The 144,179-nt window shown below is 41.2% G+C and overlaps 1 protein-coding gene and 1 pseudogene across 4 annotated transcripts; one reads left to right on the top strand and one right to left on the bottom strand.

The window, feature by feature from the left end:
- Positions 1–22,140: 22,140 nt before the first annotated feature.
- On the bottom strand, positions 22,141–23,138 carry LOC142427348 (acireductone dioxygenase pseudogene; annotated as a pseudogene).
- Positions 23,139–26,991: 3,853 nt separating this feature from the next.
- On the top strand, positions 26,992–100,347 carry PRELID3A (PRELI domain containing 3A). Of its 4 annotated transcripts, none has more exons than XR_012780040.1 (7): positions 26,992–27,250; positions 52,398–52,566; positions 53,397–53,486; positions 84,328–84,398; positions 84,486–84,588; positions 86,916–87,028; positions 94,025–100,347. XR_012780040.1 is itself a non-coding variant. In XM_075532662.1 (6 exons), the coding sequence occupies exons 1-6, from the start codon at positions 27,219–27,221 to the stop codon at positions 94,073–94,075; spliced, it is 516 nt and encodes a 171-aa protein (XP_075388777.1). In that variant the 5' UTR covers positions 26,992–27,218; the 3' UTR covers positions 94,076–100,347. The 4 variants fall into 4 exon arrangements, 2 of the variants coding, with proteins under 2 accessions (XP_075388777.1, XP_075388776.1); XR_012780041.1 differs by lacking the exon at positions 94,025–100,347 and adding an exon at positions 87,856–92,939; XM_075532662.1 differs by lacking the exon at positions 86,916–87,028.
- Positions 100,348–144,179: the final 43,832 nt, after the last annotated feature.

The raw sequence follows: 144,179 nt of genomic DNA on the forward strand, positions 1-144,179 counted from the left end.
ACCCCAGGGACAAGCAAACAAGTGATCTAAAATCGATGGTAAGGAGGGCCTTGGATGCCTGTAGGGCTTGATTAAGGGCATGTAACTGAGAAAAATTACTAAAACCCAAAGAAAGGCCATACATGATAGTGGGAAAAGAAGAAAGTAAAAGGAAATAGAGCAACAGTTCTCAACCTGTGGGTCGTGACCCCTTTGGGGTCAAACAACCCTTTTACAGGGGTTGCCTAAGGCCAACGGAAAACACATATTTCTGATGATCGTAGGAACTGAGACACCGCTCCTCTATCTGTTTCTAGGGGGGTTCACCCACATGCAGAAATGCCTACATACGAAGATATGCCCACATATGAATACCCGGTGTGAAGACTGTTACTCATGCTACACCATTCATCTAGACAAAATTTCATTTATTTGTAATTAGAAACAAATATTTCACTATGCTTTAATTATGTTCTATTGTAACATTGAAAATACATTGAGTATAAGGTATTTACATTATGATTCGTAACAGTAGCAAAATTACAGTTATGAAGTAGCAACGAAAATAATTTTATGGTTCTGGGTGACCACAACATGAGGAACTGTATGACAGGTTCATGGCATTAGGAAGGTTGAGAAACGCTGAAATAGAGGAAAGAAATAGGAGGCAAAGGGTATTTATAGATGTCTAAATACAGACATGTATATATGTAAGTCTATATATAATAGGAAAATAGACCTATGTGCATATAATTATATGTTAAGTGTTACAGTAGCAGATAGACATTGGGCTTCTACTCAAGTACTCCCTCATCGCAAGAACACTTTGTTCTAACAATCCAGCATTCGGTGATGCTCACCTTCCCGACACTCGCTGAAGACAAAAGGTATATATTAAATGTGGTGAAGAAAGCTGATCATACCCAGCTATCAAAAGATCTAGTGTCTGGGGTCTTAAAAGTTTGAAGACAAACAAGCAGCCATCTAGCTGAGAAGCAACAAAGTGCACATGGAAAAAGCACACCAGCCTGTGTGATCATGTGGTATTGATGGGATCAGGTATCAGGCGTCAAAGACCAAGAACAAAAAATCATACCAATGTCAATGAGGGGGAGTGCAGAGTGGAGACTCAAAGCCCATCTGTAAACAATTGGATATCCCCTTACAGAAGGGTCACAAGGAAGAGAGGAGTGGCTCAGTGTGCAGTACAGCATTGTTAAAACATACAACTTTCCTCTAATTCTTTAATGCTTCTGCCCCCCCCTCCCCCACTATCATGATCCCAACTCTACCTTATAAGTTCAGCTAGACCAGAGCATGTACACGGGTACAGAATAAGAGCGAGAAACAAAGAGGTAAACCTCTCAGGACAAATAATGAGAGTAGCGATACCAGGAGGGTAAGGGGAAGATGGGGGACGAAAGGGGAACCAATCTACATGTAACAATGGGGGACAGACAACAGAAAAGTGGGTGAAGAGAGGTATCAGTCAGTGTAAGACATGAAAAAATAATAACAATTTATAAATTATCAAGGATTCATAAGGGAGGGAGAGTGGGGGAAAATGAGCTGTTACTAAGGGTTCAAGTAGAAAGAAAATGTTTTGAAAATTGTGATAGCAACAAATGTACAAATGTGCTTGAAGCTATGTATGTATTGTGATAAGAGCTGTATGAACCCCCAATAAAATGATTTTTAAAAAAGAAAAAAATGTTCTACAATTGACTGTGGTAAAGATTGAAAATCTATTCTTGGTATGAGTGAATGATCAAATTGTATGATATGTGGATTATGTGTCAATAAAACTGTAAAAAAAAAAGAAAGCAAAGAAGAAGAAAGATGTGAAAGGGGAAAAAAATTCCTTAGGCTATGTGAAACTCAGACTCTGGCTCTCCCTTCTCTTTCCGTATAATAAAATACAGCAACTAGTGATTTGCATATCTTAAAAAAAAGATACGGGGTCTAATAAAAACCTTGGTTGTTATGTTGTCCGAGAACAGGTGAAATTATTAGTATGTGTCAGAATAAAACATCATATTGGTAGTTTCAAATGATCCCATATGAGTAGGGAAAACAACACATAGTGGGACATTGAGGACTGGAGATGACTTTGAGCTTAAAGAGCAGCTGCCATTTGAGGCAGGTAGGAGAAGCTGAAAGGCTGTGCTCAGAGGGTAGGTAGGTGCTTCAGTGAAGGAGATCTTGTGTAAAATGCTAGTTCAAATGGTATTAAACAGCAAGGACATTTATTCTGACATACTTGAAAATCTTTAACTAAGGAGAGTTTCAGTTTGGCTAGCAAGTGAATGGTTTAATCATATCTAAAGAGCCTCTTTCTATTTTACTCTTTGTGTGGATTTAATCCCCCTGCTGGTAGCAAATTAGCTGTGCCAGTTCTAGGAGTAGCCAGTGAAAGTTATGATTTTAAAAATAAGTTGCCCTTAATATCAAGGACATGTTACAGAATTAATTCTCCAGATTGCCTTCAGGTTTCATCAACCGAACTGTCTCACAGTTTGGTAGATGGATAATTTATATGTCCTCTTGAATTTTTTTGAATGAGTTGATGTGGAATACAACCTGTCAATTAGGTCACAGCCTCATTGCAGGTGTGGCATTCTTATAAGTAGGGGAAACTAGGCACTTCCTCCTCTCTGTGTAATTTTGCTTTATTCTTTGCTGGGACTGTCTACAGGATGGCCCCATGTGGGCTGCTGACCCTGAGAGCTGTTGGCACCTTGTCATGTCTCTACTGACCTTGAACCCATGTAACTCCGCACCCAGCAGCCTGTGATCTTCTTGCTTCCTCCGTTCACCTTTCTGTGTCACCAGCCTGCAGTTAAGTGAGTCTGAAGAGGGATTTGTGGGTTAGCATAAGACTTACAGATTTGAATTGCACTGGACTGGATACCTTCTTGCTATAAATTAATTTCTTATTTCTTAATAAAGTTCTTTAAATAATTAGTGCCATTCTATTTGTTTTTCTAGATGACCCATCTTAACCCACATAGGCTGGTTCCAAAGCAATCTTAGATCTAGATTTATTTCGCCCTACCTCATAGCAAAGCATGGAGTCAGCTCTCCCAAGACACTTAGCTGAATGTGAAAAAGTGGGCACTGATACAAAATTATGGTTCATTAGGAAGGTAAAGGGGGTAGATAGTGCCAAAAGTGAGTATTCGAGTTTTAGACTTGTGAGTCAAAAAGTTGAAAACACACACAAGATTTAGGGTACTCCCTGAATTTTGGCTGAGAGTGGGAGAAGAAAGGAACTTGGAGCTTTAGGCCACTTTAAGTCGTGAATGTACAGAAATTATATACCTCCCATTTCTGGATGGAGCATACACATGGAAGCTGGAAATCCTTAGAATTAAGGCAAGGGATGATGAAGACTGGAAAAGAGAAGATAACACAGCTTCGTGTTTGGAACTCTCACAGACCTTGCCCTATCCTTTCTTCCTTTGGCCGTGTCTAATTTGCATCCTTGATGTCAAGGTTACATTATAGTCCATTTCAATACACAATCTTAGGGTTTGGCTCTAGGCATCTATATATTTTTAAACTCCTTAGATTATTTTGCTATGTACCCAACATTGAATTCCACTACTTAGTCCCTCCACAATTGTCCATTACCTTCATCGAATGCAATTGGAGCATCCATTAAAATGTTTTGGGGTTTTGTTGTCGTTGTTAAACCTCTAATAATTTATAGGCACTAGGGATACTAATATAAAAGCCACATGATCCCTACCCGCAAGACATGCCTCCTGGGGAAATGTAACTATACATACTGTCATGAAATAGTTTGATATATGCTATGGTAGAGGCAGGGATATGAGGAACTCTGGTCTTTAAATCAACCAAGTAAGTGGTTAATGAAGAGGCAGACTGCTGATCTTTTCTCGGTGAGCCATGTGAATCGGCTGGCTAACATTCCTCATTTCTTCAGCCTGACGGTGGTGATCGTGGTTTATGTTTCTAGGGGCTGCTTGTTGGTTCCAGGGCAGGGAGTTGGGAGCTCGCTCTTTAGTGATTCAGGGTTGCACCGTTCACAGCTGAATTAGTTTGGTGATGCCCTGAGGGTCAAAGGCAGATCTTTGTGATGTTTTAGGCCCTTTTACAAAAGCAACTTTTGCCAGCAGGATCATTTAAAGCAGTGGTTCGCAACCTGGTTCGCAACCAGTTTCTCAAGTTGTGGCAACACTGTAGGTGGATCTGCATGTGGTTGGGCCCACCTGGAGGTGGATAGAGGAGCGGTGACTTGTTTCCTAAGACCATTGGAAATATGGTCTTAGGCGACTCCTGTGAAAGGGTCGTTTGACCCCCAGGTTGAAAACTGCTGATTTAAAGGGTCAGTACAGTGGCTCTGTGTGTGTGTGTGTACGCGCGCGCGAGCGTGTGCACACGTGCCAGAGAGCTTGAAACGTCCATGGAAAAATCAAATTAAATGATAATGGAATTTTCCCTCAAATCTTCAGAAGTCCCATTGCAGGTGTGTGTGTGTGTGTGTGTGTGTGTGTGTGAGAGAGAGAGAGAGAGAGAGAGAGAGAGCCAGCCCTTAAACACTATTTTAATGCCACAATCATTGCTCATGAAAGCAGTAGTCAATAGTTCAAAAACTGAGTTGCCCTAGGTAAATTTCCTTTACCATTGACTAAAATAATGTTACTATCAATAGAACTACCTTCAGTCCCATGAGGATGATTTATGATTAGTAAATTAAAATGATTTCTCTAAAAATGAATCAGGGAATTGTAGAAACTATAGTTATGTGAATGGAGTTTGAGCTCTCACTTTATCATAGCCTGAATATAAGAATAATTACTTCTTATGACACAGCCCTGCATGGTACTCACCCTCATAAGGAGATCACTGAGTCCCATAGCAAAATGCAATGAAGAAATCAGATGGTACCAGGCTATCAGGAAAAATAGCGTTTGGGCTCTTATAGCATTTGGGATCTTAAAGCCTTTTCTCAAAGCAAGCAACCATCTAAGTGAGGAGTTAGATATATCCACACAGAAGAAGCACACCAACCTGTGTGATCTAAGGATTGTAAATAATAAGATCCAAACCCGGAGGAAGGAATCATACCCATGTTTAAATCATAAACACCCATTTTGCAGAAAGCTATGGTGATAGTGGTAAGTCAGAAACCATTTGCAAAACCCCTATGTGGATTGAATTCCCAATACACAAATATTAGGAATGTTAACAGCTGTAATAACAGACAAAGAGTATGATAAAGTAGATTTTAGAAGATATACTTAGGCTGGAATGTAACACCTTGTCATTTGATTTCCCTCTGGGACTAATGTGAATTGATTCTACATTTTTAATATTCTCTGTTTTCTCTTAGATTGAGGTCTCTATTTTATATTGTCATTTTTTCTGGGTCATTGTTTGTTGTTTGTCCTTGTATGTTTATAAAACATGACATTTTTTTATAGGGCAACCAGGATGGGTGGATTTATGAAAACAGTAGCTGGATAAATGATCACCTCCAGGCACAAAAGGGGAGAGTGGGGGAAAAAGGGAGTTAATATCAATGGGTAAAAGGAGGAAGACAAGGTACCCAAGTTGATTATGGCAATTATTGCAGAGCCCTTCATGAGATAATTAAACCATTTAATTGTATGATACAATAATTATAGCTCAATATTAAAAAACAGAAGATGGAAAGAATACAGAGTCACTGTACTAAAAAGAACTAACCAACAGTTAACCATCTCAAGAAGATGCATAAAGGAAGAAGTCCAAGTTGCAATCAGGAATTAGCCAACAACTAGGTTCTAGGAACTGATGGAATACCATCAGTTCTAGGAACGCTATAAGATCCCAAACTGATGGAAAATCAATTGGCATATTTCAACAAGTTGATGAAACATTGGAATCACTTACTTATTATACCAAGAAATTTGGAAAACAGCTACCTGGCTAACAAATTGGAGGAGATTATACTTACACATTCCAAAGAGAGGTGACCTCTCAGAATATACAAATCATAAAACAATATCATATCAAATTCAGGTAAATTTTTGCTTCAGATAATCTATTAACAACCTGTGATATGTAGATGTCCCAAGCTTTCTTTTTTTACATTTTATTAGGGGCTCATACAACTCTTATCACAATCCATACATATACATACATTAATTGTATAAAGCACATCCATACATTCCCTGCCCCAATCATTCTCAAAGCATTTGCTCTCCACTTAAGCCCTTTGCATCAGGTCCTCTTATTTTTTCCCCCCTTCTTCTCCGCTCCCCCCTCCCTCATGTGCCCTTGGTAATTTATACATCGTTATTTTGTCATATCTTGCCCTATCCGGAGTCTCCCTTCCCCTCCTTTTCTGCCATCCATCTCCCAGGGAGGAGGTCACATGTGGATCCTTGTAATCAGTTCCCCATTTCCAACCCACTCACCTTCCACTCTCCCAGCATCGCCCCTCACACCCTTGGTCCTGAAGGTATCATCCACCCTGGATTCCCTGTGCCTCCAGCCCCCATATGCACCATTGTACAACCTCTGCCCTATCCAGTCCTGCAAGGTAGAATTCGGATCATGGTAGTTGGGGGGAGGAAGCATCCAGGATCTGGGGGAAACCTGTGTTCTTCATTGGTACTACCTCGCACCCTGACTGACCCATCTCCTCTCCTAAACCCCTCTATGAGGGGATCTCCAGTGGCCGACACTTGAGCCTTGGGTCTCCACTCTGCTCTTCCCCCTTCATTCAATATGGTATATATATATGCATATACATAGACATACACACATATATACATATACATATGTCTTTTTTTTTTTTGCATGATGCCTTATACCTGGTCCCTTTGGCACCTTGTGATCGCACTGGCTGGTGTGCTTCTTCCATGTGGGCTTTTTTGCTTCTGAGCTAGATGGCCGCTTGTTCACCTTCAAGCCTTTAAGACCCCAGACACTATCTCTTTTGATAGCTGGGCACCATCAGCTTTCTTCGCCACATTTGCTTATGCACCGTCCCAAGCTTTCTTGCTGAAAGTATGGAGGACTTTAATCCCTTGATGATGTAGACCAAGGATTGCAGCTTACAACATGGATTACAACTTAAAATCCTCACAATTGGAACAACAGGTAGTAGTTTGATAGAGAAAGATTGAAGTTGTTAAGGATTTTCATCTTGCTTAGGTCCACAATTAATGATCATGAAAGCAGCAGTCAAGAGATCACACAACAACATTGCATTGCGCAAATCTGCACAAGACCTCCTTAAAATGTTGAAAAGCGAGGATGTTACTTTGAGGACTAGGATACATCTGACCCAAGCCATGATATTTTCAATTATCTCATATGTATGTGAAAGCTGGACATTAAATAAGGGAGACCTAAGAAGTAATGGTGCGTTTGATTATGGTACTAGGGAAGAATATTGTATTGTGGACTTCCAAAAGAACAAATAAATATTTCTTAGAGGAAATGCAGCCTGAATGCTCCTTAGAAGCAAGTATGGCATGACCTCATCTCACACATTTTGGACAAGTTAGGAAAAACCAGTCCCTGGAAAAGGACACCTTGCTTGGTAAAGTAGAGGAGCAGTGAAAAAGAGGTCTTAACTTGTTTGGGCATTGGACTTGGCAGTGTGTCTCAATGAATCAGAACTGACTTGATCGAACTTAGTAACAACAGTCAACTGATGATACTCCCCGTGAGGTCAGAGATGCATGCTCGGAGAAGCTAAGTATTCTGACAGGAGTGGAGACTATAGATATTTTGACCTCTTTTATGCAGCATACTTGTACTTTCCAGTCTTGCTTGAGTCCAATCTACTATGTGCCACCTCTATTTAATATTGAAATGCTTTTGTGCATGCCCACCTTTCCACCTGTAAGGGCATAGCTTTGTTCCCAAGTCTTCAGGGTCTGTACTGTGATTCACCATTGGGAGCCTGCCAAAAACTCCCAATTGCATCTCTAGCTGTCTCTGGAACTTCACGCACCATTGGCTCAACTGGATCATGTAGCTCAAGTGACAGAGAGGCTTGCATGGCAGCCTGATCTGTTGCATAGCCTTCTCTTGTGGTAGGCCCCACACAAAACTATTAGCGTTTTTAGCTACTTTATAAATAGGCAGTAACACATTTAAATGAGAGATATTTGCCTTCCAAAATCCAAACAGGCCTACTAGGTGTTGTGCCTCTTTTTTAGTTGTGGGAAGACCTAGATGCAATAATGTATCCATCACATTAGTAGGAATAGCTCAACATGATTCACATCCCTAGACTTCTAAAATTTTCACTGACGTGGAAGGCACTTGAAATTTTGTCTGGTTAATTTCTCACCCTTCTTCATGCAGATGTTTTATCAATAAGTCTAGTCATTACTATGTCCAATAAGCATAATGCTATCAATGTAACGGATCAGTATGGCATTTTATGGAAAAGAAAGGCAATCAAGTTCCCAAGTATATCAGTTCCCCTGTCAAAACCCGAACAAAACTCATGGTCATAGAATCGATACTGACTCCTAGAAACCGTGCAAGACAGAGTAGAACTGCCCCTGTGCTTCTGACTGTTACTGCTTACAGGACCAGAAAGCCTTGCCTTTCTCCTGAGAAGCAGCTAGTGGTTTTGAACCAAAGACTTTAAGGATTACAGCCAAATGAGTAACTACTACCTACTATGCCACCAGGGCACCCTTGCCACCTGAAGGTAAATTGTTTCTGGTGATTTTCAGAATTGAGAAAAATACACTGACTAGAGAAGTAGCTGCATACTCAGTACCAGGAGAGGTATTAATACTCAAACAATGAAAATACATCTGGAACAGCAGCTCAATTACAGTCATCACCTGCTTACGTTTATGACAGCCACTGTCAACTTCCAAGACCCATGTGTTGTTTGTATAGGACAAATATGTGAGTGAAATGGGGTTATGTGAATTCTTTAAGTCCTTGATGCTGACACCAATTTCTGTAATCCCTCCAGGAATGCAATATTGCTTTTGCTTTACTGTTTTCAAAGGTAGAGATAGTTCTAATGGCTTCCACTTAGCTTTCCCCACCATAATAGCACATGACGTTTTTTTTTTTTGCCAATTTATGAGTATTGCTACTCCAATTATGCATTTTGGATGGGAGAAATTGCTATAGGATGGATTTGGGGACATCATGGACCACTGTGAAACAAACCTGAGCTAAGACTCCCATAACCTGACCTCCATATGTTCTACTTGACTGGTGGGTCTTCAAAATGTTTGGGGTCTCCTGTGACTAGTGTCAATTCAGAGCCAATGTCCAATAATCCTTTTAAAACAGTGATGCTCAACCTTCCTAATGACACAACCCTTGAATACAGTTCCTCACTTTGTGGAGACCCCCCCCCATTAAATTATTTTTGTTGCTACTTCATAACTGTAATTTTGCTACTCTTATGAATCAGTTGACCTCTATGAAAGAGTCGTTCGACCACCAAAGGGGTCATGACCCACAGGTTGAGAACTGCTGCTTTAAAGTCTAATTATTTAATTTCCCCCAATGATCAGTCACACTTGTAAAAAGCTGAAGTTGCAGTTGGGTAATATGAGAAGAAAGAATAAGCGTATACATTTTTTCATTGTGCTAAGAAGTCCTTCCTCAAAGGGATCTCGCCTTCCCGGGCTCAAGTCTGGGAATTGATTGTGAAATATCTCTCTTTCTGTTGAGTTAGACTGACATTCACATGATCTAGAATTTTTCTTCTTGTACAGAACAAATAAATGTTTAGTAGGTGTCTAAACCCCTAAGGCCACCCTGCCTAAATCACTAAGCAGATAAGTCCATATGAGTTAGGCTATTCTGATTACTATTTGACTCTGCTGTACATTGTGTTAACCATACCCACCTTTTCTCTGTTAATTGTTTCCATTTGGTCTCTACCATTATAGGCCCAATCAATCCCATTGTAATTAGGTGTCTTAATTCATTTAGGACCATTCCCACTACCAAACCTGACTTAACATAAAATAGAAACCACAGAAGTGTTAAGGGATGCTGGAACTCCCTTCATACATTTGTTCTTCACTGTTGTTGTAAAACATATGTCATCTGGGCACTCCATGTAACTACTCTGATAAATCCACTCTAACATGACAATTTACCAAAGCCTTTGGGGGGTGGGCAGAGTCCTTCTACAGTATACCAAGATTGGGCTAGTACTTAATGATTTATTTTAGGCCATCATGCAATTAATACTTAAGTAAACCACTCTAATAACCTATTAGATCATCTCCTAACCTCTTGAGCTGAAACACTGAATCTGAGCTTAATGGACCCATATCAACCAACTCAGACTTATCCACCCTTATGAATGTCATGCTAAGTGTTTCCATATAGATTATTCAGGGTTCTGTTTGTATATATTAGAAACTCTAGCCATTCTTTTAGTAGTATAGTGCACCTCTTCTAGGGTCATCATTTGTACTTCACATTTTGGAACTCGCTGGGTCTTAAGTATAGTTATAGTTACAGAGGAGTAATAGGCAGTAAGAATTTTTCCTAGGAATGCTCAGAACTATCTTATAAGGCATTTGTCCCAGAAAATGTTCCAGATAAAGTACCATATCTGCATGTATAGTAGAATTACATAATCTCCTCAAGTATGAGTGGATTTCTAAGGAAAGTAGTTGAGTAAGCCAAATACATCTACAGGGAAATCAGGGCACAGAACCTACAAGTAGTTTTTGGCAAGTGTTACTTTCCAGAACCCATTTGTTGATCTGTAGCATTAGGCAAGTACTCATCCAATAACCATACAGGATATTTGAGATTTCCTCCTGGGTCTACTATCTGAACACCTCTTTCCACATCCCAGAGCCAATGAGAAGAGAGGTGGGAGTCACTTCCTGACTCCCCACACACCTCAGATGAGCCAAACAGTGAACCAGACACCTGGCACAGCCAATGACTGGGTGTACCTCGCTTTGCATCTACAGTGTAGTCAGCGTACCTCAAAAAAAGGCACAGCCAGGCAGGAATGTTGCACAGCATGGGAAATAGAGTGAAGTTAACAAAGGAAGACAGAAACATCTTGGACTTTCCACAGTGCCAAAACAATTGTGTACTCCACATGGAAGAAGCTGGGACCACCCACGTGGCTCTAGCACCTGAGTAGCAGAAGTTTTGACCTTTTGGATTGCTTTAAAGTAAAAATAAACAAACAAAAACTGGCAGTGGTTGTTTTTATTTTCTGGTTTTCCCTTCTTATTTTCTTTGTATTGATCAACCACCAGTCATAACAGGAGAGAAACCATCCCTAATAACCACACTCCAAAATATTCACAAAAGTCAACCACAGGTGCAGGCATAGAAAAAAACAACAACAACCAAACAAACAGTAACCAGGTGTTCTTTGTTTGGTTTTGAAGAAACTCAGTAAAGACTTTGACAAACTGAATAACATCATCAACTTGACCTGTTAGACACATTCAGAACACTGCCTAACAACAGCACAATATACGCTCTTTCCCAGTGCACATGGACGATTATACAGAATAGGCTGTACATTATGCCACTAAACAAGCTTTAATTAATTTTAAAACATCAAAGTATCACAAATCATTTTCTCAAATCACAATGCTATAAAATTATAAATTAAAAATAGGAAGTTCAAAGAGGGAGTATTGAATACATGGAATGGAACATCAACCTGCTTAAAAACGAATGGGTAATTGAAGAACTAAAGGATGAAAAATTTTAAATTCCATGAAATAAATGAGAGTGAAAGTACAATATACCAAAACTGTTATGACATAGCAAAAGCAGGACCCAGAGGGCAATTTATAGCACTTATACAAAAAGTAGAGAGAACTAAAATCAACACCTTTACCTAATATCTTCAACAATTAGAGAAAAAAAGCAACAACATAAAATTTAGCCTCCAAGAGAAAATAAATAAGATAAAATCAGAAATGCATTAGTTAGAAAACAAAAAAATAAATAAACAAGAAAAGGAGTTGTTTTTTGAAAGGTTTAACAAAATTGAAAAACCACTGGTAAATTTGATAAAGGAAAAGAGAAGATGAAAATATCAAGAATAAAAAAAATTAAGTGGCTGACATAACAACAGAACAAACTGAAGTATAAAAGATAATAACATGAGGAAGCATCACAAATTTGCAAACCAAGAATGAATGGAAAAATTTCTAGAAACACATTATGTGCCTAAACTTATGCAGATTTATGTTGAAAAAATCTCAATAGACTCATAACAAAAGAAGAAACCGATCAAATCACTTAAAATTCCCCACAAAATATACAGTATGTACTCGTGTATAAGCCGAGTTTTTCAGCACAAAAATGTGCTGAAAAACTTGGGTTCGGCTTATACAAGGGTCAGTGGTACCCCAGCGAGGTGTAACACCTTGCGGGTGATTGCCGTTCCTCCGCTGTTCATTCAAAGCACCGCACCGCTGACACTGCAGGGCTTTGGATGTTTGTTTACTTACATCTAACCAATCAGAGCCATCCTATGACGTGGACGGCTCCAATTCGCAGAAGCGCCCGTAGTGATTCACTTATGCTGGCAACTGAACTGGTAAGGATGTGTCTGTGTCTGTGCTCTGTCTCTCCCCTCTGCTCTCTGTGTTAATTCACATCCTGCATTTCCTACCCTAGGCTTATACTCAAGTCAATCAGTTTTTCTGGTTTCCCAGGTAATAATTAGGTACCTCGGCTTATATTTGGGTCGACTTATATTTGAGTATATATGGTAGTCCAGGACCAGATAGTTACACATGGAAATTTTATCAAACTTTCAGAGAAGAGTTGACACCAATTCTACTCAAATTATTCCAGAATAGAAGAGGTCAGCAAACTCAAACTCATTTCATGAAGCGAGCATAATATTAATATCAAAACCAAGCAAAACATTCTCAGAATAGAAGTTACAGACCAATTTTCCTTATGAACATAGATGCAAAAAATGTTCTCAACAAAATCCTAGCCAATAGAATCTAATATATATCTCAGTGGTGGGATTCAGCCAGTTCACAATAGCTAATACCCAACTTCTTCTTAAGTTCAGCAAATTGTTTGTTAAAATGACTCTTGTAATTAGGGTTCTCGCTAAGGTGGGCAGCTGCCTGGGTGCCCAATGTGGAAATTACAAATTTAAATTCCTACTTCTTTTTAATGTTTGTCTGTGTAACAGTGTGCATTGTAAGCTTCCATAGCAACGTTCATTCTGAGCACAGGTATAAAAAATAGGTGGAACCATGATTATAATATCTATTTACTCGTTATATAAAACTCGTAACACTTCTGATGAAATGGTGCACTTTGATTCCCTTGCATTTTTTTACTTCAGTAAACAATCATAATGTGTAGAGAAACAGTGTCAATGACATGCTGTCATTCATTATTCCAGCTTTGTATTACACCCCTAATTCTCATGAGGTATTGAGTGAATTATATCATTTCTGAAAGTGTCCAAAGAGCCAAAAATATTGTCAGAACAATTGCTGTAAATTCAACAGAAGTGGAAAGATGAACACAATATGCTCAGAGAAGAGAAATAGCCTGTTTCTAATCTATCAAACACAACGACTATTGCCTAATTGGCCTCTCTCTAAAGGAATGGGATCCTACTCCTACAGGGAAAATGGGTAAGGATAAATTACACAGTCAATGAGGTTCAGATGAAAGCAAAGAATATTGAAAGAGAGGACACCAATTAAGAAGCAATATGGAATATGTTAAATAATAGTTTCATTGGTTTTGTCAGGTATTATTTAATATTTTGCATTAATATTTTAAAACATTTTATTTTAACATAATCTAGTTTGTGTATATCTTTTATTGTTCCTACTTACATATTAACTCTATGAAATAATAAATGACCTTTCTGCATATTGTTTTTTTAAAGCTTAAAACTATCATTAGGGCTTCACACTGTTAAATTACTTTAATCCTCCACCCCACTGACTATATATATATATATATATATATATATATACACATACTACATGCACAAACATATATACATATATATAGATTTATATATAAATACATCAAAATCACAGTGGAATCTATACCAAGTATGCAAGCAAATTATCAAGGGTTCATGGAGGAGGGAGGAGTGGGGAGGAAGGGGAAAAATGAGGAGCTGATGCCAGGGGCTTGGGTGGAGAGAAGATGTTTTAAGAATGATGAGGGCAATGAATGTACAAATGTGCTTTATACAATTGATGAATGTATAGATTGTGATAAGAGTTGTATGAGCCCCTAATAAAATGATAAAAAAAGAAAAGAAAAGCCACACAATCCACCACATAAATAAAACCAAGAAAAAACACTACATTATCATATCATCATTTCACTAAATGCAGAAAAGGTATTTGACAAAATCCGACACCCATTATACTCATTAACATAGGCATCAAATGGAAACTCCTCAACATAATTAAGGCTATATATGCACAAAGACCAGCACCTTGCTTAATGAGGAGAAGCTGAAAGTAATCCCCTTGTGAATGGGGACTAGAAAGCATGCCTTTTTATCTCTTCCAATATTGTGCTGAAAGTCTTAACCAGGACTATTAAACAACAAAAAGAAATACAGAGCATCCAAAGTATCAAAGAAAAAGAAAAACTTTCTATTTGCAGATGATATGATACTATATGTAGAACTCCAAAGACATGATACGAAAATTGTTGGAAAGAATTAAGCACTTTAGACACATTTCAGGTTACAAGAACAACAATCAAAAAATCAATTGGATTCCGGTATACTAAGCAAGAGAATGCTGGTGAGGAAATCAAGAAAACAATACAGTTTACAATAGCCACACAAAAGATGAATAATTCGAAGAAAACTAATAAGAGAAATGAAAGGCTTTTATAAAGAAAACTACAAAAACAGTACTACAAGAAATGAAAAGGAACTCACATAAACAGAAGAATGTTAGTGAAAATGTCAATACTACCCAAAGCATTCTATGAATTTAATGCAATTGCCCATTCATATTCCAGCATTATTCTCTTAAAAATGGAAAAGCTTATGTGGAAAAGAAAGGCAAACAAAATAGAATAAAATAGGAGGCTTCTCACTTCCTGACCTCAAAACCTATTACATAACCACTATAGTCAAAACAGCTTGGTATTGGTACAATGAGAGCTGTGAGATCAATGAAAAGAACAGAGAACTCAGAAATAAATTCATTCCCCATACAGTCAGTTGATTTTCAACTAGAGTTTGCAATACAGTAAATGGGAAAGAGATAATCTCTTAAACAAATGGTCCTGGCAAAACTGGATTTTCATTTGCAGAAGAATGAAACAGGAGCCACACCTCATTCTATATACAAAAACAAATCAAGAGGGATTGAAGACCTAAATGGAAACCCTAGAACTATAAAGATTATTAATGAGAAAATAAGGAAAACTTAAATGCCCTGACACATGGCAAAAACACTATGAAATATAATTTAAAATGCAACCAGCAATAGACAAAGTAAATGAATGGGACCTCCTAAAAATAGTCACTTAAATGCATGCAGAGAATCTATGAAAAAAGTAAAAAGGAATCCACAGCTTGTGGGAAAAATTAGCACTGGTACATTGAACAAGGGACTAATATCTAAGAAGTATAGAAAATTACACACCTCAACAAGAAAAATGATTGATTGAATTTAAAAATGGGCAGATGACATGGACAGTTCACCAAAGAAGACACCCAGTCAAACATATAAAGAAATGTTCACAATCACTAGCCATCTGAATTGTGTAAATCAAAACAATGCTGAGATACCACCCCATACTAGCATTGATAGCAAAGTTCAAAACAACATAAAATAACAAATACTGGATAGGTTCCAGAGAAATTGGAGTCCTCATACATGGCTGGTGGGGTTGAAATATTGGGTAACCACTGTGGAAAGGAGTATGGCCCTTTCTCAAACAAATGGGTATAGAAATGCCATAGAACCCAGCTGTGCTAGTCCGGGTGGACTAGAGAAACAAATCCAGAGACACTCATATAAGTATAAGAAAGAATTTTATATCAAAAGTAATTGTATATTAGGAAAACATCTCAGCCCAGTCCAGATTAAGTCCATAAGTCTCATATTAGCCCATAAGTCCAATACTAGTCCATAAATCTCTCTTCAGACTCACACAGTCACATGCAATGATGCAAAATGCAGGAAGATCACAGGCCAGTCAGTGCAAAGTCTTATGGATCCAATGGCGGATCCAATGGGGTGGAAATATCTCAGTGCTGGTGCAGGTCTCTACATGGCTCCTCCAGTTCTCTGAGTGTCTCAACAGCAGGAAAGTGAAACAGGAAGAGAAGAGGGTCTTACAGGGCTCTCAAGTCTCTGTGTGGCTTGTCCACAGAAAGGTTAAGACAGGGGCTAGCCCCAGTGCCAAATACTAAGTGGACACCCCAGAAGAATTTTATTTCAAAGGACGGCATTGAATCTGCAGCTCCGGGAGAGGGACATATATGATCAGAGCACACGGGAGTGGATGAAGGGGAAGTAGGATAGCGTGGAGCACATCCTGGCCCACCGGACCCTGAGGACGATGACCCCAATTAGAGCAGCCAGTCCACCGAGAAGACCACATAGCCAGCCCCACTATGAGACATGATGTCACTCACCGACCCATGGCCCTATGGGGGACAGCACCGGAGACACAGTGTGGGAATTGCACCCGACCTGATCCCACCACACTGAGGCAAAGCACTGGGGGAGTGCAGCCGAACAGCAAAGGGATAGAGTGGAAAGGTCCCCAGGGAATGGTGAAGGTGGACTTTGGGGCCAGGGTGTGGTGCCCCAACAGACTGGACTGGAAAACCCTCCTAAAGGAAAACACTCCTGAAGGCCAACAAATGATCCTTGGGAAAAAAAAAAAAAGAAAAGAAAAAAAAAAGAAAGAAAGATAAAGACACACAGAGAGAGGAAGTTCCTAGAATCCCCATGAATAGACCATGCCCACAAAGAGGCATCATCAGGCTGACTAGATTGACAGGCTAGACTCCACCCCTTCATTTATTTATCAAGTTGACATAAAATTATGTAACTACCACATCAACAATCCCTTTGGTTGATATATACCTTAATGAAATAAGAGCCATAGCGCCAATAGCTACATCTACACCATGCTCATTGCAGCATTATTCACAATAGCAAGAAGATGAAAACAACCTAAATTCCCATCAGTGGAAGAATAAAGTAATTCTGGTGCATACACAGAATGAAATACCATGAATCATTAAAGGAAAATGAAACTATTAGTACCTCTTAGTATGAATGGATTTGGAGAACATTATGCTGAGTGAAGGTAAGCAATCATAAAAGGACAAATACTATGTCAGACAAATATAATAAAAGAAAAAATCAAGACAAAGGTTTTAATAGCAAAAGAAGTAGACTTTGATGATTACCAGGAATAGCAGGGGATGAATACATGGAAAAACAATAGGCCAGACGGTAAATAAGTGCTAACTGGGATGAAGGGGAGGATAGTAGACTACAAGAGGGTAGGTCATGCATGCTATTAGGATGCTTGATAGGTAAGTTGTTGGAATACAAAAATGATCATCTGAAATATTAATTCCAAGTTAATTCATAGTAAAAGTTTTAAAACAAATAGGTAATAAGAAAGACAAAGGCTCACACATTTGTAGAAGTGGGTAAGTTCAGTCTGGTTCAAGACCATGGGTCAGATATCAAGTTGGGGGCTTCTCCTGACTTACAAAGCTGTGGGGGTCTTACAAACCCGGAAGCAGGAAGATGAAGCAGGAAGACTACAGGCTGGTGGATACAGAGATGGATGGATCTAAGATCAATATATCTGGTTTGTGACTATAATGTCCAATGAATCCAAGGTTATCAGTTCAGATGGCAGATGACTCATGGCTCTCCTGAGATCAGCAGACAATCTGGCAGGCTGTTGCCTCGAGTCCCAATGGTCCATCAATCACATACAGGCTCCAGACTCATCAGAAAAGCAAGCATACTCCCTGCAGCATCTATTTATATAGTAAGCAGGCCACACTCCTAAGGAAACTTCATTAGGAGTTGCATTCCACTTTAGTCTTCTTTAACTGATAGGTTGCTGGTGGTGATTGATTAACTACAATGTAGGGAGAGGAACTAATGAAAGTCAAATGAAGGTTGAACATGATCGTGGCACAAGAGGAAAGTAAAAGGAAATAGAAGAAAGAAGTAGGAGGCAAATGACATTTATAGAGGTCTAAATACAGACACATATATATGTAAATATATTTCTATATAATGATAGGGAAATAGATCTATGTACATATATCTATATGTTAAGGATTAAGGTAGTAGATAGACATAGGGCCTCTACTTAAGTACTCCCTCAATGCCAGAACACTTTGTTCTAATTTCCTGGCATTCCGTGATGCTCACTTTCCTGACACGATTACTGAAGGCAAAATGGGTGCATAAGCAAATGTGCCCAGCTATTAGAAGATACAGCATCTGGGGTCTTAAGGGTTTGAAGAAAAGCAAGCAGCCATCTAGCTGAGAAACAACAAAGCCCACATGGAAGAAGCACACCAGCCTGTGTGATCACGAGGTGTTGATGGGGTCTGGTATCAGGCATCAAAAGACCTAGAACAGACAATCATATTGATGTAAATGAGGGGGAAGGCAGAGTGGAGACCCAAAGTCCATCTGTAGACAATTGGGCATCCCTCACAGAAGGGTCACAAGGAAGGGACAAGCCAGTCAGGGTGCAGAATAATACTGATGAAACTGATGAAACACACAATTTTCCTCTAGTTCTTTAATACTTCTATCCTGCCACTATCATGACCCCAATTCTACCATAGAAATCCTGCTAGACCAGAGCATGTACACTGGTATAGATACGAGGTCTCGGCACATGGAATCCAGAATATATAAGCCCCTCAGACCCAATAATGAGGGTAGTGATACCATGAGGGTAGGGGGAAGGTGGCGGAAGAAAGGGGGTATTGATCACAATGATCAATGTATTTATACCACCTTGGGGGAAAAACAATAGAAAAGTAGGTGAAGAGAGACAGTGATTGGTGTACAATAAGAAAATAATGATAATTTATAAATTATCAAGGGTTCATGAGGAGGGAGGAGGAAGGGGGAAGAAATGAAGAGCTGATACCAAGGGCTCAAGTTGAAAGAAAGTGTTTTGAAAATGATGACAGCAACATATGTAGAAATGTGCTTGACACAATAGATGGATATATGGATTATTATAAGAGTGATAAGAGCCCTTAATAAAATGATTTAATAATAATTCACATCAGATCCCATCATGATGTTGATTACATTATGTTGCGTAGCATCATGGAGGATTACTAGATAATTGTCAAACCACTCAGAATTCTGACCTCGCCAAGTTGACAAAAAACCTAATCCACCTCTCAACCAAAAAAAAAAAAAAAATTCTGGTAAGATGGCTTATGAGGAATTCTACCCAAAGTGTAAAGAATTGGCTCTATTCCTTCTCGCAACTCTACCAACAGTAGACTAGAGGGAATACTTTCTAACTCATTCTATGAATAGTCATAGAACAAATAAAAATAATCAAATGATCATGTGAGTACATGATGGGATAAGTAATGTTATGAGTCGTCTTGGCTGGTCCATGGTTCCGATCTGTTTAGCAGACAGTTTGTAATTACCTTCAATTTTGTGTTCTGATGTGAGCAGCTGATCCTCTGAAAGGGGAGTGTCCTTGAGGCTGTAGTTTGCCTTCAGTATCTAAACGAATGTTCTGACAAAGTAAACCCTCTTTCATCACCTGTCCTCTTATTTTTGCCTGTAGACACCGCTGATGTTCCACCTGACTTGCAGATTTTTGAATGATTCACAAACTCCACAACTCTTACATCCAATAGAGGCCTCCAGATTGTTAGCAGATCTGCAGATTTGGGATTCTAGAAGGTCTACAACCACATGAAGCACATTATCTCCTGACATTGCGAGTGAGGGCTTGCCAACCTCCGTGTGAGGTATTTCCTCACAATTGCACGAACCTTTTCCTTCAAGTAAATATCTCTGTGTATTTTCAGATACACGTCACTGGTTTTGCTTCTCTGGAGAATAGTGATAAAATACACGATTATCTCAATTAGTGACAAAAAGCAATTTAACAAAAAACATTCAGCAATTTGGGAGTATTAGGAGAATTCCTGAATATGATAAAGAACATTTATGAGAAACTCACATTATCAGAGGAGAAGACTGATGACTTCCACTTTTAAAATCAAGAATAAGACAAGAAAGCCTAATCTCATGACTGTTAGTCAATATTTGGGTAAGGAAGGAAATGTCCTTATTTGGACACCTTTTATATATTTTTATATTGTGAAACTATCCCTTTCCATAGACGATATGATCTTATATAAAGAAGACTCTCAAAGTAACTACTAGGGTTAATGAGTCCACAAAGTGGAAAGACACAAGGTCCCACAAAAAGCCATTGTGTTTCTATGTTGTTATTGTTGTTAGATACCATCCAGTTGGTTCCAAGCCAGAGTGACCCTATGCAAAACAGAACAAAACACTACCTAGTTCCGCACCATCTTTACAATTGTTCCTGTGTTGAGTGCATTGTGCAGTCACTGTTTCCATCTATCTTGTTGAGGGCCTTGCTGGCTTTCACTCCCTGTCTCCTTTACCATGCAGGGTGTTTCTCTCAGACCACACGTGCAAAGTGCTCTTGGGTGCCCTCTGGAGGTACTTCTTCTAAGACAGATTAGTTGGTCCATCTGGCAGTCATGGTACTTGCAACATTCCTCTCCAACACCACAATTCAAACACATCCCAATTCTTCTTTAGTCTTCCCTTTTCTTTTTTTTTTTTTTTTCCGATTATGTGAAGCCTTTATTATAGCAGGGAAGCCCGAACTGCAGAGGGGCCATCAGAAGGTGTAGTCTGTCATGCTGCAGGGCCAGTGTTTCTCTGGTCGAGCCTTTTACAGCATTCAGGAAGCAAGCAGGGTACAGAAAGCAGAAAAAACGCGTTAAAAATGCATATAGCATTAAGTAAGCAATAGTGACAGAGCAAAAATAAAATGGATTTAAGCACAGTTCTTAGGCAGCCCGTTTTATGACTCTCCCCTGGATCTTGTCTTCAGTTAAGCCTCCCTGGGAAAGAAAGGATAAACACACCTGCTCTGGAGAGAACAACTTACTGGTCCTCTCAGGTAAGGAAAAGTGTAAACTAGTTTACCCTAAGGACGTTTACTGGTTGGGCATTCCATTCAAGTGATGATAAAGCACAGATGGCATTAGACAGAACAAAGGCCAAGTTCAATGGTGAGGCTTGTCCAAAAGATGGGGTGGGGTGGGGGGAGGGTTGCTTGGGAGCAGAGGAATTTTTGTGAAGGTTTTACCTTAGCCTTCAGGTCAATGAAAAAGTGGGGTGACATGAGCTGTCTCCTTCACAACCATGATCCTAAAAGTAAGGCAGCTACTTTATTCTGAACTAGGAAGTGGCACAGCAATTGCAAGTGTGCCCCATAATGAGAGGTGCTTCCCTGTCCACTCTCCATCTCAGGCATAACTTGGGGAGAAAAAGCATATTTCTTTAGTTACGCCACCTAGTGAATGTTTTTATTAAGAGAGAAGAGGCATTGTTTGATATCTGGATTAAAGTCTAAAAAGACTATTCAGAGAATGCAGATACGTAGTTAAGAGCATACTGTGACTAGCTGCCCTTCTGAAAGAGAGGGTTCATTTGACATTTTGTGTACCAAATTAGGGAGACGTGTACCCCAAATTGCTAAGTAGCAATTCTGGATTTTCTGGATCTAAGGATTCATTCAGGTTAAAGTTGAATGAATGTACTCACACAGGGCTATAGAACCACGATTCTTGTTTTAATGAGAGAAAACAAGTGGGGTTTGACTAGATTTTCATAGTCCTGTCCATGTCAAAATCAGCTGTACTAGTCATTTAAAAATATTCTTCAACATGGGTGGAGAGAGACAGGAGATATGTGTAAGATATGAAAAAGAATAATTTAATGGCTGGCCCCACTATGAGACACGGTGCCCCCCAGTGGCCAAGGGCGCTACAGGGGACAGCACCGGAGACACAGCGCGGGAACCGCACCCGACCCGATCTCACCCCACTGAGGCAAAGCACTGGGGGAGTGCAGCGGAACAGCAAGGGAATGGAGTGGCAAGGTCCCCATGGAATGCTGAAGGTGGACTTTGGGGCCAGGGCATGGCGCATCAACAGACTGGACTGGAAAACGCTCCCAAAGGCCAACAAACGATCCCCGAACCAAAAAAAAAAAAAAAAGAATAATTTATAATTTATCAGGGGCTCAGAGGGTGGGGCACGGAGGGAAAAATGAGGAGCTGATACTCAAGCACAAAGAAAATGCTTGGAAATGATTGTAATATACGAACAATGTGTTTGATTCAATCGATGTGTGGATTGTTATAAGAGCTGTAAGAGCCCCCAATAAAATGATCAATAATAAAAAAATTGTGATCAAATAATCTTGCAAAAGAAAGATAACCTCGCCCTAAATCTAAAATAAAGGCAAAGGGAAAATCGGTGTTTTTCTGCTGGATTATCAGCGAGCACCCTTGGGCTATCTGTGCCAAGAACTTCATGTATTGTTCTCGAGCATCAAAATGGTCAGCAGGCCGGTTGTAGGCGGTCCACACTGGCTCTCCAACAAATAGCCGCATGATTTTACATAGTTCTTTTCGTCGAGTGTGAAACGGTGATATATTCCCGCAGGGAGAGTTATCATGTCACCTTTCTCCATGGAAATCCGGATCCACTTGTCCTCCTTATCTCTTACATCAAAATAACCACTCCCATCCAAGACATATCGAATCTCATCATCGAAATGTAAATGTTCCTCATAAAATATTTTAATCTTTTCTTCATAGTCGGGTAGTTGCTCTCTGCACACCGTGATTATGTCCATCCAGGAGTAGTTCCTCTCTTGGCAGATCTTTTCTAATGCTGGGTCATTCTCATAATTGTCCGCATCCAATTTCCAGTAAAACACGCCGAGCCCACGCAGTTGCTCCAGGCCGACCGGGCGGCCGGGCTCCAGCCGGTGGGGCTTCCTCGGGTCGTCCGGGGACTCGTCCATGTACCACGCTTCCACCATCTCCCCGGCAGGCTGCAGCACAAGCCCCACAATGGACTGACCGCCCGCAGCTGCTTGTTCTGCCAGTCTTCCCTTTTCAACGCCAAACTTTCACATGCTTATGCAGCAATGGAAAACACCATGGCTTGAATCAGGTGCACCTCAGTCCTCAAAGTCACGTCCTTGCTTTTCAATATCTAAGGAAGTTTTGGGCAGCAGAGTTACCCAGTGCGACCCCCCTTTTGATCTCTTGGCTGCTGCTTCCTTGAGCACTGGTTGTGGATCCAAGCAAGACAAAATCCTGACAACTACAATCTTGGGTTTCTTTATGCCAACAATAAACTATCTAAAAGGAAAATTAAGAAAATAATTTCATTTACAATGGTACCTAAAATAATAACATTCCTAGGAGTAAAATTAACCAAGGAGGTGAAAGACTTGCACACTGAAAACTAAGGAACTTCGGGCAAGATGGTGAACTCTACATAGCTTTTATCCAACAAAAATAACAGAGACCTACCCCAAAAGCTACAGATGATAATCCTAGAACCATGAGATTCAGAGGAAAAAGAGAAGTGGATAAAATATAAACTAGCAGACGCAGTTGAACAGAAGTGGCCAGAGAGGAGATAGATGTCAGCTAGCCTAATGTCCCCCTCCTGGTCTTGAACTTTTGTAAGCAGCATTCCATCTAGACAGTAATTTGGGACAATGTTCCTTAGTGATGAGAAGATGGCATTCTTCCTTTCCCCCCACACTCTCCTGGTCACCAGAAGCATGGCTAGCCCCCATCTTCACCCACCCTGTGCTGGTGATAGCCTTGTCTCTGTGCAGTCCCCGATCAGCCAAAGGTCAGTGCCTTGCACTTGTGTATTAGGGCATTAGGTGCCCCACCCCACTGCCTGGAAGCACATGAACTTCCTTCCCCTCCTCAAACCAGGAGAGCATGAAGTGCTTGGGTCTCTGGTTGTGCTCACACAGGCAGGAACTTTCTGTAACTAGCTGCATTTTTCCAAGGACAAATTTCATAGGGTTAAGAAAGAAGAAGGAATAAACAGTAAACACAGAGAGAAAGTGGGATCAGTGATGGTACATGAAGGAGAACTCAATGGATGAGTTGATTCATAATGTGTGAGTGGTTGAATGTAAAATGGATCTGTTCTGCAAACCTTCATCAAATTCACAATACAAAGTTTTTAAAAAGCAAACATTTATGAAAGACATTTTAAAAAATCTAAAGAAATGGAAGAACATTATGTGTTCATAGATTGGAAGACAATGCCCAAAGTGATTTATGGATTCAATGAAATCCGTACCAAAATTATAACAGTCTATATTAAAATTTATGTGGTATCGTAATGTCCCTGGGAAGCCAAATCAATCTTGAAAAAGACAAGTAGCATAAGGTTAATACTTTCAGACTTCAAAATTTACCATAAAGCTACAATAGTCAAAGAAATTTGGTATCAGTATAATGATACACATACAGACTAATGGAATGTAACTGAGAGTCCGGAAGTAAACTTACACATCCGTGGAAAATTGATTTTTCAATAAGAATATTGAGTGGCAGCAACTACAAGTGCATGAAAAGTTAAATATGATTAGTCAATAAGAAGATAAAAACCAAAACCACAATAACCTACGACTTCACATCATCTAGAATGGCAGTAAATAAGAGCGTTCAGTGACTATGTGGAGTAATTGGAAACTTCTTCATTGCTGGTGGGAGTGTAAAATGTTGTAACGAAAGTAGAAAACACACGATGATTCCTCAAAAAGTTAAAAATAGAATTTCCATATGACCAGCGTTCTGCTCCTAAGCATGTACCTAAAATAATTGAGAACAGAGACTCCAGCAGATGCTTGTGTACCAGCGCCTCCTACAGTTATTATTTGAAATAACCAAAAAATGGCAGTGACTCAAGTTTCTATCAAAGAATTAATGGATAAATAAAATGATATATAATACAAGTAAGTACTGGTTAGCCTTACAGAAAAAAATGAAATTGTGATATAAACTATGATATGGATGAAGCCTGAAAACATGCTGAGGGAAATAAATCAGATACTCAAACTGAACTCACTGCAAAAGTGATTCCGGACTCATAGCAACCATATAGAACAGAATAGAAATGCCCGTGTGGATTCCCAAGACTGTACATCTTTACAAGAGGACAAAGCCTCATCTTTCTCTCAAACCAGATGCAAAAAGACAAATATGATGTTGTGACGTTCGGTGCCACCAGTTGGTTCCAATACATAGCGACCCTCCATGCAACAGAATGAAACACTGCCTGCTCCTGGGCCATCTCACAAGTTTCCTTATGTTTGAACTCTTTGTTACAGCCATAGTGTCAATCCTTCTGGTCGAGGACCTTCCTCCTTTGGCTGCTCCTCTCTTTTATTTAGCATGATGTACTTCTCCAGAAACTGGCCTTTCCTGATAATATGTCCAAAATATGTGAGAAAAGATCTCACTGTCCTAGCTTCTAAGGAGCATTCTGGTTGCATTTCTTCCAAGACAGATGTTTGTTCTTTGAGCAGTCCATGGTGCTCTCAATATTCTCCTCCAACACCATAATTCACATGCATTACTTTTCCTTCAGTTTTCCTTATTCAATGTCCAATGTGCACATGCATAGGGGTTATTGAAAACACTACAGCTTGTCGCTGTTGGTAGGTGCCATTGAGTTGGCTCCAATAAAGAGTGACCCGATGCACAACAGAATAACCACCAATTATCCCTCTACCTGAGTCCATTGATGCAGCCAATGTGTCTATCCACCTCCTGGAAGGCCTTCCTCTTTTTTCCTGTCCTTCTACTTTATCAAAAAACTATGTCTTCCAGGGACTAGTCTCTCCTGGCAGTATGTCCAAAATATGTAAGACGAAGTCTTGCCATCCTTGCCTCTAAGGAGCACTCTGGCCTTATTTCTTCCAACACAGACCAGTTTGTCCTTTTAGCAGTCTGTGGTATTTTCAATATTCTTCTCCAGCACCACAATTCAGATCCATCGATTCTACTTCAGTCTTCCTTATTCAGTGTCCAACTTTCCCATGCATATGATGCAATGGAGAATACCATGGCTTGGGTCAGGCTCACTTTAGTCCTCAAAGAAACATTCTTGTTCTTCTATACTCTGAAGAGGTCCTGCAGCAGATTTGTCTAATCAATGTGTCTTTTGATCTCAACCCCACAGGGCAGAGTAGCCTCAGTATTTCCCAGGGTTGTAAATCTTTATAGTGGCTACCTTCCACATCGTTCTTGCATGGGGAGGCTGGTGAGTCAGCTACACTGACCTTTGTGTTAGCAACTTTGCACTTTACAACTATGCCACCTGAAAACTGGTTAACCTTTATCTTGAGCCCATGTGTGAAACAGGGCCTATCATTTTGGCTTCATAAAGAATCAGATTCCCTTTTGTATTTGTAATGTTTTAATCAGATTTTCTGCCATGCCCCTTACCTTCTGGCTTAATGCTTATTCTATAAGCATTGCTTTAACCCTTTTTCTATCTTGGGAATAAATCTTGGTCGGCAAGACATTTTGTTTTAATTATAGTTTCTCATCAGCATCGACTTGGCTGGAATGGGCATTTGGAAAAGGCCATCTGGACCATTTGAACCATAAGGGCTAGCTTCTTTGCCCGACTCCAGGTCAGATGCAAGACGCCGCAGCCAGGACCTCCAACGCAGCACACCTAACTACCCTAAGCGTGCCTAAAGCTTTTTGCCCGGCAGTGACGTAAGGTGCGAGTGGCGTTCTCCCGCGCCTTGGCCTGCCTGTAGGTCCCCAAAGCGCAGCCCTGTCCTGTAAAGCGCCTGGGGGCTGTCAGCGCGATCTCAGCTTGCAGCCTCGCGGTAGCCTCGGCGCGGCTCCGCCCAGGATGCGTGTGCGCGTCCTCAAGCTTCCTCCCCATCTCCGGCCTGCCGGCGCGGTGGCTCTTGCAGTCACCGCACCGCACCGTCCTGCTGTGGCCCTCCCAGCCTCACCCGCGAGGTCGCATCTCCTAGATCCGTATCCTGTGCGCATCGTTGCTGAGTCTGCGCGTCCCAGGCCCGCAGCCCCGGCTAGCACCGTCCTTGGTTGGCGGCGCCCGCGCTGCCCATGTCCTGTCTGGCGGACACGCCGGCTGGAGGGCGGAGATGAAGATCTGGAGCTCCGAGCATGTGTTCGGGTGAGCGGCGGGGCGTTCCCTGCTCCGGGGGCTGACCTCGAAGGGTCTCGGACCCTTCATGGGTGGGGCGGGGGAAAGGCCAGGGACCCTGAGAGATGCCTCGCACGCTGTACTAGCTAGCGGGACAGTCTTGAAGTTTGGGTGTCAGTGGAGCACAGTGCCTTGGTCTCCTGAAAATACGGACGGAGCAGCTCTTCCTAGGGTGATTAGTAGGAAGCAAACCACAAGTTCACTGCCCCTTTTTGATCACGCAGATGCCAGAGTGGGCTCCACGGATGCACGTATCCCAGGACTCCCTGGCAGACCCTGTTAGGAGTGACAGGTCCGCTTGCAGTACCTGGACCTGTGCTATGGGGTGTACCTGGCCTCTGAGGGCAGTGAACAACCCCTCTTCATAGCTGTGGGTAGTAGACAGATGCGGGTGGCTTGGGGCCTGGGGAGGTGGAAATGGCTTCCCACCTAAGGCTATCCCACACTCAGGAGAAGGTCCGTACTTGCTAGCAGAGTATTTCAGTTTATGGGAAAGGTGCAAGGTGAGGAGACCAGAAAGCTACTTGGATGGCTGTAGGGATGGGAGGCAGTTCCGGGTAGGGCAAATCCAAGTGCTAGGTTATTAATCAAGAATTTGCGATTCCCCAGGACTAATGAACCTATGAAGAGAGCAAGTAGAATAAAGGTTGGGGCGGGGGTTACAGGGGCGGTGGTGGGGTTAAAGGGAGACCATGTCAAGGAGTCCAGGAAGAAAAGGTATGTTTGGAAACTGACTGTGGAAGTAATCATCCAATTCTGCTACACGTGATTGAACTATGGAATGATATGATATATCCCAATCAAATAAATAAATATATTAATATAAATATATATATATTTAAGTTTGCGATTCCAAACCACCTAGAGATGTCTCTGAAAATAGGCCTGGTGCTCTGTTTCTGAAAGGTGGCAGCCTCAATCTGTTGAGCACAGCTACATTCTTCAAAGATGAGGTAACCATGTATCAGAATAGACTGAACATTGAATGGAATAACAACAGCAAGGATTGGGAAGGGCAGCTGGCCTAGCCAAAGCCAGCAGGGAAACCGTGAACTTTCAAAGTGCCTTTGTCATGTACAGGGACAGCATTTTCTTAAGGTTATTGATCTGTTATAGTCAGAAATAATTCTTTAATATGTATTTTAAAGGAACATGGCTTTAACATTTCTGACTCCATTAGTTGCTATGGATTCTGACCCATGCTATTCCATGTGACCCCCTTTAAAGAGAATCATGTCTTTTTTTTTTTTACTACAATGGAGCAGAATTATTGTCCTTTGGCCTTTTAATGAAAATATATTATACAAATTATAAAGTGTGTTTTAAAGCTTGAATTTTTAAATTAAGTCCTTAAACTTGGTGTACTCAAATTTTCATCTTAATTTTTGTGCTGTCTGCAGCGTTTTGCAACTAAGGTTCCATAAGAGAAGTAAGGCCCAGTGAAATGATTTCAAAGACTATTTTTTCAATTCTCTAAAGGCTGGCAGAAGTTGCCACAATTTGAGGTGCAAAGACGTTCGGTCATTGCAAGCAGTGCGATGATAACTGGGGCATTGGGGTTCTAGTGGAACGGTGGGGGACTGATTTGGGAAATACTGGTCACTATTGATACGACACCTGGTCGTGTAGTGGGTTACATGTTGAACTGCTAGCTGCAAGGCCAGCAGTTTGAAACCACTAGCCACTTCTGTGGGAGAAAGACTAAGCTTCGTACTCCTGTAAACATTTAGAGTCTTGGAGCTGGCCTAAAGGGTCGCTGCGAATTCGAATTGATTAGCTTACAGCCAGTACTGATACTTTTGAAAAATTTTTATAGTTTTCAACTACCATTGAATTTGAACTTAAAAGTAATGAACTGTAATGCACTTTGACAGATCTGGACTTTAACTAACCGAGGGTAAAATGGCTGAAAAGGTTATGAAAGCATATTCTGTGCAGTGGGGGAATGCCTATAAACCTAAAGTCCCAGTGCCAGTAGAGTTGATTCTAACTCAGACTGTGGCCCTAGGGTAGGATGGAAGTGCCCCCCGGGGTTTCCTAGACTGTCAGCTTTATAGAAGATGACTGCTACAGCTTCTGTAGATTGCTACAGCTTCTGTCGACTGGCTGATGGGTTCGAGCTGCCAGCCTTGTCAGTTAGCAGCAGAACATTTTCATCATGATGCTACCAAGGCCTCCTTATAGTGTCTGCAGGATGGGACAGAATGGGAAGGACACCTTTCCGGCTGGGTGCTTATAAAATTTTCCCCATGATTTGTTCTCTGAAATTTCTGATCTCCTTTTCCTATCCCCTACCCTCCTGAGGTTTCTAGAGCTTTCTCTTTATTTTTCTATAATTGCTTTCTATTTATCTATTTGCTATACTGTTAGGTGAATATTTGGAAATAAATTTATTCTAGAAAATCAATAACAGATATTAAAAAAATATTTATCTGATTATGTTATGCTTTTTTATTCTTAAGTCCAGCCCACATCCAGACCAAACGCTTCTAGCCCTGGAGATCAGTCACAACAGAGAGCAGTGTAAACACTCCTATGAAAGGAGAAACCCATTTAGAATTAATATCAGTGTTTTCTAGATGGGTTTTAAAATAGTTTTAATTGTTATTTTAAACAAAGACTAAAATTTATGAATTTATAGAAATAGGAGTATTGAAAAATTAGCAAGTATTGGAAAGTTGTGAATGCCATCTCAACAATATGGACAGGTTTCAGGTAAACTTTTAACAAAATCCTAAGTAACAGAGCCTGTCACAATAGGGCTGTATGAGTTGGAATTAGCTCTATGCCAGTGGGTTTTGTTTACTTGTCCTCTAGTCAAGAATAACTTTGTGTCATGGGAATTTAAAACATATCATAGATTTTTTTTACTTGTAATAATAAGTAAAGACAAAAACAAAAGAAAAAAATAATAAGTAAAGAGACAGGGAGATAGCTCTCAAAATACTGTTTTCCCAAGCCAAGGGCCCAGTGAGCTGAAATGCCAGTGAAAAATGGGAAAGTATGCACATCTATCACATTTCAGGGGACTTCAAGGCATTATTCATAAAGGGCTGGGAAAACTGTTGCTGCAGAAGTTGCCTTCAAACTTCTCACTTTGAAAAGGTATACATTTGACTGATTACTTTTGGTTTCTTGATATAAAATCATTATTCTGGGGCCAAGTAGAGGACAAACAGGTTTTTACTATGTGTGCACTCACAACCGATTAAGACCAGTTCTTAGCCGGACTTCTGTTAAATAACCAAAATGGAAAATGGATAAGGTTAGAGAACCAAGGCAGGTATTGTGCCCCGATGGCTGCTATTGGTAGCTGGATGGTTACGTACAACATTAGCCCATTCTGTGCCAGGAGATCTGATCAGTTTGCTGTTCTCAGTAATTGAGTGGTCAGTACTTTTTTTCAAGGTCTGTCTTAATTCAAGGTTGTCCACTCCTTTGATTTCAACATCTACCTGGAAAGGTCTCTGGTAGGCAGTAACAGCTTTGGAGAGCTGATGCTGGAATGCAGGCATGTTTTGTAGCCAGGGGCAAGGAATAGATTCTCCCTTCCCATGCCTAGTACCTTTTAATAAGAGAACTAGAACATTACAGTCGTCTTTTCTAATACCCTTACCAAAACCATATTCCTATTTTTGCCTATTCCCATAGATAGGAAGATGATTAACTCTGTAGGTATCCTTTTGAAAATCCATACTCCAAAGGCCATTTTGACTACATTTGTGTATGTGTGTATATATCCATTAAAAAGTCTATTAGGGGGTATAAAATATGGCATCATCTTGTACAGTTCTTTAGGCAATTTTCTGTTCTAGCCAATATGTTTTGAGTTATGTTATATTGATATGTATACAGATAGAGAGATAGAAATTCATTTTAATAGCTGAGCAATACTATAGTGTGAATATGTCACAAATCATCCTTTTGCTTTCTGACGGGACATTTCCTCCTATTACAAATCAATCTAAAGTTACTACTCTGTTTATATTTCTGGTACAAGCATTCACTTAGGCCATGCCGTAGCTGTCTAGTGCTACGATAATTGAAATACCATAGATAGATAGCTTTAAGAAATAGAAATTTATTTTTTTCACAGTTTAGGAAGCTAGCAGTCCAAATTTGCGGAGCTGGCTCTAGGAGAAGGCTCTGGAGGAAGGTCCCTGTCTTTCCTGAGCTTCTGCTTCTAGACAGTCTTCACATAGCTTAGCATCTCCTTCTATCCAACTCTGCCTGCTAGCTTGAGTTTAAGATCTTTTGTATCTCAAAGAGATTCACCTGACACTGATCGTCTCGCTAACATAACAATGATAGATGGATTATACCACAAGCATACAGGTTAGGGGAATAGCGTTCAACCTGTGACCAGTCATCTATTTCTCAGTGTTTTCAGAAGTTCCTTACCCTCCTAATATATTTTGAGACTATAAAAGGGTGGGAATAGCCGTAGACACTTTCCAATTTCAGGATGTTTAGGGTGAATCAAGATTACTGATCCCTGTGGGATCCAAGTCAGGCATATTTCCACTCTCCAGATGTTTTTCTTCTTTTCTGACAACAGCTGACCTTCCCATGACACTTTTTCTTCTCTTCTGGACTTGATAATGTATTGCAATGACCACATAGACCTCAAAGACCATCATAGAATGGTGAAGAAGGGCATTCCCAAACTTAGGGCTCCTGACTGGGCTGTCGGCCCAAATTCCTCCTTTTTACAACTCTGGAATTTGCTTTTGCTTGTTTTCTTTCTTTTTCATTCTTTTAAAATCATTTTATTGGGGGTTCATACAACTCTTATCACCATCCATACATCCATCCATTGTGTCAAGCACATTTGGACATTTTGTTGCCCTCATCATTCTCAAAATATTTGCTTTCTGCTTGAGCCCTTGATATCAGGTCCTCATTTCCCCCCTTTCTCCCCCTTCCCCCCTCCCTCATGAACCCTTGATAATTCATAAATTATTTTTTTTCATGTCTTAAATTGTCTGATGTCTCCCTTCACCGACTTTTCTGTTGTACATCCCTCAGGAAGGAGGTTATATGTAGATCCTTGTAATCAGTTCCCCCTTTCTACCCCACCTTCCCTCCACCCTCCCAGTATCAACACACTCACCACTGGTCCTGAAGGGATCATCTGTCCTGGATTCCTTGTGTTTCCAGTTCCTGTCTGTACCAGTGTACATGCGCTCTTCTAGCTGGATTTGTAAGGCAGAATTGGGATCATGATAGTTGGGGTGAGGAAGCATTAAAGAACTAGAGGAAAGTTGTATGTTTCATCATTGCTGCCCTGCACCCTGACTGGCTCGTCTCCTCCCCGAGACCCTTCTGTAAAGGGATGGCCAATTGCCAGCAGTTGGGCTTCGGGTCTCCGCTCTGCACTCCTCCTCATTCACAATGATATGGTTTTTGTTCTTTGATGCCTGATACCTGATCCCTTCTGCACCTTGTCGTCACACAGGCTGGTGAGCTTCTTCCATGTGGGCTTTGTTGTTTCTCAGCTAGATGGCTGCTTGTTTATCTTCAAACTTTTAAGACTCCAGACACTATATCTTTTGATAAGTGGACACCAGCAGCTTTCATCTCCAAATTTGCTTATGTACACATTTGTCTTCAGTGATCATATCAGGAAGGTGGGCACACACTGATAGGATTTTTTGTTCTTTGATGCCTGATACCTGGTCCCTTCTACACCGTGTGGTCACAGGCTGGTGTGCTTCTTCCATGTGGGCTTTGTTTGTTGCTTCTGAGCTAGATGGCTTCTTGTTTACCTGCAAACCTTTAAGACCCCAGATCTTTTGATAGCCAGGTACCACCAGCCTCTCTTCACCACATTTGCTTATGCACACATGTTGTTTTCAGTGATCGTGTCAAAGGTGTGCATCATGAAATGCCAATTTAATAGAAGACAGTTTTCTTGCATTGAGTAAGTACTTGAGTGGAGGTCCAATGTGCATCTGTTGCCTTAATACTGAACCTATAAATATATCCATGTAGATTTCCCCACCATCCTATATAAGTATATTTATATATGTTCATGTCTGTATTTAGACCTCTATAAATGCCCTTTGCCTCCTAGTTCTCTCCTCTATTTCCTTTTACTTTCCTCTTGTCCCACTATCATGCTCAGCCTTCATTTGGGTTTCAGTAATTTCTTTTGGTTACATTGTCCTTGCTGAATCCCTACCAGGCCTCACACACCCTCCTTGCCAGTAATTTTGGATGACTTGTTGCTCCCTCTTCCCTGGGTTGGTCAACACCACCTTCTTTCCCCTGCCTCCCCCTCTTTCATGTCCCCCGGGAACCATCAGTCCCATTGTTTTCTCCTCCAGACTGTTCATCAAACCTATCTTATCTAGATAGATCTGCAGAGATAATAATATGCACCAAAAAACAAGGCATAGCACAAAAAAGCGACAAAAGAGAACAGAGTGATGACAACAACAAAGAACACCAACGACCAAGACAATAATAAATTAATTAAACACAGAGAAAAACCTGTAAGTAGATCAAGGTTTGATTTTTGATCTCTAGGCATGTCCTCTAGTCAAGTCCTGTGAGGTGCCACATTTTGGCCTCAAAGTCTATCTTTGCACTCCTCCCTCAGGAGCTCCCTGCTCTATTCCCCCTGTTGCTCTGCCACAAGCCTTTAGTGTTTTGCCTCGGTGTGGTGGGGTCAGCCTGTGCCAATCCCAATATTGAGTCTTCAGTGTTGTCCCCCGTAGGGCCATGGGTCAGTGAGGGATGTCGTGTCTCATAGTAGGATCAGCCATATGGTCCACTCTGTGCTTTGACTGTTCGGAGCAGACACATCGTCCTTCAGGCCTCGTGGGCCAGGATGTGCTCCACTCTCTTCCTCAGCTTTCATTTGCTCTTGCGTGCTCTCATCAGACATGTCCCTCTCCTGAGCTGCAACTTCAGTGCTGTCCTCTAAAGTGAATTCTTCTCTGGGGAGGAGCAGTTGTCCACATAGCTGGGATTGGGACTGAGCCCTCAGGCCCCTCCACTGGCTCCCCTCTCCATGCCGCCATGCTGCATTTGCATCCCAGACCACCGAATTTAAGTCTGGTCCCTCTTTCTCTGTGGAGAGACAAACAATACCTTCCCCTTGGGCGGGTCAGTTTCCTATTCCCCTACCACACATCTCTATCTTTTATTCCCCTTTCCTACTCCTGTTCCTTATTAGTTGGCTACCATATGTACCCCTGGATTTGGTCTGGCCACTGCCATACTACCTGGACCTTACTCCTGGAGTGGTTGTATAAAGTAGCCTTTTTCCTGTGTCCCTTTTGCATTTTTCTTTTCTTTTTCTTTAGAAACTTACCTCAGTGACCTCATGTTGTACTTGTCCTTTTGTGCTTGGCTTACTTCACTTAGCATAATTTCCTCAAGTTCTTCCCATGGGGCATTGTGCTTTCTGAGTTCCTCATCACAGATTTTTAATCCATTCATCTGTTGATGGAAATTTGAGTTGCTTACATATCCTGGCAATTGTGTACTGTACCACGATGAACACTGGAGCACAGATGTCTGGCCGTGGTTTGTTTATTGCCTCTTCTGTGTAGATGCCCAGTAGTGGGATTGCTGGGTTGTATAGTAGCTCAATTTCCATCTGTTTTATAAATCGCCAAATCGATTTCCATAATGGCTGTACATACCTACAGGTCCACCAGCAGTGGATGAGAGTTCCTATCTCACCACAGCCCCTCCAACACTTGTTTCTTTCTGATTTTTTGAACTGGGCTATTTTTTAGGGTGTGAGGTGGTATCTCATTGTTGTTTTAATTTGTATTCTCTTATAGCTAATGATCGGGCACATTTTCTCATATATTTATTGGCCGTTCAGTTTCTGTAAAACTTCTGTTCAGGTCCTTTGCCCACCTCCTCAGTGGACAGTTAGTTTTTCTTTCATTGTAAACTTGCAAAGTATTGTAGAGTTTAGTAATAAGGCCTTTGTCTGATGTGTCATTGCTAAAGATGTTTTCCCAGTCATTGGGTTCTTATTACTCTCTTGGTCAATTCTTTTGATGTACACAGTAACTTATCTTCAATGTATCCCACTTGTCTATTTGTGACTCCTCTGTATTTGTATCCTTCCTTGTTTCCGATAACCTATATATTCCCCGTGCCAAGGTTCTCAGGTTTGTCCAATTCCCTCATTAATGGCCCTAATTGTTTGGGGTTTTATCTTAAGGTCTGTGATCCACCTTGAGTTTATTTTTGTGCATGGATAGAAGTAAGGGTCTTGCTTCATTTTTCTGTAGGTAGATATCCATTTTTTCCAGCACCATTTGTTAAAGAGGGCATCTGCTTCTCATTTTTTGGGCCCTTATCAAAGATCAGTTGCCTGTATGTCGATGTTTTTATTTCTGGGACTTCAGCTCTTTTCCCTTGGTCCGAATATCTGTAGTTATACCAGTACCACACTGTTTTGACTACTATGGCTGTATAATACGTGCTAAAGTCAGGTAGAGCAAGCCCTCCCACTTTGTCCTTCTTGAGGAGTTCTCTGCTAATTCTGGGCTTCTTCCCCCTCCTTATGAAGCTGGTTATCAGTTTTTCCCGTTCTTTGAAAAAGGATGTTAGTATTCATATCGGAACAGCATTGAACTTACATAGTGCCTTAGGCAGAACTGACATCTTTACTATATTGAGTCTGCCAATCCATGAGCATGGGATGTTCCTCCATTTGCTAAGGTCACTCTTGGTTTCTTTTAGTAGTTTTATAGTTTTCCTCATACAAATAATTCATTTTTTTAGTGAGGTATTTTCCTAGATATTTCAATTTGTGCTGGTCTCTTCTGGGATCTTGTGATATGATGTATACAGCCGCCCAATAGACTTCTGTTTGTTGATCTTGTATCCTGACACTTTGCCATACTCCTCTATTGCTTCCAACACTCCACTTGTGGAGTTTAGGGGATTTTTGATGTATATAGAATCATATCATTTGCAAATAATGATAATTCTACCTCTTCCTTCCTCAGATAAATACCTTTGAAGTCTTTTCCTTGTCTTATGTTGCTAACTAGGACCTCCAATATGATGTTAAGGAGGAGTAGGGATAAGTGGCATCCTTGTCTGGTCCCCCTTTTCAGTGGAATTATTTTAGTCTTTTCTCCATTGATTACCATGTTGGCTATTTCTTTTTTTAGGGGGAGTCTGTAGCCATCTTCCAGAGTTGAAGAGCCCTGGGTTTCTCCTGGGGGACTCGTGTGATTGCTTCTATGAACTACCTGCTGGTAGTTGTACAGAGGATTCAGTCTACCGCTATATCTTCCTATGGTTTCACTCTTAACGCTAGCCAACTAATATTCCGTTATTTGGAATGTGAGTTGGGTAGTCCTCTCATGTGACACTGGTGGTGCTCTTTTGGGCCCACAAGGGTGTTGCTTCACTGGCTGATCTCTAAGTAAGCCTCACAGTGCCTGGAGCACCTCGGTGGCATGTGGTGTTTGCCTCTGCAACTGGAGTGCTGAGGAGGACGTGTGGGTGTACCCTCCTTGGTGTGGAGCACCATATGTGGCAGGGGGAATTATTGTAGTCAGAGAGATTGCCTTGGAAGTTGGGTGGATATTCCTGCAGCAGCGTGGAGGCCCCCCAGTGGTGGGTAGGAGTTTCCCCCAGTCCTTTGTAGGGCCTTGGGGTTTAGGCTGGAGGTCCCCTCACTGTTTGAAGGGGAGAACCTCTGCTGCTTGATGTATGGAAGCGGACCGGTGTGATTTCTTCAGCTGCGTGTAAAGCCAACAAATGTGGGTGGGGTGCTCTCCCAGTTGGGCCGTCAGAGATACCCTCGGAGAAGGGGAGTTCCCTAGAGGCTGCTAGTGGCTTGTGAAAGGAAAGAGAGGAAGAGGAGAAGAAAAAGAGAGAAAGAAGAAAACAAAGACTGGAGCAGCAGTGCCAAGGAAACTAATACCAATTCACACACACACACACACACAACTAAAATGCTCAGACTAAACAAAAGTGAAACCAGTAAAAAACAAAAAAGGAGAACTGAATCTGCTGATACTGTGGCAGGAGAGAGAGAAGAGATAGAAGAATAGGAGAAAGGAAGAAAAAGTAAAAGAAGAACAAAAAGAAAAAAGAAAGAAAAAGAAAGCAAAGGAGAGAAAATTTAAAGAATACAGAGCTAGCTGAACCCCATATTGTGCCGTGTGTAGCACTATCTTGTGCCGTGTGCAGCACTGTCTTAGGGAGAAGGACCTAGCTCTCGCCACTGGGTGGGCAGAGTTGCCCTAGGCAGAGGGTAGGGGCCTGGAAACCAGCAGTGGAATGTGGAAGGAAAGAGATGGAGAAGAAAGAATCATAAAAGCAGAGAGAGAGGAGAAGAGACCAAAGAAAGAGATGAAAGAAAGAAAAAGAGAAGAGTGAGAAAGAAGGGGAAAAACTCAACTGTGCTCACTACGATTGACTGTGATGGTAAAGAGGGAAGAAAGGAAGAAGGAGGAAATCAAAAATAAAGAGCTGATCCCCGATTGCCTGAATGTGGGACCAGAGTGGCTTAAACACTGCCCCACTACGACAGGTTGCTGTGCCCTTTTAATGCAGGGACCCAATTGTTCTGGGTGGAATTGCCCTAGTTGGTGAGATCACCTTAGAGGTCTGACACAGGTTTCCTGAGCAGCGCGGCATGCTGTAGGTGACTGTCACAGCTGCCTTTTTGTGGTGTGCAGCACTCCCACAGAGGGCAGGTGGAGTTCCCCCTGCTATTTGGGTTGATTTGCTCTAGGCAGAAGGTAGTGGCCTGGAAGCCAGTAATGTCATATGATAGAAAAGAGAGGGAGAGAAGAGGAAAATGAGGGAAAAAGAAGAAAGAAAGAGAGAAAAAAATCCAACACAAACCTGAGCTCGTTGAGACTGTAGTGGGAAAGATAGAAGGGTGACTGAATAAAGAGAGAAGAAATAGAGTGGTAAGTAAGGCGATAACGGACTTGATCACCTGTCCGTGGGGCTAGAGGAGTTCCAACTCTTCCTCAAGGTAATGGGATGGTGTGCCCACTTGATGTAGGGTTCTACAGATGCTGGCTGGGATTACTCGAAGGCAAGGTCGCATCAGTGGCCAGGCATCAGTTTCCACCATGGTACTGGGCACTGGAGTTCCCTGGTATACCTGCTTTGTGCTGTCTGTAGAACTGCAGCAGGAACAGGGTGGCAGGGTGTTCCCACAGCCCCCTGTAGGGCACCAGGACAGGTAAGACCTTCCTAGCTGTGTGTAGAATCACTGAGAGGTAAACTGGGCGTGTATTCTCACACCCCCACTCCATCACCTAGAATAGAATAAAATTTAATTGTCTCCCTGGCTCTGGGCTCTAGCTCTGTGCTGTTAGAAGCTTAGATTTGCTTCAGCAGGTCTTTGTTATGCAAAAAGCCTCGGCCCTGTAGCTAAAGTCTGGCATTCCTTAGCGTGGGATTCTTCTTATGTTGATTTATGTTTAGGTGCCGCCCCCCCCCCCACCCCCATGTACTCTTTGGAGCTGAGTAACAAGGCTGGGGTTTGAGTTTTTACCAATAATATACAGTCTCACTCTTGTATATTATGCTTGTGAGGTGCTCTGATTTGGGACTGTCATGCTGACCCCCAGAGGGGGAGATCCAGCTTATCTGGGGGGTTGTTTCCTTCTCTGACAATTGGAACTGAATTCACCCCCTGGACTCTGACTATCCACCTATTTTCTCCCATGCCAAAATCTGCCTCGGGTAAAATTCTACTTTTTCTTTCTACTCCAAATTATGGCTACCCGCCACCCCCACTCCCCAAGCTCCTCAAGGCAGCTAACAGCACAGAGAGCTCTGGCATGGGGTTCTCCTCATGTCTGGGATTATATCCCCTATAGGGCGTCAGCCTGGAGAAATTACTATTCCCTGTGAAAGGGCAGGAGGAGCTTTTCAACTGGAGTCCAAGATCCCAGCTCCCCAAACCTAGAGTGATTTAGAGCGTTCTTGGTTTGCTTTGTGAGTGGAAATCACTAAAAAGGGGGTTCAGGAGAGATCCTAGTACCTTAATTCTAATTTCAGGACTTCACCTCCCAGTTTCCTTCACCTTACCTCTCAATTTTCTGGTCTGGCACCAGGAGCTCTGGATGGGTGAGTCTTAACTGGTTGCCCTTTTCCCGGCCTCTCTCTATATAGATATTTTTTCAGGCTCCTGGTATGTACAGTTGTTAAGCATGTGACTTTAGCGACCAGTCAATTCTCAGGAAGCACCCGTCTACTCTCTTTAGGGATAGAGAAAGGTGGTTTTTATTTTTGTTTTAATAACCTGTGCTTTGGTCCTTACAAAACCCTGTGTTAACCTTGTTAATATCCCTCACTCTTCAGCACAAGCTGTGTAAATGTTTTGCGTTTGCATTTCACTGTACCCTTCTGCTTTACAAACCTTTGTACTGAACAGATCTGAGAGACATATTACCAGACTTGCCTAGCATTGTGTTTTTAAGTTTGGGGAAACATTCCTTATGTCATTAATACAATTCAATTGTTCTTACTTTAAATAGAAGTGTCTTTTTCTCTACAGTAATTTTGGTGTCAAAAGATGCATCTGGGGGAACCCAAAAGGATGGGTCTGAATGCAAGTCCCTCTGTTACCTCCCAGAATACTGGGGATTGGGACTTTGAGTTGAGCTGAGTTGTTCGGATCCTCCTTTTTCCAAGGATCTTTTTGGGAGTTGTTTTTGTGAATGTATCTCTTGGTTGTTGTTTGAAACTGTGTCTTGTTGCATCTATGGTTCAATGGAGTTTTATTACTAAATTATTTTCATTATTTTTAACTTATTTTCATTTTTATCTGGCTTGGATTTGTTTTCCCCTTTCTCCAGATTTTGGGTTCTATTAGAGGCAAATCTATTTTGGGACACTCCTAGTTAGTCACAGAGGATAATTCTATTTTCAGAGTTCATGGTTACTATAAGATGGCAAAACTTTTGGGACTAGAAAGCAAAATACCTTCCAAATCCCACAGCACTCCCTCTTAGAAACGATTGGAACCCTGAGAAAACTGAAGGCATTTTGACTCTGTGAACTTTCACCTCCCTCTACTGGGGTGAGGAAATAGAGGAGATTGTACTAAGTTTTCCACTTCTAAGCTTGTGCTGAAATTTTCCGCTTGCTTGGGCTTAAATCTTGTCGTTTTGTAGACTACAGAATCTTGACCTTAGCATTTGGGCCTGAGATAAAGGCTGAAAGTAGTGCTTCTTATCTGATTTATGTATATAATTTGTTTTAACAAAGAAATGGGTAGCAGCAAATCTGAAAATTCGAGAGTGCCCAACTAGGGACTCCATACAAATTATAAGCAAGCATAATGGCTCTGCTAATTTCGAGTTAGTGGCATGATCTGACTAAAGACAATAAAAAGTCAGTAACTATTTCAAAATATTTTTCAGTGGAAGCAAATTATATATATATATATATATATATATATATATATATATATATATATATATATATATAGAGAGAGAGAGAGAGAGAGAGAGAGAGACTAAGTCTTTAACTGGTAGAATAAACCAAGTTAAAAAAGGAATAACACCTAAATATTTAAAATCTTTGGTAAATATACCTAGATTTCCTCCTTGGCAGGATGCTGATTTGAAGTTCCTGTTTTAAAAAGTGCAAGATAGTCATAGGGGACATAAAAGTTGGTTGGCATACCATAGTCCAAAACAACAGTGTTCTACATCCCACATTGTTGTAAAGGATAAAAGTCCTAAATGCTTGTGAATAGTCATCCAAGGTGCAACTGTATTGTATAGTCTATAGCCACTTCATTTGAATAATATATTGACCAATATCTGCAAGAGGAGAACCAGTCACACGACAAGCTGCAGCCCAGGACCAGACAAAAAATATCAAACCAAATTGTTTGTAGTTCTCCCAGAAAATTAACAAGCAATATAAGCTAGAATTTAGGACTTAGGGGAAAATCTCTCAAGCTGTTTTTCTAAAGAAACAAGGCAGAAGACCACATTTAAAAACTCAAGCTCCCCCCAATAGTTTTCCTTTATTCACACAATAGTTTTTGTTTATTGGTGCATATCAGCATTGACCATATTACAAATTAAAGTTGAGAGATGTATAAATAATTTCAAATTCATTTAAAATAACAAACCTGCACGAAAACTAGACAGAGGAAAACAAAGCAACAGTATACAACCAGACAACAAAACAACAAAAACAAACCACTGACAAAGAACAGAATAAAACAGTTCACAAGAGAAAAGCTTGTAGTTAGTTCAGGGATCGTTTGCTGGCCCTTAGGAGCGTTTTCCAGTTCAGTCTGTTGGGGCACCACGCCCTGGCCCCGAAGTCCACTTTCAGCATTCCCTGGGGACCTTGCCACTCCATTCCCTTGCTGTTCCGCTGCACTCCCCCAGTGATTTGCCTCGGTGTGGTGGGATCAGGTCAGGTGCAATTCCCACACTGTGTCTCCGGTGCTGTCCCCTGTATCGCCCTTAGTCACTGAGGGGCATCATGTCTCATAGTAGGGCCAGCCATGTTGTTCTCTCTGTGGACTGGCTGCTCTACTCAGGAACATCATCATCACGGCCTGGTGGGCCAGGCTGTGCTCCACTCTCTCCTCCTGCCCCTTCATCTGCTCCCGTGTGCTCTGATCAAATATGTCCATCTCCCAGAGCTGCAGAGTCAATGTCGTCCTTTGGAAAAAATTCTTTTCGGGGGAGGGGCAGGAATCCACTTAATTTATGGTGCTGGGGCCAGCCTCCCAGACCTCTCCACCGGTTCCCTCCTCTACACCGGGATAGTTTTCGTGCATGTTAGTGACTCCACAGGTCTGTCTGAATAGGACAGGCTGGATGAACTATCTGGAGGAAAAACAACGGGACCGACAGTTTTGGGGGGACTTGGGGTGGGGGGGTGGGGGGGTAAGGAAGTGGTGTTAACAAACCCAGGGACAAGGGAAAAACATGGGACCCCAAATGGTAGAGAAGGGGGAGTGGCAGGCCTGGTGGGAAATGATCAAGGGTAAGGTTGCTTAGAGAAGAGGTATACTCTAGCCCAGGTGGCGATGAAGCATGGTAGTAGGGCAGGAGGAAAGTCAAGGGAGATGGAGGAAAGAGCTAGGAGTCAAAGGGCATTCATGGAGGTCTAGACAAAGACATGTACATGCAAATATATATAGGAGGATGGTGAAATAGATCTATGTGTCTATATTTATAGGTCAAGTATTAAGGTGGCGGAAGGACCTTGGGCCTCTACTCAAACACTCCCTCAATGCATGAATACCTTCTTTTATTAAATTGGAACTCTATGATGCTCACTCTCCCGACACAACGGCTGGAGCCAAAGTGTGTGAACAAGTAAATGTGGTGTAGAAAGCTGATGGTGCCCGGCTATCAAAAGAGATAGTGACTGGGGTCTTAAAGGCTTGAAGATAAACAAGCAGCCATCTAGCTCAGAAGCAACAAAGTCCACATGGAAGAACACACCAGCCTGAGTGAGCGAGTGGTCCCAAAGGGATCAGTTACCAGGCATCAAAGAACAAAAAATCATATCATTGACTGCACACCTCCATGATAGGATCGCTGAAGACAAATGGGTGCATAAGCAAATGTGGTGAAGAAAGCTGATGGTGCCCGGCTATCAAAAGAGATAGTGTCTGGGGTCTTAAAGGCTTGAAGGTGAACAAGTGGCCATCTAGCTCAGAAGCAAATAAGCCCACATGGAAGAAGCACACCGGCCAGTGCGATCACGAGGTGCCCAAGGGACCAGGTATAAGGCATCATGCAAAAAAAAAATATATATAAGTGTGTGTATGTATGTGTATATATGTGTATATGTATATATGTATGTATATATATATCATATTAAATGAAGGGGGAAGTGCAGAGTGGAGACCCAAGGCCCAAGTGTCGACCAATGGAGATCCCCTCATAGAGGGGTTTAGGAGAGGAGATGGGTTAATTAGGGTGTGAGGTAGTATCGATGAAGAACACAGCTTTCCCCCGGATCCTGGATGCTTCCTCCCCCCAACTACCATGATCCGAATTCTACCTTGCAGGGCTGGATAGGACAGAGGCTGTACACTGGTGCATATGAGGGTTGGAGGTACAGGGAATCCAGGGTGGATGATACCTTCAGGACCAAGGGTGTGAGGGACGATGCTGGGAGAGTGGAGGGTGAGTGGGTTGGAAAGGGGGAACTGATTACAGGGATCCACATGTGACCTCTTCCCTGGGAGAGGGACAGCAGAGAAGGGGGGAAGGGAGACTCCGGATAGGGCAAGATATGACAAAACAACGATGTATAAATTACCAAGGGCATATGAGGGAGGGGGGCAGGGGGAGGGAGGAGGGGAAAAAAAAGAGGACCTGATGCAAGGGGCTTAAGTGGAGAGCAAATGCCTTGAGAATGATTGGGGCAGGGAATGTATGGATGTGCTTTATACAATTGATGTATGTATATGTATGGATTGTGGTAAGAGTTGTATGAGTCCCTAATAAAATGTAAAAGAAGAAAAGAGAAAAAAATGATTAGGGCAAAGACTGTACAGATGTGCTTTATACAATTGATGTATGTATATATATGAACTGTGAAAAGAATTGTATGAGCCCCAATAAATTGTTAAAATTAAAAAAAAATAAAATAAAATAACAAACCTGTTACTTTATAAATAACATTCCAGTATCATCCTGCAAGCTGTGGTAGGGATATGTGTGTAAGAGATGCTTCCACTATGTTGGGGACTGATGTGTTCCTCCTGATGATAAACTTCAATAAACTCCTCCTCTGACTAAAGCTCGGCAGCTGAGAACCCTAACAGATAAGAGGAAGGTGTGCATTTTAAGTTTCTCTAAGTAAATTACTGTTTCAAGTAGGTTAACCAATGTATGTGTTCCATATCCTTATCAAGTCTAACTATTGCCAAACTTTAAAAAATTTTTTACCAATTGAGTTGGTAGCAAACTCTTTAAACTGAAAAATGTGTGTGATATACCTGGGTATACTTAAAATTTACTGTTGTAGAGATATTTATGCCTTCTAATTTTTGACCATAATTCTTTATGTTTTTAATAATTATCTGACTGTTCATCTTGCTACTGAGACTAGACAGGGGAGCAAAAATAGACAAGTGAACCAGAGATAAAGGCAAAAATGATTCCCTTGTGTAGGCCTCTCTTAACGAAATGTTTAAGTTATTTTAAAATCAAACCAGTGATATCTTGTGGACTATAACTCACCTTCAAGACTACATTCCCCAGAAGCCTTTGCTGCCATTCATCATCTAGTAATTTGACTGAAGTTTCAAGAATCTGGGTTGCAAGAATCTCACTCCCGGGAACCCTCAAAAGTGCCATGGCTTGTACCAGTTATATAGCTACTCCTTCTTAGGAGCTTCTAATAAAATTCTCTAGAGTTGCTTCTATCTAGCTAGAGCAAATCTTTCTCTTGGCAAAGACAAGGAACCAATCTGGTGGCATATATCTGGCAAGCTGAGCCCAAAGAAAGAAGGGATGGTGAATAAAGAAACGTGTTTGCTCAAGACCTCTTTAGAACATTGAAAAGCAAAAAGTCAGTGGCCTCAAATACATATGAAAGTCAGACATTTAATAAGGAAGGCCAAAGTGCTGTTGATGAATATTAAAAGTACCATAGACTACTAAAAGGACAGACAAATCTATCTTGGAAGAAGTACCGCCGAGTGTTTTTTAGAGGTAAGGATACTGAAACTTTTTCTTACATAATTTGGACTGGAGAGACCTGTCCCTGTACAAGGACATCATGTTTGGTAAAGCCTAAGGGCAGCGAAAGAGAGGAAGGCCCTCTATGAGATGGACGGACACCGTGGCTGCAACAATGAACTCAAACATGGAAACAATTGTGAGGGTGACGCAGGACTGGGTAGTGTTTCATTCTGCTGTGCATAGCATGAAGGCTTTTAATATATGTATAAATAACCACCCACATCCGGATCTAGAACATTTTATCACCCCAGAAAGTTCTATTGTATTCATTTCCAGTCAATACCTTCTATTGTGATTTTTATTACCATAGATAGAGTTTTACTTGATCTTCCATGTACATAGAATCATGTAGTGTTTATTCATATATGTTTGGACTCTTTCACTCAACATAATGTATGTGTGAACTACCCATGCTTGTGGTGCATAGCTATACTTTATTCTTTTATATTCCATAATGTGAAATATTTCTGATTCGTTTATCCTTTATAAGGTTGTTAGGCTGTTCTAAGCTTATACTCTTAACCACTAAATTATGTATAATATAAAAAAAAACCAAACTTGTTTTTTCTTCTCTTTTTTCCCTGCTATATGTGAGGCAGCAGGGAAAGATAACACTGTGAGTAGATTGTAAACTAAAATCACTGCTACTCGTTGGAAAGCTGACCTAGCTCACGTGGCTACTCCTAGTGGTAGCCACTCAAATAAGCCTGGTGCCTGAAAGGGTGTTAGAATGTGTAGCAGTCTGGCTTGCTGTCTAATTCTATGTACATCTTGTTCGACCTTCCCTGCGTTGTCTATTTGCAGCAAGTGTTGACTTGCTTCACCTCCTGGGCAAGTGAAAATTTCAGAGACACTTTAGATAAAGAGTTTAAGGATCACTGCTTTGTTTCCATCCTCTCAGTAACTTCTGTCATGGAGATTGATACATTTTTCAAGGACTGTTCTAATACAATTACAGCTTAACTAGGAATTAATGTTTTAAAAATTATCCATCTCAACCTGAGTACTGGACTAAAGGGTTTCCTCCTGGCTCTCATTTTGCAATGATGCTTTGAAAAGTTTTACAGTATGTACAGGCATCTTTACAATTAATATTTAAAGATAATTCAGAGTTCCAAAATTACCCTGTGCACACATTCAACAAGAGATAGTTGCTCATCTAAATATGCTTTTTCAATAGAAATGGGATCATTGCAGCTGGGAACACTGTTTGTGATAATTTCCAAAAGGAAATGGCTGCCACATGCAAATTTTTCTGTACCTGTGGTTTCTCCAGGAGAGTTTGATGCACCCCTTATGGGACTGCGTTCCTGTGTGATAGCTCAAATCACACCCGTTCAGATGTGACTGAGAGCAGATTTACATGGGCAACCTCTCGTTGAGTGCATGCTACCTCTTGTGAGTTATCGGCAATGGTAGGACTCAGCTGGTTTAGTAGAACCAATACCTAATTTTTTTGAGGTTGGCTAACCAGTTGTTAAAGTGGCACTTGTAATGAGGGTTCTGTCTAAGTTGGATGGCTTCCTGGCTGCCCAATGTGGAAATCACAAATTCTAAGCAGGTATAGTAATGCTCATTCCATCCATAGGTATAAAAACTTAGAATGATGCTTACAATATTTATTGATTCATTTCATAAAAGTCATTGTACTTTTGATGAAATAGTACATTTTTATTCCCTTGCATTTGTGACTTACGTTAACAACCATATAATGGTAAAGAGGAAAGGTGCCAAACAACTAGAGGGCGACACTCTGCCATTTGTTTCGGCATTGGATTGCACCCCAAGTTCGTGCAAGGTATTGTGAGCGAATGATGTAATTCTTGAAGGTGCTCAAAGAGCTGAAAGTATTGTCAGAATGATTGCTGTAAGCTCACAAGGCTCAGAAAGGGACACTCTAAGAAGATAAGTCTAACTCTTTCTAATAAATCAAACACAATGACTATTGTCTAATTGGCCTGCCTCTGACAGAATGGGTTCCTACTCCTACAGTGAAAAGATGGTTAAGGATGAATCTCACAGCAGATGATGCTTGGATAAAATCAAAGGCTATTGCCATGGAAGATTCCAATCAGGAAGCAATATGTAAATATCTTAAATAGCAGGTTTTTTGGGACAGGTATTATTTTGTAACATATGACATAATCTAGATTTATGTACCTCTTTTATTAATCTTATTTAAGTATTAACTGTATGAAACAGTAAACTACCTTTTGGTATATCATGATTTTTATATTTAAAGTGGTCATTAGGGCAGCAAACCAATTGTTAAATTATTTGAATCCCACCACTGGTTATCAGGCATCTGGTCCTTCTTGAATTGTGTCTTTGTCTGGAGCCACCCAGAGGATGTCATAAATAGAGTGGGAAGCTATTTCTTCCTCTGGAAGCAGGACTTCTTCCAGATCACTAACTACCCTTTAATGGCCGATAGCCAGGGTGTCTTAGTTTCTTGGTGCTGCTGTAGTAGAAGTACAAGTGGTGTCTTAAAAGAAATTGATGTTCTCATAGTTCAGGAGGCTAGAAGTCTAAGTCAGGGTGCTGATTTGAGGGGAAGGTTTTCTCTGTCAGATTTGAGGGAAAGTCTGTCTCATTTTCTCCAGTCCCAACTTCCTTGGTTCCTTTGGGACCTTCTTTTCCCTTTGTCCTCTCTTCTGTGTCTAATCTTCTTTTACAGTTCAAGTCCCTGGTTTATACTCAGCTACGAACCTGGGTGGGCAGTTTGAATCCACCCAGCAGCATGATAGAAGAAAGGCCTGACATTCTGCTTCTGTAAACATGAAACCTCAAAAAACTCTATGGAGGGTTCTACTCTGTACCACCTGGAGTCTCCATGAGACAGAAGCTATCATACAGTCATGGATTTTATTTTATTTTAACCCATTTCACATGAAGACAAAATGGTCCCGATGAACTGGTTGGGCAGGGGTGTTGAGAAAGGTATTTGCGATGTGAACTGCTGCATCCCAAGTTTCCTGAGCTTGGGCAATCACTTCTGTAATAGCCACAATGCCAGTCGCTGACATGAAAGCCTGGGACACAAACAAACCTCAGCCTAACGTCTTATATTCATTTTCTTTAGATCTGAAAGGTATAGCTGGAAATTGACAGGTTTCTCTGATTCACCTGGGTATGAAAGAAGAATAAGTCATAAGGGCCACCACTTTGCAGAGTCTAGTAAGACTGCTCATTCCAGCCGCTGCCCCAAGAGAAAAAGAGGAGGCTTTATACTCGGGTGAAGAATTACAGACACCCACAGGGGCAGTTCTACTCTGTCCTATAGGATCTCTAGGCATCAACTCGATGGCGGTGTGTGAGCCTGGTATTTAGAAAGGTTTTTTTTTTTTTTTGAGACATGGATAGAGGAAGCCAGATGAAACAGTAGGCCCAGCTGTTCCTTGGCCAGAATTCTTAGAGGTGGTATAGGGCAGGCTTGTTTGATTGTGTCCTGGGCTTTCATGGGGGTGGCAGTACCCAGAAGACTGTAGCTAGATGGTGAAAATGCCCTCTGTGAGCACAACACTGTATCGCACATCGATGGACTTTGGGAAGATGTACCACTGTCTTTGGGGTCAGTCTTTGAATCAGGAGGTTGTGAGAGCCCTGTGAAACGTGACCACTTCTGAGCCATGAAGGCTGAGTAAATGCAGCCATCAGCCACCAGGGGCAATGTCATCTACCTACCACTGCCTCTGCTGTTTCCACTCTGCTGTCTTGGTGGTGGCTACTGGGAAGTGCACTCTAAAGGAGGAGGTCTGTAGTAATGCGTCCTACACAGGTGCCACTCTCCCTCAGTAAACTAAATAAAGTTTCTACTTTTATTGTGGAAGGTTCTGGGCAAGTAATCTCAAAAAAGGTGTGCTTTCCTTTTCATTGAAGTTTACTACAAGGCATTTTGCAGTGCTGGGAACCTGCTTAGAATGAGCACTGTTTATTGGTCATACTCAGATCATGAGACTTCCAACCGTCTCTGTTCCCATCATGGCAGATCATGAGCAGTGACTAAGGGGCTGCTTCTCTGTCTTTCAGGGAGCCCTTCTATTTACTTGTAATCTGAGGAACAGGTTAGCTCAGCTGAAGAGTAAGAATTTAAACAGAAAGGTCACTGGGCACCCTTAGAACCCAAAAAATACATAAGTAATTTGCTAGTACTCCCTAAGACCCATTAGCAAAGTGCTTTTTGATAATCCAAAACAGTAATGTGCTCAGTTGACTACCCTGTTCACTGTGTCAGTCTGTTGAGTTGCCGAGTGTCCAAGTGGTCTATTGGTCAATGAACCAAACTGAAACTAGCAAACGTGCTTTTTCCCACTTACTGCCAACAGTGTAGACAAAAGACCAAAGAGGAGCTGAATCCCAAGTGATCCATTTTCCCGACAGAACAGCATCTGGGCACATGGATTCACATAGAGGAGGGATCTACCTCACTATGATGGAGCTCTGAATACACGACTCATGGCAGGGGTTAAAAGGACCCCACATTTAAACATATTCTATAGAGACTTTTTATCATACCTTAAACAGAATGAATAAAATCATCTGAATGAAGAAACAGCTCACAGATGGATTCCATCGACTCACAGCCATGGTTTTCATACATGCGATATATGGTAGAGAACAAAGAAATCATCACAAGATCGTGATTGGTGACGAATCAATTACTGTCAGACAGGACTACCAAAGTGGTGAAAGGACCGTGATGGGGAACAGGACATGATTGCCGCTTTCAAAGCCTTGCAGGATTGGTTCTGGGGCTTCCTTCACCTGGCTTCATGGTAGACAGGATATGACTCATCTGACCCTGAATTATGGCTACAGGTTATCAACCTTCCTACTGCCGCGACCCTTTTATATAGCTCCTCATGTTGTGGTGACCCTCAACCATAAAATTATTTTTGTTGCTATTTCATAACTGTAATTTTGCTACTGTTATGAATTATAATGTAAATATCTGATATGCAGGATGTATTTTCATTGTTACAAATTGAATATAATGAAATATAATTAAAGCATAGTGATTAATCATAAAACTATATGTAATTACATATTGTGAAATATTTATGTATTTTCCAATGGTCTTAGGCAACCCCTATGAAAGGGTCGTTCTACCCCCAAAGGGGTTGCGACCGCAGGTTGAGAACTGCTGGTCTAGAGAGAAAAGATCCCAAATTCAATACTGTCTAGTCCTGTGCCAATTGCTAGTTGAGCCATTGTTCCAGCCACTGTGTCAATCCATGTGATTGAGTTTTTGTTTCTTTCACTGACCCTCTATCAAGCATCACCTCATTTTCCAGGGACTGGTCTCTCTTGATAACATATTCAACGTATGTGAGTAGAAGCTTCACCATCCTTGCTTCTAAGAAGCATTCTGGCCATACTTCTTCCAAGAGAGATTTGTTTGTTCTTCTGGCACTCTAAGATAATTTCAATATTATTCCCCAACACCATAATTCAAATGCATCCATTCTTTCAGTCTTCCTTATGGATTATCCAGCTTTCATGTGCATATGAAGTGACTGAAAATGCTATGGCACGGGTCCAGCACACCGTAGTCCTCAAAGTGACATCTTTTCACTCTGCTTTTTAATAGATCTTATACTACTGATTTGCTCAGCGCAATATGCCATGGGATTTCTCGGCTCCTGTTTCCATGAGTATTATTGTGGATCCAAGTAAAATGAAATACTTGACAGCTTCCATTGTTTTTTTTATCATGATTTTGTCCAAGATCTTGGTCCAATGTGAGGATATTTGTTTTCTATACATTGAATTGTAAACCACACTGAAGCCTATTTCTTTGATCTTCATGAGTAAGTGCTTCAATTTCTCTTGGCTTTCAGGAAGCAAGGTGGTGTTATCTGCATATTGAAGGTTGTTAATGTCCCCCTTTCTCTCTAATCCTGATGTAGAACTCTGATTATTGGCTCACCATACAAATTGAATATATATGGTGAAAGAATAAAACCCTGAAACGCACCTTTCTTGATTTTTAAATGATGCAGTACCCTTGTTTTGTTCAAACAGTTGTTTCTTGGTCTAAGAACAGATTCTTCAGGAGCACAATGAAATGTTCTGGAGTTTCTATTATTCAAACTAGATTCCATAGTTTGTTATGATCTACACAGATGAATGTTTTGACCACAGTTAATGAATTTACAGGTAAACATCTTTCTACTATTCTGTGCTTTCAGCTAAGATTCATTTTATCAGTGTCTTACAGAGAGTGCTTTTTTAAGCCTTAAACAGGATAAAGACAAAAACAGGACATATCATCCATATAAGGAAGATCAAGAGCAAAGGGAGTCACGGCCATGTGGCTAATTATAGATAACAAGGAACCCATCACAAAATCATGATCTGCAATAGATCATTTTGTCTCTGTTGATGAAAACTATAGAAGAAAGGTTGGGTGAGGTCCATAATTAACATGTACACAATTGCATAAAATGGCAAATTAGAAATCTTTAATTAATTCAGTAGAATTAATTTTGGGGTCCTCTGACCACCTGGCTACATGATGGTCATGAGCATGCATCCATTCCATCCCTACTTCCATTATGAATAGATCCAGGCATGTCCTCTGAGGGCAAAACTGCTCCTTTCTAGGTGGGGTGAGGGGAGTTGTGATCTATTTTCAAATACACTCTGCTTGAGGGGAAAGTTGATGGAGTAGTGGTTACCCTTTGGGCTGCTAACTGCAAAGTCAACAGTTTGAAACCACCAGCCATTCCAAGAGAGAAAGATGGGGCTTTTCACTCCCGTGAAGAGTTACAGTCCTTGTGAGGAAACTCACAATGACAGTTTTACCTTATGCTAGAGGGTCACAATGAGTCAGCGTCGACTCCATGGCAATGAGTTTAGGTTGGTTTAAAAAAAAATTTTGTGTTTGTTAATGATACACCTCTTCTTGCCTTCCCAAGTTTTTCAGGGAGACAGATCAGAGCTAGGCCCTTTTCTGTTCTCCCTAGGATTTTCCTGGTGATGGTTAGAGTTTAGTGGCCAAAAATATGTATGTAAAGTACTCAATATGGCTTTTGGACTTTTCAAAGTGTAAGCTGGAATCAGAGCTCTATCTGCAGGCTTCAAACTACCCAAAACAAAAGGCGCTTTTTTTGGTTTGTTTCAGGTACTAATGCAGGTCACAAACACCATATATCTGTATCTATCTCTATGTCTATCTATCTATCTATCTATCTATCTATCTATCTATCTATCTAGCTAGCTAGCTAGCTAGCTAGCTATCTTATCTATCTATCTATAATTTGCTTTAATATGCCTTCAATTAAAGTCAAAGAAAAAGCCTTTTAATAAAATCCTTGCGGTGGATTTTTATTGCACTTAGGGTGCTTCCACACAACCTGATACTTTACAGATTTCTGGGATAGCTTATTTATGTTGGCTGATTGTATTTTTCCCACCAGCCACCCATGGGATACCGTCATCAAGGCTGCTATGAAGAAGTACCCAAATCCGATGAATCCCTGTGTTGTGGGAGTAGATGTCTTGGAGCGGACTGTGGACAGCCTTGGCCGCCTTCACAGCCATCGTCTGCTCAGTACTGAGTGGGGGCTGCCCACTCTTGTGAAAGCGGTGAGACCCAGGCTGCTGATTCTCTCCTAATATCTGCTTACAGGAAATAACCACCTAAGCCTAGACCCCTGGACATGATTTCTGAGAAACTTAAGAGATGACCTTTGTCTCTGTAAACCTCATTTAATTATCTATCATTGGGTTTCAAAATACATCTCAAATCCAACCAAATGTTGCCCTAAATGACCACCACCCCTTCAATCTTAGTCCAACCCAGCATACTTCACAAAACTGAGAGGGCTTATTTTGAAATGTAAATTTGCTGATGTCTTCCCTCTGTCCAAAACACACTGTTAACTTTTCCTCAACTCAAGCCCAAAGTCCTTTCAAGGTTCTCCCATAAATGGTCTTTTACTTGTATCTACACATGTGAGCCAACCCACCCTCATCTCCCTCCTGCATTGGCTGTTTCACTATTCCGTGAACCAAGCTCATGGGCCTCTCTGCTCTAAATCTTGGTTGGGATGTCCTTTTAGCCAGACATACTATTCCCTATAACTCAAATCACCATTGGCAGAAGGACCTTCTCTGATTACCATGTCTAATAGAGTACTACTCTTCACCCCAGACCATACAACTGACTTTCACTTACTATTGTCTTATAATCAGCTAGACTTGAATTCTTCAATTCAATTCATCTAATGCCTGTCACATCCACTAGAATAGAAGTATCCTGAAAACAAAAGAGTTTCTGTTTTTGTAGTTGCTGTAATCTGTTGCATTATTTGTTGGATGAATAAATTAATCAGTGAATAAAATAGTATTTTGAGTTTGATATTATGAAATGAAAATTTTTGACATCACTATGATAGTTTTACTTTGTTTTTTAGATTTTGGGAACCAATATGACTTTGACATACATCAAAGAACATTCTGTTGTGGATCCACTGGAAAAGAAAATGGAACTTTTTTCCACTAATGTAAGCAATGACATGAGATGAAAAAGGTGCTTAATATTTTTTGATGGTAGTGTGTAATATGTTTATTTACTTTTATTTGCAGTCCACCTTTAGTCTACATGATCTTTTATGTTTAGTAGAGAGACTTACTTAGCAGTATTTTATTTATTCTTGTTATATTTATTTAATTATATTAAATTTATTTAAATATACTATATTTTAATTTATTTAATATACTTAAATAAATTTATTTAAATATAATACATTTAAATGGATTCAAATATAATTAAGAAAATGCACATAATTTTTGATTGCCCCAAATTGCACATTTTATGTAATGGTCTAGTGTTAAAAAAAAACTCAAATTCAAATATATTTTAAATGAACTCCTTATTGAATTTTTAAAATATAATTTTATTGGAGGCTCTTATATCTCATATGACTTTTCATACATACACCAATTGTTTCAAGCATATTTGTACATATGTTGTCATCCTCATTTCCAAAACATTTTCTACACGAACCCTTAGCATAATCTCCTCATTTTCTCCTTAACTTCTTATTAAATCTTAAACAGTACAAAAACAAGACAAACACAAATTAGTCAGAGGAGGGAGACCATCAGTATGAGGCCATAATCATGTCCAAAGAATTCATGGCCATGTTGTTCATTATAAAAGATGAAAAACAAAAGGAATCAGTAACAAAATTATGATTAGTGGCAGGTGAATTCAACTCACAGTCACAGGTGGAACTATATTAATGGGAAAGGAACTCTGATCATGCCAGGTGCAGATTAGCAAAGCTTACAGGATTTGTTCTGAGGCCTTTGGACCATCTTAAGTGGGACAAACTCATAAACAAATCACACTGACCTCCCAATTTCTGTAAAGAACATGCTGAGGCAAGTCCCTGAAAGGGAGATTGCCCCCCTGAATTGGCTATAAGAGTATAGTAAAATTTTCCAACACATTCTGCCTGAGGAAAAGGTTTGAAATTACTAATTTAATGACCAGAAGAAATCAATGGAGGTTGACTTTTTGTTAAGACTAAATGTGAGCTGGGTTCCCATTATAAAATCAAGTGCTTAGAAGGTAAGCTCTCCTAAATCCCCCTCCTCTGATCATGGATTGTATTAAAAAATCCTGTGATCACACAGGTTGTGCACTTTGTTTTTAGAGTACTGGTTGATGACTTCTTTAGTTGGCCACTTGTTTCAGGACAAGCCTTTAAAAGCTCTAGACTATCTTTTCTGATAGCTGGGCACTATCTGATTTCCTCACTTTTTTATAGCTTCCAAGCCTTAAATGATTACCTCATGAGGATAAGTATCAAGCAGGGCCACATTATAACAACTATTTATTATTTTATCAGGCCCTCATACCTTAAGGTGGGAGTTAAAATACATTCATAGACTATGCCATATATTCTATGATGTAAACCATATATATACATACACACATATATAACATGTATATAACACACATATATATAACACATGTGTGTGTGGTTTACATCATAGACAGTATATTTGCTTCCTGAGAAATTACATAAGTAATCTCCATATAGCATTTGATAATTTTAATAACAATAGCATCATTAAAAGCCAACAGTATAAATTTAAAATGCTAATGATAGAAAGGAAAGATTTTTAATGAAAATATATGGCAAGATAAATTCATACAAATAATAAGATTTAAGTGATATAACAAAACTACTTCAAAACAATAAGGAAGGTTAGGCACAAAGGAATAATTTCAATAATGTAAAATAGTCTAAAGAACATAAGACGTAATCCAAAATAAAAAATATGCAAAGAGATAACAAGCATATAAGAAATCCAAGTTGACTTAGTCAACCAACCTCAAAAAGAGTGGAGATTTGAATAGCATCAGTGACCTCAAAATATACAATATTGGGTGGGATAGCTGTCACCTGCTTCTGCCCATTAAGGATGTTTCAATTTCAGTTCAAACAAGCGTCTTAGTCCTTTAATCTGTGGTAAATGTGTTTGAAATTTAGCACAGAGAAGTTTGATTTATTCTTGGGGGTTCCATTTAGCCACTTTTATGTCTCCTCTAACATATATGTTGAGGTAAAATCAAGCAGAAATTTTAGATAAAAAAAATCAGAAAAATTAACACGGAACATTAACATTGAAGAGCCTGGATTGATCAAACACCCACAATCTGTGAGCTTGGAGAGGAGACATAGCCTGCTTGTCAGCACACGGTCAGAATTTTAAAGAAGCTCAGCCCTGTTCTGATCATCAGGTTCCGGGAAGACAGCTCATGTGAGCAGGCAAAGTATATTGGATATTGTCTTCTCCCTCCCTTTGTGAAAACTGTTTTGGTCTTTGGCTACACCTCCTGAACCACACAGGAGATGACCTAAGGACTTGGATCTTGACAGGAAGTAGTAGTTAACTATTTCATATCACCAACTTTTGCTCAGAATAGGCTATTGGCACATGATTCAGACAACCTTGAATCTTCAAAAGCTACAGAAGTACACAGAGAATACTATCCATTCTATTATTACCTGAACAAGAAATACATAAAATCAACATTTTGTCTCAGAAAAACAGCAAATTATAGTGCATATGAGAAAAAAAACACAAAAGATAACACAAACAAATGGCCTATATGTAGAAGCAGACCTGGGAGTTAACTTATGAAGAAAATGCATTGGATATTCCCATGATAGCATTCAGAAGAACAATCTTCAGATGCTGTAAATGAATGAAGGAATTTTTTAAAAGAAATACAGAAAAAACAAAACAAAAACCAAACAACAGATAGAAGAACTCAGGTAAACACTACAAGAACAATCTGACAAAATAAGGGAAAAATTAGGAAGAAATAAGCAACTCTAAATAGAAATCCAGAAGACTAAAACTGAATCAGTAAGCTCCAAGACCAAAATACAAGATCAATCCATAAAAACAAAAAGCTGAAGAAAGCTTAAGAATTCTATGGGATGCAATCAATAGGAATAAATTTCATTTGATGCACATTCCAAAACAGAAAGAAGAGGGAAAATCACCACCAAGAAAGTAGTCCAATAAATATTTTAAAATAACTTATCTAACGTCATGACAGAACATAAAATAACCACGCAAAAATTTCAAAGAATCCTTAGTTGAATTAACCCCCCAAATAAATCACTATGACAAATCTTAGGCAAACTTTCTAAAATCAATGAAAAGGAAAGAATCCTAAGCACATCTTGGGGGGAAATAACATGACCAAACAGCAGGTTTTTCACCCACAAAGCTGTTTTGACTTTTACTTTCTTTCCTTTGGTTTTTGTACTTTTGTTACTCTCACAATGTTTTGGGAGAGTTTTCTCACTTCCAGTGCCCACCTTCAGTGCAGTCCCATCTGCCAGAGAACACCCATTCCACTCAGGCGAAAGCAAGCAGCCCTTTAGATCTTGGCACTTATGAAAATAAGCCCCCCCCCCCCCCACCCTTTTCTCCATTCTCTGAGTTCACTAACCTACAGTTCATGGTGCCATAGCACAAAAAAATTAGCAGCCACATCCAAGGCGTTTCCCTTTTTTGCTCCTTTTCTCCTTGAAAGTCTAATGGTGGTCTTTCTGTTCTCTCCTTTACCTCATGAAATATATTACAGTGTAACTTATTAATTCTGATTTCCCCTTTTAAAATGCATTTCCTCATTATTTATACAAATTCATTTGCCTACCCAAACAGCCACTCATCAATACTACCATTACTTTTATTTAATTCTCACTCTTCTTCCCTAATACCTGTTCCACTAACTTATCTTCCTTTATTTTTCTCTATTTCACTATCATATACTTTTTAGCTCCAAATAAATGTCTACCATGTCACTAAACAGAGCCAAGTGCCTTTGCATAACGCAGTAGCTCACACACCACTAATAGCAGTACCACAATGCCAAGGAAACAACAGTGATCGAAAACCAAGAAAAACAAACATCAAAAAGGAAAACTCTTCCAGATCCAATGACGCATTCTGAAGAAGAGGCCATAAAACGAACAGACAAAGAATTCAGAAGACTGATATCAAGTCCTATCAAGAGATGTGGGAAGCACAATGGAAGAAATTAAAGTACTAAAATCCCTAAACTAAAAGAATACTGGTAGCCTAAGAATAAGATAACAGAAGGAGGCAACATAGTGAAAGACCTGAGGAACAGGATGAAAAAGGGGGAAAATCAAGCCTGTGAGCTTGAACACAATTACTTTGCCCACTATCAACAACACAGACAATCATCAACATCAACAATAAAAAAAAAAAAGAATCAAAGGGAAGCTTGAGAATTATGTGGGGACACTATTAAGAGAAACAAACTATGTCTCACCAGGATCTTGGAACAAGAAGAAACAAACAAAAAAATCAACAGAGAAAATACTATGAGCAATCATAGAAGAACATGATCCCAACATCACCAATGAGGAGAAAACAACTATTCAAGAAGCTGAGAGAACTTCAAATAGGATAGATTCCAAAAGAAGAACATCACAACATATACAATTTCAAGGAAAAATAGAGTCCTGAAAGCAGCTAGGGAGAAAAGAACAGTCACCTACAAAGGAAAATTGATAAGGATAAACTCAGATTTGTCAGCAGAAACTTTAAAGGAAAGAAGACCATAGAGGGACATATGTAAAATTTAGGGGGTGGGGGTGGGGGGAAAACCGCCAGCCAAGTATCATATATCCAGAAAAATTATCTCTCAAATATAAGAGAGAAATAAAGATATTTCCAGAAAAGTAAATGTGGGATCTAGCCCACATCCAGCTGGATCCTAAGGGATGGTTGTGTAATTTAAGGGATGAAATTAAGAGACAGACAAAAGTTTTGGGGTACTCACCTCCTCCACGATGTCTGTCTGAGCAGAAGAGAGAAAGAGAAAATGTATTCTTACATCAACTTATAAAGTCCCAGGGCATTCAAGACCCCTTATTACAGGTAATCACATACATAACAAAATGAGCAGTACCCTAACCCTAGAGATCCATGATTTCATTGGAGGAGCAATTTAACACCAGCTTGTGGGACAGGTAAGAGGGCATGAGCAGGGAGAGAAATTGCAACATATCTACTCCGACTCCATCCAGATAGAAATCAGCCATGTGCTTGTAAGAGGCAGCTTTAAGGTAGCACTATTATGAGAGGATATTGTGGGGATAATCTTAATTATGAGAATGTTATTGAAACACATCTCTAACTGCATCCACCCAGAATCCTGGCTTCCCAGGCTTCTTTAAAATGAGAATAAAGAATCTGTCCGTATGCACTCTCTTCCCAGTCACCAGTTTACCACAAGTAAACACTAAAGGAATTCACAAAAACAAGACCAGCATTGCAAAAATATTAACTGATCACTATGGACAGAGAAGCAAAAATAGCAGTCGACAAATCTGAAAGTATCAGACAGAACAACATTACCCAGAAACCAAAATGATGAAAGCACCACTCAAAACAGAAATAGAGCAGACACAAAGATACCAGTAAAACTATACACACATACACACACACAAAAGAAAGAAACCAAACACAGCAAAATGACAACAAACTCACATTTGTTCATAATGACACCGAAGGCCAATGAATTAAATGTGCCAATCAAAAGACAGTAGCAGACTGTATTAGAAGACAAGATCCATCTTGATGCTACCTACAACAGATAGCCCTTAAACTCAAAGACAAAAATAGGCTAAAAATCAAAGGATGACAAAAATCTGCCAAGACAATCGCAGCCATAAAAAGACAGGAGTAGTAATGTTAATCTCTCATAAAATAGACTTCAAGATAAATAACACAAGGAAGGACAAGAATGGACACTACATAACGATTAAAGGAACAATACACCTAAAACAGCAGTTCTCAACTTGTGGGTCACGATCCCTTTGGGGGGGGTCAAACAACCCTTTGACAGGGGACACCTAAAACCATTGGAAAACACATATTTCCGAGACACCGCTTCTCTGTCTCCAAGCAGGTGTGCCCACATGCAGATACGCCCACAGATGAGAACTCAGCGTGAAGACTGTTACCCATGCTACACCATGCTTCAAGACAAAATTTCATTGATTTGTAATTAGAAATAAATTTTCACAATATATTATTACATATTGTTTTGTGATTAATCTCTATGCTTTAATTATGTTCAATTTGTAGCAATGAAAATACATTCTGCATATCAGATATTTATTGTTACAATTCATTACAGCAAAATTACAGTTATAAAGTAGCAGCAAAAATAATTTTATGGTTGGGGGACACCACAAAATGAGGAACTGTATTAAAGGGCATTAGGAAGGTTAAAAGCCACTGACCTAGAGGATATAACCTTAATAAACACACTCACACCCAATTAAAAAAACCCCTCAAAATACATAAACCAAATTCTCACAGCTGAAAACAGAAAGAAAGATCTCTACAAAAATAGTAGGAGACTTGAACATGCTCCTCTCCAGGAGAGGCAGATCATCACCAAAGAAACTCAGTGAAGAACAGAAAAACCGGACAGCACAATCAATCAACTTGACCTCCTGGACATATACAGAGAACTCCACCCCCAAATAAATATACTTTCTTCTCCAGTGCACACAGTATGTATTCTAGATTAGATCACATGTTTGGCTGTAAGGCAGCCTCAACAAGTTCAAAAACATTAAGATCCTATAATCTATTTTCTCAGATCACAATGCTAAAAAACTGGACATCAAAAATAGAGCAGGAATAAAAAAATATGAGACTGAACAACATACTACTTAAAAATGCCTGAGTAAATAAGGGATGAAATTAAGAAATTTCTTGAAACCAATGAGTACCACAACACATCATATGACAACCTTTGAGGCACAGCACAACCAATTATAAGAGGGCAACTCATAGCAATCAGTGTGCACATGAAAAAGAGAAGAAATTAAAAATCAACACCTTGCCACAACACTGCCAACAACTAGAATGAGAGAAACAATACAAACCCTCTAACAACAGAAGGAAAGAAATTATTAAGAGTGGAAATAAATGAACTGGAAAAGACAAAAATAATGAGGAAAATCAAGACAAGGAGTTGGTTCTTTGACAGAATCAAAAAAAGCGACAAACCACTAGCACAAATAACAAAGGAGAGGAAAGAGAAGGTGTAGATGTTTAGAATTAGAGATGAAAAGGTGGGTCAAGAGATCCCAATGAAATAAAAATAATACGGTGCTATGAAAGCTGTGCTGCAACAAGTTTTAGAATCTAGTACAGTGGTTCTCAACTTTCCTAAGGCCACAGCACTTTACTACAGTTCCTCATGTTGTGGTGACCACCAACCATAAAATTATTTTCGTTGCTACTTCATAACTGTACTTTTGCTACTGTTATGAATTGGGTGACCCCTGCGAAAGGATTGCTCGACTCAAAGGGATTGAGACCCACAGGTGTGAACCGCCGATCTAGAAGATAAGGACAAAAACCTAGAATTACATCATCTACCCAAATTAACACAGATTGATACAGAAAACTTGAAAAAATAACAAAAGAATAAGTGAATAAAGTCATCAAGAAACTTCCAACCAAGAAAAACCTAGGACCAGATAGCTTCATAGGAGGATTCTAAGTATTCAAGGAAGAAACCAACTGTCATAGAGTCAATGCTAACTCATAGCGACCTCCTGGGTGTCCAAGACCATAACTGTTTACAGGATTAGAAAGCCCAGTCTTTTTCCTGTGAAGCTACTGATGGTTTCAAGATACCAACCATGGGATCACAGCCCAATGTGTAACCACTACACCACCAGGGTTCCTGTTCAGGGAAGAGGAGTCACAAAGTCAACACAGACTATTCCAAAATTTAAAAGGGACAGCAAACTCCGAAATCCATTCTGTTAAGCGAATATAACCCCGATTCAAAAACTAAGCAAAGACTCCACAAAAAAAGAGGAAACTACAGACCAGTATCCCTTGCGAACACAGATGTAAAAACTCTCAACAAAATTCTGGCCAATATAATCTAACATAAAAATTTGAAATAATTAATCATGACCAAGTGGATTCATGCTAAGGATGGCCCAACATTAAAAAAGCAATCAATATAATCTACCCAGAAAACAATATAAAGAATAATAACCACATACAGAAAAAGCATTTGACAATACCCAACACCCATTTCTTTCTTTTTTTTAATTAAGAGATCATTTTATTGGGGGCTCTTACAGCTCTTATAACAATCCATACATTAATTGTATCAAGCATATTTGTACATATGTTGTCATCATTATTTTCTAAACATTTACTTTCTATTGAGCCCTTAGTATCAGCTTCTCTTTTTTAACTCCCTCCCTTCCCCCATCCTTATGTCCCCTTTATAAGTGATAAATTATTATTATTTTCATATCTTACACCAACCCCTGTATCCCCCCACCCCCCACAATTCCTGTTGTTCATCCTCCTGGGAGTGGTGGTGGTGGTTATGTTTCAATCATTGAGATTGGTTCCCCCTTCCTTCCCTCCTTTCCCCACCTTCTGCCTACCCTCCTGGTATTACTGCTCCCATTCCTGTTCCTGGATTCCATGTGTTGTGAGCTCTTATGTGTACTACGTACATGCTCCGGTCTAGCCATAGTTAAAGGCAGGACTGGGGTCATGATAGTGGGTGGTGGGGAAGCCTCAGGGAACCAGAGAAATATTGTGTGTTTCATTGGTGCAATACTGGGCCCTGGTTGACTCATCCCTTCCTTGTGACCCTTCCATGAGGGCATGTCCCATTGTCTACAGATGGGTTTTGGGTCTCTGCTCAACCCCCCTCATTTTTGTTCGTTTGTTTTGGGTCTCCTGGTGCCTGTTGCCTGATCCCATCGACACCTCATGATTGCAAAGGCTTGTGTGCTTCTTCCATGTGGACTTGTTTCTTCTCTGCTAGATGGCCGCTTCTTTAATTTCAAGCCTTTCAGACCCCAGACGCTATCTCTTTTGATAGCCAGTTACCATCTACTTTCTTCACCACATTTGCTTAGGCACCCCTTTTTTCCTTCAGTGATCTTTCTGGGAGGGGGAGCATCACAGAATGCCAATGGAAAATGTTCTTGGAGAGGCCCAAAGTCCTTCAACTCCCTCAGTGTGTTGCCATATAAATATATGTACATAGGCCAATACTTATATTTTTATTAATTGATGTATTTATATATGTACACATCTATGTTTATACTTCTATCCATAGCTTTGCTTCCTAGATCTTTCCTCTGTTTCCTTTTACCTTCTTCCTGCCCCACCATCATACTCACCCTTCTTCCACCTCTTAGTAATTCCTATCAGGTAGATTGTTGTTGCTCCAACATCCCCAGGGATACCTAAGTCCTCTTCAGTATTGATTTTTAATTTCCTAATTGTTCCCTTGTCTGTGGTGTTGTTTACTCAAGACTCCCCCCACCTCCTCCTTCCTCCAAGTCCCTCTGGAATGTCAGTCCCATTGCTTTCTCCTTGAGCTTGCTTCCCATGTCTATTTTATATAGGTAGCCAAACCAAAAATAACAGAGACCAAACAAAAAGAAAACAAAAATTTGAATAAAAATAGGGGGGGGGGAGAAGATAATAACTATCCCCAAAAAAACCCAAACACCCCATACACAATCCCGGCCTGTTGCTGATCTTTATGACTACCTCTTCCCTGGTCCTGGGGAATTCTGGGAACTGCCCTTCCTAGCCTTATGTCTAATTTTAGACCTCCTCAGGGGCTTTGTAGCTTGACTTTGCTCCTGTTTCTGGTCTGTTATATTCCCTTCTTAGTGGGGACAAACACCCATTTCAAATTAAAAAAAACACTCAACAAGAATTTCCATCTGTGAAATTATTCAACATAATAATGGCCCTATATGAAAATATTATGACCCATTTTATGCTCAATGCAGGAAAACTGAATACATTTTCCCTGCAACATATCAGCCCATTTATTCAACATAGTGCTGCAAGTCTTAGCCAGAACCATTACACAACAGGAAGAAATCAAGCGAATACAATTGAGTGAGCTGAAGCTTTTGCTGTTTGCAGATGACATGGTTTTATATAGAGAGAACTCCAACTCCACTGTCAGAAAATATTGAGGGATATAGTAAAGTGACAGGGTGCAAGTTTAACAAGCAGATACCAATTGTATTATTATATTCCTGTTAATAGAGCTCCCTAAAAGACAAAGAACAATATCAGTTATAATAGCCACACAAAAGATGAAATAATTAAGAATAAGCCTAACCAAATAAACAAGAGCCCTGTACAAAGAAAACTACAAAACACCATTATGAGAAACCAAAAGAGACCTCCACAAATAGAAGAAAATTCCATGTTCATAGGTAGGAAGACAATATTGTGGAAATGTCAATACTACCTAAAATATTCTACAAATAGAATGCAATTCTGATCCAAATCCCAACATCAATCTTTAAAAAATTAGAAAAACTAATTGTCAACATCATATGGAGAGGGAAAAGGCCTATGATAAGCAAAGAACTTTTCAAGAACAACAAAGTAGGTCTTGCACTAAACCTCAAAACCTGCTACACAGCCACAGTAGTCCAAATAGCCTGGAACTGATATAATGATAGATGTACAGACCATTAGAACAAGATAGAAAACCCAGAAATAATAGCATCCACTTACAGACTATTGATTTTCTACAAAGAACAAATGTGCGTGCATGTGTGTGTAAAGAAGTGCCCTATTTAACAAATAGTCCTGGAAAAATTGGGTCTCCATATTCAGGAGAATGAAATAGGACTCATACCTCGTCCCATGCACAAAACCAAACTCGAGATGGATCATAGACTTAAATGTAAACCCAAGAGCCTAGCAGCATTATCAACAAGAAAGTTCAGACAAACGTCAGGACCCTATTTCAGGGCATATGTGAACTACCAGATTTGAGGAAGGAAGCATTCACACTGGAAGACAAAATACATGACCTTTTGTGTTAGTCTGGGTAGCCTAGAGAAACAAATCCACAGAAACTCATATGTACATGAGAGAGTTTTATATAAAGGGTAAGTGTGCATTAAGAAAGCATCGCAACCTAGTCCAGTCCACGCCCATAAGTCCAACACTAGCCCATATGTCCAACACCAATCTACAAAGTCCTCCTCAATTTCACAAAACACATGCAGTGACGCTGACAGTAGGAGGAAAGCCGAATCAGTGAGTGGGTAAGCATCTCAGTGCTGGCAGGGTTCTTCATGCAGCTGCTCCAGCACCAGGGGCTGCATCAGGGTAAGTCCATGTGGCTTCTCCTCAGGGATGTCTTGCAGGAAGTGAGCCTTGCCAGCTGAAGCAGGGAACTGGCTAAGGCAGCGATACCCTGGCCTAACTATCAGAGAACAAGAGATCCGAGAACAGGAAGGCGAGGCTCACTGAGCCATTTAGCTCTCTGCCCTTCAATTAATCCCACATGTGTTTATTGGCCATGTTGGCACAATAAACCTTAACTATCTCACCTTTAAAATTGAAAAACTTATGCACATCAAATGACTTCATCAAAAGAGTAAAATGAGAGCCCATGAATTGGGGGAGAAAATCTTTGGCATTGACATAATGGACAAAGGACCAATTCCTAAAATCTACAGATTCTCAACACCTCAATAAGCAAAAAACCAAGTAATCCAATGAAATGGTAGGCAAAGCGAGAGGCAGATCATCTGAATAGGCAGTTCACATACGACTAACAAATACATGAGAAAATCCTGACTTTCACTCGCCATTCAGGTCATGCAAACCAAAACAATGATGAGATGTCATTTTACACCTACAACCATAGCACCATTTTTAAAAATAGAGAACAGCCCATGCTGGAGAGGGTGTGGAGAGATTGGCACACTTATACACTGCTTATAGGCTTACACAACGATTGTGGTAAGCAATATGACACTGCTTACAACATCTGGTAGAAGAAGTACCATATGACCCTGCAATACCTTTGCTGGGTATATATAACCCCAGAGAAATAAGAGAAGACAAACTGATGCATTTTCTCCCATGTCCATTGCAATAGTTCACAATAGCAAGAGGCTGGAAACAAATTTCCATCACTAGAAGAATGAATAACAAAATCTCTGACATACACAATGGAATACTATGTACACATACATTAAAAAAAGTGATGAAACCATGAAACATCAAATGATATGGAGGAAACTGGAAATCATTATGCTGAGTGTAGTGAGCCAATCACAAAAGGATATTATATGATTCTAGTACTATAAGGATAAGCACCAACATGAAGCCAGGCTTTGGCTCCCAGATCATGCTAACTCAGTCTGCCAAACAATGAGTTAGAGAGCCTGCATAATACCCATGAAGCATACATCACTCCTATATGTATATCTTACAAACCACTCTGACTGAGGAGCCCTTACTTCCGCTCTAGTCACCTTTTCAAGGTCAGGGTTAAGGGATATGACCATGTAGTTGCTGCCATACAAAATTGGCCTCACCAAATCTACAACAGACACTCCTGCAAGAGTGATAAGCGAACCTTACTGGAAATTCAAGTCAGGATGGGAGGAGGGAATATGCATATTTCAGAGAAAGCAAGTACATTTCTCTTGCTAGGAAAATAGGGAGGATCAACATCCCATTGGGGGTAAATATACTTAACAATACTTATATAGAACCGAAGAGGAGATATGTCTGGTGCTATGTTCCTAATTGGACAACAGAATAGTGGAGGACCAGATGATTTTACTGGGCAATTCCACCAAACATCTAGAGAAAAGTTAATACCAATTCTACACAGAGTCTTCCAGAATATAGAGCAGGACAACACAGTACCAAACTCATTTAATGAAGCAAGTATATTCCTGATACCAAAGTCAGGAAAAAACATTACCAGATTAGAAAACTATACACCAATATTGCTATGAATATAGATGCTAAATTTTCAACAATATTCTAGCTAATAGGAATAATTCAAGAATACAGTTTTAATGTACAACATGGTCAAGTGGTGCAATAAACAGTGGATGGGGTCAATAAACAGTGGATGGGGTCATTATGAGTCAGAATCAACTCAATGGCAGTGATTTTGACTTGGTTTTGGGGTGGCTTCCCATATCTGACTTTCTCATTTTCATGAGCCAGGTGTCAGAGTTGCCTCCATGCTCCATCTCTCTTTACTCTTTTGTGACAGCCATCATTTCTTCCACAGCACTCTACGTTTATGCTGGGTTTTATAATTCATTGCAATGGCCACACACACCTCACAGACACTACTCATAAATAAGGGGATAGTGGTGTAGTTGGTAACTTGGGCTGCTAACTACAAAGTCGGCAGTTTAAAACCACCACTGGTCCTTGGACTAAAGAGGAGGCTTTCTACTCCCATAAAAATTGCAGTCTCGGAAACCCACAGGGGCAGTTCCATCTTGTCCTATAGGCTCACTGTGAGTCAGAATTAACTCAATGGCAATGAGTTTGGAGTTTGGTTTAGGGAAGTTAATAGGTTACCACAAGTCAGGATCAGTAAGCAGTAAGGACACTGTCATTGTTCCACAGTAACACCTCTCTTTAGCAAGCAACCAAGTCTCTCCATGGTCATCAGCCTGTCTCAGTCGCGTAGTTCCTTGTCTTCTGCTTCTGTGGGCCAGGAAGCCAGCCCACTTGTCCTTCTTAAGAAGGGACAGTCTCATAATCTCAGGTCACATAAGAAGAAGTTATTTCATTGTCTTTGCACTTTCTCCTCTGTCTGGTGTACCTGGTTTCAGTGTCTTCTACTACATCAGGCTGTGATTTTGGATGTGCATTTCTTAAATCATCCTGATAGTTCTCTCTGTGTCCCGGATGGTTCTTATATACTGCTGAATGACTTTGATGGAAGTGTGGTTTTGGTCTCTTGGTCAACCATACCACCAAGGAAAATGAAAGATGTGTCTTGAGTCACATCCTACAGGGTAAAGTATTAAGCATTCACTCAAAGAAACGAAGGGTTTGATTTTGGTCACACCCTGTATTAAAGTCAGGGCTTAATTCAACCCTAATCCTGTCTATTACTATAGTAGAAAAATACTCTCCAAAATTAGATATAACTACAGGCATAAAGTCCAAAATTATAATACATCACATAAGGAATTATGGCTAGAAGGGTCATCTTAATTGACTACAATTAAAGTATGCAAGAATGGGTCTATATGAAAAAACAATAAGTGTAATCCAAAATATAAGTAAAATAAAATAATTATATAATTGTATCAATTGATGCAGAAAACACATTCAATAAAATGCAAAATCCATTCTAGAGATAAAACACTCAATAAAATAGAAATACAAGAGAAGTTCTTCAGCATCATAAAGCCAACTTAAAAGTATTGATCCTCTAACAGGAACCAGACAGGGTTTTCCTTCATTACCGCTCTTATTTTATATAGTCCTGGAAAGCTTACCCAGAGCTGCTAGACACACAAAAAGAAGAAAGGAAGGAAGGGAGAGAGAAAAAGAAAAATCAAAGGCATTCAAATTGGCAAAGAAGGGAGACTTTCTCTACTTGGAGGTGATGTGGTCTTAGAAAACCCCAAAGAGTCTATCTAAAAATCGTTGAAACTAATTAAAAAATTCATCAACATAACTGGCTATAAGATCAGCCTACAAAAATCAACATACAACTTTGTATGTTAAGGAACAGAACTCTGATAAGGAAGTTAGAAGAGCAATACCATGTACAATAATCATCCAAAGGATAAAACACTCACGAATAAATCTAACCAGAGAAAAATAAGATTTAGAGAAAAAAATACTATAAAACACTTCTACAAAAAATCAAGGGACTTACAGAAATGGAAGAATGTCCCATGTCCATTGATGAAAACAGAAAGACTCACTGAGAATGCATTGTGACAGTAAAGAATTCTAGTCCAACGAATAATGATGCCACAAGGTGGGGCAGAACTGTCCCTGTGGGTTTCTGAGACTATAAAACCCTTTATACTTATAACACTTATGTATTCATTTCATAAAACTGCTTATAATATTGATGACACTGTACTTGTGTTTTCAAAACCATTTTGTTAGGAGCTAATGCAAATATCATCTCATTCCATAGTTCTATCACATCAAGCAGTATTGTACAAGTGTTACCACAATTGATTTCAAAACATTTCTTCCTTCTTCAACTCCTTGATATAAACTCCTTTCTACTACTTCTCCCTCACTGTGTCCCCCGGAACCCTTATTCTACTTGTTGTCTCTATAGATTCATCAATCCTGAAAAAACAGAAAGACATATACCAACAATTCAAGAGGATCACCCAATAATAAAATACATCTGAAATAAACCCCAATATGAAAGGGAAAAAAGAACAGAAAACACACACACACTAACAGAGCAAAAGAGAGAGAGAGAGAGAGAGAGAGAGAGAAAGAAAGAGAGAGACACCAAAAGAATATAAAGAGAACCTAAAGGGAAAGTAATCTTTGGCAATAATAGATAAAGGGATAATCTCAAAAGTCTATAGAAAACTGCAACATCTCAATAAGAAAAACACAATCCAATAAAAAATTAGCACAAGACATAAATAGAAAATCACTAAAGATGACATCAAGGTAGGCAATAATCATATAAAAATGCTCACAATCTTTAGCTATAATAGAAATACAAATTAAAATGATGAGACACTATCTCACAATGGCACCAATGATAATTTTGTAAATTAATAATAATTAAATGGTAAGAGGATAGAGAGATATTGGAACACTCATACATTGCTAATGGGGTTACTGAATTGTACAGGCATTATTGAAAATAGTATAGTGCTTCATTAAACAAATGGAAATAGAAATATCATATGACCTTTCAATCTCAATATTCAGAATATACCTCAAAGAAATAAAAAACAAAATATGAGCATATAAATACATACTCATTTTTCATAACACTATCTACAATAGCAAAAAGACGGAAACAAACAAAAATCCCATCTAGGGAGGAATGGTTAAATAAATTTGGTACGTATGAGGTGGTACCCCACCTCAGAAGAAAGTTTTTTTTCAAAGCTATGTATTTAAAATTTCTGACAAAACAACCTTATCACCTTCAAAGTACTCTCCATTAAACTTAACACATTTGTCAAATCTATGATTCCATTCTTGGAAATATATTTCAAACTCATCTGGATGGCTGACAGCACCTCCCTCGTTTTTTTCTTCTTCACCCCTTCTTGTCAAATTGCTGTCCTTGTAGGTCCCTCTTCATTTTTGGAAACAAAAAGAAGTTGCATGGAGCGAGGTCAGGTGACTAAGGTGCGTGGGACAAGTAGGTATGCTGTTTTTTGCCAAAAATTGGTGCACTGAGATGGCTGCGTGAGCAAGAGCATTGTCGTGGTGGCAGAAACAGTCCACTATCTGTCATAAACCAGGCCTTTTTTGTCGTACACTGTTACACAATCTTTTAAGAACCTCTAAATAGAAAGCTTAACATTATGACCTGGTGAAACAAATTCCAAATGTACTACGAGTCAACATTTTCATCCATTCAGGAAGTTGACTGATGTCCAGAATGAGGTTTGTCATCAATCCACATTTTCATCTTTTTTGAAATGAGAAACATACTCATACACTTGAGTTTTTTCCATAGTGCTTTCCATATAAACTGTGTTCAACATCACAACATTGTCTGTGGCATTTTTCCTGAGCAGGAAACAAAATTTCATAGTCACATGCAATTCTCCTGAATCGGCCATCTCAAAAAAAATGAGGTTTGAGCGAAACTGCTTTTATGAGAAATTTCACTGTGACCCGAGAGACCTTCTCAGGGGATGCCACTCGGTGCATTCACTCAGAGCAAGTTGCTGGATGCTCACCTATTATGAAAGCCCCGCCCAACAGAGGTTTTTTTTTTGGGGGGGGCGGTACCCCCCCAAATGGAATATTACACATCTCTAAAAAACAATAATGAAACCGTAAAAAAAGCCCATGGCATGTTCACATTTAGAAGACGTTATGCTTAACAAGATCTCATAAAGACAAAAACTGCATGACATCACTACTATAAAAGAAAAAGCCAAGAGAAGTTTTAAAACTCAAAGAAGCAAACTTTGAAGGTTCTAGCCTGGCTAAAGGGAAGGGGGAAAGACAAGGGTTAGGAAATGGAGCAGCAAGGGAAAAGAAAACCAGGCCACATACACGGCAGTGGTGGAAGCAGGGTGTCCTAGAATGCTGTCACGGTTCTGCTGAGCTGGGCTGTACATATGTTTTACATGTTTTCCCCTGTGCTTTATACTTCACAGTTAAGATATATTTTTTAAAGAAAGACAAAAAGTGGTTTCCTTTGGAGAAAGGGGCAAGCATGCTAGAGTATTATAAAGACGGTCTCTTTGGAGAGAAACAGCAGCCATTATAAAATATGTGAGTTCCTAAGCTCAGGGTTCTTCAATAACACACCCACCTGTTCTTTACATCACCCTGTGGGACTTGGGACTCAGTGAACCCAGGCAAAATGTTTACACTTTCATTGACTGGTATTTCTGGCAGAAATAAGTTATTCCTTGTCTCTGAAAAACAAAAACAGAATGCTTAACTTATTTTTAAATCTTCCAATATAATAACAAACCATCAAGTTATCAGAAATCTGAATTCAGCTTATAGGTAAGTGGCTAGAGTCAAAAGAAACAAAGTTGTGACCAAGTTAGCAATTAAAATAAATAAATTGTGAACATATTAGAGAAAAAACATTTTTTAATATTGAAACATTTTCATTAATTTTATTTAAATAATATTAAAATATATATCAGATATCTTCAAAGGTTTACTGAAAATTTATATTTAAAAAATTATGTATGGATTTCAAAAAACAATTGCCACCAGAATAAATTAATAGGAATTTTTTTCTTTTTTTTCTTCTTTTTTTTTGTTTTAAACGTTTTATTAGGGGCTCATACAACTCTTATCACAGTCCATACATATACATACATCAATTGTATAAAGCACATCTGTACATTCTTTGCCCTAATCATTTTCTTTTCTTTCTTTCTTTTTTTTCTCCTCTTTTCTTTTTTTTTACATTTTATTAGGGACTCATACAACTCTTATAACAATCCATACATATACATACATCAATTGTATAAAGCGCATCCATACATTCCCCGCCCCAATCATTCTCAAAGCATTTGCTCTCCACTTAAACCCTTTGCATCAGGTCCTCTTTTTTACCCTTCCCTCCCCGCTCCCCCCTCCCTCATGTGCCCTTAGTAATTTATACATCGTTATTTTGTCATATCTTGCTCTATCCGGAGTCTCCCTTCCCCCCCTTCTCTACTGTCCCTCTCCCAGGGAGGAGGTCACATGTGGATCCCTGTAATCAGTTCCCCCTTTCCAACCCACTCACCCTATACTCTCCCAGCATCGCCCCTCACACCCTTGGTCCTGAAGGTATCATCCACCCTGGATTCCCTGTGCCTCCAGCCCTCATATGTACCAGTGTACAACCTCTGCCCTATCCAGCCCTGCAAGGTAGAATTCGGATCATGGTAGTTGTGGGGAGGAAGCATCCAGGATCTGGGGGAAAGCTGTGTTCTTCATCGGTACTACCTCGCACCCTGACTGACCCATCTCCTGTCCTAAACCCCTCTATGAGGGGATCTCCAGTGGCCGACACTTGGGCCCTGGGTCTCCACTTTGCACTTCCCCCTTCATTCAATATGGTGTATATATATATATATATACACACACACACACACACATCTTTTTTTTTTTTTGCATGATGCCTTATACCTGGTCCCTTGGGCACCTCGTGATCGCACTGGCTGGTGTGCTTCTTCCATGCGGGCTTTTTTGCTTCTGAGCTAGATGGCCGCTTGTTTATCTTCAAGCCTTTAAGACCCCAGACACTATCTCTTTTGATAGCCGGGCACCATCAGCTTTCTTCACCACATTTACTTGTTCACCCACTTTGGCTTCAGCAGTTGTGTCAGGAGAGTGAGCATCATAGAGTACCAATTTAATAAACGTAAGTAAGTATTCATGCATTGAGGGAGTGCTTGAGTAGAAGCCCAAGGTCCTTCTGCCACCTTAATATTAAACCCATAAATGTAGACACTTAGATCTATTTCCCCATCCTCATATATATGTTTGCATGTACATGTCTTTGTCTAGACCTCCATAAATGCCCCTTGACTCCCAGCTCCTTCCTCCATCTCCCTTGACTTTCCTCCTGCCCCACCACCATGCTCCGTCACCACCTGGGCTATAGCTATACCTGTTCTCTACGCAACCTTACCCTTGATCATTCCCCATCAGGCCTGCCACTCCCCCCTCACTACCATTTTGGTTCCCATGTTGTTCCCTTGTCCCTGTGTTTATTAACACCACTTCCTTACCCTCCCCCCCTCCCCCACCCAGAACTGTCTGTTCCCCCGGAACTGTCTGTCCTATTGTTTTTCCTCCAGATAGTTCATCCAGCCTGTCCTATTCAGACAGACCTGTGGAGACACTAACATGCACAAAAAACAAGACAGAGGAAAACAAAGCAACAGTATACAACCAGACAATAAAACAACAAAAACAAACCACTGACAAAGAACAAAACAAAACACTTCTCAAAAGAAAGGCTTGTAGTTTGTTCAAGGATCGTTTGCTGGCCCTTAGGAGCGTTTTCCAGTCCAGTCTGTTGGGGCACCACGCCCTGGCCCCAAAGTCTACTTTCAGCATTCCCTGGGGACCTTGCCACTCCATTCCCTTGCTGTTCCACTGCACTCCCCCAGTGCTTTGCCTTGGTGTGGTGGGATCAGATCAGGTGCAATTCCCACACTGTGTCTCCGGTGCTGTCCCCTGTATCGCCCTTAGTCACTGAGGGGCACCATGTCTCATAGTAGGGCCAGCCATGCTGTTCTCTGTGGACTGGCTGCTCTACCCAGGAACATCATCCTCACGGCCTGGTGGGCCAGGCTGTGTTCCACTCGCTCCTCCTGCCCCTTCATCTGCTCCCGTGTGCTCTGATCAGACACGTCCATCTCCCGGAGCTGCAGAATCAATGTCATCCTTTGAAACAAATTCTTTTCGGGGGAGGGGCAGGAATCCACTTAATTTTTGGTGCTGGGGCCAGCCTCCCAGACCTCTCCACTGGCGCCCTACTCCACGCCGGGATATTGCATTCACACCTCGCAGCACTGGGTTGAAGTCTGGTCCCACTTTCCCTGTGGAGATATAAACAATACCCTCCCCTTGGGTGGATTAGTGCCCCATGCCCCCACTCCCCTTTTCTTCCTTATATTCATCCTTTTGTTTTCCTTTCCCCACCTCCTCCACTGTTGTCTACCATGTGCATCCCTGGTTTTGATCTGGTCTCTGTCATATTACACAGTCTTCACCCCAGAAATGTTTGTATACAGTAGCTTTTTCCCCTATGCCACTTTTGCATTAAATTTTTTTTTTTAATACTTACCTCAGTGGGCTCATGTTGTACTTGTCCTTTTGTGCCTGACTTACTTCGCTTAGCATGATTTCCTCCAGTTCTTCCCATGCCGCTATGTGCCTCATACGTTCATCCCTGCTTTTTAGTGATGCGTAGTACTCCATTTTATGTATATACCACAGTTTTTTAATCCAATCGTCAGTTGATGGAAATTTGGGTTGCTTCCAACTCCTTGCAATTGTGAACTGTGCCGCAATGAACATTGGAGCACAGATGTCTGATCTTGGTTTGTTCCTTGCCTCTTCTGGGTATATGCCCAGTAGGGGGATTGCTGGGTCATATGGTAACTCTATTTCCATCTGTTTTAGGTATCGCCAGATTGATTTCCTTAGTGGCTGTACGTACTTACAGTCCCACCAGCAGTGGATGAGAGTTCCTGTCTCCCCACAGCCCCTCCAACACTTGTTGCTTTCTGATTTTTTGAATTTGGCTACCTTTGAGAGTGTCAGATGGTACCTCATTGTTGTTTTAATTTGCATTTCTCTTATGGCTAAAGATCGGGAACATTTTTTCATATGTTTGTTGGCCATTCGGATTTCTGTCCCTGTAAAATTTCTGTTCAAGTCCTTTGCCCACCTTTCAAGTGGGCTGTTGGTTTTTTTCTTTTTGGAAGCTAGCAGAGTATTATCGATTTTAGTAATAAGGCCTTTGTCTGATGTGTCATTGCTAAAGATGTTTTCCCAGTCTGTGGAATCTCTTATTACTCTCTTGGTGAATTCTTTAGATGTACACAAGTGTTTTATCTTCAGTATATCCCATTTGTCAATTTGTGCCTCCTCTGTGTTTGTGTCCTTCCCTATTTCTGATAGCCTGTGTATTCCCTGCGCCAGAGTTCTCAAGTTGGTCGCAATTCCCTCATTGATGGCCCTAATAGTTTGGGGTTTAACTTCAAGGTCTGTGATCCACCTTGAGTTTATTCTTGTGCATGGAGTGAGATAAGGGTCTTGCTTTATTTTTCTGCATGTGGATATCCATTTTTTCCAGCACCACTTGTTAAAGAGGGCATCGGCTTCCCATTTGATATATTTGGGGCCCTTATCAAAGATCAGCTGTGTGTATGCTGATGCTTTTATTTCTGGGTTTTCAGTTCTTTTCCATTGGTCTGAGTATCTGTCATCGTACCAATACCATGCAGTTTTGAGAACTGTGGCTGCATAGTATGTGCCAAAGTCAGGTAAAGCAAGCCCTCCCACAGTGTCCTTCTTGAGGAGTTCTCTGCTAATTCTGGGTTTCTTCCCTCTCCATACGAAGTTGGTAATCAGTTTTTCCATTTCTTTGAAGAAAGATGATGGTAATTGCATCGGGATAACATTAAACTTATATAGTGCTTTTGGCAGAACTGACATCTTAACTATATTAAGTCTCCCTATCCAAGAGCATGGAATATTCTTCCATTTGTTGAGGTCGCTCTTGGTTTCTTGAAATAGTGTTCTATAGTTTTCCCTGTATAGATCTTTTGTTTTTTTTTTTCAGTCAGGTGTATCCCTAGATATTTCAATTTGTGTTTGGCTATTGTGAAGGGTACCACCTTTTTGATCTCTTCTTCTGTAGTTTTATCTGATGTGTATAACAGTCCGATGGACTTCTGTTTGTTGATCTTGTATCCTGCCACTCTGCCAAACTCCTCTATTGCTTCCAGTACTCCCCTTGTGGAACTTTTGGGATTTTCCATGTATAGAATCATATCATCTGCAAATAACGATAGTTTCACCTCTTCCTTCCCCAGACGAATACCTTTGATGTCACTTCTTTGCCTTATGCTGTTAGCTAAAACCTCCAGCACGATATTAAATAGGAGTGGGGACAAGGGGCATCCTTGTCTGGTCCCCTTTTTCAGTGGGATTGTGTTAGTGTTTTCTCCATTGACTACCACTTTGGCTGTTGGTTTTTCATATATAGCTTGTATTGTTTTGAGGAACTTTCTTTCCATTCCTATCTTCGCAAGTGTCTTAAACAGGAATTGGTGTTGGATGTTGTCGAATGCTTTTTCTGCGTCTATTGATATAATCATGTGATTCTTATACTTTTTCATGTCAATGTGACAAATAATACTAATGGTCTTTCGTATGTTGAACCTTCCCTGCATCCCTGGTATGAATCCCACTTGGTCATGTTGAATTATTTGTTTTATATACTCTTGTATTCTGTTGGCTAGTATTTTGTTAAGGATTTTTTGCATCAATGTTCATTAGGGATATTGGTCTGTAGTTCTCGATTCTTGTGCCATCTTTGCCCGGTTTGGGTATCAGAGTTATACTAGCTTCATAGAAGGAGTTTGGGAGTTTGCCATCTTTTTCTATGTTGTGGAAAAGTTTGTGTAGGATTGGTATTAGTTCTACCCTGAATGCTTGGTAGAATTCTCCAGTGTAGCCGTCTGGTCCAGGGGATTTTTTTGTTGGTAATCCCTTGATAACCTTTTCTATTTCTTCTATTGCTATGGGTCTCTTGAGAAAAAACATTTTAAAACCTTCCCAGAAGTTTCACATAATTAGGTATTTATAGTCCTTTACTGAGACATACATCAGCTTTTTCTAAACCAGGTGGCTTGGTGAACCCAATTCTCCACTGTCCTAGAAGCCAGATTATACCCCCAAAATGAATTAAACCCTCAAAGCGGTAATCACAATATTGTTACTTTAATGACAAGAAACCCATTTCCTCTTGTGCTATATGTGACATTAAAGTTCCCTGAAGAAATCGTGTGAGGGCCATGTTGGACCTCCTTTAGCCACACAAGGAGGAATAAGGATCCAACTCCACATCTACCCGAGGATGATTCCCATGAGGCAGAGGTTGGACATGCCCCAAACCACCATAATTCTTTATCCTATTCTGACACCCAGATCCCTCCCATGATATTCTACTCTGCTAGGTTCAATAATCCATTGCAATGACCACACAGAATTCTTGGACAATACTCACTATTTGGGGTTTTTTTTTCGGGAAGGTGTCAGGTTACAAATCATTTTCTTCAGTGCCTCCTCAGCCATGCTGGTAGGTGTGTTTCTTTCTTGTTCTCAGCTTTTCATTCATGTGGTCCCTTGGCCTCTGCCCTGCTCCAAGAAGTGTTACAAAGTTCCTTTTATGCTGGTACATGCGAAGAGGCCTGTGCTTTTCTTTGTGGTCTCTCTGTCAGCCTGTCTTCTTCTTCACAGTTTCTATTTCCCCATGCAGGTTTCCCCACTAAGCATGCCTGTTCCTCTTGCTGGTCATGGGATTTTTCTCTTCCTGTTTCTGAAATGACTCATTTTATATCCAGCAGAATGGCAAAACTGACCATGGAAGTGTCAGATTCTGCTATGTCAATGGTTCTCAACCTTCCTAATGCCGCAACCCTGTAATACAGTGCCTCATGTTGTGGTGACTCCCCACTCCCAACCATAAAATGATTTTCATTGCTACTTCATAACTGTAATTTTGCTACTTTTATGAATCAGATGACCCCTGTGATAGGGTCATTCGACCCTCCAAAGGGGTCGCATCTATAGGTTAACAACCACTGTTCTATGTCTTACATGCATGCTCCCACCCAGTCATTTTGGGGGAGTTACAAAGACCCTGGATAGAAGAGCCATACCAAGTAATTTCACTTCATACATGTGTTAGGAAGGGTTCTTTAGAGAAATAAAACCAGGACACTTATGAATATATATATAATCTCCAAAAGGAATACAACAGCAAATTAGTCCACACAGTGGTACAGAGTGCTCAGTTCCACTCACTTTTGGGGACAATTAATATTTTGAAGGCATTTCTAACTTATGCAGCCACTGGATCAAGGCCAAGGAAGCAGACAGTGGGAAGCTGAGGGGCAAGGTGTAGGGAGGCCAATAGCGCAGCTTGACGAAGGAGGACTCCATGGAGCCTCACGATATAGTAATGCAAAATGGCGGGCTGGAGGTGCTGCATCACCCCACAGGTAGCAGACAAAGCAGAGTTGGGTGGTGTCTCAGTGTGGAATAGCACAACACAGTGACAATGTCCACTGCAATGTACAGATTGCCATTGTTAGGTGGAGCACAGTACTACACAACCCACAGGTAGCACAGCACACAGTTGAGGCGGAGCAGCTAACTCAGGTAGTGTGCTTGTCCAATCACCAAGGGCCATTTCTCTGTCCCCATGTTCCTATGGGAGCCATGTTGACACACAAACACCTAACTTGAAAAACAAGTTGTTAATTTTCCCCCTAGATATTACATATTTAATAGGAGACAGAAGCAAGTTTGAGCCCAGTTCCAGCCAATACCTTTGGTGAATTGTTCTGTGCTTATTTTTTTCTTTTACAGTCACATCTTTCATTTTGGTATCTTTCCATTGTTAATTTCACAGTTAACATTGATAGTTAAATGCTTTCAAATCTACCAAGTGAAAAACAACAAAATAGAAGGTATTATTTACTTTGGAGTATCTGGGTGACTCTGTGCTTAAGTACTGAACTATGAACTGAAATGCTGGAGATTTTAAGCAACCCACAGGTGCCTAGGATGCAAGACTTGGTAATTTGTTTCCATGAAAGCTCAATGGAGCCACTATGTTCTGTACCCATGGGTCACAGGAATGATTCTGTAGCTAAACTACATTATTGGCTTCAGTTTTCCACAAAATATTTTGGGTTTTCAATATTACTCACTCACTGCCAGGGAGTCAATTCAAACTCATGGTGACACTATAGGCTAGGATAGAACTGCCCCATGGGCTTCCCAGGCTGTCACGCTTTGCACAAGAAAGCCTTGTCTTTCTCTTGCGGGGCAGCCGGTGGTTCCAGCTGAAGACCGGTGGTTCCAGCTGAAGACCGTGTCGTTAGCAGCCCCAGGCGTCACTTGCTGTCAGTCACCACGAGGGCTCCTGGCAGCAGCAGGAACGTGACTGTACTATATGACACGAGTAGGTTCTTCCTTTGGGTTTTCCAACTCCACGCCTTTGCATGTTTCATCATATTATTTGGCTTTGTCTTCTCTAATGCCCTTTTAAATTTTTGTTCGGCTTTTTGACGTCATCGTTTTTTCCATTTGTTTAGCTGCTCTATGGTTAAGAGAAAATTTCAGTCTCTTCTGACACCCACTTTGATCTTTTCTTCCTCTCCTTTCTTTTTAATTAACTTTTGCTTTCTTTTTAATAATTTTTTTCAAGCACATTTGTACATTTATTGCTCTCATCATTCTGAAAATATTTGCTTTCTACTTGAGCCCTTGGTATCAGCTCCTCATTTTCACTCTTTCCTCCCTGCCTTGCCTCCCTCATGAACCCTTAATAATTTATAAATTATTATTATTTCGTCATGTTTTAGACTGTCCAATGTCTCCCTTCACCCACTTTTCTGTTGTCCATCCCCCAGGGAGGGGGTTATATGTAGATCATTGTAATTGGTTCCCCCTTTCTACCCCACCTTCCCTCCACTCTCCCGGTATCTCCCCTCTCACCATTGGTCCTGAAGGGTTCATCTGTCCTGGATCCCCTGTGTTTTCAGTTCCTGTATGTAACTGTGTACATCCTCTGGTCTACCCAGATTTGTAGGGTAGAATTGGGATCATGATAGTCGGGGGTGGGGGTGGGGGGAAGCATTTAAGAACTAGAGGAAAGTTGTTTGTTTCATCGCTGCTGCACTGCACCCTGGCTGGCTCGTCTGCTCCCCTTGACCCTCTGTAAGGGGATGTCCAGTTGCCCACAGATGGGCTTTGGGTCCCCACTTGGCACTCCCCCTCATTCACAATGATATGATTTTTTGTTCTTTGATACAGGATACCTGATCCCTTCAACACCTCATGATCACACAGGCTGGTGTGCTTCTTCCATGTGGGCTTTTTTGTTTCTCAGCTAGATGGCTGCTTGCTTATCTTCAAGCCTTTAAGATTCCAGACGTTATACATTTTGATAGCTGGGCACCATCAGCTTTCTTCACCACATTTGCTTATGCACCCATTTGTCTTCAGCAATCATGTCAGGAAGGTGAGCATCATGCAATGCCAGGTTAATAGAACAAAATGTTCTTGCATTGAGGGAGTACTTGCGTGGAGGCCCAATGTCCATCTGTTACCTTAATATTAAACCAATAAATATGTGTGCATATATTTATTTTCCCCGGTCATATATGTATGTTTACATATGTACATGCCTGTATTTAGACCTCTGTAAATGCCCTTTGCCTTCTAGCTCTTTCCTCTATTTCCTTTTACTTTCCTCTTGTCCCACTATCATGCTCAGCCTTCATTTGGGTTTCAGTAATTTCTCTCAGTTACATTGCCCTTGATCTAGCTCTACCAAGCCTCTTACACACTCCTCACCACTGATTTTGGATCACTTGTCCCTGGGTTTGTTAACATCACTTTCTTTCCCCTACCTCCCCCTCTCCCATGTCCATCCCAGAACCATCGGTCCCATTGTTTTCTGCTTCAAATTGTTTATCCAGCCTATCTTATCTGGATAGACCTGCAGAGATATGCACAAAAACAAGACAGAGCAAAACAAAGCAACAAAAGAAAACAATGACAAAAAAAGACCTGTAAATAGTTCAAGGTCTGTTTGTTGACTTTTAGGAGTGTTTTTCAGTCAAGTCTGATGGGGCGCCATGCCCTTGCCCCAAAGTCTATTTTTGGTACTCCCTCAGGACTTCCTTGCTCTGCTCCGCTTGCTGTTCTATTGCACATCCTTAGTGTTTTGCCTCAGTGTGGTGGGGTCAGATCAGGTGCAATTCCCACACTGTTTCTCCAGTGTTGTCCCCTGTAGGGCTATGGGTCAGTGAGGGATGTCATGTCTCATAGTGAGGCCAGTCATATGGTCCTCTCTGTGCATTGGCTTCTCTTAGTAGGGATTTGGTCCTCAAGGCTTGGTGGGCCAGGATGTGCTCCACTCTCTCTTCCTCCCCCTTCACTTGCTCCCGTGTGTTCTGATCAGACATGTCCCTCTCCCTGAGCTGTAGCTTCAGTGTTGTCTCTGAAGTAAGTTCTTCTGGGGGGAGGGGTGGCTGTCCATGTAGTTGGGATTGGGGGCGGCCCCTCAGAACTCTCTACTGGTTTCCTGCTTCATGCCAATATTTTGCATTCACATCTTGGAGCACCTGGTTGAATCTGGTCCCTCTTTCCCTGTGGAGATATAAACAATACCTCCCCGTTGAGTGGGTTAGTGTCCTGTTCTCCAGCTACCCATTTCTTTTTCTTTTTTCCCCTTTTCCTTCTTTTCCCCCTCCTTTTTAGTTGGCTACCATATGCATCCCTGGATTTGGTCTGATCCCTGCCATACTACCTGGACCTCACCCCAGGAATGTTTATATACAAAAGTTTATGCCCCTTTTGCATTTTTTTAAAGCTTACCTGAGTGGACTCGTGTTGTGACAAGTTGCTCATTTGTAAGAGGAAATGCAGCACATATGTACAAAATTGCTACATAATTTCAAGACATTTCACTTAAATTAACTTAAAACAACCAATGATTTCACCTTGATTTAGACCCAGAATATTGCCTCAAAGATACTCACTAAATTTCTAAGGAATTTTTGGTAATTACATGCCTGTGTCTACTGCATGAAGATCCAACCTGATCTTTGTTGTTAAGTGCCATAGGGCTTATTCGAACTCATAGCAACCGTATGTGCAGCAGAATAAAATTCTGCATGGCCCGGCCACGGGTCTCTAATGCCTTTGCAGGCTAATCTTTAGAGGTGGCATTTCCTCTTACAAATGAACAACTTGTCTTTCAAGACAAACTGAGAACTGCTACCTGTGTCTCTCAAGAAATTCTCAAATTCTCAAAATTCTCTCAAGATCTGATGACTCCACTCAAAAATGCATACCAAAAAAAAAAAGCCAAACAGCAGCATATAGCAATGATGAAGTGGAATGTTTTCATTTTCACAAAACCCAGAAACCTTGACCAGTGGTCTGCAAGAGAGCAGACCAAACGTTTTCAAATAGAGCAGAGACAAACAAGACTGCTCCTTGATGATATAAAACATCAAAAAACTCTTTGAGGGAAAAGAAAATCTACAAACGGAAACTCATTTTCTCAAAGTGATCATGGAAATTCTAAATTACTCCTAGTATTTCAATTTAAAGCATTTTAAGCAGTTTGATGACAAAAAGAAAATGCAGCAAGACTTCCTAAGAATTTTTGAAAGGTCTGAAACAGCGGATCTCAATCTGTGGGTTGCAACCCCTTTGGTGTCATAGGTGTCGCCTAAGACCATCGGAAAACACATAAATATTTCACAATATATAATTACATATTGCTTGTGATTAATCACTATGCTTTAATTATGTTCAATTTGTAACAATGAATATACATCCTGCATATCAGAAATTTACATTATGGTTCATAGCAGTAGCAAAATTACAGTGATGAAGTAGCAACAAAAGTAATTTTATGGTTGGGGGTCACCACCACATGAGGAACTGCATTAGGAAGGTTGAGAACTACTGGTCTAAATAAGGCCTCACAAATCCAAGAATGCTTACTTTACTAGTTCCCTAAGGTTCATGAAATATGATGAGGGCAAAACACACTTTTCTCTGGTGTCTATCTTCCTAATATGGTCCCTTCTCTCATCCCATAAAGGTACGGGGAGTCTTTCAGGTTTTCTTCAAGAAGCCTTTACATTCTTTAACCAGGTATATGTCATCTTTCATCTACCAGGAAACTCCTTCTTTACTTAGAAAACTGTGCAAAAATCTTCAGAAAGAGCCCAATGGTCAGTACCAAGCAGTTTATGTAGAGTTGACCCTTAAAGGTTTAAGAGTTAGTATCAACCTGTCTTTAAATTCTAGAACTATCACTTAAGAGATGTGGCCTAATTTTAATGAGTCTAAAGTTCCTTTTCTAAACAAGCAAACAAAAAACTCTCATTGAACTGAAGGGAAATAAGTTTATAAGACTTTATGTCAAGTATAACAGATGCCTTGGTGGCGGAGTGGTTGCATGTTGTGCTGTGATCTGAAAGGCAAGCAGTTGGAAACCATCAAATGTTCCTTGGGAGAAAGATGGAGGTTTTACTCCTGTAAAGAGTTACAGTCTCAGAACTGTCAGGGTCAGGTCTACCCTGCCTGACAGGGTTTTTATAAGTTGGCATCAACTTCATGTCAGTGAATTTGGTTTTGATTTGAGTACAAAATAGTACACATAAAATTGATATAAGCTAATCAAAATTAATTGTCGTTGGATATTTTCTATGGTTTGTGCAGATATGGAAATCAGGGGTGAAAAAGTTAATACTGGAAATGTAATATAGTTTAAGATTTAACTTTCTAAAATGAAAAATGTAACAGCCTCCTCCTTCAGACTAAAAATTCCTTTTAAATGGAGCCAGTAAAGATGTTCTAATTCTGCAGGCAAGCAAAACCATTCAGATAAGCAATGGAGCTAGTTTGGATCTGATGGTCCCTGGAGAAATGTAGATGTCAATGGATGGGTTTGATTATCTGTGGAAATATAGATTGTTTTTATGTAAAGCCTGCTCAGGGTGTTTAGAGTCCGGATCAATTAATTATCTCCTGAGCCTGTTGCAAAACCTGTCAATTATTTCCCACCCCCAATCTATCACATAGTTTGAGGCATGTGACAGGGTTGTATCCTGTTCCCATACTTTTTCAATCTATATGCTGAGCAAATAATCATAAAACTGGCTGATATGAAGAAGAATGTGGCATCAGGATTTGAGGAAGGCTTATTAACAGCCTGCAATATGCAGATGACACAACTTTGCGTGCTGAAAGGGAAAAGGACTTGAAGCACTTGCTGATGAAGTTCAAGGATTGCAGCCTTCAGTATGTGTTACAACTCAATGTAAAATCTCCTCTCAACTAGACCAGTAGGTAGCATCATGATAAATGGAGAAAAAACGTAAGTTGTCAAGGTTTTTGTCCTACTGAGGTCCACAATTAATACTCATAAAAGCAGCAGTCAAGAGATCAAAAGACGTGTTGCATTAGGTAAATCTGCCAAAAGGACAAACGTATCTGTCTTCGAAGTATGGCCAGATTATTCCTTGGAAGCAAGGATGGAAAGACCTTGTCTTCCATATTTTGGACAGATTCTCAGAAGAGAATAGTTCCTGGGGAAGGACATCCTTCTTGGTAAAGTGAAGAGGCAGTGAGGGGGAGCAAGGCCCTCAAGGAGATGGACTGACCCTGTGCCTGCAACAGTGGGCTCAGACATAGGAACCATTTTAAGGACAGCGCAGGATTGTGTAGTGTTGCATTCTGTTGTGCACGGGGTAACTATAGGTCGTAGGCAACTCAATGGCAACTAACAACAGATAACTAATACAATAGGTGATGCTAGCAAATAGGAACATCTGCACTTCAAGCAATGGGATCTCTTCAGCCTGAATGTTTCTTCTCTTTGGCTCCAGTAAATATCAATTTATGATGAAACATATGGATAAATGACTTGGGAAGAAAGGCAAGTGAAATAGGAACTAATGCCATTATTTTTTATTTTTCAAGATCACGCTCACACATTTGGTGTCAGTTGATGAGAGGTTGGTGTACACTCCACATCCAGAGAATCCTGAAATGTAAGTCATACCTTCAAGTTTGACATTCGGAACTCTGAGGGCCACTTCATACTTACCTGTTTCTAGTATTTACTTTACCTTTGACAGGACTGTTCTTACCCAAGAAGCCATCATTATGGTGAAGGGCATTGGCTTAGGCAGCTATTTGGAAAGTTTAATGGCCAAGACAATTTCATCTAATGCGAAAAAGGTATGTATCTATTTCCTGGGATCTGTTTGTGCTCTAGTTACTATGTGCCAGATTAAGTGGGTGAAATTCTTAATCCGAGATAGCCTATGGAATATCGGACTTTCCTTCCTTACCTGAATTTTTAATGTTACCATTTTTTCCCCTACAACTGCATACAAACCAATGGTAAGGTTGGCCTAAGTCTAAGTGGGAAAAGATAGACCTAAAAGTCAAAGAAGGCTCTGTGTCATTTTACTTAGTAGAGAAAGCATGGAGTAAATATGGAACATCTCCTGCTTCAAACAGCTGAAAAATCCAAGGTCAGCAAAACAAGCATATGTGCCCTAAGCATCAGAAACTAACCTCAGATTAAGAGTGTCGTGCAGAATAGTCTTGATTTTTATTGTTTTGTATTCAGTGGGATGTTCAATAAGTGACTCTGACCAAATTGTCTCTGTGATGTTTCTCTGGAGACAGCTGCCATCTTTCTATCTCTATTCTGGCAGGATTTGAGAGTGACCTTTATAGGCGTGAGAGGAAGCTTGCATAATGCTATCTCTAGCTCACCCATTCTCCTGAAGGTATCATGGAGCAGTGGGCACAATCTCAGTGTTAGAAATTGCTTAGGGAACCCCTCCCCTTCTTTGAGGTGAAATAATGAGTGGAGATGCTTAAGGAAGATGTCCAAATTCAAGGAATGTCACTAAGCAGTGCAAAACATTTGCTCTGCCTTATCCTACTAAGACAGGGCAAGAGATGAAGATGGAGATTTGGATAGAGCATGTACAGAGCCAGTGACAACATTTCAGGACTACATTTTCCAGAACTCCTTGCTACCCCATGGAAGTTCTTGGGAATCTTATGCATACAGGAACCTTTACGGATGTTTAATGTACCTTTGGAGGAGAGGGGGTGATATCCTAGGCTGGTCATGGTGGTGGACTAGTTTTTCTTCCTCCCAAGAGTTTCTAAATAATATTATCTTGCAATGCCCTATATTTCTCTTTTGATTACTAAGAACCTAATTCTGGTAACACTATCTATATTCCCATGACCCACAAGGTCTAACTCTTCCCTTTCCTTTCTCTCCTGTTGTGTTTCTTAAAATCTTGTCCGATGTGACTCTTTGTTTTTAGGACATGTGGGATAATATATTTCCCTTTCTTCTGTAATCACAAATTAGTGGAAGACCATCAATGTCTTATATTAGTCTAGTAATATATAGAAGGAGTCAATCTGCCTTATTATTACTATTATTTTTTAAGGAACAAAATCCTGATTGAGGGAGGAATCTAGCTTAGTTCAGCAGTGAAAGGCAGATATACAGCAGTGAAAGGCAAATATCAGTGAGATTTGTCAACCCCCTGAGCTTTCTTGCAGTGAGATAGAACTTACTCATCTTTGCATAATAAAAATTATGTTTTAGTAGTAGTAAGAAGAGATTACTCTGATCAAAACCACATTAGACCTTTTATGAGAGAAAAAAAAACTCAACTCACTGCCATTGAGTTGATTTCAAGTCACAGTAACCTTATATGAGGTTTCTGAAACTGTACATTTTTATGGGAGTACACTGCCTCATCTCTCTGCTTAGGAGTGGCCAGTGGGTTTGAACCACAAACTTTCCATTTAGCAGCCCAGTGAATAAACCACAGCACTTCTAGGGGTCCTATATATGATGAACTCAGGCCAAATTAATTGTCTTTTATCTCCCTGTATCTTAAAAGTTTGATGGAGAATTATTGCATCCTTCTAGCAAACAAGTGGAATACTCTTTGTAGCTTTAGTTACTGTTCAGAAGAGACTGCTCCTCATAAAAATGCCAGCGACAGAGGTCCAATAGCAGTGGAGATGTTGCAAATGGTGAGGTCATCCCGCAGGTGATCTGCCCTGAGTAAAACGGTTGGGGAGGGAGTTCATTTCAGTCACTAGCTCCTTGTCTTGAAGAGATCATCGAGTATCTTTGAATCCATGTCTATGAAACTTGTTTGAAGACCACTGGCCTTCCTTTGGCCTTCTGGTTCTCCCCCATGGCAGACTCAGAGCTCAGATTTCCCAGCTGGAGGTTAGGCAGCACCATCGTGACCCTTTCACCAGACTCACTTGAATAGAGACTGACTGCACTAGGATGAGAAGGTGCCACTTTCATTTGTTAATGAGAGGGTTTCAGGCACTGATTGCTTACCATATTGTTATTAAGGTTTAGGAACTTTAGTGAAAAATTATGGAAAGGCTGCAACTGAATGCTTTCATTCTGCAGTTCAAATGACAGACCTACAGCTTGCTGTCTGGAATGAGAAGGGCCGATTTTCTTATATGTCACATTGAAATCTTTTCTGTTACTCCAGGGGTGGGCTGCAATTGAGTGGATAATTCAGAATTCTGAAGACCCTGTAAGCTAACGGGCCCTGCACCCGTGTGCCTTGTGATGAATGGTGATAACAGCAGCACTCAGGAACTGGTATAGCTTTCCGCATTCTCTTCACTGTATGTGTGATGTGTGTGGGTGGGAGGAGTTTTAAAAGATGAAACTGTATGTTAGTCTTTATTCTGTACCTCTCAGTGACGTTTGTAGTGAAAGGGATCCTCTCCAGGCACTTCCCCTTCTACTCATTTTCTTATTTCATGGAAAAATATTTTCAAGGAAAACTTGAATAGTTTATCTGGTGTCTGAAGAAAGTAGTTCAGTTATTTCTGCAAATTGTTCTCAGTTCTTGGTTACTTAACTGATTCTTAAAATGCATGCTTGTAAGTAGTAAGGAAGCTTTCCTTTGTAAATCTAGATAGTCGAGGACTCTTTAATTTAAAATTTTAATATGTTCACATGTTCATATTTTGCGTGTCTGTAGAACAATATAGCAAGGAGAAAGTTAACCCCCTTCCTCTTTTGATATAATCCTTTGCTGGGCCTCATGATTTCCTGGTTGTTTGAATCTAAAGACAAAAGTCATTTGTAGCATTTCCTGGAGTTTCACAAATACTCCTTTGCTTGTGCCTGCCATCAGTGGCCAGATCCCCAGAAACTGATCTGGCATTTTAATTTGTTAAAAAGTTATCTTTAAGCTACAAGGAATTAAATCAGGTTCTTGCTTCACCTAGCTAGGGATTGTGCTCCCTGCATGGCAGGCGCTCCCTGGCCTGCTTGCTTGCTTTCAGCTTGTATGGGTTTTCAGCATGTGCAAGCAAGCATTCCTACCCCTCACTAGCCAGGGAAGGTTGTTTGACTTCAGTCTTCTCTAATAACTGCTTGCTTATTTTGATTCGCTTATTAATGCATATGTTTGCCAGAGACCTTCAGCTTGAACCAAAATGACCCCAGAGTTGGCCACCAGAATACAGGTGTCAGTGAAATCCATCGCAAAAATCTAAGCCAAAATGGGAAAGACCCATATCATCATCGTCGTCATTGGACACATGGATTCTGGGAAGTCCACCCCAACTGGTCACCTGATCTACAAATGTGGTGTGATCGACAAAAGAACTATAAAAAATTTCAGAGAAAGAAGCTTCTGAGATAAGGACGGGGTCCTTCAAGTATGCCTAGGTTTTGGATAAGTAGCTTGGCATCACCATTGATATTTCCCTGTAGTCTTTTGAGACTAGCAAGTACTACGTGAACATCATTGATGCCCCCAGACCTAGAGACTTTATGAAAAACATGATGACAGAAGCATCACAGTCTGACTGTGCTGTCTGCATTGGTGTTGGTGAATTTGAAGCTATTATCTCCAAAAATGGTCAGACCTGTGAGCATACCCTTCTGGCTTAAACACTGGATGTGAAACAGCTATTTGTTAGTGTTAACAAAGTGGATTCTACCAAGCCACTCTACATATGTGGAAATTGTAAAGGAATCAGCACCTACATAAAAAAAAAAAAATTGGCTACCACAGGCAAGAGTCTCAAATAGCCTTACTATCAGGCAGAGACCATTGTAATCTTGATTATGCTGGATCGAACTCAATACTCAGGTGACCACCCTATAGACACAACCTGGATTTCTTCTGGGGGCAAGTGTCTCATACTGGTTCCATGACAGAAATTTCTTCCGTGGCTTTTTGAATGTTGATGGGGGCCTTTTCCTTCTTACACATTATTTGTATTTTTGTCTTTATACTATTATGATTATATCCTTACCACCTAAGTGCAATTTTGTTTTTTATTGTTTGCTGTTGGGTCTCCCAGCTGTGAGGCACAGGAGGAGTGGATGCATAGTGATAATAAATGATACAAGGGACAACAGGGGTGGGGAGGTGAATGATAGAGAGGTATTTCAGGAGTAAATGATGGAGATGGGAGGGGTGAGGGAGCACTAGAATGGATTGTGATTGCACAACTCTCTTTAAAGCCGGTTTAACTATGGGGGTAGGCGATGTTCTAAAATTGATGTGGTGACGATTGTAGAATTCTCCTTGATATGATTGAATGATTGAACTACTGAGTTATATGGTATGTAAATGATATGCCAATGAAACTTTGGGGAAAAAATTGAATTTTATTAACTATATAATAAACTTAAAAGAAAAAAAATTAGCTATGACCCTGATGTAGTAGCATTTGTGCCAATTTCTGGTGGGAATGGTGACAACATGCTGAAGTCAAGTGATAATATGCCTTCAATGGAAGGTTACCTGTAAGGATGGCAATGCCAGTGGAACCACACTGCTAGAAACGCTGGATTGAATCCTGCCACCCAGTTGCCCAACTGACAAGCTCCTGTGCCTGCCTCTCCAATATGCCTACAAAATTGGTGGTTTGGGCACTGTCCCTGTGGACAGAGTGGAAACTGGTGTTCAAACCCTGACATGTTTACCTTTGCTACAGTCAACATAACTACTAAAGTGAAGTCTGTTGAAATGCACCATGAAGCTTTGAGTGCAGCTTTGCTCGGGGACAATGTAGGCTTCCATGTCAAGAACGTCTCTGTCAAAGAAGTTCGCTGTGGCAATGTGGCTGGTAACAGCAAAAATGACCCACAAATGGAAGCAGTTGGCTTCACTGATTAGGTGATCATCCTGAACCATCCAGGTCAAGTCAGTGCTGGCTATGCACCCATGTTGGATTGCCCCACTGCCCACATTGCTTGCAAGTTTGCTGAACTCAAGGAAAATTGATCACCATTCTGGCAAGAAGCTGGAAAATGGTTCCAAATTCTTGTCTGGTCATACTGCCATCATTGACATAGTACCTGGCAATTCCATGTATGGGTGGAGTTTGACTATCTTCCTCTGGGTCGTTTTGCTGATAGATTTAGTATTAAGGTGGCAGAAGGACCTTGGGCCTCTACTCAAGCACTCCCTCAATGCACGAATACTTTCTTCTGTTAAATTGGCACTCTATGATGCTCATCCTCCGGGCACAACCGCTGAAGCCAAAGCGGGTGAACAAGTAAATGTGGTGAAGAAAGCTGATGGTGCCCGGCTAGCAAAAGAGATAGTGTTTCTGGGGTCTTAAAGGCTTGAAGATAAACAAGCGGCCATCTAGCTCAGAAGCAACAAAGCCCACATGGAAGAACACACCAGCCTGTGTGATCGCGTGGTCCCAAAGGGATCAGTTATCAGGCATCAAAGAACAAAAAATCATATCATTGGCTGCACACCTCCATGATATGATCGCTGAGGACAAACGGGTGCATAAGCAAATGTGGCGAAGAAAGCTGATGGTGCCTGGCTATCAAAAGAGATAGTGTCTGGGGTCTTAAAGGCTTGAAGGTGAACAACCGGCCATCTAGCTCAGAAGCAACAAAGCCCACATGGAAGAAGCACATCAGCCTGTGCGATCATGAGGTGCCAAAGGGATCAGGTATAAGGCATCATCATAAAAAAAAAATCTTACCATAGTGAATGAAGGGGGAAGTGCAGAGTGGAGACCCAAAGCCCATTTGTTGGCCACTGGAGATCCCCTCACAGAGGGGTCTAGGGGAGGAGATGAGTCAGGGTGCGAAGTAGCACCGATGAAGAATACAGCTTTCCTCCAGTTCCTAAATGCTTCCTCCCCTCCTCCCCCTCCACTACCATGATCCGAATTCTACCTTGCAAGTCTGGATAGAGCAGAGGTTGTACACTGGTGCAGATAGGAGCTGGAGGCACACGGAATCCAGGGTAGATGATACCTTCAGGACCAGGGGTGTGAGGGGCGATACTGGGAGAGTAGAGGGTGAGTGGTTTGGAAAGGGGGAACCGATTGCAAGGATCAACATGTGACCTCCTCCCTGGGGGATGGACAACAGAATGGGATGCCAGATAGGACAAGATATGACAAAATCATAACCTATAAATTATCAAGGGCTCATGAGGGAGGGGTTAGCGGGGAGGGAGGAGAAAAAAGAGGACCTGATGCAAAGGGCTTGAGTGGAGAGCAAATGCTTTGAAAATGATTAGGGCAAAGAATGTACAGATGTGCTTTATACAATTGATGTATGTATATGTATGGATTGTGATGAGTTGTATGAGTCCCTAATAAAATGTTAAAATAAAAATTTTTAAAAAGACATGATACAAATAGTTGTGTGGGCATCATCAAGGCAGTAAACAAAAAAGCTGCTGTAGCTGCTAAAGTCACTACGTCTGCCAACCAATCTCACAAGGCTAAATGAATATTACTCATAACACTGCCACCCCAGTCTTAATCAGTGGTGGAAGATGGGTCTCAGAACTGTTTATCTCAATTGGCCTTTTCAGCTTAATAGTAAAAGCCTGATTAATAAAAACAATGCATCATATAATTTTCAGAAGGAAAGGAATGTTTTGTGGACCATGTTTCTTTTTTTGTGTTGCAGTTTTAAGTTATTAGTTTTTAAATCAGTACTTTTTAAATAGAAAACACCTTGACTAAAATTTTGCCACAGAATTTTAAGACCCATTAAAACAAGATTTAATGAGTAAAAACAACACAAACAAAATGACTCCAGAATCTATCAAAAGTTCATGTGTACAAGGAGTTTGATTTCCAAGACAGTGGTATGACTAGGGTTGGCTCATTTTTAGCCAGTATGGAAACTTATCACTCACTCCTCTCTCCCTGTCAGCGAAGAGGGAGGTGGGTAGAGAGGAAGGTCTCTGCTTTCACTGATTGTAAAAGGGAGCTACATGTAGCCAGTTTGGACTAGAGGGGATGAGGGCTTTGGACTGCATGCGATAGTGCTCAGACCTAAGTCTAGCCATTCAGCCTACCAGGGTATTATAGGTTGGCTCTGCCCAAGGTGGGAAGTAACATCCTGAATTATCATCCTGAGTGACACCGGCCCAAGTGATGCACTGCCAAGGTGCCTGGGTGTGGCCTCAACGATACTGTGCTTTTGGTGACTGGTTTTGTACTCTCGTCTACTTCTCCCTATGGAGTAATTTTCCAGCTCTTTCTTGCCAACTTAGGGCATCTTACTAAATAACTTCTCTCTTGTCAGATTACTTCACCATTTTCCTCACATGCCATTTAATTAAGAGTGCCTTCACCCCTCTCCCAGCTTCACTTCTCTTCTCATCAATTATTATTCAGATCTGTTCATGCTTTGAAATACAGGTGATCAACTCCCCCTGAAATGTCAGCACCCAAGGGGATGTATGTGAAGTGAACTGTGCTTGTAGGTAACCCAATATAGGAAGCTAAAACCTGTTTGAAATTACCTGTGAGCTTTTTCTGAACCAAATTCACTGCCCTCTAGTGGATTTCAACGTATAGCAACCATTTGAAACAGATTAGAATTTCCCCTATAGGTTTCCATGACTGTACATCTTTGTGGCCATAGAACGCCTCATCTTTCTCCTGCAGAGCAGCTGGTGGTTTCAAACTGCTTGCTGACCTTGTGGTCACATAACCCAGTACACCACCAGGACTTCTTGCGAGCTTTGAGAACTCTCAAATTAGAGCTAAAATTAAGATTGGTTAGGAAGAACAACGTATTCTCTTCAGGTTGGGATTTGTTTTTCCTGCCAATCTGAAGGCCAGTAATCCCAGTGGTTTAAAAGAGTGCATATATTTTCATCTTCGGGGAGGTAGGTAGGTCTTTGCCCAATCAATTTGGAAGGTAGCTATGGGAGCCTGCCTATTCTAGACAGCTTGTTCTAGCAGAGTTCCAACCACCATTTATTTATCGAAGATGTGATGCTTTTGTTTATTTAAAAAACATTCTGTTATGAATTAGGCAGGAATTTATATATCAGATAATCATTTTTGTATTCTCCAACTTTCACTGCTTATCAACCCTCCCTTTAACTTGTCTGCCCCACTTTTTGTTTCCATTTGCCTTTGTCAGACAGATAGTATCTTCCCCTTCCTCAAGGTGACACTTGAGTAACTTCTACCCTATCACTTTTCTCTTGCTTCCTCTCTCACCCCTGGTAAACTTCAAAGTCTGTTTTTTTTGGTATATTAATCTTTATGTTATTTTTTATGTAACAATGGTCTTAGACAATATTTGTCCTTCTGTATTTGATTAACTTCATTCAGCATAATGTTCTCCAATTCCTTCCATATCATGAGATTTTTTTAGTTTCAACGTTATTCTTTAATAATTACATTATGAAACCACCATTTATTGATGTAGGAGCAAAACTTCTGCCCTGTTAGCTTCAAGTTAGTTCCAATTGTGAATTTTTACTTTCCCATTTTCAAAAGTGAAGTTTTGAATTGTAAAAACTTTCGGGAAGCTGCTCCCATAAAGGAAGGAGCTCTGAGGGCTTACTGTTATGTATTGGATTGCTAAGCACAAGGTCAGCAGTTTGAAAGCTCTCTCTGGGAAAAAAGTGGAGGCTTTCTACTCTTGTAAAGGTTTATAGTCTCAGAAACTCACAGGCACTCTTTTCGATAGGGTCACCATAAGTTGGAATCAACTCGATGACTGAGTTTTTTAGTTCTCCCCAAAAGAAAGGAAAAAAAAACACTATATTTCATTTTAAGTATTTTATACTGCTTTTTATTTAATGCAATGAGCCCAGTTATCCAATTTAATTCACTTCGACCACATGACTCTCACTTCTTCCACAACACACCCTCTGCTTTCCTGAGACAACTTTCAACATTCGGGCTGTTTCTGGCATTTACGCCTAGATTTATAAATAGCATGCATATTCTGTGAATGATTTTTTTGGTCCTATATTTATTTTTGTTGTTGTAGAGAATACATATATATAGCAAAACAGATGCCAAATGTAGCAGTTTCCACTTGTATAATTCAGTGATATTGATTATAGTTTTAAGGTTGTGCAACCAGTCTCATCTTTCTCTTTCTGAGTTGATCCTCCTCCATTACCAGAAACTCACTATCCCATAAGTTTCCAATCTAATCTTTTTAGTTACAGTTATAAATTTTATTTCATCTAGGTAGTTTTAAAAAAAGCAAAATACTAAAGGCTTGCATTTTTAAAAACAAGTTAAGCTAAACTTTTTTTTTTGCTTTAAGATGACTTCTGTTTGGTTTTTGGTTTAACGCTTAAAGATTATCTCGGGGTGATAACTTCAGGGTTTGACCATTTCCACGGCACCAGAAAATCTGGAGTTGATAAAAATGTGAAATTCGGAGGACTTCCGGGAAGATGGCGACGGAGTGACATGTACCAGGGGGACTCCGCAGAATCCAGCCCAGGAGAGTTGCTTAGAGGGAAATTCAACGCTGCTGGATCGCAGGAGGCGCATCATAAAGATAAGTAGGCACAGACCCACGGGGTTTTGTGGAGCTGAGGGCTTTTGGCTTACCTCAGTGGAAACTGGCTGGGGCTTGACCTTAGCCCAGCCACTGTATCTGCTGGAGCCGGGACCATTTGGAGCCTGTAACGGGGCTTGGTCTCAGCACAGCCACAGTTTTCCCCTGCCTGCCTCAGGGCAGGGACAGGACCCTTGAAGCTCCACCTGCAGGGATAGGGGTTCAGCTACATTGTTGCTTCTGTTTACATCTCTGCTCTGTTCCCACACAGCTTTGGAAGGCTGCACAGGGGCTCTTTCACGGCACAGCCACAGCTTGCCTTGCCTTGCCTTGCCGTGCCATGTCATCTGAGCAGGGACTAAACCCAAACCCTCACAGCTCCACAGGCAGGGATCAGGGTTCAGCTACATTGTGGCTTCTGTTAACATCTCTGCTCTCTGTCCCCTCACTTCTCTAAGGGCTGCTCAGCGGTTTTCTTGCGACTCTTCTTGCAGCTCAGCTGCGGGCTGCTGCTGGGGCTTGGGGCGAGGAATAAGCCCTTGCAGCTCCACAGGCAGGGAGTGGGACTCAGCTACATAGTTGCTTTTGCTTCCCTCGTTTCCCTATACCCCTGCACAGTCTAAACGGTCTTACTTTTTAATTTTTCTCCTCCTCCTTATTTCTGCCCCCTTCCGTCACACTCCACTGCTGACCTACAGAACACTCCCTTTTCCCTAGGCCATTTACCACGGAGCCACACCCCCCTAGGCGAGCTCCACCCTGCATAGATAGCCCAAGGCTAGGGAAAGGCCTTATTTCTCTCCAGGGGATACTCTGCCAAACTTCTCACCAGGGAATTCCTGCCTGTGTACCTGGGGGTATAAGGCAGCTCAGCCAACACTTATCAACATTCCAAGCAATTGCAGGAACTTCAGTTCAACCTCTCCATCACTGAGGCAGGCAACCTTCCAGCCATCTGGGGCACTCCCTTGATAGGGAAGCCACAGAAGGATAAAGTGGTAGGTTAATCCCATAGTAAAACCAGCAGTAGGCAGTTCGAAGAAGCATTCCTATAAGACTCCCAGAGAGAGCCTAGAAAATGACACCTGGTCCTTCTAAAATAACTCAATGCAAGCAGCCATCAGCCCAACGACCTCAATGAAAAAACAGGAGAAACAAAAGGCAAAGGCAGAAGATGTCCGGAACATAACAACATACATAGAAGAAGCAGACATTGAGATTCCACACAAAGAAATTCTCAGAAAGCTGCTTGGAGTCATACAGGATATGAGGGAAACAATACAGAAAAAAGAAGAAATGATAGAGGAGATAAAAGCCATACACCAAAGGGAAATACAGGAGCTTAGTGAGGAGATAACAAAAAACAATAGCAGAATCACGGTCCTTGAGAATCCATTGGAGGAATCAGAACCGCAACAGTGACTTGGAGGACAGCCAAGCAGACTTTAATAAATGTGAACAAAAATCTAATAAGAGCATCAGAGAAGCTGAAGAAAACCTAAGAGCTATGTCTGATGCTATCAAGCAGAACAACATTAGAATTATTGGCCTACCGGAGGAAGACACAACAAAGAAGTCATCTGCGACAATAGCGAGAAAATTCTTGGAGGAAAACTTCCCCAGCCTAATGAATGAAAACCAAGCAACCATCCAGGAGGCTGAAAGAACACCAGCACGACGGGACCCCAAGAAGAAATCACCAAGGCACATAATAGTTAAACTATCCAACTTTGAGGAAAGGGAGAAAATCATGAGAGCAGCTAGGGAAAAACAAGCAATCATATTTAAAGGTTTCCACATAAGAATATGCTCAGACCTATCAGCTGAAACTATGAAAAAAAGGAGAGAGTGGAGTAACATATTCCAAAAATGGAAGGAAAACAACGCAAATCCAAGAATACTCTACCCAGGAAAATTATCAATCAAGGTCGATGGAGAAGTAAAGGTCTTCCCAGACAAGGAAAAACTCAAAAAACACGTTACAACAAACCCAGCCTTACAAAAGATCCTCTCCAACTCAGTATGGGCAGAAGAACAACACTCACCAAGCATAAATAAGAGACCGTCACATAGAACAACCTCACCCAGAGGACAACAGAGAAAACAGACGCCAAGATAGCAATGGCTTAAGGATGGAAAGAAGTCAAGAATGATACACACACTAATATGAAAGGAAAGTAGGAAAACTCCCAACACAAAAGGTTTAAAATGACATCACAGAGTCCGCAGATGGAGATAATAACCCTGAATATCAATGGTGTGAACTCAGGCATTAAAAGACTGAGACTAGCAGACTGGCTTAGAAAACACAACCCATCAATCTGCTGCCTACAGGAGACACATCTCAAGGCTACAGACAAAAAATAGGCTGAGAATCAAAGGCTCGAGAAGGACCTACCAAGCAAACAGCAATACAAAAAAAGCAGGGGTTGCAATCTTAATCTCGGATAAAATTGACCTCAAAGTGCAAACCATAAAAAGAGACAAGGAGGGACACTATATAATGCTCAAGGGAATCGTAGACAATGAACCACTAAGCATTGTAAACATATATTCCCCGAATGAGAGACCAGCTCAATACATCAACCAAACACTCCAAAAGATTAAGAAAGAAATCACAGACTCGACAATTATAGTGGGTGACTTCAACACACCATTCAGTGAGAAAGATAGATCACAGGGAAAGAAACTCAACAAGGAGACTAGAGAGCTAAACTCCACAATTAGACAATTTGACCTGATAGATATTTACAGAGCTTTTCATCCAAATATAAAAAAAATTCACATTCTTTTCAAGTCCCCATGGCACATATGCGAAGATAGACCACATGCTGGGGCATAAGGAAAATCTACATAAATTTAAGCACATTGAAATAATACAGACCTCTCTGATCACTGTGCCATAAGACTGGAAATCAACAAAAGGAAGACAAAGAAAATAAGAGCAAATACTTGGAGGATGAATAACTCTACTGCAAAAGGAGTGCGTACTGGTGCAGAGCAGAGATGAAATCAGGAAATTTCTAGAAACCAACAAAAATAAGCACACGACGGACCAAAACTTATGGGACACAGCAAAGGCAGTCATCAGAGGAAGGTTCATAGCAATACATGCACACCTGAGAAAGGAAGAGAGACTCATGACGGATACTCTGGCAAAAATTCACAAAAACGAGCAGAGTCAGCAGGACAATCCTACTAACAGTAAAAGAAAAGAAATTATAAAAATCAGGCTGAAATCCAGGAGAGGGAAAATAAGAAAACTATGGAAAAAATAATATCGTTAAAAGTTGGTTCTTTGAAAAGATAAACAGGGTCAATAGACCATTGGCAAACCTAACCAAAGAAAGGAGGGAACAAATCTCAATAGCAAGAATAAGGGATGAAAGAGGGGTCATTACAACAGACCCTAATGAAATCAAAAGGATAGATACACAGTACTATGAAGGATTGTATTCCAATGAATTCAACAATTTGGAAGACATGGACAAATTCCTGGAAAAACAATTCCCTAGACTATCCTCGGTGGACATCAAGAATCTCAACAGACCCATCGCAACAGAAGAAATAGAAAAGGGTATCAAGAGATTACCAACCAAAAAATCCCCTGGACCAGATGGCTAAACTGGAGAATTCTACCAAGCATTCAGGGAAGTACTAACACCAATCCTACACAAACTTTTCAAGAACATAGAAAAAGATGGCAAACTCCCGAACTCCTTCTATGAAGCTAGTTTAACTCTGATACCCAAACCGGGCAAGGATCCCACAAGAATCGAGAACTACAGACCAATATCCCTAATGAACATTGATGCAAAAATCCTTAACAAAATACTAGCTAACCGAATACAAAAGTATATAAAACAAATAATTCACCACAACCAAGTGGGATTCATACTAGGGATGCAGGGATCTTTCAACATACGAAAGACTATTAGTATTCTTCATCATATTGACATGAAAAACTACAAGAACCACATGATAATATCAATAGACGCTGAAAAAGCATTCGACATCTAACACCAATTCCTGTTTAAGACACTTGCGAAGATAGGAATGGAAGGAAAGTTCCTCAAGACAATACAAGCTATATATGAAAAACCAACAGCCAAGGTGGTAGTCAATGGAGAAAAGACTAACACAATCCCACTGAAAAAGGGGACCAGACAAGGATGCCCCTTGTCCCCACTCCTATTTAATATAGTGCTGGAGGTTTTAGCTAACAGCACAAGGCAAAGAAGTGACATCAAAGGCATTTGTCTGGGGAAGGAAGAGGTGAAATTATCGTTATTTGCAGATGATATGATTTTATATATGGAAAACCCCAAAAGATCCACAGGGGAGTATTGGAAGCAATAGAGGAGTTTGGCAGAGTGGCAGGATACAAGATCAACAAACAGAAGTCCATCGAACTGTTATACACATCAGATAAGACCACAGAAGAAGAGATCAAAAACGTGGTACCCTTCACAATAGCCAAACACAAATTGAAATATCTAGGGATACACCTGACTGAAAAAAAAAAAACAAAAGATCTATACAGGGAAAACTATAGAACACTATTACAAGAAACCAAGAGCTACCTCAACAAAAGGAAGAATATCCCATGCTCTTGGATTGGGAGGCTCAATATAGTCAAGGTGTCAGTTCTTCCAAAAGCACTATATAAGTTTAATGCCATCCCGATACAATTACCGTCATCTTTCTTAAAAGAAATGGAAAAACTGATTACCAATTTCATATGGAGAGGGACGAAGCCCATAATTAGCAGAGGACTCCTCAAGAAGAAGGACACTGTGGGAGGGCTTGCTTTACCTGAATGTGGCACATACTATACAGCCGCAGTTCTCAAAACTGCATGGTATTGGTACAATAACAGATATTCAGACCAATTGAAAAGAACTGAAAACCCAGAAATAAGAGCATCAGCATACAGACAGGTGATTTTTGATAAGAGCCCCAAAAATATCAAATGGGAAGCAGATGCCCTCTTTAATAAGTGGTGCTGGAAAAAATGGACATCTGCCTGCAGAAAAATGAAGCAAGAGCCTTATCTCACTCCATGCACAAGAATAAACTCAAGGTGGATCACAGCCCTTGAAGTTAAAACCAAACTATTAGGGCCATCAATGAGGGAATTGCGACCAACTTGAGAACTTTGGCACAGGGAATACACAGGCTATCAGAAATAGGGAAGGACACAAACACAGAGGAGGCACAAATCGACAAATGGGATATACTGAAGATAAAACACTTGTGTACATCTAAAGAATTCACCAAGAGAGTAATAAGAGAGTCCACAGACTGGGAAAACATCTTTAGCAATGACACATCAGACAAAGGCCTTATTACTAAAATTGATAATACTCTGCTAGCTTCCAAAAAGAAAAAAACCAACAGCCCACTTGAGAAATGGGCAAAGGACTTGAACGGAAATTTCACAGGGACAGAAATCCAAATGGCCAACAAACATATGAGAAAATGTTCCCGATCTTTAGCTATAAGAGAAATGCAAATTAAAACAACAATGAGGTACCTACCACCTGACACCCTCAAAGGTAGCCCAATTCAAAAAATCAGAAAGCAACAATTGTTGGAGGGGCTGTGGGGAGACAGGAACTCTCATCCACTGCTGGTGGGCCTGTAAGTATGTACAGCCACTATGGAAATCAATCTGGCGATACCTAAAACAGATGGAAATAGAGTTACTATATGACCCAGCAATCCCCCTACTGGGCATATACCCAGAAAAGCAAGAAACAAACCAAAGCCAGACACCTGTGCTCCAGTGTCCATTGTGGCACAGTTCACAATTGCAAGGAGCTGGAAGCAACCCAAATTTCCATCAACTGACGATTGGATTAAAAAACTGTGGTATATACATACAATGGAGTAGTACACATCACTAAAAAGCAGTGATGAACATATGAGGCACATAGTGGCATGGGAAGAACTGGAGGAAATCATGCTAAGCAAAGTATGTCAGGCACAAAAGGACAAGTACAACATGAGCCCGCTGAGGTAAGTATTAAAAAAATGCAAAAGTGGCACAGGGGAAAAAACTACTGTATACAAACTTTTGTGGGGTGAAGTCTGTGTAGCATGGCAGAGACCAGATCAAAACCAGGGATGCACATGGTAGACAACTGGGGGGGAGGGAGGGAAAGGAAAACAAAAGGATAAATATGAGGAAGAAAAGGGGAGTGGGGGCATGGGGCACTAACCCACCCAAGGGGAGGGTATTGTTTGTCTCCACAGGGAAAGTGGGACCAGACTTCAACCCAGTGCTGCAAGGTGTGAATGCAATATCCCGGTAGGGAGTAGGGAACCAGTGGAGAGGTCTGGGAGGCTGGCTCCAGCACCATAAATTAAGTGGATTCCTGCCCCTCCCCCCAAAAGAATTTGTTCCAAAGGAAGACATTGACTCTGCAGCTCCGGGAGATGGACATATCTGATCAGAGCACAGGGGAGCAGATGAAGGGGCAGGAGGAGAAAGTGGAACACAGCCTGGCCCACCAGGCCGTGAGGATGATGTTCCTGAGTAGAGCAGCCAGTCCATAGAGAGAACAACATGGCTGGCCCCACTACGAGAAATGATGCCCCTCAGTGACTAAGGGCCATACAGGGTACAGCACCGGAGACACAGTGTGAGAATTGCATCTGACCAGATCCCACCACACCGAGGCAAAGCACTGGGGGAGTGCAGCGGAACAGCAAGGGAATAGAGTGGCAAGGTCCCCAGGGAATGCTGAAAGTGGACTTTGGGGCCAGGGCGTGGTGCCCCAACAGACTGGACTGGAAAATGCTCCTAAGGGCCAGCAAGTGATCCCTGAACTAACTACAAGCTTTTCTTTAGTCAAGTGTTTTGTTCTTTGTCAGTGGTTTGTTTTTGTTGTCTGGTTGTATACTGTTGCTTTGTTTTCCTCTGTCTTGTTTTTTTGTATGTTAGTGTCTCCACAGGTCTGTCTGAATAGGAAGGCTGGATGAACTATCTGGAGGAAAAACAATGGGACCGACAATTCGGGAGGACTTGAGGTGGGGGAGTAGGGGGGTAAGGAAGTGGTGTTAACAAACACAGTATCCACATGTGACCTCCTCCCCGGGAGATGGACGGCAGAGAAGCGGGGGAAGGGAGACTCCGGATAGGGCAAGATATGACAAAATAACAATGTATAAATTACCAAGGGCACATGAGGGAGGGGGTAGCGGGGAGGAAGGGGAAAAAGAGGACCTGATGCAAAGGGCTTGAGCAAATGTTTTGAAAATGATTAGGACAAAGAATGTACAGATGTGCTTTATACAATTGATGTATGTATATGTATGGATTTTAATAAGAGTTGTATGAGCCCCTAATAAAATGTTTTTAAAAAAAAAAGAGCTCATAGGGAAATAAAGTGATTTATCTCCAACGAATAGTGTCTCCTGCAAGAGTACTGCACTTTGTCGCTGCAACGGAAGTCATATATGAACGTGTGTGTGTGAAACCCCTCACATCAGCCTCTTTTTCGGCTTTTGCGTAAGTTGGACTTTAAACACATTCCCTATGAAGGGTTTGAATGCCTCTGTTTATGGAAGCTTCTTGAGGGAAGGCGGATGTTTGCCTCTTTTGTCCAGTGAGGGAGTCCCAAGGCCTGGCACTTAATAAGTAAGTACCAAGCTGGTTCCACAGAGATTTCTTTTCAGATGGTAAAGTGACTTTGAATAATTTCTGGTATCATTAGTGAATTAAAGACAAATGTGCCTCAAAATGTGAACATTAGGTGTGTGTGTGTGTTTGTGTGTGTTTTAAAGAGCACATGGCTTGGTGAAAGAGAGGGCCAAGCACTGCTGAGGAGCACATGACCGTGTCCAGAGAGATGGCAAAGGGTAGTGATGAAACAAAACAGGTTCCAACCTCACATCCTCTGCTCCCTGCCTCAGAGGGAGGTCGCAAACAAGGAGCAGAAAAGCAAAAGGCGTTTCCTGCCCTCTCACAGCTGGCAAGAGGCACAGAAGGCACGGGGTTGTAATGCTGAGGCTTTGCTGCTGTGAGGCAGGGAGGGGGCTTGCCATAGTTTCCACACACTGACATCACACACATACCGCAAGTGGGTGCCTTTAACAAATCAAAATCAATGTTCTCCCAGCACCTGCGGCTGACACCATCATGTCAGTGCACTAGCTTGACGGGCAGGCTCTCTTTGTCCATTCCTGGGGGCTGAGGGCTGGGGGCGGTATTCTTGTCTTGGCTTCAATAACCTCCATGGTTGGTGGTCCTTGGAGCTCTCCGCATGGCAGCTGCCTTCTTCCCTTGGAGTTGGTTTGCTTCAGTGTTGAATTGACTCCTTTTGTATCTGCCAAGTGATTGGTGTAAGGTACAGGCTATGCTGACCCAGCCTCTTTAATGTCACAAAGAAAATCTCTGCCCAGGTGGGATTACATACACAGGTTCAAAATCCCACTGCTGTAGAGCTCATTCCTCCTCATCATGGCCCTCTCCAGGGGGTTTCCATGGCTGGACATCTTTATGGAAGCACACAGCCGCAGTTTTTCTCCAGAGGAACAGCTAGTGGGTTCCAAACTACTGATTTTGCTATGAATAGCCCCCTTCTTAACATTTGCAGGCTTGTGGGCATGCTCACTCTGGTGCACCCAAATTCTTGGGAGAGGCTGATCTGTCCCTAGAAAGCTGGCCATATGCAAAAACATAGAGACCAATATCTGTCTCCTGCTGTAAGGAGAAGGGTGGCTGGAGTCCTCCAGGAGGGCAGTTGAGAGAGAAAATGAACCAGGAGAGGCAGCAAAGCCACAGTCCCAGCAGGTGGTGTCCTAAGGCTAAGGGAGCTTCCCAAGGATCAAGTGAGTCCTGGAGGTGTCTGTGGCAGTGTTGAGGAGATCCTGTCCAAGAGGGCTGCCAGTGGGTGGGAGGGGCTGCAGCTTTCAGAGACTTTGGAGGATGCCAAGGTGGATAGGAGTTGACGGCTTATCATAAAAGCCAGTGGGCCTTGTGGGCCCTTCCCATTATCCATAGACATATGAAATAACTGGAGGCCCTCAGCAAGATGGATTAACACAGTGGCTGCAACCGTGGGCTAACACAGAAGGACCATTGTGAGGATGGTGCAGGACCAGGTGGTGCAGGACCAGGCAGTGTTTCATTCTATTGTGTGTACTTTTGCTATGAGTCAGGAGCTCACTCAATAGCATCTAACAAGTTATTGTGAGATGACATAAGAGGACTTCGTGGAGGCCCTTCCCAGAGAGAGTTGGATGACGGCATGGTAAGAGGCCTGGTCAGGTATGACTGTGTTCATTGTTTCCGTCCCTTTCTCCCAGAGGCCAATGCTCTAGGGAGGAAAGGCAGGCCCAGAGACAGGGAAGGGCTAGGGAAGAGGGAGCGATAGAAGAGCAATAGAAAAGACAGGCTACTTTCCCTCACTCCTGGTATAGCTCCTCAAGCCTCAGGTAAAGCCTGTGATTCTGAGGCCGAGGCTTATAATAGGATAAGACTGAACATTTAATTCCCCGAGCTGCCTGGGAAGTGTGGGAGTTGATTAAGGTGGCAAGAGCTGAAGAAGGAAGGAATCTACTGGTTCCAGATGTGAAAGCACCTGTTAAAGAAGCCTTCTCAGTTTCTTATTGTCTTATCAATGTCGTCGGTCCACTTAATGTACTCACTTTCCAAACACCTATCAACCAATTGTACATGCCTTGAGTTCTTTCAAGGAGGCAGTATTAATAGTCTCATTTCCGAGGCGAGGCCACAGAAGCTTGGACAACTTCTGGTTGTTGTTGTTGCTGGCAGGTGCTCAACAAGTGGGTTCCAACTCATAGCAACCCCCGTGCATGCCGGAAGGGAGCATGGCCCCGTCCTGCTTCCCCTCTCAGGAGGACACTTGCCCCAAATCTTTAAATTCAAAGCTTCGTGTTTTGTCAAATGAAATAATTTCCTCAGTCAATCTCAGAACTCTTTATGTTAAAACGTTTGAAGCGCCTGCTCGCGCAAGGTCTAAGGAGGCTAAGTAAGGTGGGTGGTAGGTTGGCGAGGCCAGTCTGACTTGCCTCCCTGGTGACTGGCCTCAAGCAGCAATGGCCATGTGGACACATGGCATGAAGTGGCCTCTGGTCTTTGTGGCGGTGGATGCCAGTGGACCGTCAGTTATGAGAGACCCATGAGAAGATAGATTACTTTTGTTTTTCTCTACAGGTGATCTCTTTATGCTGCCTGAGCCTGCATGCATACACACAGACAATGCATGCCAAAGCAGACACACAAACACATCCTTGAATGCACATGTATTCGTGCAAGCTGATTTTCATGGGAAAAAAGATCAGCTCTATCACTTTCAAGTCCATTCCAACTCAAAGCGACTGTAGAGCACAGAGGAGAACTGCCCCATTGGGTTTCCAAAGCTGTCATCTTTTCAGCCACAGCCAGCCACAGCTTTCTCCTGCAGAGCAGCTGGGGATTCCAACTGCAGACGTTTCGCTTAGCAGCCGAGCACTTGTTGATTGACATAGGAGTCTGGAAATCAATTTCATTACCTGCTAGTCATACCTCCTCTGTGAGTCAGCACAGCCTGGCAAGCTCAGAAGGAGAAAAATCTTCCTTCCTGAGGTAGTTGAGTGGTTTCCCCTGAGGAAATGGTTCAGAAAAATATTTCCTTCAAAAAATCAGAACACACTTGAAGGGAAATTTCCTGCCAAAACATTTGTGTGCTTGGCACAGAGACTAGTGAAGCAGCCCCTGGACTTCCCCCTTGGATCCTCTTTCTCATCATGACTGTTCTCAGCTACGAGGCCCCAGGTCTGGGGAGCAAGGGTGCCCTTCCATTTGGAACCTCACAGGGCTCCACTGTGAGTCAGGGAAAGACCTGGAAACTTGAGCATCCTGAAAAGGGGCCTGCATAGCAATATCATCTGTCATCAGGCTCATCGTTTCTCTCATTTTTTGTAAGATCATTGAGCCCGTGAAGTCCTGAGAAGTTCTCTCAGAGGAAGCCATCCTCCTCCCATGAATCTAAGAGGGGTTGCTTAAAGATTATTGTCTTCTACTTACAGGAATACCAGCAACCAATTGCCATTGAGTCAACTATTTTCAATAGCTGGGGTGTTTTTTTTTCCAGAGGCATATCACCAGGGCCTTCTTGGAAGGCACCTCTGGGTGAACTCAAACCTTTAACCCTTAGTTCGCAGCCTAGCTCATGAACAATATCATCCAAGGACGGTAAAGTTACTTGCATATGGTCACCTGCAGTAGATGAGCCAAGGCCAAGTGACTGCCTGAGAAACATTAACCAGAGGAAAGCAGAGTGAACCCCAGGGTTCTTGGGAAGAGGGCCAGAGAGAGAAAAAGGAGAAAACAGCTTTCTCGGGACATCAGAAAGGAGAGGACTCCACATGGTGGATACCATAGAACAATCTCAAGCCAAGCATGGGTGAGCAACAGACCCCATCCAAACCCAGGGGACTGGATTCTGCTGCCAAGTGTTGAACACCAGGCATGGATATGATAGAGCCGCTAGTCATCCCTGGAATGAAACTGTTTGCCCATTGTCTGGTAGTTTTGCTGCATTTGAGTAACCAGGGCTCTGCTGCCTCTTCTGGCCTGAAATATAATTGCAGCCATAACCGCCCAGCGCTAATGGACAGAATTCCCTGGGGAGGGCTAACCACCCAAATCCTTTGGGAGATCATTTTAGGCTTGTTCAGGAGGTCTTTGGCTGTGTCTATGTCTTTTTTTAAAGAAGCTTTTTATTGTAAGTTGGGTTAAGATTTACAGAGAAAATCAGCTTTGCACGTAACAATGTATACACGTTTTGTTATGTGACATTGATGACAATCTCCTGCAATGTAATGTCACTCATGCCATTGAAACTCTGCTTCCTGTTTTCATTCATCTGTCTCTCCTAACCTTGCCTGCCTTTTGAATTTGGCCTTGGGAAAATGCTGCCTCTTTGCTTTTGATGGTCGATGGTTCTGAGGAGTGTGTGCTTCCTCAGCGCTATGATTCACTTTGGTGTAGTTGTTCTGATTAGGTGCCATTGAGCCAGTTGCAACCCACAGTGACCCTATGCACTACCTAGGCCTGCATTATTCTCCTAATATTTTAAAAACTTTTTGGGGGGCCTTCTTTATTTTTTAAAATTTTTATTTATTTATTTATTTACATTTTATTAGGGGCTCATACAACTCTTATCACAATCCATACATATACATACATCAATTGTATAAAGCACATCTGTACATTCTTTGTCCTAATCATTTTCAAAGCATTTGCTCTCCACTTAAGCCCTTTGCATCAAGTCCTCTTTTTTCCCCTCCCTCCCCGTTCCCCCCTCCCTCATGAGCCCTTGATAAATTATAAATTATTATTTAGTCATATCTTGCCCTATCTGGTGTCTCCCTTCACCCTCTTTTCTGCTGTCCATCCCCCCAGGGAGGAGGTCACATGTGGATCCTTGTAATCGGTTCCCCCCTTCCAACCCACTCACCCTCTACTCTCCCAGCATCGCCCCTCACACCCCTGGTCCTGAAGGGATCATCCATCCTGGATTCCCTGTGTATTCTCCTAATTGTTCCCAAGCTTGAGCCCCTTGTTTCAGTCACTGTGTCAATCCATCTTGTTAAGGGGCTTCCCCTCTTTCACTGTCCCACTACTTCACCTAGCATGATGTCCTTCTCCAGGGACTAGTCTTCTTAATAACATGACCAAAGTATGTGAGAGGAAGTCTCACCATCCTTGCCTTTAAGGAGCCCTCTGACCATACTTCTTCTAAGACGGATCTGTTTGCTTTTTTGGCAGTCCATGGTACTTTCAATATTCTTCTCCAGCACCACAATTCAAACATATCAATTCTTCTTCACCCTTCCTTATTCAATGTCCGGCTTTCACATACTTATGAGGCAATTTAAAATACTATGGCTTGGGTAAGGTGCACCTTAGTCCTCAAAGTAACATCCTTGCTGTTTAGCACTCTACAGACATCTTGTGCACCAAATGTATCCAATGCAATGCGCCGTTTGATCTCACGACTGCAGCTTCCATGAGCATTGATTATAGATCCCATCAAGATGAAAATCCTTGCCAACTTCAACAAATAACAGCAAATAAAACAACAACAAACTTCTCCATTTATCATGCTACCTATTAATCAAGCTGTGAGGATATGTGTCTTCTTGACATTGAGTTGTAATCCATACTGAAGGCTGCAATCTTTTATTTTCATCAGGTTCACTTTATGAACCTGTCTATTTTTCAGCTAAAGATGGTGTCAGGGGGTTGAATTCAGTTCCAGACCTGAAGGGTGATGAAGGACCATAGCAGTGGGGATCTCACTAGTCGACCTAACCAGTAAACCTCGTCTTTTATTATTATCATTATTATTAGTAGTAGTAGTATGATTGTGTTTTCTTCCATATTACTCCCCACTCAATGTAGGATCATGTACCATGATCCCTTTCAGAGCAGCCGGTTGTGATAGGCAGGCACCATTTAGTTCTTCTGATCTTAGCATCATAGAGGCTGAGGTACGCATAGTCCATTACTGATTTGGACTAATTGTTTCCAGGCATCTTGATTTTCTTCACTGTTATTTGCTCCAGACAGAGTGAGACCAAGAATTGTCCGTTAGTTTGCTACTCACTAGCTTTTGAAGACCTGCTGGCTACAGAGCATTTTCTTTGTGAGCTATTTTGTGCCAATTGATCTTGAGGTCCCTAAGAGCTGTGTTCCTGATCCCCAATGTTCAGGACACACTCCCTCAAGGGGTTTTGTTATAGCTGAGACATTTTCATAAATTTGCCTCCTAGATGCACTATTATATTCATGGACATATTTGTAGTATATGCTAATATGTATGTAGAACTATTCTCTGGCAAGCCTATATTTATTCCTGGGCTAGTCCCATTCTCCTTCCCACAACTGCTCAGATTTTGTGGTTTTGTATCTCTCTCTCTGTCTGTCTGTCTATCTATACTTGTATGTTATTGTTATTACTGTGGTATTTACCTCTGTTACCTTTAATGCTTGTAGTCTACTGAGCAAGGATAGCGTCTTGATGTGCCAAATGTTTACCTATTTTTCTGGGTTTCATTACAAATACCTATAGTAGAATAGAAAAGAAAAAAATTTAACCCAAGTAATAACACCAACAATAAAACCAATTTAGTCTTTTGGTTAAGAATTAGTCAGACTTTCCCACTCCTTGGCTAACCCTTGAAAGAAAAAGAAAGAGATGAAAGACCAGACAGAAGAAGAAGGGAGAGTGGGCGGCAAGGGAATAAAGAAGGTGGCAGGGGTGTGTGAACAATTAATGTGGACCTTCTTTGATGTGTATTAAAAACAATACTGACTGGTTTTTTCAAAAAATGATTTATATCAGTGAGAAAAAAAAACTCACTACCCTGGAACCAAGTCTGACATATAGCAACCTTTTGACAGAGTATAGAACTGCCCCTTGTGGGTTTCCAAGGCTGTAAATCTTTACAGGAGTAGAAAATGTCATATTTCTCTTGTGGAATGGTGGGTGGTTTTGAACTTCCGTTCTTGTAGTTAGAAGCCCAACTCATGATCCACTTCACCACCAGGGGTCCGCCTTTCATCTTTAATCTAGACTATTTGGCCTTCTTGGCTTACTGGGTTTTATTTTCTTACTTTGGAAGACATGGTACCAAAATACACATGATTTCCTGACCCCCCCCCAAAAAAATCAAAAGTAAGCAAAAACCAAAAAGGAAAAACTAGCAACCCAATCCAAACCAACTTACCTATTTAGCCACATAGATAATGGCTACTTGTAGTCGACCTCTGTGTTGGGGCAATAGGGATAGATGGGGACTGCGATTAACAGGCACGTGTCAGCTCATCCACAGGGGACATTCACATTCTAGCGCCAGACTGTTGTTGCCTTGAGGAAATTCAAGGCTTTTAAGGTCAGATTTTCTGTTTGTAACTGAGATGCTGAGAATATAAAATTAGTTGTGAAATCGTCAACTTTTCAAATATTGGATCACATTATTTAAAACCACTTTTCAGGCTGACCATCATCATGCTAGCACATCATTAGGCTCAAATCATATCGAAGACATCGGGTTCGTCCCCTGTGCCCTCTAAGGACAACTGAAACATAAAGACGGGAGTGTGACATTCATTCTTCCTCTCTGACCCTCCCCCTTTACCTCCAGTGGCTGGTGTTCATAGAAGAGACAGACGGTTTTGTTCAACTTCAGCATAATCAGAGTCTTCAGAGTTAAACACAATACGCGTATAATTTCATACTAGTCATTTTAATAATAGCTCAAACAAATAAAACCAACAAAAACCCAACCCGTTGCTTTTATGTTGGTTCTGGCTCCTGAGGACCCCCTGGGTGCCGGGGAGAAACTACACGTCACAGGATTCTCAGGGCTGTGTGCTTCTAGAAGCAGGCCATTAGATATTTCTTCCGAGGGGTGCAACTGCCAACCTCTCGATTCGTTGAGTCCTAAACCATTTGTGCCACCCAGGGTCTCCCAGTCTTCGTATGTGACCCCCAAATTCCTTGACAGGCTACCTATAGGAAGATAGAGTCTATGCCCTTTCCCCTTAAATTGGGATGGGTTCATGACCTCTTTGACCAACAGATTATGGAGAAAATGACACAATGTGACATCTAGTTTGGGCAACCCCTTCCCTCCCCCAAAGCACTTCACAGCTTCTGCAAAATCCCTTCAAATGCTTCTTCTTGAGTGCTCACCCTTAGAATGTCCAGCCTCCACATGCTACCTCTCAGGACACTTCTCAGCACCCAGACACCATGCTGAAAGAAGCCTGAGCCACCTGGAAAGGCCACGTGGAGACACTCCAGCCAACAGCCCAGCTGAGCACCCAGTTAACGGCCAGCTTCAGCTGCCAGCCCTCTGAGTGCACGTGTAGGCACTGGAGTCACCAGAGGCCCCCACCCCAGCTCCCATGTGACTGCCAACTCATGGGAGACTCCAAGCACGACCCAGCGGCCTCCCAGCAACCATGTGATGATGGTCCTTGTTTGAAGGCACTGCGTTTAGGGAGGGTGTGGTTCTTGCTCAGCCACAGGGATGAGAACATGCATCTCAATAATATGTAGGCGGGTGAGGGGGCCTTCTCTGGAGCAAGGCAGCCTCCCTTCTTGTCAACTCCTGGGGATTTTTTGTTGTTGTTGTTCTTGCCACTGCTGCATCAATTCTCCTGGAGCTGGAGGAAGGCAGGCAGCAGGCCACAGGAGGTGGGAGCCACAGCCAGCTGGAAAGGCTGCCAGGCTGGTGGTGGGAACCTGCTGGGAGCAGCCTCTGTGGGATGCTGTTACAACGGGAGACATAACCTTGAAGGCAGAAGCCTGACTTTACCTTTGCCTCCTGGAGATTTGGGATGCAGAACACCTGTCAAATCCTGTCTTCTGTCCAGTCCTGATCATATGTCTGTCTTATGTTTGGACACAGGACACAGACTTGTGAGGACACAGGACGCAGACTTGTGAACACACAGAGAACAGGGTCTGGCGCCAAGAAACCAGCGCCACAAGGAACTGATGTTTCTCCAGTGAGGGGGTGGGGTGGGGGTGGGGGGGTGGGATGAGAGGAAGAAAGGAGTACAAATCACTGGATCAAAAGAAGGCGGGAAGGAGGGAAGGGAGAGAGCGAAGGAGGGAGACTGGGAAGCTGAAGGGAAATGCAGGGAAGGAAAGGAGAAAGGTGGGGGTGGGGAAATGGAGGAGGGCAGGAGGGGAAGATGGAAGGTGAAGGTAGACAGGAAGAAGGAAGTCGTGAGCAAATGGAGGGAAGGAAGAAAAGAGAAAGAGGGAAGGGCAAGAAGAAAGGAAGAAAACGAGAAACCCAATGTCATTGGCGCCCGGAATGTTTTTATTTCCTGTTTCTCTGAGGTAGCCTCTTCAGTGGAAGCAAATGGGCTGAATCGCCTCAAACTCCACCTAGGTAGAAAGCCCGGGTTTCATTTCGCCAGGGCCTGGCAGACAGTCATTCCGTCTGTGAAAATGTTTGAACTGAGCAGGATTAACCCGGAGACAGCAATTACCCCACGTGGCTGTGGCGCTCTGATGATACCAACACAACGGGAATGGGGCCTCATCATTTCACCAGGTGAAAAAAAATTTGGATTCTGACCTTTCACACCGACTGTGAGAATGATCAGGGAGGTGAGGGGTGGGGTGGGGGGGGCAGGGGCCATTTTGGAGTCTCCTCTTGCCACAGTGCTGCCCCTTGGCCTGGCAGCAACCTGAGGTCCTGCACACTGCCAGCGAGTGGCTTGGCTGCAGGCCCGAGCCCAGCATTTCTGATTAGATTTACTGTGACAAGTGATGGGAGAAAAGCAAGAGGCTGTCAACAGCATACCCGTTCAGACCCTGCTATTCAGAATTTTGGATTTATATTTTGTCAGAAAGAACTAGCACTGATGTTAATCTCTGCACTACCCTTGGAAAAATCATTCATAATCTTATAACAATAATCCATAGCATTTGTGGAGTTCTGAGAACCAAGGGAACCATTTCAGATGGATGTCTCATTTCATCTTCAAAGCAGTGAGGAATAAAGAAAGTTGGCTTATGCCTTCCCTAAAGTGAGTCTTTGGAAGCACAGAGAGGTCCAGGTTTGCCAAAGGTCACATAGTCAATAAGTTAGAGAGCCTGGATTTGAACCTGAGCAGTCTGCTGCCAGAGGTACTTTTTTGCTCATGTTTATTAAGGCAACTTGCAGCTCTGGTAAGAATTCAGATAGAGTTAAAGATCATTTTAACAGCACTTCTCTCTGTCCTGGAGGAGCCCTGGTTATGGGCTGGGCTGCTAAGCAGTAGGTTAGACAGGCTTTCCCCTCTCGTGAACAGTTACAGTCTCGGGAAACTCATAGGGGCCAGTTCTACCCTGTCCTCCAGGGTTGCTCTGAATCAGGGTCAACTCAGTGGCAGTGAGATTGGGTTTTAATGTCTCTCCTTGTTGTTGTTAGTTTGCCATCCAGTTGGTTCTGGTCCATGGCAACCCTATTCACAGTAGAATGTAACAATACCAGTTTCTCCTCCATCCGCGCAAGTGTTCCGATGTTCAATCCTCTTGTTGTAGCCACTGTGTCAATACAGCTCTTCAAGGGCCTTCAACCTTTTTTCACAGCCCTTCCATTTTCCTAAAAATGATGCCTCTCCAGGGACTGGTCTCCACTGACAACATGTCCAAAGTAGGTGAAGCAGTCTCGCCATCCTTACTTCTAATGAGAATTCTGGCCGTACTTCCAAGACAGATTTTGTTTGTTCTTTTGGCAGTTCATGGTACTGTCAATATTCTTTGTCAGTACCATGGTTCAAATTCATATAGTTTACTTCGGTCTTCATCACTCAATGGCAAATTTTTCACATGCAGATGAGGCAAATGAAAATACCATGGTTTGGATCAGGTGCACTTCTTGCTTAAAGTAACATCCTAACTTTTCAACATTCTAAAGAGATCTTATGCAGATTTACCCAATGCAATGTATCTTTTCATCTCTTGACTGCTGCTTCCAGGAGCATTGCTTGTGGATCCAGGCAAGACAAAATCCTTGAAAACTTCATTTTTTCCTCCATTTATCATCATGTTACCTTTTGATTCTTTTGTGAGGATTTTGATTTTCTTTGTATTGAGTTGTAATCCACATTGAAGGCTGCAAACCTTGATCTTCATCAGCAAGTGCTTCAAGTCCCCCACCCTTGTCAGCAAGCCAAGTTGTGTCATCTGCATATAGCAGGTTGTTAATAATATTTCCTCCAAATCTGATTCTGTGTTCTTTTATAATTTGGCTTCTCTGATTATTTGCTCACCGTACAGATTGAAAAAGTATAATAAATGGGTGCAACCCAGATGCACACCTTTCCTGATTCTTAAACCATGCAATCTACCCTTGTTCTATTTGTGCCACTGCTTCTTAATCCATGAACAAGTTTCACATGGCCAAGACGAAGTGTTCTGGAATTCCCTTCTCAAAACTATCCATACTTTGTTATGATCCACACAGTAAAATACCTTGGGTGTCGCTGCTTTCAGGTAAGATCCATCTGACATCTGATATCCCTTGTTCCACATCCTCTTCTGAATCTGTCTTAATTCTCTGGGAAACCAAGAAACCAAACTCACTGCCATGTAGTTGATGACAACACATTCTGACCCTATAGTATAGAGTAGAACTAACTGCCCTTGTGGGTTTCTGAGACTGTAACTCATTATGGGAGTGGAAAACCTTGCCTTTCTTCCACGGAGTGACTGGTGGTTTTGAACTGCTGACGTTGGTGGATGCAATCCAACCTGTAACCACTATGCCACTATGACTCTTGAATGCTGAATATGGCAACTTTCTGTCAATGAATTAATGCAACTGTTGTTGTATTAGCTTCAGTACAATTTGACTCACATGTGATGCCAATGATAGTGTTACATAATTTGACCATTCTGTTGGTCTCCCTTCTTTGGTATGTATACACATATGGATCTCTTCCAGTCCGTTAGCCAAGTAGCTGTATTCCACATTTCCTGACATAGATGAGTGAGTGCTTCTAGTGCTTCATCAGCTTGTGGAAACATTTCAATAGATATTCCAGCAATTCCTGGCATCTTGTTTTGGGCTAGTGCTTTCCATGCATCTTGAATTTCTTCTTTCCGGACCATTGGCTCTTGCGCATATGTTACCTCCTGAAATGGTTGAATGTTGATCTATTCTTTTTGATACAGTGACTCCATATTCTTTCCATCTTCCTCAGATATTTCCTTCATCATTCAGTATTTTGCCCATAGAATCTTTGAATATTGCACCTCAAGACTTGACATTTTTCTTCAGTTCGTTCAGTTTAAGATATGCTGAATATGTTCTGATTTGGTTTTCTAACTCTAGGCACATTTTGTTAGAATATTTTACTTTGTATTCTCGAGCTGTCCTTTGAAATTTTCTATTTAGCTCTTTCCTCATCATTTCTTCCATTTGCCTTAGCTACTCTCTGATTCAGAGTAAGTTTCAGAGTCTCTTCTGACATGCACTTGCAGCTTTTCTTTCTTTCCTGTCTTTTTAATGACACTGTGCTTTATTCAGAGATGTTCTCCAGATTTGGTGGGATTTCTCAAGGTTGTAGATTGACACCCGTGTACTTGTTTGCATTTTCTTGAACTTCAACTTGAGCTCACATATGAGCAATTGCTGATCTGTTCCACAATCAGCCCCTGGCCTGGTTTCAGTTGCTGATATTGAGCTTCTTTTATTGTCTCTTCCCACAGGTGTAGTCAATTTGGTTTCTGCGTATTCCATCTGGAGAAGTCCACATTTATGGTCACCTTTTTTGTTGTTGACCAAATGTATGAAGAAATCATTGATCATGCAATATTCTAACATACAATCAAGATAAATTGGTAATTACTGGTGATTGGAGAGCAAATGTTGGAAAAAAGAGGAAAGAACAGAAGTTGGAAAATATAGTATATGCTATCAGCAATTTGTTGGTCTTGCAAACTCTGTCATGCCATCTCCAGCTTGGCTTCTATGACCAAGACCATATTTTTCAACTACTGATCCTTCCTCTTTGTTTTCAACTTTTGCATTCCAATAGCATTTTGATAGCAAGTCTGACAAATTTGGGACTGAATATGGTGGTAGAATTATTCAATTTCTGCATCACCAGCTTTCGGTGGTTGGTGTATAAATTTGAACAATAGTTGTATTGATTGGTTATTCTTGAAGGGGGCTAGATAGCATCCTATCAAAGATAGCATTGTAAGTTAAGATAGATCTTAAAATGCCCTTTCGATGATGAATGCAATGTCATTTCTTTAGTAAACCATATGATTTTCTGTTTCAAAATGGTCAATTTCAGTCCATTTCCACTAAGTAATGCTTACAGTATCAATCTTTATGTATTTCATTTCATTTTAATGACTTACAATGTTCCTAGATTCATATTTCATACATTCCAAGTTTCAATTATTAATGGCAATTTGAACTGTTTCTCCTCATTTTGAGTTGTGCCCCATCAGCAAATGAAGGTCCTGATGGCTATACTCGATTTGCATCATTATGGTCGACTTGCCTATGAAAAGTCAGCTCTTCCTCTTCCTCAGCCGTATTTTGAGTACTTTCCAAGTTGAAGAGCTCATCTTCTGGCACACGTTCTGACAATGTTCTTCTGTTGTTCATGGGGGGTCTAGTAACTGACAGTGTTGCTGCTATCCATAGGGTTTTCAATGGCTCATTCTTCCCATGCGGGCAGCCGATTCCTTCTTCATTATCTATTCTTTGTCTGGAAGCTCTTTGGGTGACCCTGCTGGTATATGAAATGCCAATCACATAGCTCCCAGTATCACACAAAACAAAAGTCACCATAGTACCACAAAATGCCAGACAAGTGATGGACCTCTATTCTTAGTGAGGCGTGGCCTGGTGGGAGGAGTGGGCCCTTAGGTGGTTCTGATCCACTTACTGGAACAAATGCTATTAGTTCTTATTTCGTAAATGTGAAATGCATAAAAGAGACCCCCCAAAAATATCCTTCAGTTCAGATTTTCTGCCTTTAAAATAGGATATCCCACTATCATGCAAAGTCATTGAAGTGTTTTGTTTTCCTCTCCCTCTGAGGCTGCAGAGACTAGACTGATCACAGGTGAGGTGGAGCGACTGAAATGACTTAGAGCACCAGCTAGACTGGCTATCAGGGCCAGCTTGAGTCATCAGATACAGTCAACCAGAGCTGCTCAGCCAAGAGTTGAGGGTTCTCAACTCCCACTTCTACTGATGGGCACAGCCAGTGGCCTCTGGGTATTGACTGGAACACAGCAGCCAACTGTGAGGAGCAAGCTGAATCATCTCAGCCTGGCCCAGGCCAGCAAGTCACTGAAGGAGTATTGGGAAGGAGGGAAGAATTTGGGGTCCCACATTTGGCCACAGACAAAAGTTGTTCTGTGGTTAGACAGTAGTTCTGGGCCTGAGTTTGCGGCAGGTGTGATGAAGAAAAGTCGGCTCCCTCTAGTTTACATTCCACCATTTCCAGAGGAAAGATATAAACAAGAACCAATAGTACTAATGGAAGCTATTCAAGCTGCACTGACAGAATTAGCCAAAAACCAGTTGCCAAGCATTGAATACAATCAAAAAGTTTCAACAAATTGATGAAGAACTGGAACCATCGGTGGAATGATCCTTTGGGGGTTCTGGCACCCTGATGGAATGATGCTCTGAGGGATCCATGACCCTGCCTGAACGATATTATTTTTGGGTCCAGACCAAACCAGAACTATGCTCTCGGAGTCTGGGATGCCAGAAAAATTTTCTGGTGCATCTGAGATCTCTCCCGAAAGATGCTCTCCCACCAGAGAGATGCTCTGGGAGACTGGACCCCTCCAGAACCATCATCAACCAAGAGCATATTTCTATGGGGGTGCCAAAAACCCACTTCCACCAAGCATACTTCTTGCGGTATTCCCGCTCCACAACACTCCATGCGCCCACTCTCAGCACAGACTGGGGCCAACAAAAAGTAGGAACAATTATTGTTAGTAGGCATTATGTTTGGCCCTAGAGAATCTTTATAATAAAAGATGTACTTAAAGTATAAACTCTACAGAGGAAGACAAACTATTTAGACTGTAATAAATGTGAAGTTTATAGATAATGTGCTATAGTGGGGCAGAGGAGTGAACTTTGCATAAGATGTGAGAAGGCTAAACATTTAAACTGAGACCTGAGCAAAAAATGAGCCATGTAGAAAGCTGGTGTTTTCATGGATTGGTAGACTGATTATTATCCAGAGGAAATATTCTACAACTCATCTACCGATTCAACCTTATTCCTCTGAAGGTTTGTTTTTTCCAGAAAATGACAAGCTGATTCTAAAATTTCTATGGACATGCGACAGTTTTAGTATAGCCAAAATAATCTTGAGAAACAATAAAATATAGGTGGAGAATGCACATTGCCTGATATGAAAACATACTAAAAAGTTATAGTAATTAAGACTGAGTGACATAAAGGTAGACGTAATGATGGAATATAATTGAGAGTCCAAAAATTCAACCTCATACTTCCATAGCTAATTGATTCAAAAAGAATACACAGAGAAGTCACTGTGATTTCAGCAATTGCTGTCGAAACAACTAGATACAGGAAAAAAGAATGGGTTTTGACTCCTACCTTGCACCATATGCAAACACTAACTCAAAATAGATCTTTTTATTTTTTAAAACATTTTATTAGGGGCTCATACAACTCTTATCACAATCCATACATATACATACATCAATTGTATAAAGCACATCCACACATTCCCTGCCCCAATCATTCTCAAAGAATTTGCTCTCCACTTAAGCCCTTTGCATCAGGTCCTCTTATTTTTTCCCCCCTTCCTCTCCGCTCCCCCCTCCCTCATGTGCCCTTGGTAATTTATACATTGTTATTTTGTCATATCTTGTCCTATCCGAAGTCTCCCTTACCCCGCTTCTCTGCCGTCCATCTCCCAGGGAGGAGGTCACATGTGGATCCTTGTAATCAGTTCCCCCTTTCCAACCCACTCACCCTCCACTCTCCCAGCATCGCCCCTCACACCCTTGATCCTGAAGGTATCATCCACCCTGGAGTCCCTGTGCCTCCAGCCCTCATATGTACCAGTGTAGAGCCTCTACCCTATCCAGCCCTGCAAGGTAGAATTCGGATCATGGTAGTTGGGGTGAGGAAGCATCCAGGATCTGGGGGAAACCTGTGTTCTTCATCGGTACTACATCACACCCTGACTGACCCATCTCCTCTCCTAAACCCCTCTATGAGAGGATCTCCAGTCGTCGACACTTGGGCCTTGGGTCTCCACTCTGCACTTTCCCCTTCATTCAATATGGTATATATATATATACACATATACACATACATAAATCTTTTTTTTTGCATGATGCCTTATACCTGGTCCCTTTGACACCTCGTGATCACACTGGCTGGTGTGCTTCTTCCATGTGGGCTTTTTTGCTTCTGAGCTAGATGGCCGCTTGTTCACCTTCAAGCCTTTAAGACCCCAGACACTATCTCTTTTGATAGCCGGGCACCATCAGCTTTATTCACCACATTTGCTTATGCATGCGTTTGTCTTCAGCGATCCTATCATGGAGGTGTGCAGCCAATGATATGATTTTTTGTTCTTTGATGCCTGATATCTGATCCCTTCGGGACCACTCTATCACACAGGCTGGTGTGTTCTTCCATGTGGGCTTTGTTGCTTCTAAGCTAGATGGCTGCTTGTTTATCTTCAAGCCAAGAGCCCAGTCACTATCTCTTTTGTGAGCCTGGCACCATCAGCTTTCTTCACCACATTTACTTGTTCACCCGCTTTGGCTTCAGCAGTTGTGTCGGGAGAGTGAGCATCATAGAGTTCCAATTTAATAAAAGAAAGTATTCATGCATTGAGGGAGTATTTGAGTAGAGGCCCAAGGTCCCTCCGCCACCTTAATACTTAACCTATAAATATAGACACATAGCTCTATTTCCCCATCCTAGATATATATTTGCATGTACATGTCTTTGTCTAGACCTCCATAAATGCCCTTTGACTCCTAGCTCTTTCCTCCATCTCCCTTGACTTTCCTCCTGCCCTACTACCATGCTCCGTCACCACCTGGGCTACAGCTATACCTCTTCCCTACGCAACCTTATCCTTGAGCATTCCCCACCAGGTAAGAGCCAAATCTATAAAACCCTTAATAGAAAACATATACATAAATGTTTGTGGCCCTGGATTAGGGAATGGCTTCTTAAGATATCTTCCATTTTAATCAATTATGACATCTTAAGCATAAGCAGCCCAAGGAAAATGTACCTAAGCTGAACTTCATCAAAATTAAAGTCCCTTATAATTGGAAAAGATACAATCAAGAATTGGAAAAAAGCAACCTACATCAGTAACTATTCATGAGATACCTAATCATCTTGTATTCAGAATATATAAAGAAGTGTTACAAGTCAACAACTAAAAGCCAACAAATTAAAAATTAGTCCAGAAGTTATTCACTACTCTAAAGATATAAATATGTTAAACTATATAACTCTTGTATAGATTTAGTCTAAAATTTCTGTAAATTGTTTGAAACTGAAAAATATTAAAACACGTCTACGAGAGCCAAAATAATATTTTGAGGCTATCCACTCTGAATTTAGGGAATATTTCAAGAACAGACTTAATGCAATGAACACCAATGACTTGATGAGCTGGGGTGGGGTGATATCAAGAACATATGTGAAGGAAGCAAAAGGTCATTAAGGACAGAAAATCAAGAAAAAAATCAAAGTTGATGTCAGAAGAGACATTGAAATTGCTCATAATTACTTAGAGTAGCTAAGGCAAATGGAAGAAATGATGGAGTTAAAGAGCTGAACAGATAATCTCAAAGGGCAGCTCAGAAAGACAAAGTATTAAAGAATTCATCATTTGGCAAATGCAAATCAAAATCACAATTAAATACCTGAGTTAGTCTGGGTATTTTAGAGAAACAAATCCACAGAAACTCATGCATCATATAAGAGAGAGTTTTATATAAAGGTTAAGGGTGCATCAAGAAAAAAATCCCAAACCCAATGCTTAAGGCCACAAGTTCAATATTAGTGCATTAACCAATATGTCCAATACCAATTCACAAAGTCCTCCTCCATCTAAAAAACAGATGTGATGATGACGACTGTAGGAGGAAAGTTGAGTCAATGAATGTGAAAACATCTGAGCACTGGCAGGGGTCTCCACATGGGTGCTCCAGGAAGTGAACCTTGCCAGCTAAAGCAGGGAACTGGCTAAAGCAGTTGCACCCTGGTCCGTCCATCACAAAGCAAGAGACCCGAGTACTAGAAAGTCGAGGCTCACTGAGTCATTTATCCCTCCGCCCTTCAATTAACTCCACATCAGTTTATCGGCCAGGTTGACACAATAAATTATCTCAATGACACTCAAACACACAAGAAGGCTATAATAAAACAGATAACAAAAATTGTCTAGGTTGTTGAAAAATCAGTGTCCTCATGCACTGAAAGGTGGTACAGCCTTTTTTTGGGAAACAGTCTGGAAGTTCCTGAAAATAGTGAACATACCACCACGTGGTTGTTGTTAGATGCCATCCAATCAGTTCACACTCATAGCAACCCTATATAAATAGAAACACTGCATGATCCTGCACCATCCTCCCATTATGTTAGAGCCCACTGTTATAGCTACTGAAACAATTAATCTTGTTGAGGGTCTTCCTTATTTGTTATCCTTCTACCAAGCACCATGTCCTTCTCCAAGGACTAATGACATATCCTTCTGATAACGTGTTCAAAGTATGAGAGAAGTCTTGGCACCATCACTTCCAAGGGCCATTCAGGTGTACTTCCTCCAAAACACATGTTAGTTCATCTGGCACGCTATCCTGATTTCAATATTCCTTACCAACACCTAGTTCAGAGGCAGCATTTCTTCTCAGGTCTCCCTTATTCATTGCTCATTTTAAACATCCATATGAGGCCATTGGAAATACAACAGCTAGGGTAAGGAGCACCTGAGTCTTCCAAGTGGTGTCTTTGCTTTTTTTTTTTTGTATTAGAACAAGCTTTATATAAAAGAGCAATTGTATATTGAGAAAACATCCCAACCCAGTCCAGATCAAGTCCATGAGTTCAGTATTAGCCTGTAAGTCCGATATTCGCCCATGAATTTCTCTTGAGACTCTCCAACACATGCAAGGATGCCAAACCCAGGAAGATCACAGGTCAGTGGGTGGAAAGTCTTGTGGATCCTGTGTTCTTTGCACTTTTAACACTTTAAAAAAGATCATGTGCAACACAGTTTCAGGCAGCAGTGCTCAGGCAGAAGATAAATGCAATGCCACCCCTCTTCATTTTTAACTCCCAGCACGGTAAACCATATGACTGCAAGAGTCAACATGGCCTGTACCAATTCATTTTTGATGACTTCAAAGTTTCCAAGACTCATAGTTTGTACATTCTACATCCTGATTTATGAGTGTTTCAATGGTTTCTTCAGTTTGAGTTATGCCATATTAGCTAATGATGGTCCCAAAAGACTGGCATCATCCAGATCATTAAGGTCAACTCTACTTGGAAAGAATATTGGAAGTGATCTGTCAGAAGAAAAACCAAATCCATCTTGGAGGAAGAACAACCAGAATGCTCCTAAGATGTGAGGATGGTAAGCCTTAATCTCACGTATTTACATATGTCGTCAGGAGAGACCAGTTTCTGAAAAAAGATATCACACTAGGTAAACTGGAGGGTCATTGAAAAAGAGGAAGATCCTGATTAACATGGATTGGCACAGTGGCTGTCACATGGGCTCACACACAATTGTAGGGATGGCCCAGAACGGACCAGTGTTTTGTACGTAGGGTGACTATGAGTTGGAGCCAACTGGAAGACCTCTGAGGACCTATCTTTTGAGGAGGCAACTCTTCCCTAATCCTAGTTTGAATGTCATCCTACCTGAGGGACCATCTTGTGGCACTGTATCAGATGATGTCCTGCTGCTATTCGCATTGTTTTCAGTAGCTAATGTTTTAGAGGTGGTCTGAATCAATGTTAGTCTGTGTGAGTTTGAAAACTCTGCTGAAGCCTGATTACCATGGGTGGTATTTTAAATACCAGTTGGCGTAGCTTCCACCATGACCCAAATCACCACACTCTGACCAACTGACAGATGAACAGTGACATCCACTCTGATTGTGTATATACCCAAAAGACTTGAAAGCAGTTACTAAGATAGAGATGGGCATACCATTGTTCATTGCAGCAATGTCAACAATAACCAAACAGCTTCTATAACATAAATGTTCGTCAACAGATGAACAAACCAAAAAATGTGGTAAGCAGAAGTACTGCTCCGACAGAAGAAATGAAGTCTTGATACGGTACGGATACAGCTTGAAGACATTATGCCGAGTGAAACAAGTCAATCACAAAAGAGCAGATACTGTATGCCTTCACTTATGTGAAAAGACAAGAAAAGGAAAATGTGAAAATATCAAAGTTTATTAGTGGTTACTAGGGTCAGTATATAGAAAGTGGAGGTTGGAGGTTAGGAGTGATAGAAAACGACATGGATCATGCAATGGACATGGATCATGCAATGTTAGCTTGCAAACAGATTCTTGTAATCGCTGTCAATAAGGCTTGAACCTGTAAATACTGAACAGGCAAAAGTTGTGAGATAGATACGAGGGGGCTTCAAAAAGTTGGTGGGACACTTCCACTATTTTCAGATTTGTTTAGAGTCATCACTGGGGCTTTTTCTTGCTTCTGGTTCCTTTGTTGGTCTGCACTTGCACCTGCATGACCAGGTCCAGGGCCTTCTTGAAAGCTGGAATGACATGGTCCACTGGGGTGAGTGGTTTCCCCCAGGTCCCATACTCACTCAAGGCACAGCTGTCAACACCTATAGTTGTTCAGGAGCCAGCAGAACCCCCGCCCACTCCCCAGCCCCGAAACCCCACACCCCCTCTAACCAGCCCCACCTTGCAGGTAATTGAGAAGCATGTCTATGGTAGGTTCTGCTTTGTTCTCAGTTTTCTCCAGGTTGTAGTCTGGCTGCTTGGCCATCTCAGGAGAGCTTAAGTCAGGTTGGCCCTTGCTGCGACACAGAGGGAAAAGACCCAGCCAGTTCATTAACTGCCAGTCAACGTAGCAAGTTATTCCTGGGGTCCTGATTCAGCTAAGGAATGCAAATGCCTGCATAAGATGCCCACATCCTGCCTCCCGATCCTCGTCCAGGAGACCCCCAAGCTTTGCCTACATCACAAAGCTGAGTGTCAGCTTTATTTCTCGACCCTGTATGCTACCAAATCCTGCCAGCCACCCCCCTCTACTATCTGCCCCCAAGGCAAAATGGCTCCGATATTTCCTGTCAGCCCCCATTACAATCCCTATGCCACGGTCACACCTCCTTCTTGAACTATCCCAACAACCTCCAACCTGCTCTCCCTGCAGCCACACCTGCACCCTTCTCCAAGACCCTGCACCAGGCTCCACGCTGAAGCCCCAGTGATATACCTCATGCTGCCATGGTCATGTCACTGCTCTGCTCAACTCCCTCCAAAGGTTCCCTGCGCTCATCAGGAAGCCGGATATGAGTTCTTCGAGGCCGGTCAGCACCAGGATCTGGCTGGCCTATGACCAACCCAATCTTCTTTCTTGTCCTTTCAAAGGCCTGTGCCCGTGAGGCATTTGAAAGGGAGGACAGGCCCCAGCAATTTTGCTGCACCTTCAGCCTCAGCTGGAAGTGTCCCATGCCTTCATTTCCACTAAGCCCAGCTTCATTAGGATGTGTTTGCACGGCTTTCGGTGGCACAGATCACAGTAGCTGCCACAGACTGCCTGCCAGACCTACACCGAGTCACTTAACCCTCAAGTGCAAACATCAGGCCCACTTTAGAGATGAACCATTAGAGGCCCAGTGAGGCTCAAAGACTTTCCCAAGGAAATCAGCTAATGACTATAAGCACTGGAATTTGATGTCAATTCTGACTGTAGGTCCTATCAGCCTACACAGACATGTTCGAGGGCTTTTGTCTCTACACAGGAGCTGACATCTAGAAAGTACCATGTGAACCTTCATGGAATGAACAAGAGCAGGTCTCTGCACATGAATCACCCTCCACACTCAGGCAGGGACTGGAACAGAACTTCCTCCTGGCCAGGGGGCTGTAGGAAGTCCCATGTGGTGTGGGAATGAGCTTTCCTAGAACTGCTAGATTGGGAGGTGGTGAATTAAGACTACAGTTGAGAGCAGGCATCCTGGTGTCTGGTGGGTTGCATGCTGGGCTTCTAACCACAAAGCCATCAGCTGGAAACCACTGGCTGGAAAAAGGTGACATTTTCCATGACATCCTTCAAATTACTGTTTACAACAAATTCAATTAATTAGACTACTAAGGGCATGGGATGAAGACCACCACTAAACACAAGGGTCCCATAGGCAGGTACACAGAATGCTTTCAGAGGAGAAAGCAGCAGAGCGTACATATGTGTACCTCCTTCTGTTTTGAGAACAGATGTTTGCTCTGGGTTCTTCCTTAGACTAATTAATCAGAGTCTTTACAAAGAATACTTTTCTTGTTGTTAGCTGCCATATAGTTTTCTCCAATCGGTAGCAACACGATACACCCATGGTGATGTAATGGGTTATGTGTTGGGTTGCTAATCACAAGGTCAGCAATTAGAATCCACTAACTGCTCCTCGGTTGAAAGATGAGACTTTCTACTTTCTTAAAGAGTTGAAGTTTCACAAAACCACAATGGCTGTTGTACCCTGGCCTATAGAGATGCTATGAGTCAGAATTGACTTGATGGCAGTTTTTAAAAAAAAATTGTACAACAGGAAAAACCCATGTCCTATGACCTCATGAGTTCGATATGATCAGCTTTTTTCCTGTGGAATAAAAAGCTGACTTTGGGGCTCTTTACATGTTGGTCATAACCCTGAAAGTCCTCATTTTCATTTCTAATAACTATTGCCTCTTTTGTTTCACTTTCTTGCTAGTGTTTCTTCATGCTCAATTTCGTTTTCTTTTTAAAATTATTCCATTGGGGACTCATACAGTTTTTATTACAATACATGCATGCACCCATTGTGTCAAACACATTGTACATTTGTTGCCACCATCATTTTCAAAAAATTTTCCTTCTACTTGAGCCCTTGCTATCAGCTCCTCATTCCCCCCCCTCCCTGCCCCGCTCTCCCTCCTTCCCTGAACCCTTGATTATTTATAAATTATTATTTTTCCATGTTGTATACAGACCAATGTCTCCCACTTTTCATTACCTGTCCCCTAGGTAGGGGGTTATATGTAGATCATTGTGATTGGTTCCTCCCTTCTCCCACCGCCTTCCCCTTAGCCTCCTGATATCACTACTCTCATTATTGGTCCTGAGTGGTTTATCTGTCCTGGATTCCCTGTGTTTCCAGCTCTTTTCTGTTCCCATGTACATGCTTTGGTCTAGCTCGATTTGTAAGGTAGAATTGGAACCATGATAGTGGGGGTGGGAGGGAACATTAAAGAACTAGAGGAAACTTGTATGCTCCATCGGTGCAATACTGCACCCTGACTAGCTCATCTCTTCTTTGTGACTCTTCTACAAGGGGATGTCCAATTGTCTACAGATGGGATTTGGGTCTCTACTCTGCACTCCCCCACATTCCCATTGATAGGAGTTTCTTTTTCTGGGTCTTTGGTGCCCGATACCTGATCCCATCGACATCTCATTATCACACAGGCTGGTGTACTTCTTCCATGTGGGCTTTGTTGCTTCTCAGCTAGATGGGCCCTTGTTTGTCAATTTATTTTTCCCAGGTGGGAATTTGCAGGAATAATTATTGCTAGTGAACTTTCCATTTGGTAAATGACCACAGAGCTTCCCTTTCCTGGCCATGAAGACCTGGGTGGTCTTTGACTCCTTTTGCCTGTACATTGAGGGTTGTTGAGGTCCTTGAGCATCTGAACTCTAAATGAGCATTTGCAGACTCATCACAGACCACTCTCTAGTTCTTAGAATTTCCTTATCAACCCAGGTTTCCCTGGCTAGTGTGTCCTAAAGTGATCATTTTGTTTCTCCTACACTAGCTCACTACATATAAATATACTTGTGTTATTGCTTAGGTTCCACCTCTCTTGCATTTCTCACAGAAGTTATGACCATTTGACATTGTGTTTTTTTTTCTTGTGAGTTGTCATGGAGTCATTTTTAACTCACAGCCACCTCATGTGTCCAGGGTAGAATTCCATTGGATTTGGAATGGCATGACCTCTCAGAAAGATTGGTCTTATTTTGTTTTGATTTGTTTAATGCTGGGTTTGTTTTGCCTGGTTATTACTCTTACCTAACTCCATTGATTAAATGCAAGAGTCAGATATATGGACCTGAGGTAAGCGGTATTATCTGAGACTCATGGTTTTTCCAGGAAAATGAGTTCCAGTTATCTGAACTGAATAGGTAGTTTTCGTTTCCTGTTTGTACTACACAGATCTCTAGATCTCCTCTGTAATTGATGACTGACAGAATAACAAACTATCAGAATGTAAACAGAAGTGTAGTTGCCAGAAGACACATGGACCTGCATGCTGACCCTGTTCAGCAACCTACCAGTTGAGCAATACTACACTTGTGCTTAATTGTTGGTGACTCTTCAGCTGTATCCTATTGGAAACAACATCTGCTTAAAAGAGGCAAGAAGATTAAACGAGCTAATGTGGCAAAATCTTTTTTGGAAATGGCTTCAAAATCATAGTTGCTGAATAAATGAATTCACCCTGAATATATTGTGTGAAAGAAGCCCTAGTGGCTCATTGGTTTAACTGACTGGTCGCAGACCGTACCCTCTGTGCGGAAAGCCTACCAACCACATCAACGTAGGGTAATGAGATTGTTTGTGCCCATAAAGATTTAAGTCTTGGAAACACTCATGAGCAATTTCACTTAATGTTATACGATCAAAATGAGTTAGAAGTGACTTGACAGCACTACATTTGGTTTTTGTTGATTACAAAGGAATGAAACTTAGGCGTGTGAAGGTTTTAGAACATATCACATGATGCACTGCCGTGGATGAGATTTTTGCATGGCTTACTGCATCTACGTTTACATTATCCTGTCCATAGCAGAACTGTAGAATGACAATAGCAGCTCATGTCACTGTATTTTATTGTTACTTGGCTAAGCCACGAATTTTAGCATCAAATGCAACATCAGCAGCCTTTTCTATGCTGTTTTTGTTGTATGTCACTGTGTCCATTTTGTTGTTGTATGTCACTGTGTCATAAAATCCAATAGACAACAGAATGAAACACTGTCCTGTCCTGCACCATCCTCGCAAATGTTCCCATGTTTGAGTCAATTGTTATAGCCACTGTCAGTCCATTTTGTCAAGGCCATTCTCTTTTTGTCCCCTCTTCTACCTTACCAAGAAGCATGATGTTCTTCTCCAGGGCCTGGTCTCTTGAAAAAAATGTGAGAGCCAAAGTATGACAAGTCACAGAGGCCAGTTCCACAGATGACAGAATGCCAGTGGACATCACATTCAGCTAGTCAAGCTGGTGTGACTTCCAGGATCTGAAAATGTGAGAGGACCATCTCAATACCTGGTGTGTTAGTCCTAGGCTCCTTGCAAAGTTTACCAGTCAGGTGAATCGAAGGTCAATAAAATTATGAGGAAATTGGAAATGAACTGCTTTTTCCCAATCAGCAAAAACAAGGGCATACTCTTGTGATACTTCACATATTGCGCTTTTGTCAGTAACCTTAGTGAGTGTTTATGTGAGTGTCCAGGTCTTTGTTGAGTGGAGCAGTCCATATGATTACATTAGGGTGGCTTTGTGTCTCAGAGTGAGAACACTTAGATGATATCCGTATTCTGTTGTTACCTCTCTTTCACGCTTGCCCTGCTTTCCTTTTCAATACCCTGGTCTATCTCCATGAAGGTACAAAATACATGAGTGCAACCGTACCGCAACTGAAAAGTAGTGTGTAATATAGATACACTACAGAAAATTTCATAATTCCCCCAAATCATTTCTTTCAGGAGGTAATGTGTCAACTTTTGATCATGTAGAATTCTCCAAAAGGATACCACGAATCCAGAACTTTGGGTTGCTACTTTGTTCGTTCATACCAGTAGCTCTACAATGGTTATGGAATGGTTCAGGAAAGGCTGCCTGTAGAAAGAAACACAAATTCTGCATTGCTTCGTACTTGTTATCTTGCTTTTACCCTGTGCTGCATGTTCTGATAAATGTTCTGGTTGGTCCTGTGCAAGGAGGGGATTTTCTCCCATCCTTCCAATGGGAGAGAGGATGTGAATATGGAATCGAGCTTTTATTTTTTATCATTTTTCTGATTCATGTTATGTGTTCTCTATTCTAAAGATAGAGAGGAGTAAGATTGCAGTTGGTCACAGACAAACTGTCCAGAGATAATCTCATTATGCTCGAAGAATGGGATTGCATGTAATTAGTGAGGAAGTGAGTCTAGTGAGTGAAGCGACGAGGCTGGTAGCTAAACCCTGATGGTGATCCTTAGTAGAACAAGACCCCTGTGTGTAATGGCCATGTGAAGTCTCTGTATCCCAGGACTGTCATCTTCATTGTTTCACATAGTGGAGGGCATGATACCTCACTGAACCAGTATGTGTGGGATGTTTTAGGACACTAGCTGTTGAAGAGGTGGCTGTGGACTTTTAGGAAGAATGGGCATTGCTGGATCTTTCTTAGAGGAAACTCTGTAGACATGTGATGATGGAAACTTTTAGAAACCTGGCCTCAGTAGGTATGAATATCTTTATATATAAATATATATAATACTCATTGATGATACTCCAGTATGTGGGCTAAGTAATGGAAATACCTTGTTATATAAACAAGTATAGTAATTTCCTCTCAAGAGTATGCATGTCGTGTTTCTGCCATGAATATAAAGCTCTTTGTATCATACTAACTTCTTACAACAAGTGACTATGAGTGTACTATATTATATTTATATTATAAATGTGAGTGTTGACCTTTGGCGCAGAGAGAATATGTGTGTGTTTTGTGCCTTGTAAGCACTCTGTGTTTTTTATAAGTTTGAGATGATACTTTCATTATAAATAGATTCACACCCACCCAAAATCCACAGACCTAGAGGAACAAAGCATTGGCTCGGTGTCAGGGAAGTGCTGAGTGTCTTTTCAGACTTTCCTTGTGATGTGCCTTTCTCCAAGAGCAACATGTCAGATACAACTTTTCACCCTCATATGCCATCAATGTGGTCGCAATCTGTATTAGGCTGGGTTGACTAGAAAAATAAAACTATAGACACTGATATAGGCACAAGAGAGAGCTTTATATGAAGAAGTAAACTTTTAAAAATCATTTTATTAGGGGCTCATAAAACTCTTATCACAATCCATACATACATCAATTCTGTAAAGCATATTTGTACATTCATTTCACTCATAATTCCCAAAACATTTGCTCTCCACTTAAGCCCCTGGCATCAGGTCCTCATTTTTTACCCCGACTCCCCACTCCCCGCTCCCTCTTGAACCTTTGATAATTTATAAAAATTTTTTTGTCATATCTTGCCCCGTCTGATGTCTCCCTTCACCCACTTCCCTGTTGTCCATCCCCCAGGGAGGAGGTCACATGTAGATTCTTGTAGTGGGTTACCCCTTTCCAACCCACCCTCCCTCCACCCTCCCAGTATTGCCACTCACACAACTGGTCCTGAAGGGGCCATCCGCCCCGGATTCTCTGTGCTCCCAGCTCCTATCTGCACCAGTGTACATCATTTCATCTAGCCAGACATGCAAAAGGTAAACATTTTTCAAGAGAATAGCCCAGCCCAGTCCAACGGAAGCTCATGCTTCCAATGGAGTATGCATGGCTCAGTGTGTTCAAGTCCCCAAACTTTAGTTTTTTGGTGAGCAACAACCCTTCTGCTGTCCAGCTTAATATATAGGTGTGTGTCATATACATATAGGTCTATATGTGTAAGCATGTAGTCACTCTTATCTGTGCACAGAAATTTCTTGTTTTGGTTCATTCATTCATCAGTATATGGGGAGCTTCAACAGTACAGAAAACTACAGGAACCTAAATCCACGATTGCATCACAAAATGGGTGGAAACAAATGCCCTATTTCAGGGTTCTAATCTGAATGATTTTCAGTTCCTTTTCTGTAAGGTAAGTGCTGTAATTTTGATCATGATGTATTCTCTTTAATCATGTTTAAAAGACTTGTTTTATTTAGCAAGGCAAATCTGTTGCTATGATGTACTCTTCTTTTCAGTATGGGTTTAGAGTGTGCCTGAATTATTAGCCATTCCTTGTCTTCCAGTTCAGTACACATACATCTTACATCTTCGCTGTTTGAAAGGTGTTAACAGCTGTTAAGGAACCTTCATAAAGCTGAAGATTATTTCTTCGGACATAGCTGTAGGACAGTAAAATTTCCATATTTACAAATGTTAAATTCAAAAGTTCAGCACTATGAAACTGACAATTCCGAGACAACAGGAAACCCATCCTGGCAACACATCTCTCCCTGCCTCAGAGGTTGGTTCTTGTGCTCACTTGACCATAAGCACCCCTTGTAGCCCATTCTTGAAGGTGAGGTTTGTTCCTGGGTTCACACTGACTTCCCTCACCGTGTCTCACATAGTACTAGCTGGCCATGTCCCACATTCCAGCTATGGATTCACAGATATAGCTCATCCTTGGCACCTTGTCTGTAGATGACTAACTAGGTCTTCATGAAGCATATTCTTAGCACCAGCATCAGGTTATATCGGGCAATCCACTGCAAGCCTTGTCCTGGAGCCTGCCACACCCAGACATCAGTGATTACTGAGGAGAAATGCAGAGGCTGCACAGGAGAGTTTCAGGGACCTCTGAGGCGGCCCCAAGTCTCCCTAGGCTGTTCTAATCATGTGTATGCACTTATTTGATGTTAAATAGTATCCATGGTCCCTTACTTTCACTCGGTTTCCTCATTCTCTCTGCTTAGGTTCAGTTGCTATGTGCTACCTGTTTAGTGTTTCCTGTGTGTAGGTGTGATCAAAGGTGTTCCCACTGCTGCCCAGTGTTCCCTAAGAACAGCTACCAGCAGCAATCCACCATGATCAACCTACCATGGTCTGCTCTGACTTCATCTGGACTACCCCAAGGATGGCTGTTCCAAGAAGCAAGGTACCTGGAGGATAAAGTATATTGATTTATTAATCATGCAGTAGTAGTTCTGAGTATTAACATGTAATTTGTCTCTAGCCTCCCCTTCTTTATTTCCCAGTCTGCACTCAGGTCCCAGGTGAGCCTGGAGACAGATAATTCGAGGTGCTGAAATGGGGGCAGATGTGGATCTCAGATCAGGCTATGCTGCGTGGAAACATTCTTGGTTGGATGTTTTGTGCTTCCTGTAACGTAAGAGACCCTGGAGCCTGGGAAGGGGGACCTATCCTAGGCCAGGCACTCTCATCCAGTAGGTAAGTAAGACAGGCTCTGGAAGGATCACTGCATTTTTCCTTGGGAAGCCCCTTCAGTTGAGCTCAAAGGTATTCAGTCCTGTGCTGTCATTCTGAAGATGAAATGGCCACTAATGACTTCTTAGTTGCTCGTTTGTCCACACCCAGGTCTCACTTTCATTCGAAAGTTTATGGAGCTATCCATGTGCCCAGAGTGCCTGGTCAGCATTTTTCAGGTTAGGTCAGAGAAGGGTTGGCCAGCTGTTGTTATCAGGAGTAGCTATTTGAGGACTTACTTCTCCATGAGAGGAGAACCCCAGTGTGCTCTGACAGGGAGTTCCTGGCACTGGACCCACAGGGTGTCCATAGGATTGAAATGTTTCCAGTTTTGGGGAGAATATACAGCCCCACTTGAAGTATGTCTTGTGAGGTTAAGTTGTTGGCTCACACCAATCTAAAGGACACACGGAGCCAAATCGTTTAGGTTATCAGCTCACACTGGTAGAGGGGTATACAAAACCATTCTCTGAGCCCTTTCCTTCGGTCTGAGTAAAAGTCCAGTGTTAGTTTTGAAAAGTAGATACAGTCGTTCCAGTATATGTGCCTTTAAGTTTCTGCCTCCTGCATCTCTTGTGATATGAGTGACCCCTGGGAATGAGGGGATGGAGGAGGTTGATGACAGAATAACCAGTAATTAATATGTCCTATTTAACATACTGTCACCACACCTTTGTGGTACAACCAGATCAAACTGGGATTTACAAATTAGTAAATAAGTATAATTGAATACTCGGGCACCTTGCTTATTGGGTATCAGATCCCTGTGTATGTCTAATAGCAGAAAAGACTCCTTGAGGCCAAGATAGAGTAGACAGGAGGTCCACAAGAGACCTGCGATATGGACATGATATTGTTAATCACATGTAAACATTTTTAAACCACTTTATTTTGTCAGCTGCCACGAATCAGATGTAAATGACTTAAAAGTTTACCGAAAATATGCTTGTGATTTCTAGTTTTGCCTATTTATCCACCTTAGTTCCTTACATTTAGGTAAAGTCTAAGAGAGAAGACAGCTCCACAAACATTATTAGCAATGTGAGTTTCTTGATGGGTTAGATTAGGGTTCAGTTTAAGGTTGCAGAGTGCTAGAGTCAGAGTCTGTAGGTAAGATTGGAATATAGGTCCTGGGATTAATGTTCCCTGTTCAAGAAGAAATAGAGATCTAAATAAAGACATGTACATATGTAAATATATTTATATACGAAGATGTGGAAATAGATCTACGTGCATATATATATGCATATGTATATTTATTATTAAGATAGCTGATGGACATTCGGCCTCCACTCAAGTATTCCCTCAATGCAATAATACTTTGCTCTATTAAACTGGCATTCGATGATGCTCACCTTCCCAACAGGATCGCTGAAGGCAAAGCGGGTGCATAAGAAAATGTGGTGACATGTGACCTCTTCCCTGGGAGAGGGACAGCAGAGAAGGGGGGAAGGGAGACTCCGGATAGGGCAAGATATGACAAAATAACGATGTATAAATTACCAAGGGCATATGAGGGAGGGGGGAATGGGGAGGGAGGGGGGGAAAAAAAGAGGACCTGATGCAAGGGGCTTAAGTGGAGAGCAAATGCCTTGAGAATGATTGGGGCAGGGAATGTATGGATGTGCTTTATACAATTGATGTATGTATATGTATGGATTGTGGTAAGAGTTGTTTGAGTCCCTAATAAAATGTAAAAGAAGAAAAGAGAAAAAAATGATTAGGGCAAAGACTGTACAGATGTGCTTTATACAATTGATGTATGTATATGTATGAACTGTGAAAAGAATTGTATCAGCCCCAATAAATTGTTTAAAAAAAAAAAAAAAAGAAAATGTGGTGAAGAAAGCTGATGGTGCCCGGCTATCAAAAGAGATAGCTTCTGGGGTCCTAAAGGCTTGAAGGTAAAAAAGCAGCCATCTAGCTCAGAAGCAACAAAGCCCACATGGAATAAGCACACCAGCCTGTGCCATCATGAGGTGTTAAAGGGATCAGGTATTGGGCATCATCAGAACAAAAAATCATATCATTATGAATGAGGGGGAGTATGGTGTGGAGACCCGAAGCCCATCTGTAGGCAATTGGAGATCCCCTTACAGAAGGGTCTCGGGGAGGAGAGGAGCCAGTCAGGGTGCAGTGTAGCAACAATGAAACATACATCTTTCTTTTAGTTCCTAAATACTTCTCTCCCACAACCCCTTCCTCCCCCCCCCCACCCTACACACACACTATCATGATCCCAATTCTATGTTACAAATCTGGCTAGACCAGAAGATGTTCACTGGTACAGATAGGAACTGGAAACACAGGGACTCCAGGGTGGATGATCCCTTCAGGACCAGTGCTGAGAGTGGCCATACCAGGAGGGTGGAGGGAGAGTGCAGTGGAAAGGGGGAACCAATTACAAGGATCTACATAAAACCACCTCCCTTGTGAACAGACAATAAAAAAGTGGGTGAAGAGAGACCTTGGGCAGTGTAAGATATGACAAAATAATAATTTTTAAATTATCAAGGGTTCATGAGGGAGGGGGTAGAAGGGAGAGAGGGGGTAAAATGAGGAGCTGATGCCAGGGGCTTAAGTGAAGAGCAAATGTTTTGAGAATTATGAGGACAATGAATGTACAAATGTGTTTTACACAATTGACGTATATATGGATTGTGGTAGGAGTTGTATGAGCCCCTACTAAAATGATTTTTTAAAAAAGGAACAAGAGTCAATGGATGGAAATAGAACATAAGGGTCATGAATTAAGAGGCAGATGTTGGTGCACAGATTAAAGAGCTTTATATTTAGAATGTGTCAAGACTACCAACTTATGTTTGGCATTGCTTAGGGGCTTATGTATTATGCTATAAAGATGTAGGATTATGGTTTAAACAGTATAGTTTTGGAAGTTGGTTTCTGATTTTGAGACATTGGGTCAGAAAGTTAGCATTAAGGTTATAAAATATATTCAATGTTGTGTTCCTTATTCAAAAAATTGGGGAAAATGAATTAGGCTAGCTTGAGAGTATATGGTGTTAGGATTTGTTAAAGAAATCCTAATTTGTTTTTTAATTGGCGGTGGGTATCAGGGAATGCTCAGGGTGCTAATAAACATTCTGGATGGTAAAGAGCTTTTCAGGTAGTTAGGGGTTCAGTGTTATAAGGATGCTCAGCAAGTTAAGGTGTAAGGGTTAACAGTTGGGGAGTTGTTGATTAACAATTAATAGTGAGTTAAGTATCAAAAGTTATTGTTGTGTATTGAAATGGAGCCTACAATGTTTTTACACTGATTAGCTATTTGTGGCCTATTTTAAATAATTAATGGATATGATCAATTATATATGATTAAGGGTAATTTTATTCCTTTTGGAAGCCTCTTTTTTCCCTTAAAAAAATCTTGTTCTGATTGCTCTAGTTAGAACATTTTACAGTCAATTTTTAATATCAGTGGTGAAAGTGGACATTTGTTTGTCCTTTTCCTGAGGTGGGGTGATGTTTTTTCTCTCCTCTAAGTATGACATTTTGACTTTTAAAAAATAGGAATGTGTATTAGCATATTCATATACTGAACTATATTTGTTTCATTAGATTTGTAGACTTTTTAACATGAAAAAATTTGTAGACTTTTTAACATTAGATTTGTAGACTTTTTAACATAACTTTTTAACATGTCTTTGTTTAGCATGTTTTATGTGTCTATTTAGATAATTCTTTTTTCTTGTATTAATGCTATATTACAGTGCTTCTTGTCTTTTTTTTAAAATCACTTAATTGGGGGTTCGTACAACTCTTATCACAATCCTTTTATACTTCCATTTTGTCAAGCACATTTGTACATTTGTTCCCATCATCATTTTCAAAACATTTGCTTTCCATTTGAGCCCTTGGTATCAGCTCGTCATTTTTTCCTTTATCCCCTCGCCCCCTCCCTCATGAACCCTTAATTATTTATAAATATTATAATTTTGTCATATCTTACACTGTCCAACATTTCCCTTCACCCACTTTTCTGTTGTCCGTCCCCCAGGGAGGAAGTTATATGGAGATCCTTGTAATTAGTTCCCCTTTTTTTATTTCCTTATGTTAAATTTACACTGGGGCAAACTCGAATTAATCGTGGTATATAATTATTTCAAAGTGTTGTCTGACTCAGTTCCCAATATTTTAAAGAAATTTTTCATGTAGATCCATTATCAGTATTGGTCTACAGTTTTCTTGATGTATCATTATCTGAGCTTGTTAACAGGTTATTTACTAGTCTCATAGAAAATGTTAGTAAGTGAACTCTCACAACCATTGTTATGTTTGCACCCAATAACTTGAACTTAAACAACAACAACAAAAAAATCATAAAATGTGTATTCATACTGTGTGAGTCCTTTGGTCTCTAGCTGCCAGAATCTTCAACTTTAATCTGTTTTACAGTTAGCCTTGAAGTTTCTCACGGAATTTAATTGTGATTCAGTTGATTGTAGACCTTCTGAACCTCCTGAAACCCACTCAACTCTCATAGATCACTTCCTCTGGCTGGATGCTCTGGTCTTGCTGCTGACCCCTCAGTGTAGAACAGTGTTTCTCAACCTTCCTAATGCCATTACCCTTTAATACAGTTCCTCATGCTGTCGTGACCCACAACCATAAAATTATTTTTATTGTTACAAATTGAACATAATTAAAGCATAGTGATTAATCACTAAAACAATATGCGATTATATTTTGTGAAATATTTATTTCTAATTACAGATAAATGAAATGTTGTCTTGAAGTATGATGTAGCATGGATAACATTCATCACATTGGGTACTAGTATGTGAGTGTATCTGCATGTTGGCAGACCCACCTGGAGATGGATAAAGGAGCCATGTCTTGGTTCCTAAGACCATTGGAAATATGTGTTTTCTGATGATCTTAGGCAACCCCTGTGAAAGGGTTGTTCGGCTCCCAAAAGGGTCACAACCCACAGGTTGAGAACCATGGGTATAGAGGGATAAATTATTTACACTACTCTTGAAAGACAAATAGGCACTGTTTACAGTGTGCTGCCTTCACACTTGTGCCCAAGATGGGAAATACTCTGACATAAGACATGTGGGTGGATTGTGGAGAATTTCCTTCATGTCACCTTCAGTAGAATGGTGTAAATCAATGATGGGCAGGAATTCCTCAGTGATTTTTATCATCACTTTGTTTGTTCTATTTTTTAAAAACAAAGGAAACTCATTCCTTTTTAAATTTTTATTAATAATTTTACTGGGGGCTTGTACAATATGTATCGCAATCCATACATCCATCCATTGTGTCAAGCAAATTTTCCCATTTGTCTCCATCATCATTCTCAAAACCTCTGCTTTCCACTTGAGCCCTGGCATTAGCTCATTTTCCCCCTCCTATCCCAATCCCCCCTCCCTCATGAACCCTTGATAATTTACAAGTTATTATTATTTTGTCATATTTACACTCTCCAACTTTTCTGTTGACTGACCTCCAGAGAGAAGGTTATATGTATATCCTTGTAATCAGTTCCTCCTTTCTATCCTACCTTCCCTATACCCTCCTGGTATCACCCCTCTCACTACTGGGCCTAAAGGGTTTATCTGTTCTGTATTCCCCGTTTTTCCAGTTCCATCTGTACCACTGTACATCCTCTGGTCTAGCCAGTTATGTAAGGTAGAATTGGGATCATGATAGTTGGAGGGAGGAAGCATTTAGAAACTAGAGGAAAGTTGTAATCAGCAACTTGTATGTTTCATTGTTGCTACACTGCCCCCTGATGGGCTCATCTCCTCCCTGAGACCCTTCTGTAAGGGGATATCCAGTTGCCCACAAATGGCCTTTGGGTCCCTGCTCTGTACTCCCCCCCCCCCCCATTCACAAATTTGTGATTTTTGTTCCTTGCTGCTTGATACCTGATCTCTTCGACACCTCGTGATCACACAGGCTGGTGTGCTTCTTCCATGTGGGCTTTGATGCTTCTGTGGTAAATGGCTGCTTGTTTACCCTCAAGCATTTAAGACCCCAGAAGATATATCTTTGTATACCCGGGCACCATCAACTTTCCTATCCACACTTGCTTATGCCACCATTTGTCCTCAGCGATCTTCCGATCGGCAAGATGAGCACACGATGATATTTTTCCCTCTTTGATGCCTGAAACCTGATCCCTTCAACACCTCATGATCACATAGGCTGGTGTGCTTCTTCTGTGTGGCTTGGTTGCTTCTCAGCTAGATGGCCGCTTGTTTATCTTCAAGCTTTTAAGATCCCAGACACTATATCTCTTGATAGCTGGGCACTATCAACTTTCTTCACCACACTTGCTTATGCTGACATTCCTTCTTTTCAATAAAAGAGTTTATGTTATGTCACATGAAAGGTTTGGCATCGATACCATGGAAATAACGTTTATAAACTTAACTAACAAACTAGTGTTTTGTGCTTGTCTTATTTATTGATTAGTGGTTTACTCTGAGCTTACTTCTTTGAAGACAGACTTGTTTGTGCTTTTGAATACCAATGTTATTTCACTATTCTTGGTCATCTCTACAATTTAATCAAATTGATTCTTCTTCAGTCTTATTCAGTGTTCAACCTCCACATACATATGAGGCAATTGCCAATATGGTGGTTTGGGTGAGGTGAACCTAGTCCTCAAAATAAGATCCCTGCTCTTCAGCACTGTAAACAAGCCTTATAAGGCTTAGTTATCCAATACAATGTATCTATTGATCTCTTGACTGGTGATAGTATGACTATCACCATTCTGGTTTTTTGTTTTGTTTTTGTATTGTATTTTGTGCATAATAGTTTTCTGGAAGGAGTTAGAACTTAGTCAAGCTTAAATTAAGAGTGTTGCTCACAGAGGGGTCTGGAAGGCAACCTTTCTCTGCAACCAAAGCAATGTAAGAACCCTGAGTTGAAGCCTGTCCTTAAGACTTGATGTTATGGTGAGCCTTATATTCAAGGTATGCTTGATGACTGGCCATAAGAGAGTCTAAAACAAACTGTGCTTTTCTCTAGTAGCCTGACTTGCTGATTAGTTTTAGAGGAGCCCTAGTCTACACTCCTTATCCTATCACTGCAACCTCACACATCCTGCCTTCAGAGACACCCTGGGGGTTGCAAAAGGGAAGTGCCAATGATATCCACATAGCCACTCAGGCTAATGCCTCCCTACTTTATCACACCATTGCCTCTTCCCACCACATTCATTTTGTTTTCCTGCCAAACTAGGTTCCTGGTGGAGCATGTTTCACAAGCTCAAGCCTCGGCACTAGCTTTTCCTCTTCTCCCTAGCAGACCAAGACTATGGATGGGACATCCTAGAGCCCAAGCCAATAAGCCCTCTCCTACAGTTTGTGTTGTTTGCCATCTGTCAGCGTTACCTAGAAAGCTTGGAATCCAGAATCTAGGCCAAGATGACAAAATTGTTGATCACTCATCTCTTTCCTGGACCCATCTTGTACTTGGCTCTTGGCATTACCCATCTACCTACCCCTTGCCATTCCTTGACTGTAGGCTGCAGTCTTTCCCAAAGGCTTTAAAATTGGACATCTGTAAACACAAGAGCTTAAAAGAGTAGCACATAAGGATTCCCCTGGCTTGTTTTCTTGTTTAGGATATCTCTGTCTTGGCCAAGGTACATCTCAGATATTCTATTGGTTTCCCTCTGTCTCTTATTGTCCACCTCAACAACAATTTTCTCTAATTACCACAGTGTTACGCATAAATGTGCTACCCAACCATAGACATTTCTTCACACATAATAGATATTGTAAATAATACAAAGGATGCAAGTGGATTGGAGAAGGTTAAACATAATGAAAAAGCTAAGCATCGGTTGGAGTGGCATAGAAGAGCATTATTCAACTTGATCACATTAGCCAAATATGTCAAGGGTTATGGTATTTGGGGTAGTACTGGCTGGTAAGGAACATTCTTCATACAATATTCCTTTTTAAAGTTAGATTTCTGGTGAAAAGAAGATATTTACCTTAAATGGAGCTTGAGAATTTTGAGGCCTTAAATACTTGCACCTTATTCTGAAAATAAATATTGTATATATAGGATGTGGATCCACAGTTTATAATGATATTTGAGAAATTAGTAAAATTGCTCTGTAAATATAGAGTTGGCTCTGTTTTTAATTCAAGCACCCTCAGATTAGGGCATGTTTTGATCCCAGGGGTTGGGGGTGGTCACTATTTAGTGCAAGAAATATAGGCCAAGAACCTGACATGCTTTTCTCAACTTTGTCTGCTCGTCAACAAAGATTTGCCACAGAGAAATACAGTCCAGTCTATGGAGTTAGAAATCTGTTACTACTGCCTTGCACATTGAAACATCACAAGAACGGATTTCAACTTCTGACTGGGTTGTCAACCAAATCCATTCACCTGACTCCAAACAGGGTAAGCAACTCTGGGTCTCCTCAGGGCAGGGCTGAGGTGGAGGAGCTTGAGGGGAAGTAGGAGAGATCCATGCTTCCTGGGGTCTGACCCTAGGAGAGCTCCAGTGTACAAGGGCCCAGGCTGTCGTGTCCACCATGGTCCAATGTCTTTTCACATCTCCCTGAATGATAGAATTCACTGGGCAAATAATCAATTTGCAAAAGGCCTAGTGGGTGCCTAGTGGTTACAGATTGGGCTGCTACCTGCAAGGTCAGCAGTTCAGAATTACAAGTAACACCAGGGAAGAAAGACATGATTTCTACTCTTGTAAAGGGCTACAGCCTCAGAAACCCACCAGGGGCAGTTCCACCTTCTCCTAAAGGGTTGCTGTAACTGGAACCCACTTGATGGCAGTGAGTTGGGTTTTAGGTTTGGGTTGCTGATGACAGTGACAACAGAGTGTCTGTTTGCTATATCCCTACTTTAAAATTAGGTCTCCATTGAATCCTTTATGATCATTAACCAAAGATGTAGATCATCTTACCCTCAGGGAGAATGCCTTAGAAGTAGATTGCCTGCACTCCTTTCCAGCCAGCTCCTCTCTACGGGCCTGCCTAGCTCAACTGTCAAACTGCATTAGATTACTACAAATAATGCTACATTAAAAACATCATTTATCTTTGGGTTCAAAAGCGCACTCACTATGGGGGATGTATACTTCTTACTTCATTCCAAAATCTGTATATAAATTTCAATCTAATAGATGATATATAAGTGTTTATATGGAGCCCTGGTTTTGACATGTGTTAAGAGTTGGACTGCTAATCTCCAGGTCAGAGGTACAAACCCATTAACTGCTTGTCATGGCTTTATAATCTTCTAATGTCTGTAGAACGGTTCTCCTGTGTCCTGTCATAAGCATATGCATCTAACTCTACTCTTGATGGTGAGTTTTACAGTGTTCCTGAAGTGATTTTACAATTTATAGTTCCTCTAGAAAATAATGTTCAGTTTATAATAGGTTTTTGTATATCCTTTTAAAATGTTTCCAACTGCTTTAATTAACATAACCGTCTTCAAGGTTCATTGATTTATCATTCTCCTTGAGAATCACACAGTAAGGAATTGATAGTTCTGTATACTGTGAGGTAGGGATCCTGCTTTTTTGTTTCTTTTTGACAGCTTATTTGACTTTGTCCAATGTATATTTGATTGTCCAATCTCTATTTATTTTAAATCCATCTTTTACTCACATGTCTGAAAATTATGAGTTTTAGATTTTATTGCTCATGGTAAAAGCATGTTTTCCATCATTCAGTAAGGGCATAGATAACAGTATTGAGGACTTTGTGTAAGAAGAGGAACAGAATTGTAACAGCTTCTGTACCTACAGGTTATGTGTTAGTCACATTGTATTCTCCCATCAGATTGCAGATTGTGCATCACCAGCAGCGGCATGCAGGAAGGAGGAAGAAGTTACTGGTTTCGGTATTATTATTTCTGGGATGTCCTCATAAGAGATTAAAATCTGTGAACATCATTAGAGCTGATCCAGATACAACAAACATAGAGTAACCCAGTTAATGGCAGTGTTCCAAGGACCAAAGAATTATGGAAGCCTGTATAATACTGATTCAGTTCATTGGAAAAGTGGAAATTTGAAATAGTAGAAGTTAGAGATAAACTTGGACTCTGATTTCAACTTTGGGCTGGAGAAGATTAGGAAGATATTAATCATAGGATTAAAACTAAACTATTGATATTGAACATAATGTGTCCCCGATAATTCTTTGGATGACATTATCATCCAATTCATAATTCATTATTCTATGGCCAAACTATGACAATCATTCAAATTATATGCTATGCCTAGTTTTTAAGGGGAAATAAGATCATTTCTTTAGAAGTGTTCAGTATTCCATTGGAGTTTTGTTTGATTAAGTTTCTTTAATGCTTCTTTCTGAAGATGATGTGCTACATCATCTCCCAAAGAGCAGCCAATAGTGGTTCAAAATGATTGACAGCTTCTCACCTCCTCTAACTATAGATGCAGGAGAGCGAATCAACCATCAACATCAGGTCTGATTCATATGACGCAGCGCTTAAGCATACCTCTCCTCTCCAATACTTTTCCAGTTATGGCACCAGTTATTGTTCCCACAGTCTTCTCCTACTCTGCTCATTAACTTTTTTTTTGCAGTGGCCATGTGCAAATGTACAGTCGAGTCACAGGTACAAGTTTTACCAAGTAACAGCATAGAATTTAGTATCAGAATCAATAGGCTGCACATTGGGATTCATAGTAAAGAATCATGTAGGAAAATTTGCTCCTCTTCAGGGAAGGCCTGTTCTTTCGGTCCCTGTCAGACATTTTACCCATGGAGGTAGGCTTATTTCATAGTTCCATCTGTCTAGCCTTCTCTCATCTACTTGGGGATCTCCTCCTCATGATCTTGCCTGCCTGCCCCACTGTCTTGGCTGAAAAGCCCATTCTGGACCTGCCACCATTGACTCTGTAACTGTGTCCCTTCTGCCCTGGTCATTATCTCCATTGGTCTAGCTCTTGAACCATAAATATGAAGGTTCATTTTGCAGGACCAGCAGTAGATGAGTGCCTATGAAATAGAGGTTCAAGATGGTCCATGATTTGCTTTGCAGCATTTCACAAAATGAAATAGCCATCAAGTAAACAAATGCCTCTTTAAGATGTGGAAGCTGGTGATTCCCTAATCTGTATAGAGGACAGGGATCAGTCTGTAGGGTTCTCCTCATTAATATGTTTGCAAAGGCTGATGAATGAGATAATCAGGTCAGACAACAGTCCACTGCCACACAAAGTGAAGTTGTTGAATCTGGTCAGATAATTAGTTGCAGGGGGCTGAGGAATCCAAATGGGAAGCTGTTGACTCATGAGTGGGGGAAGCTCTCAAGTCAGGTCACACAGGCGGCTCGCAGTTGTTCAAGGAAAAGGCTCATGCATTTCTGGAAGTTGGCAAATCTCTAATCCATGGGATCATTCTGAACTATGTGGCTTCAGGGTCTAACAAAGCCAAATCAACAGGTCAGATGACAGGCCAATGTCCCACTATCTCTTCTCAAAACATGCATGAAGGCAGTTCTATCTCTCCCTCTTGATATGATGGCCTCTTGGGTCAAACTAGCACCTTCCCTGTGTAGGCAAGGTTAGGAGGTCTCCAGAGGTCCACCCCCTAACCCTAACCCTAGGTATAACCCTAACTCTAACCCTAACCCTAGGTTTAATCCTAAACCTAACCATAAACCTAAATCTAACCCGAACCCTAAACCTAACCATAGGTCTAAACCTCACCATAACCCTAACCCTAACCCTAAGTCTACCCCTAACTCTAACACTAATGCTAACCCTAGGTCTAACCATAAACCTAACTCTAGGTCTAATCCTAACCCTAACTGTAACCCTAACCATATACTTAACCCTAGGTCTAACCCTAACCTTAACCCTAAACCTAACCCTAACCGTTACCCTAACCCTAGGTCTAACCATAACCCTAACCCTATCCCTAACCCTAGTCTAATCCTAACCCTAACTGTAACCGTAAACCTATTCCTAACCCTAGGTCTAACCCCAAACCTAACCCTAATCCTAACCCTAAACTTAACACTAACCCTAAACCTAACCCTAGGTCTAACCATAACCATAACACAAACAGTAACGTTAATCCTACCCCAAACGTTAATCCTAACCCTAAAAGGCTCACCGTAACCCTAAAACTCGGTCGAACCCTCACCATATCCCTCAGCCTAACCCTCACGCTACCCTTAACCCAAACCCTAGCACTAGCCCTAGCCCTATCATTAACCACAACCCAAAACCTAATCCTAACCCTAGGTCTAAACCTAACACTAACCCTCACCCTAACCCTAGGTCTAACACTAAGCCTAACTCTAATCCTAACCCTAACCCTAGGCCTAATCCTCACCCAAACCCTAACCCTAGGTCTACACTAACCGTAACCCTAACCCTAACTCTAGGGCTAATCCTAACACTAACCGTAAGCCTAATCCTAACCCTAACACTAGGTCTAACCCTAACCCTAACCCTAGGTCTAACCCGAATCCTAACCCTAACCCTAGGTCTAACACTAAACATAACCTTAAACCTTACCCTAACCCTAGGTCTAATCCTAACCCTAAGTCTAACCCTCACCCTAGGTTTAGCCCTAAAACTAACCACAATGCTAACCCTAAAACAGTAACCCTAATTCTAAACATAACCCTCAACCTAACCCTAATCAAACCCTAAAACAGTAAACTGAATTCTGACACTGACCGTAAACTTAACCTTACCCAGAAAGGTAACCCTTACCATAAACCTAACCCTAATATAGTAACCCTAATTCTAACACTAACCCTAACCATACCTACGCTAAAAGCTAAGCCTAAACTTATCCCTAATCCTAAACTTAACCCTAGGTCTAACTATAACCATAACTCAAACACTAACCTTAATCCTACCCCTAACCCTAATCGTAACCCTAAAACACTAATCCTAATTCTAACACTCTCTTTAACCTAAACCTACCACGAAAGCTAACCTTGAAC

This window comes from Tenrec ecaudatus, chromosome 15, assembly GCF_050624435.1.
Source record: "Tenrec ecaudatus isolate mTenEca1 chromosome 15, mTenEca1.hap1, whole genome shotgun sequence".
NCBI lineage: Eukaryota > Metazoa > Chordata > Mammalia > Afrosoricida > Tenrecidae > Tenrec > Tenrec ecaudatus.

What these genes read in the sequence shown, in the direction of transcription:
- PRELID3A (XM_075532661.1), top strand. Translation starts at nt 27,219, where the DNA reads ATGAAGATCTGGAGCTCCGAGCATGTGTTCGG. An exon ending in TGGAACTTTTTTCCACTAAT is followed by an intron (nt 53,487 to 84,327) that starts GTAAGCAATGAC and finishes TTATTTTTCAAG; the next exon opens with ATCACGCTCACACATTTGGT. An exon ending in CATCCAGAGAATCCTGAAAT is followed by an intron (nt 84,399 to 84,485) that starts GTAAGTCATACC and finishes TACCTTTGACAG; the next exon opens with GACTGTTCTTACCCAAGAAG.